The 132,427-nt window shown below is 33.7% G+C and overlaps 9 protein-coding genes across 29 annotated transcripts; 5 read left to right on the top strand and 4 right to left on the bottom strand.

Moving 5' to 3' along the window:
• The first annotated feature begins 6,968 nt into the window (after positions 1 to 6,968).
• LOC128156059 (uncharacterized) lies at positions 6,969 to 11,810 on the top strand. Its single transcript, XM_052818045.1, has 6 exons — positions 6,969 to 7,098; positions 7,216 to 7,303; positions 9,977 to 10,165; positions 11,194 to 11,238; positions 11,390 to 11,509; positions 11,679 to 11,810. The coding sequence occupies exons 2-6, from the start codon at positions 7,286 to 7,288 to the stop codon at positions 11,682 to 11,684; spliced, it is 378 nt and encodes a 125-aa protein (XP_052674005.1). The 5' UTR covers positions 6,969 to 7,098; positions 7,216 to 7,285; the 3' UTR covers positions 11,685 to 11,810.
• Positions 11,811 to 13,723: 1,913 nt separating this feature from the next.
• Positions 13,724 to 20,118, bottom strand: LOC128156056 (frizzled-1-like). Of its 4 annotated transcripts, none has more exons than XM_052818041.1 (4): positions 20,015 to 20,118; positions 17,117 to 17,719; positions 15,996 to 16,158; positions 13,724 to 15,803 (listed from the first exon to the last, which is right to left on the bottom strand). In XM_052818041.1, the coding sequence occupies exons 2-4, from the start codon at positions 17,643 to 17,645 to the stop codon at positions 15,599 to 15,601; spliced, it is 897 nt and encodes a 298-aa protein (XP_052674001.1). In that variant the 5' UTR covers positions 17,646 to 17,719; positions 20,015 to 20,118; the 3' UTR covers positions 13,724 to 15,598. The 4 variants fall into 4 exon arrangements, with proteins under 4 accessions (XP_052674001.1, XP_052673999.1, XP_052673998.1 ...); XM_052818039.1 differs by having other exon boundaries at positions 19,909 to 20,045; XM_052818038.1 differs by lacking the exon at positions 20,015 to 20,118 and having other exon boundaries at positions 17,117 to 17,844.
• On the top strand, positions 19,978 to 26,744 carry LOC128156055 (signal peptide, CUB and EGF-like domain-containing protein 1). The gene is made up of 6 exons (XM_052818037.1): positions 19,978 to 20,274; positions 20,461 to 20,548; positions 23,310 to 23,498; positions 23,779 to 23,823; positions 26,020 to 26,139; positions 26,355 to 26,744. Exons 1-6 carry the CDS (start codon positions 19,978 to 19,980, stop codon positions 26,570 to 26,572), a joined length of 957 nt encoding a protein of 318 aa, XP_052673997.1. The 3' UTR covers positions 26,573 to 26,744.
• A 5,446-nt stretch (positions 26,745 to 32,190) lies between these two features.
• Positions 32,191 to 39,019, top strand: LOC128156052 (bestrophin-4-like). 4 transcript variants are annotated; one of them, XM_052818025.1, is made up of 13 exons: positions 32,191 to 32,439; positions 32,641 to 32,775; positions 35,263 to 35,429; positions 35,578 to 35,732; positions 35,820 to 35,897; positions 35,979 to 36,131; positions 36,219 to 36,299; positions 36,400 to 36,551; positions 36,642 to 36,782; positions 36,874 to 37,518; positions 37,807 to 37,839; positions 38,029 to 38,310; positions 38,603 to 39,019. In XM_052818025.1, the coding sequence occupies exons 1-13, from the start codon at positions 32,261 to 32,263 to the stop codon at positions 38,667 to 38,669; spliced, it is 2,268 nt and encodes a 755-aa protein (XP_052673985.1). In that variant the 5' UTR covers positions 32,191 to 32,260; the 3' UTR covers positions 38,670 to 39,019. The 4 variants fall into 4 exon arrangements, with proteins under 4 accessions (XP_052673985.1, XP_052673986.1, XP_052673988.1 ...); XM_052818026.1 differs by lacking the exon at positions 37,807 to 37,839 and having other exon boundaries at positions 38,603 to 38,983; XM_052818028.1 differs by lacking the exons at positions 37,807 to 37,839; positions 38,603 to 39,019 and adding an exon at positions 37,874 to 37,934 and having other exon boundaries at positions 38,029 to 38,150.
• Positions 39,020 to 39,116: 97 nt separating this feature from the next.
• LOC128156053 (signal recognition particle receptor subunit alpha-like) lies at positions 39,117 to 50,051 on the bottom strand. The gene is made up of 14 exons (XM_052818029.1): positions 49,870 to 50,051; positions 48,610 to 48,693; positions 47,539 to 47,738; positions 46,750 to 46,862; positions 46,463 to 46,616; positions 45,095 to 45,260; positions 44,784 to 44,902; positions 44,575 to 44,684; positions 44,252 to 44,338; positions 43,829 to 44,001; positions 43,283 to 43,496; positions 40,606 to 40,691; positions 40,145 to 40,321; positions 39,117 to 39,767 (listed from the first exon to the last, which is right to left on the bottom strand). The coding sequence occupies exons 1-14, from the start codon at positions 49,984 to 49,986 to the stop codon at positions 39,639 to 39,641; spliced, it is 1,929 nt and encodes a 642-aa protein (XP_052673989.1). The 5' UTR covers positions 49,987 to 50,051; the 3' UTR covers positions 39,117 to 39,638.
• On the top strand, positions 46,949 to 56,423 carry LOC128156054 (upstream stimulatory factor 2-like). 6 transcript variants are annotated; one of them, XM_052818035.1, is made up of 9 exons: positions 46,949 to 47,309; positions 51,578 to 51,627; positions 51,927 to 52,022; positions 52,499 to 52,590; positions 52,722 to 52,857; positions 53,251 to 53,286; positions 53,665 to 53,805; positions 53,953 to 54,047; positions 54,220 to 56,423. In XM_052818035.1, exons 1-9 carry the CDS (start codon positions 47,242 to 47,244, stop codon positions 54,436 to 54,438), a joined length of 933 nt encoding a protein of 310 aa, XP_052673995.1. In that variant the 5' UTR covers positions 46,949 to 47,241; the 3' UTR covers positions 54,439 to 56,423. The 6 variants fall into 6 exon arrangements, with proteins under 6 accessions (XP_052673995.1, XP_052673996.1, XP_052673992.1 ...); XM_052818036.1 differs by having other exon boundaries at positions 53,668 to 53,805; XM_052818032.1 differs by having other exon boundaries at positions 46,952 to 47,309; positions 52,722 to 52,896; positions 53,668 to 53,805.
• Positions 56,424 to 56,669: 246 nt separating this feature from the next.
• Positions 56,670 to 69,437, bottom strand: LOC128156051 (hypoxia up-regulated protein 1-like). 3 transcript variants are annotated; one of them, XM_052818022.1, is made up of 26 exons: positions 69,278 to 69,437; positions 68,708 to 68,776; positions 68,079 to 68,146; positions 67,935 to 67,966; positions 67,593 to 67,671; positions 67,302 to 67,456; positions 67,110 to 67,186; positions 66,534 to 66,662; positions 66,238 to 66,342; positions 65,900 to 65,972; positions 65,604 to 65,790; positions 65,309 to 65,443; positions 65,124 to 65,206; positions 64,034 to 64,166; positions 63,723 to 63,907; positions 62,864 to 63,005; positions 62,616 to 62,667; positions 62,119 to 62,204; positions 61,794 to 61,877; positions 60,714 to 60,884; positions 60,501 to 60,601; positions 59,745 to 59,955; positions 59,156 to 59,377; positions 58,375 to 58,603; positions 58,085 to 58,222; positions 56,670 to 57,915 (listed from the first exon to the last, which is right to left on the bottom strand). In XM_052818022.1, the coding sequence occupies exons 2-26, from the start codon at positions 68,772 to 68,774 to the stop codon at positions 57,821 to 57,823; spliced, it is 3,039 nt and encodes a 1,012-aa protein (XP_052673982.1). In that variant the 5' UTR covers positions 68,775 to 68,776; positions 69,278 to 69,437; the 3' UTR covers positions 56,670 to 57,820. The 3 variants fall into 3 exon arrangements, with proteins under 3 accessions (XP_052673982.1, XP_052673983.1, XP_052673984.1); XM_052818023.1 differs by having other exon boundaries at positions 69,283 to 69,423; XM_052818024.1 differs by lacking the exon at positions 61,794 to 61,877.
• A 3,391-nt stretch (positions 69,438 to 72,828) lies between these two features.
• On the top strand, positions 72,829 to 110,608 carry LOC128191626 (titin homolog). Of its 8 annotated transcripts, XM_052863793.1 has the most exons (36): positions 72,831 to 73,199; positions 74,684 to 75,019; positions 75,194 to 75,356; positions 75,767 to 75,952; positions 76,190 to 76,374; positions 76,675 to 76,791; positions 82,943 to 83,069; positions 83,169 to 83,372; positions 85,035 to 85,139; positions 86,134 to 86,235; positions 87,273 to 87,404; positions 88,897 to 89,037; positions 89,299 to 89,409; positions 89,656 to 89,715; positions 91,097 to 91,231; positions 91,681 to 92,589; positions 93,334 to 93,458; positions 93,872 to 93,943; positions 94,562 to 94,664; positions 95,620 to 95,826; positions 96,377 to 96,675; positions 97,217 to 97,331; positions 97,786 to 97,869; positions 98,948 to 99,001; positions 99,654 to 99,791; positions 100,161 to 100,235; positions 101,342 to 101,568; positions 102,083 to 102,136; positions 104,861 to 105,016; positions 106,043 to 106,057; positions 106,638 to 106,658; positions 107,672 to 107,683; positions 108,447 to 108,655; positions 109,045 to 109,217; positions 109,393 to 109,543; positions 109,650 to 110,608. In XM_052863793.1, exons 1-36 carry the CDS (start codon positions 73,095 to 73,097, stop codon positions 109,894 to 109,896), a joined length of 5,655 nt encoding a protein of 1,884 aa, XP_052719753.1. In that variant the 5' UTR covers positions 72,831 to 73,094; the 3' UTR covers positions 109,897 to 110,608. The 8 variants fall into 8 exon arrangements, with proteins under 8 accessions (XP_052719760.1, XP_052719753.1, XP_052719754.1 ...); XM_052863794.1 differs by lacking the exon at positions 107,672 to 107,683; XM_052863795.1 differs by lacking the exon at positions 106,638 to 106,658.
• Positions 110,609 to 126,705: 16,097 nt separating this feature from the next.
• On the bottom strand, positions 126,706 to 130,481 carry LOC128155200 (frizzled-7-A-like). The gene is made up of 2 exons (XM_052816798.1): positions 130,348 to 130,481; positions 126,706 to 130,255 (listed from the first exon to the last, which is right to left on the bottom strand). The coding sequence occupies exon 2, from the start codon at positions 130,183 to 130,185 to the stop codon at positions 128,479 to 128,481; it is 1,707 nt and encodes a 568-aa protein (XP_052672758.1). The 5' UTR covers positions 130,186 to 130,255; positions 130,348 to 130,481; the 3' UTR covers positions 126,706 to 128,478.
• Positions 130,482 to 132,427: the final 1,946 nt, after the last annotated feature.

Here is a 132,427-nt window from a genome sequence, read left to right on the forward strand (position 1 = left end):
TTTTTCAGTTATGTACACTTTACACAAAAGCCTATTACATTTATATAACAATTTGACACATATTGTTACTTATACCTAATACATGTATTGGATTAAAAACAAAAAACACTTGGGCATTTATGAACTCCCAAAATTAACTAGGTTATCAAAGTTACAACATTGTAATGACGATACGGTATCCGACCCCCTATTAGCTGTTAGAAATATCTGATGCATCAAATCTTCAATATTCTTATATTGAAATAGTCTATTTACGTAGAAAAAAAATCAAAAAATATACAGTTGTTCAGAAATGTCTGCTTGCGTCGCAATATGGAAATGACAGCGCAGTCTACACTTGAAACAAAACTGCTGAGATTTCCAGTCGATTCTTGGTCGAAGCCCCAAGTTCAGGGCCCTGGGGAATTTGTTGCAGCCACCATAATGAAATGACCATCACTGCTTGTTTTAAACACAGTTTAATTGGTTTGTTATCAGAACCTGTCAACATGCATTAGGATTAGATGTTTATAGATGTTTATAGAGCAGCAGAATTACAGTCAGCATAGCACAGCTAATGTATCAATGAGGTGTAATATTGAGTCAGGCATAAATATAAATAAAGTGAAACACAAAATGCTAACTTTTCTATGTAAAATTTATCAAATCATCTACAGTCATGCATACTTTGAAAATTTTAGGGGGGGGGGGGCGTGCGCCCTCCACGCTATTTTTAAAACATAGATTTCGATTGATTAATTCGAGTGGAATAATTGGAAGAAACTAAAATCCAAAAATCAGAGGACAATATTCAAAGTATCAATAATAAAGATTTTTAACTATAAATTATTTGCTACGGACCATTTCGGAGCATTTGTCTGGAAACTAACGCCCCTAAAATTTTAGAAAAAGGGGAATAACTTAAAACCGGAAGCTGCGATTGTGCTCTAGAAACCTAATTTAATTTACAATATACCGTGAAAATTTGAATGAAATCAGATGACAAACAAAAAAGTTATTGAGGATTTAAAAACGTCTAGAAGAAGAAAAATTATAACTAGAGCAAAGCTCGTTGCAAAGCAACGAGTGGGTCTTCCTTTAATGTCGAAAGTAAAGCTTTATGTTCCTGTAAGAAGCAAAGTTCTTAAACCAATAACAAGATCACCTAAAACGAAAAGAACAAAAATCGAATAATTCCTGGTACGACTTAACAAAATCCTAATAATTTTAAGTACGACTTAACAAAAACCTTACCGATTTCAAGAACGACTTAACAAAAAAAATCCGAATGTGTTCAAGTACGACTTAACTATTATTTTTGGTACGAGTTAATTTGACTTTTAACATTACGCTATTTTTTAAACCAAGGACGCGGAATAAAAATATCCGGAAAATTCAATTTTTAAACCCCGATATCTCTGTTATGCATCGTCCGATTTTAATACGGCTTTCAGTGTTCGATTCAGCATAACCAACTCTACAAAACTCATATTCTTTTTTGATTTGATCAGAAAATTCATTTTTTCGAAAAATTTGTTTCACTTCCGGTTTCGACCGGAAGTGACAGATTTTCATTTCGAGCCTTATTACAGAGGTAAATCAACCAGCAAAGCAACGAGTGGGTCTTCCGTTAATGTCGGAAGTAAAGCTGGAAGTTCCTGTAAGAAGCAGAGCTCTTAAACCAATAACAAGAGTAACGATAATAAAAAGATGAAAAAAAATCGAATTATTCCTGGTACGACTTAACAAAATCCGAATGATTTTAAGTACGAATTAACAAAAACCTTTCTGATTTCAAGAACGACTTAACAAAAAAATCCGAATGTGTTGAAGTACGACTGAACAATTATTTTTGGTACGAGTTAATTTTACTTTGAACATAACGCTATTTTCTTAACCAAGAACGTGGAATAAAAATAACCGGAAAACTCAATTTTTAAATCACAATATTATTGTAATGCATCGTCCGATTTTAAAACGGATTTCAGTTTAAAATTAAGCATAAAAAAAGCTTCTTTGTTGCTTTATGAATAATATCAAATTATTGGTGAGAAAAAAGTTATTATAAAAAGACTTAATAGCCCTTATGACCCCTAATTTGAGGGCTCAGCCCCTTTTTCTTGATATCAAATAAAAGGTCTCGCTAATTTAAACATATTTTGTTCTACAAGTGTTCACAAATTGTAAAACGTAATCGAGATATCTAAACAACTGTGTTTTAGGGGCTGACCTTTAAACCCCTTATCGGGGCCACTAACAACAACATTTTTGGTATCATTTTGTTAAGAACAATATTTTGAACAACTTTTGTTCTACATTGCTTTTCAAAATATTTCTCCTTTTTCAGATATTAATGATCAAAGTTTTCAACTTCTGGCCCCTTGAAACCCCTAATTACGTAACATATGACTTAGGTATGATACTGTATAGATAAACAGCTGTACAATGAACATTTTTGCTTCTATAATTAATAACAAAATATTTTTCAGTAAAGAGTTATTATAAAAAGACTTTAGAGCCCCCTTGGTCCCTAATATGAGGAACCAGCCCCTTTTTCTTGATATCAAATTAAAGGTCTTGCAAATATAAACATTTTTTGTTCAACAAGTGCTTAGGAATTCTTAACCTTTCTCAAGATATCTGTATAAATGTGTTTTAGGGGCCGACCCTTAAACTCCTTACCGGGGCCACCAACAACAAAATTTTAGTTTTCGTATTGTTGAGAACATTATTTCAAACAACTTTTGTTCTACAGTGCTATTCAAAATATTTCTCCTTTTTCTGATATTAATGATCAAAGTTTTCAAATTCTGGCCCCTTGAAACCCCTAATTACGTAACATATGACTAAGGTATTGTACTGAATAGATAAACAGCTGTACAGTAAACATTTTTGCTTCTATAATTAATAACAAAATATTGTTCAGTAAAGAGTTATTGTAAGAAAACTTTAGAGCCATCTTGGCCCCTAATTTGAAGGGCCAGTCCCTTTTTCTTGATATCAAATTAAAGGTCTTGCAAAATTAAACAACTTTTGCATTACATGTGTTTACAAAATATTTATACATCAAAAGATATTACAGAAAATGTGCGAAAATTTCGTGAAAAAAATTGGTGCTATTTTTCAGGTTTTCAGGAGGAGATGCGTGGACAAAATGACCCTTAAAAATTTACAAAATCGTCAATATCTGAAACCGGAAGTGACGTCATCATTTGAAAATTTATTAATATGTAGCACCGATCATGCTTTATCAGTTCTGAAAAATTTGTGCATATCGGTTGTATAGTTTTTGAGAAATAGCGCTCCAAAAAAGTCAGAAAAAGAAAAAAAAAGAACTAGACACGATCTCGTTGCGAGCAACGAGGAGGTCTTCCGTCCGATTTTTAGAATAAGGAATGACCTTACTCTTAATCTTCGTCAACGAAACTTATCCGGAAAAGGAGGCGGAATCTATGAGTGTAATGGGTGAAAGACTTTCTATCCCTTTGGTGACCCTTATTTGAGAGATCAGCTCATTTTCATTCATTTTAGTTAAAAGGTATTTTTGTGTACCGCTAATAAGTGTTTAGAAATTGGTTACCGTTTTTGAGATATCTGGGACAAATCGTTTAGATATCCGGTCCTAAATCTCCGTTTGGTGTCCAGATAAAAACAATAAATGGTTGTACATTGTTAAGCACATTATTTTGAGCATCTTTTGTTAAATACTGCTTTCCAGAATTTTCCTCTATTTCGAGATATTGAAGATCAAAGTGTTGGACTTCTGGCCCCTTAAAATCCCTAATTACATAACATAGGAGGAAATGATTACCATGTATAGGTAAATAACCTTAGAATGAACATAATTGCTTCTATAGCGTGTCACAAAATATTTCACGGTAAAAAGTTATCATTAAAAGACTTTAGAGATCCCTCAGCCCCTTATTTGAAGGGCCAGCCCCTTTTTCATGATTTCAAATGAAAGCTCTAATCAATTCAAACACTTTTTTTTCAACAAGTGTTTACAAATTTTGTACCGTTCTCGAGATATCTTGAGAGGGTCGTTTTCTGGGCCGACCCTGTAATTCCTTTTAGGGACTGCATAACAAAGAAATTATGGTTGCAGATTGTTAAGTTCAATATTTTGAGCATCTTTTGTTCAATATTGCTTTTCAAAATTTTTCTCCATTTTGAGATATTGAGCATCAAATTTTTGGACTTCTGGCCCCTTAAATCCCTAATTATGTAACATAGGAGTAAATGATTGCCATGTGTAGGTGAATAACGTTAGAATGAACATAATCGCTTCTATAACGTATCAAAAAATACTTCACAGTAAAAAGTTATCATTAAAAGACTTTAGAGATCCCTCAGCCCCTTATTTGAAGGGCCAGCCCCTTTTTCATGATTTCAAATGAAAGCTCTTATCAATTTAAACACATTTTGTGCATTAAGTGTTTACAAATTTTGTACCGTTCTCGAGATATCTTGAGAGGGTCGTTTTCGGGGCCGACCCTGTAACTCCTTTTAAGGCTGCATAACAAAGAAATTATGGTTGCAGATTGTTAAGCTTAATATTTTGAGCATCTTTTGTTCAATATTGCTTTTCAAATTTTTTCTCCATTTTGAGATATTGAGCATCAAATTTTTGGACTTCTGGCCCCTTAAAATCCCTAATTACGTAACATAGAGGAAAATGATTGCCATGTGTAGGTGGATAACGTTAGATCGAACATAATTGCTTCTATAATGTATCACAAAATATTTCCCAGTGAAAAGTTATCATTAAAAGACTTTAGAGCCCCCTCAGCCCCTTATTTGAAAGGCCAGCCCCTTTTTCTTGATGTCGCATAAAAGCTCTTGACTTTATAAAGATTTTTTGTTCTATATGTTATAACAAAATACAATCGAGGAAAGAGATATTGAAAGAAAATCACGAAAAATCACAACGCTTTTTTAACTGTTATTTTCGAGCTCGGGCGAGCTTCGGCGCTTTTGGTCACAGGAAAATATATGTACCACATGTCAGATCTACACCTTTTTGTCTACAATCCCTGAAATTTTGAACTCAATATCTTAAATCGTTTAGGAGTTTACCCCTGGACAAGCTGACCCTCTGAAAATCGTTAAATTGTAAATAACTCAAAAACCGGAAGTGACGTCATAATAAAAAAAATTTCCAATAAGGTTCAGATCATTATCTATCAGACCTGAAAGTTTCATGTTAATCGGTGGAGTAGTTTTAGAGACATCGCGTACACAAAATTGGTTGGAAGAACAAAGAAAATTAATAATAATAGAGAAAAAGAAACCGAACGAAAACAATAAGGTCTTCCGTTGGAAAACGGAAGCCTTAATAATAAAGAAAAAGAAACCGTAGAATAACAAGAGGGTCTTCCGTTGGAAACGGAAGACCCTAATAATCTTATTCCCGCACAATAATAGAAAGGTCTTCCGTTGGAAATGGAAGACCTTAATGATTTAAACTTTAAGAGGGTTCGACGGTCTCTGCAATTAAAACACTGTGTTGATCTCCTTAAAAAGAAAATCACTACATGTGTATGAAAATATAGGAAAATACTTGAGTTTTAAAAGGTAAAATATCTGGATGTTGTTTTTGTTAGTTTATACTTTATAGCTAAACAAATCATTTCTAGAAAATTAGGTAGATCTGATGGTTAATATGTTGACCATTTTGCCACCTTAAAGGATGTATCAAAGTGTTAGATATACAGAGTCCAATGGCGACAATTCAGAATATGACTAGAATTTCCAAAATCTGGTTAAAAGTTAACATCATGCCTGTTTGTACTGCTTCCTTTTTATTCTTGTCTAAATAATATTGATACCATATAACGAACCAATTTAAAAATTTCTCTTAAAAATCTCCTTTTGGCTTTCTGAAATCAGAGTTAAACTACTTATTAAAACATTAAAACTAAGAAACATTAGCAATTAGTAATTAGTTATATGATATTTATCATTGTTTTCCGTTTGTTTAGAATTTTGTTATATCGATCAAACTCGAAATAGTCCACGGTAATTGAACTTCAAAAATATTAAGTTTATATATTTTATCTACAATCAACAATAAAACTTTCAAAACAATTTCAACAAATGTCTTAAAGAGACAAATTACGCTTTAAAGATTTTTAAAAATTTTAAATGGTTTTGTTAAAACCGAATGACTGCTCATTAGATTTTAACCCATAATTTTGAAAAACAGTAAATGTTAGTATTAGAATTTATTAAATGGATTAATGTTAGTAGATTTTAACCCATAATTTTGAAAAACAGTAAATGTTAGTATTAAAATTCATTTAATGGATAAATATTAGTATTAGAATTCATTTAATGGATAAATGTTAGTATTAGAATTCTTTTAATGGATAAATAAATTTATTTTTAAATGTTGTTTCTTTTACATAAACAATTCGGTTTTTGTTGACGCTTCTCACTTTGCCATTTACAATATCTGTTATTGTTACAATAATGCAAAGATAACCTGGGAAAAAAATACTCTAAGAATTAGGGCTTTTCCAACTGACGCTCCTTAACCTGAAATTATCTGAAGCATTTTAACATACTTGGAATTTATTTATTTTAAACACTGAGTAAATAATATTGCAATGATTTTTATTTGAATTTGAAAATGTTAGCTTATACCAATACTTACTTTAATTTTTCATAGTTATATTAAATTTTGTTGCAATATTTTTTTTTTTTAATATTGGTTTACCAATCGAAAACTCTCATTTTGAGGAAGTCGCCATATCGCAAGTAAGATCTATAAGGACATTAATGCGCACCTTCATTATAATCGAGCATATACATTTCATCTGAAAAATGAGACAAATTTCACTCTTGTTCTTCTGTTTCATAATTTCTCCGAGTATTTCATTCTGTTTTGATAGTTTGATGTATGGATACCGCTTAAACAACTTCATCACTGAAGAAATATCAAACATTGGTGTTCAAACCAGCATAAAAGAATGTCTTCTGAGGAAACCTCACTGTCAGTCCATCAATTACAACACCCAACAGTTTCGATGTGAGGTCAATTCCAAAGGGACTGACATTTTGTTGGAAGGAACGCCGGATGTTAACAGCATATTTGCTTATTTAGCAAATGTTTCCAAGGTAAAGAGTACTTGTTATTTCTATGCTATCTATAAGTAGGAAATGTTGTTCTTTTTTAATTTATTTCTCTATAAAATTTTGCCTAGAAATATTGTTTCACTTTTTTTCTTTCTACAGGATTTTTCAACAAACTGCAAGGATAAAGTCTGTCAACCTCTTCATAAATGTGTAGCCATGAAAAATACCCATGTTTGTATTTCAACAGGTATGTTTATTCTATTTCTTTGTAACATGGTTTACATAAACACACACACACACACACACACACACACACACACACACACATATATATATATATATATATATATATATATATATATATATATATATATATATATATATATATATATATATATATATATATATATAAAGCACTAAAAATGGCTAACGACACGAACAATATTTATTCTATTGTTCGTGTCGTTAGCCATTTTTAGTACTTTATATATTCAGTTTACAGGCTTAGTATCTATATATTAGATCCGACACTTAAAAGATGCCTAGTGTTGTTGATTCTATCAAGTTCTTTATATATATATATATATATATATATATATATATATATATATATATATATATATATATATATATATATATATATATATATATATAATAATAATAATAATAAATATCCAGAATAAAATCACAAATTGATCCTATTTACTGCAAAATAGTTTTTTTTAAGATAAAACACGGTAATAGCGAACATGCTTTTTATGAATTGACGCTTTCAGCGAAGTGATTTTTATTTAATGTTGCAAACTTGACGGATATAACGAATTACGCTTATAACGAAGTAAAATTGCCCGTCGTTGATACTTTGTTCTCTTGTTAGACGGGGTCACGTGACCCCGTCTATTGGTTTACTGTCAAAGTCTCACACCGGAAGGCACGCGTAGAACACATGAATTGAGTCTACGCGTAAAAAAATAGTGCAGAAAGTTTTCATGCATTTCAGTAAATATGTATTATAAAAAACGCATGAAATCTTTTTAAGTCCTTTGTGTATACACAAAATTTTATTTAGAAAATAAAAAAATAGTTTTATTGATCAAAATATTCTTGCTTGGGTTCAAATGTGAAATGAGTTACGTAACTGAATGCACAGCGCTGTTGACGATTCAGTTGGTGTACGAGCTCATAAATCAATAGAAGAGGTTGATGGTGGAATCGAAATTAAAGTTCCCAAATGCAATGTGCCATTTTTGAAAAGTTTGAAAAATTTTATTTTGACAATCTTCCACCTTAATACTACCAAACTTCATTCGCAAGCCGAAGTTAAAATCGGGACGGGTTATACACAGATGTTTTACAAATTAAATAGGTGTTTCATTGGCTTGCAGTCTACTTGCGGTATGACTGCTGTTCGTCTCAAAAGGAATTTTGTACAAAGAAAATAAAAACAAGTCTGAATTTGCCTTCTCGTTCGTTGGCTCTTTGTTGATTATACTGAATTGAAATTTTAAACAATGCATTGTAAGCAAAATCTATAATAGATTATACATTTTGGAAGACTTATACAGCATATAATCTATACACTCTTATCGATTGAAGAACCAAGTTAATAAAATGTTCATGTTTTCCGGCTTAGTTGGAATCAGGCTTGGGGTGAATTACATTGAAAAATAATGCATTACATTATCATTACTTCATGAATTAGGGCATTAAATTACCATTACCATTTCTTAATTTTCTTGAAGTAATACATTACATTACCACTACATGAGTAAAGTAATGCATAACCATAACTTTGTGAAAAGTCAATAAGTTTTAAAAAAGTAATTTAAAAGCTAAATAAAGAGTTTTTGTAAATATTTCATAAATAAAACATGCTTAAAATATTTACAGGTTCATGTTCACTATCAGGTTCAAATTTAATGACTTATACAAGATTGCTGTTGCACTTGTAGTTCTCAAAGTAAGGTTGGTACCGTAACATTTACACGCTAATGGCGGAGTTGACAATCTCTGTTATTTATGTCTCTGATTTTCGGAGTATGATTTTTGATGAAAGGAACGGCTGTATCGTAATTCGTGTAGGTGATGCACGAGTTAACACAAAAAGTAGTAAGTGGCGAACAGATTTATTTTTACCTATTAATTTTGCATGAATCGCAAATGAAGAAAATCGTGTCAGATAAGTCGGTCTTAAAAATCAAAATGGCGACAGTGACAAATCTTTTTATTGTCAAAGTTCTTGGAATCTTATTGTAAAAAAAATATTTCTAACGTCAGGTGCCTGTGTTTGTTATTGGTATACTTTGTACTTTATACTTTATATGTTAACTTTGTTTGTTAATTCAGCAGTTTTAGAGTTTTCGGGGTTTTCATAAAACTTTTGTTACGGATACCGTCCGACTTGTGGATTTTCCCTTGGATCACAAAATTGAATAAATCTAATGATTCTAATTATTTACTTTGATATAGTTGTTTGATTTTCCCGGTTAGTAGTAATTTTTACAAAAAATTCCTTGGTGTCTTATTTTACATAATATACCGTTGTGTCAATTTTCTACAATAATGAAGGCCGGGATTGAGTAAAATTAAGACAAAGTATCAGAAAATTGCAAAAAAGCCGAATTAACATAGATTATAACAACTCATTCAAACTCATAAATTTTGAAAGCATATTCGAGGAAATCCAGGACAATTTCAAGACCCCGTTTTTCAGTACTCTCAGTACTTTGATATTCATCTTCGAGAAACGCAATACCTGTATCCATTTTATCGTTGCCAGATTAAAAAAAAATTAGAATAGTTATTATTTTCAAAAACGTAATATTCTAACAAAAGCTCTCAGATAGTGAAAACAATGTACATCTTCATCATCTGTCTATGATACCCTTTCATGATTTGGACTCTCCTTTCCTTTCGAAAGCTTGTAGGAGAGGAACTTATGGAAAAGATGGTCAGTGTCTTCCGTGTCCCATGGGTCAGTACAACAATGGCTCCAAGCAATGGTGTTCTTATTGCCCTCCTGGAAGTTACAATGACCAAACGGGGTCAAGTTTTTGTTATCCTTGTCCTGCTGGTACTTTCAATAGATTCTATGGCCAAACAGTGCCAGGTAAGACCACACAATTGAGAGCACTCGACGATTGTTACCATTTTTAGACTGTATTGATCGCCTTTAAAAGAAAAGCTACTTATAAACATATAAAAAAGTATCCAAATTTAAAAGGTGAATAATATGGAATTATTCTTTACTAAATAATTGTTATTGCCTAATAATTCATATCTTAAAATTTTAGGAAGATCTGATGATTACTGTAAATTCCTTACAAACGCGGGTAATTTTCCACGTAAAATCGTCAGAAAAACCCCTCGCAGATTTTAAAACCTTGCCATTATTTTCTGAGAGTTGAGAACTACAGGAAATATGGATAAATGTTCCTCGTTCGCGATTTTATATTCTCGCGATATTATGCAAAATATCGAGACCTCAGAATTAAGTACTCGTGTAATATAAGGAATTTACAGTAATTTGTTGACCATTCAGCCTTCTTATACCAAATAACATTACATGAACGCTGTTTGCAAACTGCCTTATATTTCTTCAGTATTTAATAAAAAGTTACCTATAACCCTTTAACACCCTATTCATTGTCATATTTCTTGACTTGTAAAACTATTTAGTTAGACACAATGGTACAAAGAATCGTATTTATTAAATGGATCAGTTGATTCTATTAGCACGCAATTTTTCGTTTCGGAACAGCCATCATAGATAATTTTAAAGAAGATTATATGACATCTGAAATCAGTGATAGAACTGTTGTTCGATCTTTAAGAAGTACTGTATTAAATGTACTTTTTCTTTTAATATAATATTTGATGAATTATGAAAGGCAATATTCAAAATGATAATAACACCTCAAGGTCAAAAATGAATTTTCAAAATAACACCATATTCTTCGCAATATTGTTTGAAAAATATTACTTTGGCGCTTTTAAGATGGTAATGTGCTATAATCTTCATTAAAGAAAAATTCAAAATTTCAATGACTTTTAAATAAAGTACTTGGATCTGTAAAAAAAATATCTTAGCTTTTATACAAAACATGTGATTGGATATTTTTGTTTCTATTTCAATAGATTCATGCAAACCTTGCCCTTCGGGATATCACCAATATACAACAGGTTTACCAATTGCTGTTCCTGTTTAAATATTTAGCTCGATTTGAATTGATATCGTTTGACCTTAGAATTGGTTGTCAGGTTACCAATAACAATTATTGCTAAATTAACTTTTTTGATAAAATCGTCTAACGATGGTTCTTATCTGTTACAGGACAGGCGGCTTGTATATTTTGTTCGTATGGTACATATCAAGATCTCGAAGGACAATTCAACTGTAAGGACTGCAACGATTTCCATGACTGTGCCAACAGGAGAAGAACAAATTGCTTCAGTATGTTTTTCATATATATACTGCGTCTTTTTAGAGGAATTTTTATAATTATATAAAACAATGTTTTTCATTCCAAAAGTACCAACCTTTCTGATTTATATATGAGCAAAGAGGTTTGAGAAAATATTCCAAAAATATTTAATAACTATGACATTAACTCTAATTGTAGGTTTGATAAAACATGTCGGACGGATTGGTATTAACGGACTGAGTTACGGGAAATACAATCGACAAGATTGTAAGGCCATCTGTCAACTTGACAGGACATGTAAAGGATTCTCCTTAGTAGACGGTGTCACTAAGGTCGAGTGTTTCACTCACACGCAGATCGATCACACTACATCTATTTCTGATTTCTATGAATTTCCCACTGAATGTCTGGTTTAAAAAGTTATGGATTTTGTATTTTGTCCGTTGGAGATCTTCTATACTTAAATCATCTTCGCTAGCCAAGTGTCCGATTCGTTTTTCTTATCTGAGATGAGATGAGAAAAACGAATCGGACACTTGGCTAGCGAAGATGGGTTTAGGTTACAACTTTCATTTCTGTTTAATTCAGTTCAATTACTCAGCATCAGCTAAAGGTGCATCCATTAACGATGTTCTTGCTGTTATTGTTGTGTATTTCTACGTGCCACTTCAATTACAATAATTAAATGTTTAATAATTGACATCCTTCGTTTTATAATTTAAAAAATGATAACAGAGGTTAATGTCTCTAAAAATGAAATGTCAGATACACAAAGATGTCGAAAGCAAGTAATTGGTTATCAAAAATATTTGATATACAATTTTTTAATTCTTAAACGTTTTTATCATGTGTCCACTGTTCTTCGTTTAAAAACATTCTTTTTATTTTTTCTACCCATTTCATGGATCCTGCCCTTACATTCCCAACTCTGGAAATTTCTCGCATTTCAAACTCTTTGATCAAAAAATCAAAGATATGAAATTTTCGTGGTACGTAGATACTTAGCTGTATTGAATGAGTACGCACATAGTTTCTTAATATAGACGGAAACCCTCATTAGAATCATGTTGTGTCTTATTTAAAGTTACCATTAACGTCCCATGATGCATTTTGTGTCAGTAATCAAAATATTTCACCCTTCCAAGCAATATTGAACTATGGCGTAGAAATATATACGACTACAATAAATATCTAAATTGTTCATGTCCTTTAAAGTCTTACTATTTTCAAGGTATTTATTATTAAGTTTTTTTTTAAATACAATGAATCTGAATAGATTTCATCGAATTTATAGACTATTTTCAAGTACTTTTCAGCGGTGATGATTTGTGCTTAGGTCCAAACACTGTTTCATTCCGGCTTGCCATAGTAACTACATAGAAGAGTTGATTAAAATTAATCAACTCCCAAAAAAAGATTCACGTTCATTTCTAGCTTCACAACAAAAAGATCGATATAGAGGAATTGTCTTTATCGAAACGGTGCATACGGTTGCATACAAAGTACAAGTTTTTAATAGTTTAAAAGATTTGGCATTATAGTCAAGTTATAAGGCAAAGTTTAGCACAAAGTAATTGTGCTACAAACATTTTTATAGGATGGCAACATTTTTTTCCATTCTTAACTACAAATACATGGACCAAAAAGAATCATAGATTTGCTTCTAATATTCAATACCAATATAATTAATCAATACATGTACTAATTTAATATTCATTGATATATTAATATAATTAAATATATTAATATTAATAATATTAATATTCATTGACCTCACATATTGAGTGCAATGTCCAGATATTGAATATCATAGGTAATGACACTGAAATTGAAAGAACACTTAAAAGTCAATTATGTCTCTAATAGGTGCTTTAAATATGTGAAACGACTAATGATATTGTATTCAGTTTCTATTTCAACAGTTTTTAAAGTTGACTTAAATCACAAAGAAGAAAATCGCGTGAATTGGGATCTAGAAACGTTTGGATGCGTTTACCCATACTTTTAAGACGGCTGGGTTTAGAGTATAAATTAATATTCTTGACAGAAGAGGTTCTGTATAAGGAGATATTAACGTCGTTCTTTTGTTTGATACTTATCAAAATATGAACATTTTCCGTTTGGAGCAGCATTGAAGTGGGGTGATAATCCAATTTTCAGTATTTGAAAAGAGAAAAGGATACATGCTCTTCATAAGACACTTAAAATATACCAAATCCTGTGTAACAACTTTGTTCCGGACATAATTCAGCAAAGATTTAATAATAGTAACACGATCAAGGAATGTTTCTTGTTCAATAAGTGCAGAAACAGATTTGGAGGCCAAAGTTTATCCCAACAATTTCATCAAGTTAAAAAAATAAATTCCTAGCAAATTTTTATTGTTAACTCCTAATCCAAATTCTAACTAGTATGGTTGAAAACATGATCAAAAATATTTTCTAACCAATCCACACATTTTGTCATAATGGTATGAATCATAAAACCTATATAAAATCTACAATAAAAATTTATGGTTTGTAATCTTCAAACAAAGATCTAAATAAACCATTCCATTCATTAGGTATTAATACAGCATCATCATCACATTATGATATTTTATGTTCTGTATTATTTATCATTATGCCTCTCATATTTCTGTTTTGCTTTTGACGAATTGAAAGGATTTCTGCACACATAATAATAGATAAGGAAAGGCATGATGCCTCTGTCTACATCCCCTTTTATATCATTTTGTGCTGATTGAAATCACATGCCATGTGCATGCTTTGAAATTTACATTTGAAATCGTAATCCACTATACAGAATGTTAGCCAAAACTAAATACCCTAAACATAATATATAAATATCTAAGACGTGGAGCGTCTTTCGAATTATATGAGGACTATCACAGACCATGGATATTATATAATTCTGTACAAAAATTCAGAGCATAGATAACGTAAGTATTTTCTCCATTATATTCATTATATTTGCCCTTAATAAACCCATAGTGTAAATCTGAAAGTATGTAAATCTATATATTTTTTTATTCTAAGACTTTAATTTTCCATTCTTAAACTAAAACATCCATATGTTATCTTCTTAGATTAATATTAATAAGTGATTGGAAGCTATTTTTAAAAATTGTCTTGCTTTGACACCTTTCGTAAAACATGAGATTATCAAAAGTCCTTGAAAAATTGTAAGCTCTTTCCTTTGAAATATGCTAATAATGGCCCTTACAATAGATTTTAATGTAATTTCAGAATATTTTTTTAATCTGCAGCTATACATGTATATACTACCGGATGATCCATTATTTTTTATTGATTTAAGTTCACTAAGAAATACCATTTCATAATTGTCATTCTCCAAACAATTGAGGAGAAAGTCCTCTCAAAAAACGAAGGGTTGTTCTTGGTGTTAGCCTATGAACGGTTTAACTCGGCTAAATCGGTCCATTTCGGGACCAGGTTGATTTTTTAACGTGCCTTTGGTTGGTTGAAGAGACGATTTTACGTACTCAATGCTGAAATCCGGATTACACCGAAAAAGCCGGAGGAACGAGGCTGACAAGAATATAGGTAATGAACTAGTGAACAGGTTTCTTTATTTTCCCCAAAATGATCTAATTTGTTCACGTATCAGTTGAATCTATGTATCCTAAGTGTACTTTCAGAAGCATGCAAAACTGGCAGTCATATTCTGAGAGCCAGTTGTAGATGACGAACAGAACGTGGACTTCGATTGGTGTATCCAAGGGTAGTTCAACGGACCCAAAGAACATTGGGAAATATATTAAACTGCATTATTTTTAGAACCTCCATTTGCTGTAGATGGAAATGTTAAGTTAAATTGATATTCTGTATGTTTATTTAATATATATATCGAAAACTAGCCACATAACATTGTAAAATTTCATAAAGCAGAGCATTTAACAGATGTAGCTATATTTATAAAATTAAATATCAGAAACACAATTTGATGTTTTGCTTTTAATAACAATGAGAGAGAGAGAGAGAGAGAGAGAGAGAGAGAGTCCGTATGCTCAGATTTTTATACAATTACTGCACTTATTTGTTAAACATCACAACAGTATGTATAACAAAAGTAGAAAAGAGGTATATAAGAATTGCTCAATGATCGATGATACTTGTTATGTTTTTAGCTAGTTCTCGGATAGGCATTTTCATCCGACGTAGCATTTCGTTCATGAACATGAAAAAAGTCGTTTCCTCTCGTAATTTCCGTTCTTGCTGTACCAAGACGGCGTACTCCATTCGTCTTAAATCCTTGGGTCGAATCTTCTTACGCTGACCCATATTTGTTACATTTTTGGACCTATAACGCATAAAACTTTATATTTATTTATCATTAATTCAGTGGTGAATCTTTGAACTAATTTATACACAAAAATATGTGTAGTTACAGAAAAAAATCTTAATGCCGCATTCCTAACATTTATTAGATAATTATTGGGAAGTCAAAATCACTTAATAAGAACATTTAAAAGTAAGTATGAATTTTGTTTACACGCTTGGCTCCATGTAAGTCGTCGTTTTAGTTACTGTTCTAGATGTAGAGTTTTCAACCGCTACGGTGACTACATTCCCGTTATCCTGTGTCTGCTTAGAAATGTTGTAAGTGACTGTGCCCTGGTCTCCTTCATCTTTGTTTCTTTCGTCTGTAATGATAACTGCTTCAATGAAATACTCTTCAAAATATATAACACTCTATAATAAGATATCAGTGCGTTAGAAAAAAAACTGCTGAACAAAACAATAGTATCTTAGATATAGATCTGGTTTTACTTAGCAGCGGACAGTGCTCGAAAATCCATCAAGTGTAGGTTAATCTTTGTTGGGATCAATGATCTTCTCACTCCTTATAGTGCTACTGAACAAGGGCCTCTCCCAGTGTTTCTCGGGGAAAGTTTGTTGAAAACTTTCCTGTGAGATGCAAATTTGTTAACTTCTTTTTTATGGAACGATTTGCTACTCCCAACAAAACAACCTGTGATGTTATTTTTTCTTTAAATTTCATCTTTTTCTCGTTTGTTGTGGTATACGTAAATTTAGTGTTAATGATATCAGTAACATTCACCAAAATTCTGTTAGTAACTGTATTTTGCTAGCATTAACTTTTTTCTCAGTTTCAACTTGATTTTTTTTAATGTCGGCTTCCGTCATCCTGACAAAATGTAAACACAGCAAACGCCCAAAAATTGATGAACATAGCCTAAAAATTCAGAAACTTCTTGATACAATTGTGGAAGAGGTGACGGCCAACGTGTACATCAACAACTGACAATACGTCAATTATGAGTAATTTTTGATGTTTTTGTTCAGTGCATTTTAATGTGTTCATTAACTATTTATTTGAATTCTAATGTTCATTAGGCTTATAAGCAAATATTCAATGAACCGTTGATACAACCTGGGCCAGGAGGCAATCCAAGTTTTAGGTAAATAAATCGGCATATATCTTTACAGTGTATTGTGAAATTGACAATTGGTTTTTAGCAGGAACACTTAAATAAGTAGAAAAGGTTGAAAACATTCTTTAAAACTGTTTTAAAAAATAGTTTCAATCGATTAATGAGGTAGTTCTCTTTTATCAGTATGGACGTATATGTAAAAAATATCAATTCTTACTTCCTCTTATCCGTTTTTTTCCCCCCGTTTCAGGAATGTTATTTGTATTTTGCTGTCCATTTTCTCGTTCTTTGGGATAGGGAGTAGACTCCGTAGGTTCTCCCACACACACTCCAGATTCGGGAAATTTTTCGCATTTTAAACCTGCTGGCCACCCATTTCCAAATTTACTCATTAACATTTCGCATCCATTTCTCGCTTTATTACACAGAGAGCGACACGGAGGAATTGCTTCCTCCAAAACAGTACACACGGGCGCATACACAGTACACATGAAAAACTTCAGCTGAGGGCTGCACTGGGCTTTCACGAAGGGAAAGAACTGATGAACCTCTAGTCCGGCTTCTTCTTGTTTTTGATGGTTTAAAAGATTTGGCACAATAGTCCAGTTATAAGGCAAGTCCTTGCATAATGGAATCGAAATCGGCTCACATTTACCGTGAGATGGTAACACTCTTTGTCCATTCCCAATTACAATTACAAATGCAATGCACAAAAATAAAGACAGATTCCCTTTTAAATTTGCCATGTCAAAGTTTTCTAAATGCAGTGCATATACTCGTGATGGCAGTGTATGGGTATTGAAGACTTAATGTAATGATCCTAGAATAAAAAGAATACTGATTAGTCGTTCCTGCATCAAATAAATGCCTTAAAAAAACGATTAATATTTATATTCCTTCAAAATCTATTTAAGTTTCTAGATCGTTGAAATAGATTACTACATGTACAAACAAAACCGTATAAACTGAGATCTAGAAACTTTTGGATGCGTATACTCATATTCTTAAGAGGTCTGTATATTAAACTAACTGTACATACATGCATAATTATAATACACACAGAAAGAGAGCTCGGTGTAGTGGCATTTCAACATCATTGTTTGATACTTGAAATATGAATAATTTTAGGAGTTGCATTGAAGTGCTTTGATGACAAAATTTTCTTTACACAAATCAAGAAGAAAAAATGTGCCTTTCTAAAACAATTTACTGTACTTTTACATTTCTATGAGGTACATTTACTTGTGATCCTTGCCAAATGTACAATGTACGTTATATACCATTGACCTAGTTGTGAGTGAATAAAAAAATCTGAAAATAACTCCCATTCCACCGTGTTCTCGTTATACTTTTAACAATGTCTTTTGTAGGAGGTTTTTCATTGCATTTCAAATATTGTTTTTACGCAGATGAAATTGCATTCATTTTTCCCTAATGGAATAATTATGAATTCTACGGATACTAATGTGTAAAAAGTAGCACTTCAGTGTATATAATGAAAATATAATTTAAACTTTAAGAGGGTTCGACGGTCTCTGCAATTGAAACACTGTGTTGATCTCCTTTAAAAGAAAATCACTACATGTTTATGAAAATATAGGAAAATACTTGAGTTTTAAAAGGTAAAATATCTGGATGTTGTTTTTGTTAGTTTATACTTTATCGCTAAACAAATCATTTCTAGAAAATTAGGTAGATCTGATGGTTAATATGTTGACCATTTTGATACCTTAAAAGATGTATCGAAGTGTTAGATATACAGAGTGTGATGGCGACAATTCAGAATATGACTAGAATTTCAAAAATCTGGTAAGAAAACATCATGCCTGTTTGTACTGTTTCCTTTTTATTTTTGTCTAAGTAATATTAATACCATATAACGAACCAATTTAAAAATTTCTCTTAAAAATCTCCTTTTGGCTTTCTGAAATCAGAGTTAAACTACTTATTAAAACATTAAAACTAAGAAACATTAGCTTGTCCGTTTGTTTAGAATTTTGTTATATCTATCAAACTCGAAATAGTCCAAGGTAATTGAACTTCAAAAATATTAGGTTTATATATTTTATCTACAATCAACAATAAAGCTTTCAAAACAATTTCAACAAATGTCTTAAAGAGACAAATTAGGTTTTTAAGATTTTTAAAAATTTCGAATAGTTTTGTTAACGCCGAGTGAGTGCTTATTGGATTTTAACCCATAATTTTGAAAAACAGTAAATGTTAGTATTAGAATTTATAAAATGGATAAATGTTAATAGATTTTAACCCATAATTTTGAAAAACAATAAATGTTAGTATTAGAATTCATTTAATGGATAAATGTTAGTATTAGAATTTTTTTAATGGATAAATAAATTTATTTTTAAATGTTGTTTCTTTTACATAAACAATTCGGTTTTTGTTGACGCTTCTCACTTTGCCATTTACAATATCTGCTATTGTTACAATAATGCAATGATTTCCTGGGAAAAAATACTCTAAGTATTAGGGCTTGTGGACCTCACGCTCTTTTACCTGTTTAAAATAGGTAAATAAATAAAGAATAAAAACCAAATCAACGCCGGTAATAATTCATTGTATGGAAAAAATCTAAATATCGACAAAAATATCGGACAAACGATCATCAATCGCCAGCACTGGTTCTTTCTTGAACTTCATTTTACCTTAGACTCAAAAATACACAGAAGTTGTAAATAACATATTACGTGTTTTAAGGATTTTTAATGATATTTCTACCTACAAAATAAACCAAAAAATCCATTTACTTCCTAATAAACAAAGGATCAAATACAGAAGTTATAAAAGAATCTTTCAAATTTTCTGAATCCATTTATTCGTTTAGAAAATAATTGCATATCATGCATTATTGCAATTATATTAATTGGCCTGTTATAGAATTGTCCAATAAAGATCAATTATTCATTGAACGTTTGTTGAGTTTTTATTTGTTGACAATTTCTCAAACACCATCTAAGATAGATTATTCTTGAATCGATACAATCTTACCTGTGTATCCAGGTTCCAATATTAAATATTGGTTGCTTCTTTGGGCTCCTAAACACTCTCTCCAGCAAAATGAGAGTTTCCTGTATTATTTTTTCAGTTTTCTTACCAAATTCTGTGATTGCGAGTTGTTTAGAGCGTTTGACTCATGGCTATCGTTTAGACAACTTCACTACAGAAATTATATCCAATATTGGTGTCCACACTTGTATTAAAGAATGTCTTCTTCGTAAACCTCACTGTCAATCCATCAATTACAACATACAACATTTCCTGTGCGGACTCAACTCTAGAGAGGATGAAGACATCGAGTTGGAGGGAGTCCCGGACTACAACAGTATCTTCGCTAACGTGGTGACAGATTCGCTGGTATGGTCACTATCTGCTCTATATACATTGTTTCACATTATTTTGAAAGCTTTAGACTTGTGGTTTTCAATTATATTCATGTGGTTACAGTGTATTCGTTATACAGTGTATTCGTTAATGACCGTTTGTGAATTACATCAACTCCCCTCAGTACTTCAGTACTTTGTTTAAATATTCCTTTGACAGCAATCTCTTGGAAAGTGCAAGGAAGTAGTCTGCCAACCCCTTCATAAATGTGTCACGACCCAGTTCACTGAAGTTTGTATTTCAACAGGTATTGTCAATATATGTATTTTGCTTTCTTTCTTCATTCGATTACAATTATTTTTTTACTTTGAATCTGGCATATATATAGTCGTAAGGTTTGCAAAATTCTTACATCGAAGCTTGAGTATTTTTTTTTACGTCTTTTAATGTGTAAGCGCTATGACCGTTGATTAGGCCGAGCGCAGATATTTATGGTTTGAAACGCAGACAGTAGGACCCCCTGCTAACTTAAACCATAAAGTTGAACCAAACGTACATATATCATGATCAGTGTTCATTATAACATCATCTTTAATACGTAAACAATTTATAAATGGTCTGTCTTTGTAAATAGCTGAAGGAAAGTGTGTGATAGCATGAATTTGTTATTTCTTGTTCCAATGCTTATCCATTTAACAAGTTGATAATTTTTTTTATTTATGCTTTATCAAGTATCTAAAAGATCGGTTCCTTGCTGCTAGTGTATTTATTTTCCATCTAATGATTTGATAAGATCGACACGTGAAACTAGTCTTATATCTGATTAATTATCTGGTTTGCATAGTCAATTATTTTTATTTAAAATACTTTCCATTGAAAACTCGGGACATTGTTTTAAAAAATAGAGTAAATGGTCAATAAACATAGAAAAGCGCCACTCAGTTTAAGCATCGAATGCTTATTTTGGATGTCGTATGTCCTACATAGTTTACATTTTTGGGAGTCGATTTTAATCAACTCTCCTATGCAGTTACTCTGGCAAACCGAAAGTGAAACAGTGTTTGGACCTAAGCACAAATCATCGCCGCTGACAAGACTTAGTTCTTAAAAATAATAGAAAAATTCGATGTAACGAATGCTGAAGCATTGTTTTTCAAGGAAACTTATCTATAAACACTTTGAAAAAAGTAAGATTTTATATAATACGAACAATTTAGATATTTTTGTAGTCTCATGTGTTCCTACGCCTGAGTGTAATAAAGTCTCGTTCAACCAGACGTTCGGCTGTCTTCGTAAATCTCCGACAAGCAGAGAGGCTCTCTTGCTTGTCGGAGATTACCGGAGACAACCGAGCGTCTGGTTGAACGAGAATAGAATTCGATATCAATAGTGCTTGGATCCATACGATTTTTAGAATTGTTTCGATTCGAATACATAGTTAGAAATCTATCGTTAAATATTACACAACATGATTCATATGGGGTTTCTCGAAATTCTTGTCGGAAAAGTCTAAAAATTCATATAATAAAAAAGTGCGTCATTCAAATACAGATTAGAAACTAATTGCCATGCAAGATAAGTTGATTTTAAAATAAATGATAATCGATAAAATCAACTCCCCTCAGTACTTCAGTACTTTGATTAATGTATGTTATAAATTGGCATTGTTTTGAAGACTTGGGTGTACAGAGATCGATCATTGACTGAACAGTCTTAATCAGTGTAAATGATTAATATATTTGCTACAAAAGCAAAACAATCAGATAATATTTTGTATTATGTTCTGGTCGATATTTATCAGAGTACAAGACGTCATACTGACGTTGAAAATTAATTAGGTTTTCTACGTCTTTTGTTCAACGTCTTGTACGAGTAACGTTGTTTTTCGGTTATTCAACGTTGTCAACCATAATCAACGTATTTTTAACGTTGGTACAACGTTGTATGCCTGCTTGGATGACACAACTAGAGGTGCATTATAGGAATTGAATACCGCGCGTTTGCGCGGTATGATAATTTGTCTGCTCCACTTGGTGTGTCATAGGACCGACGACATCCGAAAACAAGCATTCAGTGCTTGTATTTATTTTTCGTACTGATGTCTATTTGAATGAAATATTTTTTATCGCGGCTATAAAACTATTATTTACGCTCTTTCAAGTCGGTGATATGACATGAACAACCATACTAACATGTTATTTAGTTAGCTTTCATGACAAAAAATATAGTCCAGAATCTTTGTGGAGAAAAATCTATTTTATTAAGGAGAAGATGTATATTAATGATTGTTTTTCAAAAGTACATATGAAATTGGTTTTGTATGGTTACGGCGAATTAACAAAGTGTATTTATAGAAAATTGAATGTCGGAGATTTCCAATGCAAACATAAGGGTAAGTATACACTGAATGTAAATGATTAGTCATTTTGTTGAACAAAATAGCGGCCAACATGGCGGCGCCAATGGACTGGAAGAAACTTTTCCAACCCATAGTATCCCTGATTCAACTTTTTCTTATAGAGACTTGTTACCATTAAGCCTCGCTTCGCCCGCCTCTCGCTGCGCTCGGTATAATGTTTAGCCAGAGAGCTTAGCTAATTTAAGAGACTGTTATTCTAGTACCCACATTTTTGTAAGATGTGAATAGATGTGGTCTTACCATTGTTGTAATCCAAATGGTAAGTGGTAACTAGTTTACAAAATAACAGTTCATCGTATGCTAAATTGATTCCTCGGTTGATTGACTTTTAATGTCTTAACATCACAAAAAGCACCAGTTGCTATCATGACAATCGTTTTAGAAGCATTAAACATTTTTCATTGATATTATATATTAATTAATGTAATGCTCACTTTGCGTCCTCTGAATACTAGTATGGGCCAGGAACCAAGAAGTACGGTTGTAAATTGAATTACATTATCATACATTGCATGGTGCTTGTAATTTTTATCCTCTATGTTACTTTTTATCAAGTAGATTTTTGGGGAGGGGTCAAGTGATGATACATGTAACAAAATTCACTTCACTTCTACAAAATCACAAATATGTCTTGCATTCATCTGTATAGCTTGTAGCAACGGAACGTATGGTAAGGATGGTCAGTGCCTGCCTTGTCCCGCGGGTCAGTACAACGATGGATCCAAGCAATGGTGTTCTTTTTGCCCTCCTGGAAGATACAATAACAAAACGGGGTCAAGTTCTTGCCGACGGTGTCCAAATGGTACTTACAATACGTTACACGGCCAGACTACCTTAGGTAAGACTTAAACCAGGTAATGTGTCAGACATTCACTTTGAGTCTTAAAAATAAATTACAACTGGCAAATTCAAAACCTGTTAGAGTTATTTTGGTATTTCATTTTTCCAGGTGATATGAAAGTGTTTGACTCAATGCAACGCTGTACACTTGGTTTACCCTATTACTTTTGAATACAGCTATAATTCTTCTGCTATTGATGCCAGTACCGTTATTGTTTTGAGCTAAGAGTACTAATGGTGATTTATATGGTATATAATAATCTATCTTTTATTTTCAGATTCTTGTGTACCGTGTTCACCTGGAACTTATCAGTCTAAATCAGGTTAGGTATAATAATTGATGCAATATCCTTACAGGCCACTCAATTATGTTTCAGTGTTACCACATATGTTTTTAACCTAACGATGAAATTTACACTCCATGGAATTAATCTTTACCAAATCACGTTACATAAGGTATTACATTCTTGTTATCATTAGATTTTATCCAGATAGCTTTATATCCGTGTTTATGAACTGAAAATAATTTTATATGGGCTTAATGTCGTTTTTATATGGGCTTTGTTCGCCTACTTTTTCTCCACATATGCCTATTTTTTCTTAATTTGGAACCATCTCCAATTTCAACCAAAAAATAATACATTTCATTCTATGTAATGGAATATTCAAATTTTCTGAATTAAAAGAGTCATCATTTTTATGAGGAGATTTGGGTGTTTTAAATGTTTAAAGCTATACACGCTATAATTTGCGTCAATTTTTAATAAAGGGGAAAATGTATGTGTTTGATTACTAATAAAAGTTACCTTTATTCTGTTAATTATAATGCTCAATTCGATAACGTAACAAATATATCAAATATTAAACAATAAAAAATATTTATTTTCCTGCCAGGAAAGTAATGCCTCCTCGTGAATATCAATCTATCACGTGATATCGACAGCTAAATTTAGCCTATCATACCAAAACTGGTGAAGGGTCAACATCTTCATAATTGTGATAGTTTCACAAAGGAAAGGATATTTTCAGTAAAGCATAAATTTGTCCGATATACGAGTACAAACAAAAGAAAAAAATACAATCCTGTGAGTAGATATGAATACTTCCTTTAAAGAAATGACGTAGACCTGTGTTTTTCCCCTATGTGCTATTTATAGATCCTATACGTGTTAATGCAGAAGTAAGGGTATCGTGAATGGCAAGCGTATTTTACTCATTATACATGTATGTATTTCAAATTAACAACTGTTAAGCATATTAAAAATCAAGTTGGATATTTAATTAGGCAAACAATAACGACCACCTAGTTCTCCGCGGACATGCGCAATGAGGTCGGTTTGCTCTTCCTTCATCAATATTCATGAAAAGGTATATTTTCCTGGCAGGAAAATAAACAATTAAAAATCTATATCTTTGTAACGAGATGGAATTCACCCTTGTAATTTACAGATTAAGGATAACTTTTATAAGTTGACAAACACATGCGTTTTCACTGTCATTCAAAATTGACGCAAATTATAGCGTGTATAGCTTTAAAGGGACTTGGACACGATTTGAGATCATAAATTTTATTTTTATTTTTTATGTATAAAATGGTTTACTGGTGCATTTTAAATGATTGACTAAAAAATTGAATGTTAAAGTCGAGTTACAAGCGAGATACAGAGGTAAGAACTGATTGATATGTAAACAAAGCTCGAGTCTTATAGCTGTTTACAAAAAATGTAATGTAGAGAATAACCATTTCTTAGACAAAATGGCATGTAAAAACCAATTTAAACTTATTCAATATCTTCATAAATACTATTATCAACAAAAGAAAAGTACATTTGATTGAAACTCACACCAATACAACACACATGTAAAAAATGACAATATTCGAGCTTTGTTTACAAAACAAAGAACTATGAACTCTGTATCTTGCTTATAACTTGATATTTTACTTTCAAATTTTGACATAGCATTATAAACTTCTTTATTCATCAGTATAAACATTGAAAATGGAAAAATAAAATTTGAAAATTTTATGTGAAATCATGTCCAAGTCCCTTTAAAGGTTTTACAGCTGTTTTAGGTGTGTTGAAATCTTCTCAAGACCAAGCTAATAAAAATATTACGAAACCTTTGCAATATATTCATGTTATATTACATGAAAGTAATTGTGATTTTGCGAAATCAATTTTTTGTCACTATTATCTAAGCATTAAGTGAATATATAGATTCAGTTATCAATGGCTTTACACTCTTTTGGATATAATTTGATTAAATTTTTGGTTCATCAAAGACTAGAACTAAAGTTACCATTGATTCATTTTATTTTATGGGCGACATTTGTATGGATAGCACTACTTTCTAAATCATTAGATCATGGGGAAATAAATTAAACATTTTATCCTTTATTTACATATCTTTAGAATCATCTGAATTTTCATAAGTACTGGTTATTGTTTGAATATACTTGTATTTTGAAATTTTAAACAAAATTGATTAAATAATCTGCTTTTTCCATTCCGGTTCAGGTCAAAGGAAATGTTTGAATTGTCCTTGGAATTCATATCAAGATCAAAAAGGCCAGGCATCCTGCAAATTATGCTCCAATCTCTCTCAATGTGTCAACGAAGAAAGAACAGAATGCCACAGTTCGTATTCAGATAACGGTGTATAATTCAATTATTTGAAATTCAAAAGTATCGTCGTTTGATATAAATTTTGGCAGATCATCAGATGTTTTAAAATTTAATTTTCCGAAAAATTAAATATAATGCTTTTATCAATCAAATCAGAATTGGTGATCTGTTGATTGTAGCTCTTCGTGATCTGTTGATTGTAGCTCTTCGTGATCTGTTGATTGTAGCTCTTCCCAAACACGTGAAACGGATGGGATATGACGGGTACAATGAGGGGGACAAAAACAAACCTCAATGCAAGAAGGCATGCCGGGAGAAACTGGACTGTGTTGGTTTCACTGTGTCTCCTGAGGACAACTCGACCTGTTACACACACACACGATTCAGACTTACGCAATCAACATCGACTAATTTCTACGAATTTCCATCTGGCTGTCATCCTTGATATGTCTAATCCAGGATAATCACAAAAAATAAAAATCTCTTTTTTCAAAAACCAAATTTCCAGTAATATTTAACCCTTTGCATATAAGCTCCCAGGGACAATGATTGTATCATAATGGGATTTTTTCGTGGATATTAAAAAGCAATCTGAACTATTTTTCTGATAAACGTTAAGGATGACGTTTACTCAGAATGAAAAAAAAATCCACTGATGATAATGAAAAACCATCTATTGTGTGTTATAGACCTTTGCTTGTATTGTTATTTTTCACTTTCAGAAAAGTAGGTCAATGACCTAGTTTTTGAGTTAATGGCCATTGAACATTTATTGAAAAATCAAGAAAAATCCCATAAAATTTTACACTACGATTGAGATTTTCTTAATTATAAAAATATTACAAATAATTAAACACTTAAAAGAAAAAGATACAGTTTACGAATGGTAGTGGCACTAAATAAGTACACAACATTAAGATTTCAGCATCAGTTTTAAAAAATAATTCAGTCCGAATTTCCTCTATCAGTTTTCAAATCCCTACCCTTTTTTGATTCAATTTTACAAAAAATTGAATGATGATAATACAAAAACATTAATGATATTGAACTACTTATATTGACCTTATTCTGTTGGCATAAAATTTATATGAGGTCAATGATCAAAATTTTGAGATATGATGTCTTTTATCGTTTTTAAGCATTTTTCAATATTATTATTATTCGTGCCATAAGATTATTTTAATGAATAAGAGAGGTAAAACCAACGGAAAATATGCAAAAGTACATAGACTTAAATATAAAATCCTAACTTTTAATATTAGACTACTGCCAAAAACCTTTTAGCAGAAAACAAAATCTGCAAAATTTAGTCCGAATTTCCTCTGTTTGGCTAAAAGTCAATTTTTGTTTCAACATAATTCCACAATAAAGTAAAACTATTAAATGTTTTGTCAATAATAATTCATTTCATAAATACCTTTTGTGTTTAGAACAAATTTTACTCATTACATTGAACTTTTTAACAATCGGAATTTGAGAACTCAAACCCTGAGTAAATAACACCCTTAAGGCTGTAAATTGTGAAATTGATACGGAATCAGGCTAGTATACAAAATGTCTAAGCTTATTGATGGCGTTACTTCCATAAATGATTTAGAGTAGAGCCGGAGTCAAATTCAAAGTGTAGAAAAAATAGTTGAACCAAATTGCAGGTTCCTAATATTACCTCTATAAACAAAAGTGATTGATGATGTTGCTTCAAATGTATTCATGCTATCCTACATTGCATCAGAGTATGACCAGATTTGAAAGGGGTCAATGTTTCTAACAAATAATAACTAAAGTCCTTTTAAAGAAATTTTGGATATTGAAAGATCTGTTAAAGTAAAATGTAAGCAATATAATTAATTTTCATTGATGGGGGTGGGAGTGGGGTGTGGACGGGTTATTTTAAATTTCATTTTACATTGAAAAATTTGAATATCAGACGAAATACTTTTACGAAGCAAATATAAGCGTAAGATTTGTGAAATGAATGTAAAATGATAGCAAGATGATGTTTCAGGGGAATCCTTAGAAGTCATTGCAATTCGTCGGACTGAGAAGGGGAGCAATTTTTACACAGAAATGAATCCTTTTGAAGAAAACAGAGATTATTATTTTATATCATTATACTTTCATGTTAAATACTGAAATCCGATTGGTTTAGACGCTGTTGGTAATTCGTTCTATTACCCTCAGCGTTAGCAACACACTTGGTAACGGGTAACACAACGAATTGTTACATGCGCATAAATTGTGCGCGTACGGTTCACCGTAGAATTCACTTCTTTTCTGTATAAAAGCAGTAAAATTTTCTTTAAAATTAAGACATTCAGTGTAAAAAAATAAATAGTGCCTGTTTGGGAGGATAACTGTTAAAATTGAACAAAAAGTTACCTTTTAATGACTACCGTCATTGTTTTCTGGTAACGATTGATAACCGTTAGAAATAAAGGGCAATATTGTAGGGGTTAACTATTACGATGTCGGCGCTGGTGATGGGTAGGATTGCTTTATTTACCCCCCAAATAGCAAGCATGTGTGAGTGCATATGTCATTTTCATTAGGATAGATATACACCATAAGAAAATGGAACTTTTTGGCAAATACTGTTAACGTTGTCTTTACCGAACCGGGAAGTCTGATGTAAAGATAGGCAAACTTAACTCTAAGTTAAAGAACAACATTTTGTTACAGCAACAGGTTGTACGAATTTATTTCACATATATTTTAAATGAATATTACTTAAGAAATTGAAACTTACGTTCTTGTTGACAAGTTAATATGACATTAGACTTCGCTGGAAATCATGAATTTAGTGGCGTGAATTCTAGACTGATTTCTCCCCTCTCCCTTATTATTTTACTAAAATGTCCTTTGCAACCAACATGAAGAATTTGAAACATCCATGTTCTGTTTAAGTTCATTGATACTCTGATAAGTGAAAATTACTTCCTTATCTATTGTGAATTGTGTGTCACTTAATAGTTTTAAAAACCCAATTATTTTCAGAAGTTAAAAAGTTCTCTATAGAAAGTTCGGTTTTTTAGCATTTTGAGCATCACAAATAGTGCACATAATTCGCTTATGGACTGTGGAAGTGTGTTAGCAGTTTACAAACCCGCCAGTTCGTAAATTTCAGATTCATTTTAAAACAAATACTACTAAAAAGTTCTTTCAATATGCTTAGACTTCAGTGTGACCGGAAATTGAATTTGGATTCTATAATAACCCTTGCTTCAAACAATATCATTTTCGAAAATACCGCATATAAAACCTCGTCGTCAGGTCTTCTTTTTATTAATTATAGAAATAGCATTTAGAAGAAAAGGCAAAGTATATATTTTAGTCATTTATGAGAAACCAAATGGTCATATAATGGAAAACTTGTTTGTTGCATCTGTGTTTTGGTCTTTTTTTCAGGAAAGGTTACTCTTGCAAAATGGATGTACATTATAAATTTCTTAGGAAGTATTTTAGATAAATTAGTTGTGACAAAAGAGGCTAGATTATTAACATTTTACTTCCTTCTTTTATATTTCCTTGATACGATGCTTCAAAAGCTGGTGTTTTATATGGTATATATTTTTAATTTTATTCTTCCGATAATGAAATAAAGTATTTTTTCCGAACAGTGTCTGATCACTCCTACATGCCATGATTAATTCCGTCATCAATTTTTGAGAATATGAGAACCGCTCGATATATTTAAATAAATTATTTTTATATCACAAGGCGTAGTAATTTAAGAGAATGTACATTAGAAGATTATGAAAATTGTTGACGTATTTTGTAGCAGAGGGTTTATGATCCCTATTGTCGTAATAATAATAACAGGTGTAAAAAAAGGTTCTGATGTAGCGAGGACCCTGACAACTTGACGGGGTCAACCGAATGGAGCATCAATTGACGTCATCCGGATTTACACATATTAAAAAGGTGTGAAACAATGCAGCCATCTAGGCCCTCAGGCAACAAGCAGACGTTGTATTGTACAGCGATATATATAATTCAAGTAAATAAATAGAAAAAAAACTTGTTTTGCATGTCCGCATGCAATCAGGTAAAACTAGAAATGAAGTGATTAAATGCTTTGCTAACATAAAGTTTCTAAGAACATACTTGGAATAAATCACCAAATGTACGCTAGTCCTGTCGCTATCTCTAACACACAGGAGGTCAACAGAAATGAACAAATGCCATATGACGTTCATAAGGTGAAGGAGTACTGAGAAATTATGCAAAATTCACAATTCAATAATTAGCATATAGGTAAATGTTTCGTCCTTCTCATTGCTGACAATGTCGCTTCCGTGCATCAATAATCCTCTCACGTGTATTGTAGCAACAACGTATCTAGGTAAGATATATGTATAGTTTTTTTAATTGAAATTTTCTATTCATAATGACATTCTAAAACGTGTTATGTCAAGCCGTTGCATCTTTGCGTTATCAAAACCACGTGGGATGGTGTCCTGACTTTGTAAGTACACATATACTGTAATTCGTCCTTTCTCTCTATAGGATAAAAGTAAATTATACTATTTTGTGCATTAGGAGCTTTTTTAACGTACAGGTGATACATCCTATAGATTAAAATATTTGGTTCGAAAATTTCACCATGTTTTTTCTCATGTTGTAAACAGGAGTTGTAAACGAGGAGTTCTTAAATTAGTAAATTCTTGACCTCGATTAGTTCCTAGTGTCACAGTTTAATTGCTAAGGAAATATGACGACGGTGGGTTTATTTAGAGGAATCTGTTTAATTGTAAACTATTCATGTATATCGCGTTTCGTTGTAACTTGCCAGTTAACACTTGTAGAACAGGCTGATAGTGGAGCTTCAAACCTCTTATCCAATACTAGTACCAAAGGTAAGAATCAATGTCCTCTTGCATGCTGTCTCTGAAATTGGTGGTGTGGGTAAGGTATACAGCAAAACAGTAAACTGTGGACTAAATTTTTGTTTGTGAGCACATGTTCAGCTTTTTATTTTACAATTTACCTTTTCAAAAATTAAAAAGCTCAAAGAATGATAGGGGAGGCGGGTGTAGAATTTTCTACACATGTTTTGTTTAGAATACTTAAAAAACTTGTGCAGACAAATTGCAAAATTGGTGGTTATGATATAACAACTGCTCCCACGCCTTGAGAGAATGGATATTAAACTTAAAAACTGTTAGAGGACTAGAGAATTCTATAAATAGCATGGGGGGAAAACAAAAATACGCATTTACCTGGATTTTAACATATTCACATTCCTTCAGACTTTCATTAATTATTATAGCTAAACACTAGATGCCCCTTGGCTTACTTACTTACATAAAGACTTACATCTATATGACGAAGGATACATCGGGGATTGTCAGTTCCAGAAAACTGTCTCATATGATAGACTTAATTTCCAATAAATCTACTGTTAGAAAGACCGTAATGTATCTTTAATTACCGATCAAATGAATGATTAGTTTAAGAGGTTATCGCATAAGGCTATTTGCATATTGTTCATACTGCCACTGATATATGAAGTCAGTACCATCTTGCAATGTCTAATTTTAAAAGAAAAAAAATATTACGTTGAGCGTTTGGCATTGCATCATACCCAACTGTGATTGTAAAAATGTTTCGATGTGAAAGAATTTTATAGATAATCAAACTGTTTCCTAAAAAACACTTTACATTTCTAGAGAATGTTTGCACAAACATGTGTACTGATGAACACTATATTAAGAACTCGTTTCTTAACATAAAAGGTTCCATAATTCACAAAAGCTTATTATATCTTTTAGATGTGTCTTTTAACAGAAATTTCGAATCTGTGATAAAACGAATATATAAATAAGATTGCAAGCATTATCATCATGGTATAACAAATCGAATATGTAGGAATAAAATGATTTACTTAAAACAATTCAGGTTTCTAAATCATAAACACCAACGTACAACGGATCTCTTCATACTTTGCATGTAAACACGTAGATTTTGAACGTCTCACAAAACACACTCTTACCCAACAAATTCACGCAACTCGTTAAATTAATCTCTCTTTTTCAAAACATGGTTTAACCTATTACATTTGTTTCAGGATCTGGGCAATAAGCCGCAAACGAGTGTATTCACCTTCAACCACGTGACCTGGTACGCAGGCAGTATGACGATCACGTACCAATTCCGGGTGGCGAACACTACCCTGGGTGGCTTTGTAAAGCTGCTGGGGATGTGGAAGGGGAGTGTGTACAAGCTGGTATACAAGGAGATGATTATCTTCGCTCTGCTGTATGCTGCCATAAGTCTGGTCTACCGGCTAGGGCTTAACGAACAACAACGATTGTATGACCTTGCTTTTCTTGCATCCAAAATCATTCATATTGCAAACTTGTAAAAATTGAAGATAAATACGTGTCTCTAAGTAATACTTTTGCAAACAAAAAAAACCCACTTTTGAAAATAACTTTGTAATTTAATGCGAAGTATTTTAAAGAAAGGTTTTAGTCCAAATAGGTGAATGTTGGTGGTTTTTGTTGCTTGCAGAATTTTTGAGAGCATAGTCCTCCATTGCAACAACTTCACCAGCTTGATACCTGTGAGCTTTGTGCTGGGATTCTACGTCACAATGGTGGTCGGCAGGTGGTGGCAACAGTTCATCAACGTGCCATGGCCCGACAGGTAAGTCCCAGTACCCCCTGACCCCCCCCCCCCTCGTTCAATCACGCAATAAACAGAAACCAGGTGACCTCAATCTGGTGTAAACAAATCAGCAGCCAGCAAAAGGAGATTAATTGGCCCTGGATGCAGTTTTATGGCCGTTATATGAAATATGGGGAGCGAATGTATAAAAATAAAAAATGGGACTACTAAGAAATGTGTACACCATAACAACAATGATTTGACGTTTGCTTTAGAATCGTTAAATGTGTAGCTATGTTTACTTCACCTAGAGAAGGATAAAAACTGTTTGTAGTTATCATTTCCTTCTTGCTTGTTGCTATGCAATCTATATTAAAGCAAAAAAAATTGAATTCCATAAACTGAAAATTTACGTCGGGACTATTGAAAGATTCTCGAGAAGACATAAAACATAAAATATTGTGTCGTTACATTTTTTTTAACAGTAATTCATGACCTTGTAAGGTAACCTACAGTATGTGCTGTAATATTCTACATATTGTATGATAACTTACAATCTGTAACACTCTATTTATTGCAAGGTAACTTAAGTCTGTGCTATATACTCTATTTATTGTAAGATAGCTTACAATCAGTGCAATATTACTTTTGTTTTGTCAGATAACTTACAGTCTCTTACACGGTACTCTGTATATTGTAAGGTTGCTTACAGTCTGTGCTATGATACTTTACATATTGTAAGATTATTTACAATCTTTGCTATAATACTCTATATATTGTAAGATAACTTACGTCTGTGCTATGACACTCTATTTATTGTAAGGTAACTTAAGTTTGTGCTATGATACTCTATACATGTATATTGTAAGAAAGCTTACAGTCTGTGCTATGATAATCTATTTATTGTAAGATAACTTATAGTCTGTGCTATGATACTCTTTAGTTTGTAAGATAACATTTAGTCTGTGCTATGATACTCTTTATATTGTAAAAAAAACTTATAGTCTGTGCTATGATACTCTTTATATTGTAAGATAGCTTACAATCTGTGCTATGATACTCATTATTTTGTAAGATAACTTATAGTCTGTGCTATGGTACTCTATATATTGTAAGATAACTAATAGTCTGTGCTATAATACTCTTTACATTGTAAGATAACTTATAGTCTGTGCTATGATACTCTTTATATTGTGAGATAACTTATAGTCTGTGCTATGATACTCTTTATATTGTTATATAACTTATAGTACGTGCTATGATACTCTATTTATTGTAAGATAACACTCTATTTATTGTAAGATAACTTATAGTCTGTGATATGATACTCTATTTATTGTTAGATAACTTATAGTCTGTGCTATGGTACTCTTTATATTGTAAGATAACTTATAGTCTGTGCTATGATACTCTTTATATTGTAAGATAACTTATAGTCTGTGCTATGATACTCTTTATATTGTAAGATAACTTATAGCCTTTGCTATAATACTCAATATATTGTAAGATAGCTTATAGTCTATGCTATGACACTCTATATATTGTAAGATAACTTATAGTCTATTCTGTGATACTTCGTTTACACTATGTTTTTGTCACATTTGGATTTTGAGTTGTGAATTGGTCTCTGTGTTTGCCACCATGCACTAAGTCTATCAACACCGTGTTTATGTTAGATTCCGTTTAGAGTAATGACCTCCTAGATAGTTAGCGGTCAGTGCCATTTTAATAGATGATATCCTAGTATGTTATTGATACATTTGGTACCTTATCTATTTCTAAAAAAAAAAAAGGTTTTTAGAAATCCAAGACAGTTTCTACCCATTAACTATTCTAGAAGGAATATTGGAAAGATTTAACAAAAGAAAGTCAATATAATTTACATTGCTTTAAGGTACATTTCAAGTCATTTCATTATATTAGATGTGATATGTTATTGTTGCACTCGGTATTTTAAACAAAAAATTGGTTTGAGAAGTCCAAGACAGTTTCACCTCATTAACAAAAGAAGAAAAATTTGAAAGATTTTACAAAAGAATGTATTAAAATGTATTTCATCTTGATATGAACTACATTTCAAGTCATTCAAATCAGCCCTCTGATATACATGTAGAAGTTTACCTGTACTTATACTACCTGTGTATACATGTACTTTCATATTGGCCATGAACTTCTTATCAACTATATGTATTCAGATTTCTGTAGAGAAAGAAGACTGGTCTTACGACTTATTGATTTATTCATGATCCTAATATTGCAAATATAAAACATAGCGCTAATAACAGGATTGCAATCATCATAAACCTTGCAGCCCCCACCCTGCCAAAATTTCAACGAAAAGAACAAAATTTCATATGCTTTCCAGTTATTGATAAAAAAAAATGTTTAACCGTACTCAAAATGACCGGACATATCAATCTTATTTAGGCGTTTGTTTCAGAGAAAAACTCCTCATACATCGATGAAATACCGTTTGTCAATTAACAACTATTTATGTATTCCTTTTCTTGATTTTTTGGTCAACAGGACCCTGTACCTGATGTGCTGCTACCTCCAAGGGAAGGAGGAGAAGCCCCGGATAATCCGTAGGACAGTGGCCCGCTACATGATGTTTGGCCTCATTCTGATATGTCGTTCCATCAGCGTGGCTGTTGTGAAGAGGTTTCCCACCCTGGACCACATAGTCGAGGCAGGTAATCCCTTTCAAGAAAATTACATGCTTCACGCATGCGCAGCTCTTCATTTCACTGTTATTTAGACCTTGTAATGTTCCTTTCTTAAAATTTATTACATTATTAAATTGTTTTGTTATAAAATGAACTTCTCATTTTACATATATAGGGTTCATTACAAGTGAGGAGGCCCTGTTGTATGAAAAGGTGGACTGTAAATATAACAAGTTCTGGGTACCGCTCATGTGGGCAAACGCGGTGCTGGCCCATGCCAGGAAGGAAGGCCACATCAAAACTGACTGGGGACTACGAATGGTCATCGAGGTAACGAACAAGTTGTCCCGATTAGTCTTTTAAAAGCAGTTTTAGAGTTTATGTTGATAATCTTCTGGTCTGATGTATTATATGCAGGCGATAGCTGATTTCCGGGATCGATGCTCGCTGTGTTTTGTATACGACTGGATAACCATACCACTGGTTTACACCCAGGTAAATAAAGTCGCGTGCTCTCTTGTACTGATGGCGAGTCCTCGATCGTTCGTTGTTTTACAAAGTATTGTACATGTTTAGGTTGTGACTCTTGCAGTCCATAGCTTCTTCCTGACCTGTTTGATAGCTCGCCAATTTCTGGATCCCGCCAAAGGTTATGCCAACTATGAGTACGATATGTATGTACCAATCTTCACGCTGCTGGAGTTCTTTTTCTACATGGGTTGGTTGAAGGTAAACTCGTTTTGTAAGCAGAATGAATCCATCACATTCTTGGCCCATATTTGTTCAATTCCTGACAATTTTACTTTTTTTCTGAAGGTTGCAGAACAGTTAATCAACCCTTTTGGGGAAGATGACGATGACTATGATATCAACTGGCTCTTGGATAGGCATTGGGCAGTAAGTTGCCATCTTCTGTTTATTGATTGGTGTTTTATTTCTTACATAAAGTATAACATGCACATTAACCGTTGATGAACCACTCTTCCGTTGATACAAGGTGGCCGTCACGCTCATCGATGAGATGTGTGGCGATTTCCCGCCATTAATCAAAGACCCTACGTTCGATGAAGGAGTCACAGACTTGCCCTATACAAATGCTTCTTTGGGATCCAAAAAGCCAATGTTCTTGGGCTCAACATACAATTTAACGTAAGTTCTTAATTCTTCAGCGTTATCACTGTGTTTAATGGTTGCACGACAGTTCCTAAACTTTAGTCCTTGTTTGTGTGTATTGTATAGGTCCCCTACTCTCCAGGACCAGCGAATCGTCCATCCCGACGAAATGGTGGACTACAACGAAAACCGATCTGTATTCAATCACACGGGCAACAGCTTCGCGGGGTCCATGCTCAGTCTAATAACAGGAAGAGCGTCCTACTCGTAGGTGTTTTCAATTCTTAGCATTGCTTTTACTAGTCTTAGATTTACATAAAACCCAGAACGTAGCATCTCCTCATCTGTTCTGTTTCAGTCAATCTAATCACGGTGATCAGCTGAGCGTGCCCTCTGAGCGGTACACTACCCAGCTCAACCAACACATGGACCACCTCCATTACCCCGGTCAGACGGCCGGTCAGACCAAGACACGCAACCATTCAGTGATAGGAACGGTTAAACCAAAGAGGAAGATTTCGTTCGAGGTGACAGCTGACGCGCGGCTGGGTTCAGCGTGGGCGTCGGACACCCGTCTTGACACTGTTAACCAGGATTGGGAGGCAAGATCACGTGCCAACACGACCGGAAACGAACCGCCAGACATCCCTGTAGAGAAGAACGCCAGGAAACGGAAGAGAAGCTTCCCACTGAGCTTCCTGTTTAGGTTAGCGGATTCCAGAAAAAATTCCTCTGGATCCCTTGGTTCTGCAAAAACGGTTAAATCACGTGACGGTAACGAAGGCGAACACGATGCGACGCCTGAGTATGTCCCTCTACGAAGGGCAACAACCACAGGTCCAATGATAAGGACGGCTGGAGACAGGCTGGACAAGAGGAGAAAGAAGAGTGCGCCATTGTCGTTATTTAGGAGTCAATATGACAACGATATTGTGGAAAACAAGTCCACGGATTCACTTCCTTCCAAACTAGACAGTCCAGCTTCCAGACACAAAGCCACGAGGTACAATGGGTGAAACACCTTTTTCTAGTTTTTGCTCGCATCAACAATATGTCTTATTTTTGAATTATTCATCCGTCATTCCATGTATCTATTAATGGCTACAATTTAGTGATTAGCGAAAAATAAATTTGTAACTGTAAAATTGTTTAAATGTGGCAATCGGGGAAAATCATTGTTCATAATATACTCTTCTTTAGCCACCATTGGCGCCTTGTTAAAGGGTAATTACGACTATATTTTCTTAGCTTTCACAATCTAACACTGCATTTACTAACACGCTTTTACCAGATTACGTAGGAGAATGTCTTTGGACAGCAAATTGTGAGTAGAAATGGATGATCATTTTCTTTTTCAGAGGATCTGCTTCAGGACAGTTCATTTGGTGGTGGTTTTTCAATAAATGTTGGTGACAGATTGTAGGTCTTGATACACTTTTTTATAATGCTTTTAACAATAGATTATTTGATAAATTGCGATCAACTGTACTAAATCCACTATCCATTGTAACAGGTTTACGATTGAACAAGTTCCAGACGACATCCCCTTAGACGAGGAGTTAACCTTGATCCATCATAGGAATGCCCAAAAAATCAAGGAATCGATGAGCGGAAAGAATATTTCCCGCGCACCTAACTTATCCGCTATTGAGGAGGGTGGAACTATCACCAGCATCACGCAGATTTTACCGGAAGATGATACGCCTCCGACTCCAGATGTTATAGTGGAAGTTCCAGAGGAGGGTGTGTTCAGTGAGGGTGATGAGGAGACATCAGAGGAGAAGGAGCACACTGGGTAAGGGACAACCCATACACTAAATCATGTCCACCCAAAATCATGGCCACACTAAATCATGTCCACACTGAACCAACCCATACACTAAACCATGTCCACACTAAACCATGTCCATACTGAGCCATGGTCACTTAAAAAAGTTATGCTACCCCCCATCATTCCACCTATCTGAACTTTTTTTGCAAGAGTAAGATCCTAAAAATGTTGCGTTTGGAATGGTTGGGGGGATTTAAGAAGTCTTATAGTGAGTTTGATTTTTTTTTTATCATTTTTCTTCTCATCTTTTTAACAGGAGAGATGAGGAAAGCAGACCACTTCTGGATAGACCTATTCCAACCATAGTGATCGAGGAATGGTGACTTTAGTGCAATATATATTTATTTTTATAACTTCATATACACGATTCTGCAACAACCACGGTTTGTCCAGCTTGATGGTGATTTCAAGGATCACAATTCCCCATATTATATGATCCGTCTGAAATTAGGAACCTTTAATTATTGATTACTTTGTTGAATCATTTGGTGTTCAGAGGAAGTTACACACATATGGAGGAAGTATTTTGTTCCTCACTGCTGAATAAATTTACACTAGTTTTTATGAAAAGATAAACACTTATGTTCTGTGTTCTTTTATCTACAATGGATTCATTTCTACTAAATGGAGTTCTAGCTTTCTGATTGCTGTGTGTCTGCTACTTAGTGTTATGACTGTTAAGACTGCTAAAGCGTACAATTGATAAATATATTTAGTTCATTCATGGAACTATGTAAAATATACAGCTGGTGCACATAAATAACACAAAATGTATAAATTATTTTATTATAAATCTTGCTCTCCACAACCACAGTATTCTTGAACAAAACATACAACAATCTCATAAATACTATATTACAATGTAAACAATGGGAAAAAAATGCATTCTCAAGGTGAAAAAAGGGAGATAATAATGAATAATGCAATCAATAACTCCATCACAGGAGGATTGTATGGCATGGTTTAGAGATAAAACAAGAGAGAGGTATGAAACATGCAACTAATGTTGACTAGAGATGATAGATAATAAAAATATCAAATGGAAATCACATGATTGAAATGTTGCAATGAATATTGATTTTCTGATCGGTTGGGTATACATATTCCTGAATGTCACCAAACGTTACATAATTGTAGAAGACACAATACAGATCTCTAGTAATATTGAGAGACACTTCCTCACCAAACAATAAAGCAAAGGAAGGAATGTGGGTGTATACATAAAGATGACAATTAAAACTGGTAAACTCAAATAATGCACTTGGTAAAATCGCGATGAAATAAACACAGTTCTAGGCCTTCAGAAGAGCGTTGACCACAGCTTTGGCATTAAGGTTGCGCAGGTCTGTGTACGTCTGTCCCGTGCCTACAAACACAATGGGCTGACCCGTAATGTACGTCATAGAGATGGCAGCTCCCACCTAAAAATACAAATAACATCATCCATTAATAAAAACAGAACACATCCACAGATACAATCAAATAATTACTTCATGTATTTGGTTTTGCTTCATTGGTCATTATAAATTGATAATTTGGTCTGTTTTATTTCAAAACAAAATTTAACTTTTGTGCTCATCATATGATTTATCACTTTAAAATTTTCTCTTGGAAATTTAGGTAAAAAACAACCTTAAAGTTTGAATCATTCTTATTTTTTCCTCTCATTATTTATTTCCTAAAAACTTATCTTAGTTGGTCTTTCAGATTTACACACACGAATCCTCCACTTTTTTAATTAATATATATATATATTTCTAAATAAAGATAACTAACAGGAGCTTTAAATTACATGTACCTTGTCATCAATAGTGTCAAACTTGGTCAGGATGATGCCATCGATGAGGCGGGGGTTTGTCATGTTGGAGTGGTCAGCCAGGGCCTGGTTGAACTTAGTCAGCTGATCAACAGCCTCGTTTCCAACCAGCGCCTCCCCCACAAACAAAACCAGGTCTGGCTGGTTCACCTTTATCAGCTGTAAAATGATATAAATGTTGTATTTCTTCTGTCCCATATGTTTCATGTTAGGAAATTTAAATATTCCCCGAGTAACACAATCTATCACTCGTGGTTCTTTTTTTTACCATGAAGCATGTACCATATGTCTACTTACTTTTTTTTTAGACTTATATTGTATAGCAGTGAAATGAACATGAATGATGATAGAAGTAACTAAATGCTCATGTGTTTAGGACATTAATGTATACAAATTGCACGAAATGTATTTTGAGTTTCAAGAAGAGTTTTTTATGTACATGCCTTAGAGAGAGCCTTCATCAGAGGTTCATTGTCCTGCATTCTGCCAGCTGTATCCACCAATACTACATCAAAGCGAAGGTCCCTTGCTGCAAGAAAGTAAATTTATAGCCAAATCAGAACTAAACACAAGTGGATTTTTATTATTTTTATTAAATTGATCATTAAAAGTATCAAGCATACATAACAAGATATCTGTGAGCCAATGCTCACTAGTGATACCCCCGCTCTGATGTGAATATGCAAAATAAGCAAAGTCGACATTTAACCGAAAGCTGGCATCCGATTGGTACAGAAATATATCCCACAATATGGCATGCCTATACAAATAGTGTGTTAAAATTTCAAGCATCTGCGATAAACAGTTGCTGAGAAATCTTTGAGGAAAATTTGTTTGAAAATTTTGGCTAAAAATAAACAAAGTACACGTTTAACAGGAAGTTGACGTCCGATTGGTACAAAAATATATCCCACGATATGGCATGCCTTAACAAACACTGTGAAAAAATTTCAAGCATCTGCGATAAATAGCTGCTGAGAAATCTTTGACGAAAATTTGTTTGAAAATGTTGGCTAAAATTAAACAAAGTCATTATTTCACAGAAAGTTTGATGTCCGATTGATACAAAAATATATCCCACAATATGGCATGCCTATACAAATAGTGTGTTAAAATTTCAAGCATCTGCGATAAATAGTTGCTGAGAAATCTTTGACGGAAATTTGTTTGAAAATTTTGGCTAAAAATAAACAAAGTTGTCATTTAACAGGAAGTTGACGTCCGATTGGTACAAAAAATACATCCCACGATACGGCATGCCTTAACAAACACTGTGTAAAAATTTCAAGCATCTGCGATAAATAGCTGCTGAGAAATCTTTGACGAAAATTTGTTTGAAAATTTTGGCTAAAAATAAACAGTCATTATTTCACAGGAAGTTTGACGTCCGATTGAATCAAAAATATATCCCACAATATGGCATGCCTATACAAATATTGTGTACAAATTCCAAGCATCTGCAAAAAATATTTGCTGAGAAATCTGGGACGAAAATTTGTTTGAACATTTTGGTTAAAAAATAAGCAAAGTCGTCATTTAACAGAACAGGAAGTTGACGTTCGATTGATACAAAAATATATCCCACAATATGGCATGCCTATACAAATAGTGTTTTAAAATTTCAAACATCTGCGATAAATAGTTGCTGAGAAATCTTTGAGGAAAATTTGTTTGAAAATTTTTGCTGAAAATAAATAAAGTCGTCATTTAACAGAGAGTTGACGTCCGATTGGTACAAAAAATACATCCCACAATATGGCATGCCTATAAAAATACTGTGTAAAAATTTCAAGCATCTGCGATAAATAGCTGCTGAGAAATCTTTGACAAAAAATTTGTTTGAAAATTTTGGCTAAAAATAAACAGTCATTATTTCACAGGAAGTTTGACGTTCGATTGATACAAAAATATATCCCACAATATGGCATGCCTTAACAAACACTGTGTTAAAATTTCAAGCATCTGTGATAAATAGTTGCTGAGAAATCTTTGAGGAAAATTTGTTTGAAAATTTTGGCTAAAAATAAACAAAGTTGTCATTTAACAGGAAGTTGACGTCTGATTGGTACTAAAATATATCCCACGATATGGCATGCCTATACAAATACTGTGTAAAAATTTCAAGCATCTGCGATAAATAGCTGCTGAGAAATCTTTGACGAAAATTTGTTTGAAAATGTTGGCTAAAATTAAACAAAGTCATTATTTCACAGAAAGTTTGACGTCCGATTGATACAAAAATATATCCCACAATATGGCATGCCTATACAAATAGTGTGTTAAAATTTCAAGCATCTGCGATAAATAGTTGCTGAGAAATCTTTGACGGAAATTTGTTTGAAAATTTTGGCTAAAAATAAACAAAGTTGTCATTTAACAGAAAGTAGACGCCCGATTGGTACAAAAATATATCCCACGATATGGCACGCCTATACAAACACTGTGTTAAAATTTCAAGCATCTGCGATAAATAGTTGCTGAGAAATCTTTGAGGAGAATTTGTTTGAAAATTTTGGTTAAAAAATAAGCAAAGTCGTCATTTAACAGAACTGGAAGTTGACGTTCGATTGATACAAAAATATATCCCACAATATGGCATGCCTATACAAATAGTGTTTTAAAATTTCAAACATCTGCAATAAATAGTTGCTGAGAAATCTTTGACGAAAATTTGTTTGAAAATTTTGGCTAAAAATAAACAAAGTTGTCATTTAACAGGAAGTTGACGTCTGATTGGTACTGAAATATATCCCACGATATGGCATGCCTATACAAATACTGTGTAAAAATTTCAAGCATCTGCGATAAACAGTTGCTGAGAATTCTTTGACGAAAATTTGTTTGAAAATTTTGGCTAAAAATAAACAAAGTCGTCATTTAACAGGAAGTTGGCATCCGATTGGTACAAAAATATATCCCACAATATGGCATACCTTAACAAACACTGTGTTAAAATTTCAAGCATCTGCGATAAATATTTGTTGAGATAAATGCTACAGAAATTTTTGTTATGGACAGACAGACAGACAGACAGACGGACAGACAGACAGACTCACAAGGGTAAAACAGTATACCCCCTCTCCTTCGGAGCGGGGGTATAAAAAGTAATTAGAAGGTTACCTGAGTTGATGGCCTCCAGGGCAATGCCAGCAGCGTCTTTTCCATATCCCTTTTCATACAGTTTCACCATGGTCTGTCCACTGTGAGCCTCTGGGGGGTGGAGTGCGTTAAGTTTACGAGTGTGGGTCCTCAACTGCTCCACAGCTCCTGCTCTAAAGGTGTCGCAAGCCGCAATCAGAACACGGAAATTATTCTCCACCAACCAGAAACAGATCTAGAGAAAGGTATAACAAAATCATTTTTGCACAACCTATACATTCTTTTGTTAATTAAGGCATATTTAGAAAAATCTTAATTCTCCCTTTAAAAAGAGCATTTTTGGTTATAAAATTTCTAAATGGGTCATGTAAAGCACATGTTTTAACTCAGCAGACTTCACTGGACATGTAATTTTGGCATCTTCTGACACGAAGCATAACTCTAACTTACAGTACTTATGTTTAGTATCTTCCAAGTGACTAATTTTGCTATGAAAAGTTTGTTTTTAGTTTGGATTGAATAAAGCACATTCTAACACTGTAGACTTCACATGGAGTGTAGCGTTACCTTGGCCAGATTTGTCGACTTCCCAACACCGTTGACCCCACAGAATGTGATGACAAACGGTCTGCTCTTCTGCTTGGCCTCCATTGCGTCTCTCAAGATATCAATTCTACGTTTCGGCACCAAAAGCTGAACACAAGCCTCCTCTAGGGTTTTCTTTACCGTATTAGATATAGCTGCAACATCAAATCATGTAATATTGAAATACAATATAAAGATACTTTTTATGACTTTCCAAATAAAATTATTTTCTTCTCAATGTAAAAAAGGTTTCCAAAATTTTAATTGCCAAACCAGAACTTCTGTGGTAACTACATCATTACAGTATTTGAGCTTTTCATTTCAGAAAAAATCTGTTCAAGGGACAAGAATTATGTTATTTAACGTTCGTTTTTATCACTTAGGACACAGCATAAGGAGACTTACTGCTAAAAGTTCCAAGAACTTTCCCCTCTAGTTTGGCACCAACAGAATCACACAGTTTCATAGCTATGTCGCCAGCAACATTCTTAGCTGTAACACAAGTTTTATACATTTATTTACTGATATTTTTTGATAGTGTGCAGTAAGTCAGTTACAATATGACTATCTATAAGAAATCTCATGTATAATTTCTCCACCATTATAAACTATGATGTATTAATCTTTCTAGTGTCATTTCATTATAATTCTTTTAAAAATACTTTAGTACATTCATTTGTATAAAATCTTTTGAAAATGTTTGGACTTGTTAGTTAGTGGATGCCTACCAATGAGGTGGTCTCTCATTTTCTCCAGAGCTGGCTGCAGGTCCTCTCTGGTCAGAGTTTTGGATCCGACTAGGTTCTTGAACATGCTGAACATTCCTCCACCAGATTTTCTACAACAGACAGTTCAGAAGTGTCACAACTAAATATTCAATACCCAATTATTACAACCCATATCTTGTTCAGCAGACTTTTACTTTCAAGGCACTGACCCTGAGGCACTGCTGTTACTGGTTGAAGCTGATTCCTCCTCAAATTCTTCTTCCTCTTCCTCTTCAGATTCTGGCTGTATGTCCATCAGGCCTCCAGACATTTTCCCTACACAAGCCATCTTAAAAAAAACACATCACCATTAATCATAACGTCTAACCCATACAGGTGTGTGCAATACATTAATGCAACTGAAAATGTTTTTTATGTGATTTATTTCTGTAATTTTTTTATTCACTTGTTAATTCAAATGATGTCATTATGTTCATATATTTGTATATAAAACAACATGGTTGACATGTTTAAAACCCACCTCCTCTTGTGAAGGCATTTCATTCTGAGCATTTACAGCTGCCTCTGCTGCCCCGTTAGCATTGGAGAAGTCCAGATTAACCATGTCCCTGTTAGTTCCGTTCAAGTCCCACTTGGTGGCCTGTTTGCCTTTCTTTTTGGGTGCCTCTGCTTTTTTGGCAACTGGGCTTATTACAAAATATGAAACAGACATAAATCATACAAGTATGAGTTTAGTATGGACTGTGCAACAATCCTATTCATTATACGTCTTAAGTCATAATCAAAATCTTTCCATGAAGATTAAAATATAGACAACCAAAAAATCAAAAACAACAAGGGCACTGCAAAGCCGAGCATCCCCTCGCGACATAACTTGTTGTAGGGGGAAATGCATTACTTAGGAAAATGCATGTAAATTTTTCAGATCAAAATAAATATGACACAAGTATTTCTAAAAACCACTTTCAATTCATGATATCTGTTTTATCCTAATCCCCAAGCTTTGTTGTGTATAAATTGGGGGAGGGTTACATGTACATGGTTGCACAGTTTTCCTATTCCTAGCAGAAACTCAACACATGTACACATATGCTTTAAAGTTAAATAATTTAGATTCATTAAGTTACATTCATTTTTATAAGCATACATAAACGATCCGTATATATAATGAAATGTAGCTGAAGATCTATTATTAATATGAAACAATCTTCGCATGATAAATGTGCGATATCTGTCAAAGTCTCCTCTGAATTTTGGACTAGTTCTATTGTAAGTAATACCGGAAAATTCGTCCGAACGTCGACTGCTTGTTTCAATGTAAATTCGTCTGAAAGTCGTCTGCTTGTTTCGATGTAAATTCGACCGAAAGTCAATCGGATGACTTACATTTCTTGCCTGCTTCAACTTTTACCTATGGGCAATTTTCTAACCCTCCAATACTACAAAACGTTTGGGTTATTTTTTACCTTTACTTATTAAAATCCAAAAATATATCAAGTTGTTGATTTGCACTGCATACGGTAGCGATTTACTTAAAGTCGTTCATAAAATTACCGGAAATGTCTATTGTCAAGTCGTACATAAAATTGATTCATGTTTTAACTTCGCTTTTTTAAGGATAATTTAAAAAATATTAAGTCAATTGACTTGGAAATCAATAGGATTTGTCCTTTTAACATGCTTAAGAAGTGTACAAAGTTTGATGAATATTCATTAGAGGGTTTTCTTTGAATTTTGCTAAAGAGCTGACAATGGACACACACACATACATACACACATACATACATATACACACACACACAGCAGCGATGCTATATCTCCCTCCCAACAAGTTGCACAAGGGGATAATAATTAGACCTGATAGAGTGATTTTCTGGTGACCACTGACCTACTGGGTTTTTTCTTGCTATTCATCATAGAGAACATCTTCTCCCTGTTCTTACGAATCGTCTCCTCATCCAGCCCATCTCCATTAACAGTCACATTTGATTCAGGTTTGATGGGAGATTCCACGGGCTTTTCTGGCTCCTTGGGTCCTACATCTGATTCATTTAAAAATAATTGTATCATACAAGCTCAAAGCTATATGTAAAAATTTCCTTCCAAAATACAATTTTAAATTGTTTCGTTGATATCTATAAAGCTTACCCACCATAAGATGACTGTTTGACTTACTTTTGACAGGTTTGTTTTCCTTCCCTTTGGCTTTTTTCTCTTCCTTTTTGTTCACAATCATGGAATCTACAGTTTTCTTGGATTTGTCAGACTGGTCAAATGTTCTCATCTTCCTATTCAGAGAAATAACTTCATGCTTTATATGCTAAATTTATAATGATTTATCATTGTCAAATTATGTCCACTCTCCTTTTCAATTTTTTTTAACAACTAATAACAAAGATTATATGTCTGACCCTGATTACATATTCATAAACTTAAGAGTTCAAAAATACATTTGGATAAATTACACTTTTTAAACATGCTGACAGTTGTATTTATTAGTCAACTACCACTGTAAATGACTAGACATGAATTAGGCCTTCCTTTTTTTAACAAAGACAGGAAGGATCACAGGAAACAAGCACAGATCTAAGGAAGACAACCCCAGCAGACATCTGTCTCAATTGATGGTTTATAAAGGAGTCAGACAAGTGACCGTTTACACCAACAATGTCAAGTGTTGCAGCGAAGCCGAGGACAGCTTTTGATATTCTGTGGAAGAAGATTGGCGATTTACTGTAAGTGGCTTTCGTCTCCAAGATCTTTATTATTTATAAGTTTTGGAAGCAGACTGGTTGTTTACTGTGAGTTTCCTCACTATAATTTTAATTTGTTGGTTACTATGGAGGAAGACTAGTATTAATTGGTTTCCACCCAGACTCTGAAAGCTTCTTTCATTGGTTATTTATGCAGGCTCCCTGACACACAAGACATGACCTCCTATCAAATATCACTACGTTTAGTTACCTTCCCGCCTGGGCCTCTTTACGACTTTCCTCTTCCCGAGCCTTTAACATTTTGTTGAAGGTCTCATCGAAATCAAAACCACAAACCATAGCATTTGCTTTGTTCTGTAGAACATCTTTGTACTTATTTCTAAATTCCATCTGAATGTCAGTCAAGAATTTATCAATGTATGATAACTGGAGTATTTTCTGGTAACCAACCTGGAGATAAAACAATGAATTATGTATTATACTTAAATTTCATTGTATTTTTTTCATTAGTTCTGCAAAAGTAATCTCAAAACTCAAAAGATAATCATGCCAGGTTAGAGATCAAGGACTATTTTCATTTAGAATTCTTGAATTAAATACTCTTGATAAACATGATAAATGTTATTTTCTTTATGAATTAAATTGCAATACTAATTACATTATAAAAGAAAATTGAAAAGATCTGACAATTTCTGTTTTGCATTAGCTGCAGGACTGTAGCCCCCGGTCTGAAAAAATTCGGATGGACGACCTGGGAGCTACAGTGCCTCCCATAGTAAAAAACTGCAATTTAATGCGCACAAAAAATGCGCTAGGTTTGGACTGATAAATCTCATTTACGATCACATTCTGTACAAATACTTAATCCCAAAAAATTCCTCGGACAATTTACTAAAGATATTGTCACTTCACTTGCCTCTGATATTCTTTTAAACACCATCCCCAGCCCTGTCAATTAAAGTGGTGCAAGTTTGTAAAGTGACGATATCAGTAGTAAATTTGCTGAAGAATTTAATGGTTCTAATTAATTTTGCAGAATTTGTGTGAAAATAAGGTTAATAAGTCCAAAACTAGCGCAATTTTTTGTGCGCTGTAAATTGCAGTTTTTTACTATGGGAGGCACTGTAGCTCCCAGGTCGTCCATCCGAATTTTTTCAGACCGGGAGCTACAGTCCTGCAGCTAGTTTTGCATATGACATAATTAAAAATATCTATGCATCCCTAAACTTTATCTTAAATTTTATCATTTGGATGTTACAAATATTATGTATCAAAATCAAAAATAATTATGACCGGTTGCTAAAATCTAAAATTCTCTTACCACAAAGACCAGTTCAAATTCATTATCCAGCTTGTACTTGAGAGTAAGTGCATCATGAGTAAAGGAGCTGTTACCACTTCTTTCCTACAATAGTATCAATGTTAAATATTCCAATACTGTTATTTTTAGTAACTGTAAGAACTGCAGTAACTTCTGAATCATATGTATCTGCATCTGATACAGATTTTGCTATTAACACAATAGAGTTTAAGCAATTCTTTAATTCTGAAAAAATACTTTTAGCTCTTGAATTTCTTATATATCTTGCTTAAAGTAGACAATACCCAGTTTCTGATAAATTTTAGGTTAAGTTGACAAAAAATCTGATCAAAAACATATGTGATGAGTTGTTGAATGGTCAGCCTCTCTTAATAAACACATCCTGGGATTTATCTAGCTATTTTGTTTTACTTCCCTTTTTATATTTAAAGGGGAAAATTCATGTAGTAGGTATGATCTGAGCGCAGAAGGCATAAAAATGCTAGTTCCCCCCCCCCCCACCAAAATAATTTTTTTTTAAATAAATGGAGCAAAATCCTGCATTCTGAGAGCTTCTTAAGTTCATTTCTCTATGTTTTTAAAAAGGCAAGAAAAAACACATCTATTAGTTTTATATTCTCTGTTTAATCTGGGAATTTTCTCTCTGAAAAAAGGTGAATTTTTGCACCTATTCTTAGAGGGTTACCATTTACCGGCAGTAAAAACAGCCTTAATAAATCCCCGACATCCAAAATTCAAAATCATTATTCTTAAAATTATTGATACATACATTTGACAATATCTGAAACACATTTACAACAAAAAAAGAAGGGAATTATTGAAAACTTTATTGCAATATCTCAAGGAATTAGACTTGTGAAAGGTTTCACAATTGAAATATAAATTATTCATTTTGACAGCCAAAAAATGTATTATCAAAATGATATTACCAGTTTTTCATAATTCAAACATTACTTAGTTAATGTCATACTAAACCCCAGATCAGAATTGACCAGCTGGTATGAAAAGTAAGGGGGGGGGGGGGGGGGTAGCAAAACACAATTACATGAAAGAAAGATCATAGAAAGGTCAGTGATGTAAATTTTTTTTACATATTTCATAAGCTTTTAAAAAAGAACCACTTAAACAAATCTCATGATTTCCTGGCTACATGTAGTTTAATCACACCAGGACCTGATTTGCTACAACGTGATATCTTGACAGTCATGTACCATATGTGACATGATTAGCAATTCCCTTCCCATCACACAAATCTCTTACCTGTAGAATAACGCTTTTGATCAAGGCGTTAATTGGTTGTGTAAACAGTTGAGATGTTCCTTGAAAATACCATAAAACAATACCACCTTTGCTGAAAATTGAGAAAAAGTCCAACATCTTGCTGTTAGTTGCGCGTTAGCGGAAAGCGGAAGTTGCACAAGCGGAATGCCAAATGAGACAACTGCGTTGATTGGCTGCTTAAGAGAAGACCGATTTACGAGTATAAATAAATATATTCATTCCTTTAAAAAGTAGTTCAAAGGACTACCTGTAGATTATCAATATTTCAGAGTAATGTTCAACAGAAGTCAATTTGTTTAAAAATTATTTATATTTTTTCTCTATCTTCCGCACCCAAAACAACGTTATATTTAAAGGTATGCAATAAGGATATAGATCGTTGATATGTTCTTACGCCACGTACTGTGCAAGAACGGCCATCTTTGTCACATGTTCAATTTTCCATCTCATGTGACCTGTTGTTTGGCCCCGTGATCAAGCTTGCTTTATTTCCAGGCAAATTCAAACCTTTGCCAAATCGTCCACATGGATATGCTAGATCAGGCCTTAGAGGCCAGGTTGGTATAAAATTAGATTCTTTTGGATAAATTATGAAGTTTAGTTGAAGTGACATTCTCAGAGAAGGCGTCAGATAGTTCCTGATTGCAACTATACGATTAGCATGCTATTAAGTGTGTTATTGCGGGAAAAGTTGAATGTTGTTATGGAACACGTGTTTTTAATATTTTTCTTTTTCGTGTAAAATCTTTTAATTTGACGTTTTCGTAGGAATTACAATAACCATGTTTTTTAAAAATAGGCGGTTTTTCATCTTTAATAAATATTTTTTACACGTTTAAGGTTCAAGGTTATGAATATTAGCAGACATAAATAACATAACATAACAAAATAATGGTATTTATGTCTCTGATATTAGTATCTGAAATGAACTTATATTTAATGGATAATCATGTAGCTTTTTTTGTGTGTGTGTGTGTGGGGGGGGGGGGGGTAACAAATATTGATCTTTAAATATTAATAATGCAGGTGCAGCAACTTTCATTTCTGTTTCAAGAGTTCAAGAAAGTGTGTAACTTTAGAATTTTATCAGAAAAAATTATAACTTACCCCGTTTTATTGACTAAAACTAATATGAATGATAGATTTAAAATGCAGACAAATCATCCCAAACAACTTTGATACCACATAAATCTGGGGATTTATTGTGATATGACAATTACATGTACTTAGATTTTTATGCTTGCCATCTCTTCTTAATTGTCATGTTTGTATTTATTTTTGTAGTATGACATAACAAAATTATTTACTTCCCATAAGTTATTTAAAATATTAAGACTAGAGGATTCTAAATTTTAAATTAGTTTATTAATAAAATGTTTTCAGATTGTTGTAGAAACATAAAAAAAATCTAGGGAGAAGATGAAATAATTTTTTAAAAAATAGTAATTGATGTATTTGAATAACACACTAATTAAAAAATTATTTTAAAAACTGACTTCTTTTGCACTTCATAATCATCTTGTTCACAGATTTAGTGTATAGTAGATGAAAAGCTATTTATAAATACATAACTCTACAAAAGTCTTTGAGTGTAATGTTAATTTTTACAACTCAGTGCCCCCTTTCAATTTTCGTTATTGTAATTGTGCTAATTTAGGATTTAAAAAAAGACTTCTAATATCTACAGCCATGAAGACACCAAAGATTCAACTGGTTCTGATGATGTTCAGTTAACAGGTATGTGGATTTACTGGTAATTAATTCCAAATTTCAGGCCTGATGGGCATACAGAGATACAAGGAACAAATGAACACACATTGAAGAAAGAGAAATTTACAAATAATGGTCTAAATGATAATATTTTATAAAGATGGAGTAAAAAACAAAATCAAAGTGTGAACAAAGAGGATTTTCTTACTTGATCATTACCATAGCAACTACTAAACTTAAACAGAATATTAAATAGCATTTAAATAGAAGACTATTAGCTTGCATATTAAAGGGTAAAGCTGTCATTTATTATTTTCTTCTATTAGGAGATGGAGAAGAAGGAATTGGAACAGTGCAGAATGTAGGATCATCCCAGATTACCTTAGATCCCAATCTACAGTACCAGCTTAGAACCGATACAGGTCAGAGATATACTGAACTGTTGTGTTTTCTCTTGTGTGTTGCCTTATGTCAAGGCAAGAATTTCTATCTATAACCTAGGGAAAATTATGGAAATATTTTTAGAAATAATCAAGACAAGAATAATTAACTTGTCATTGTTAAATATAGAATATAAGCATGTGAGTATTTTAAGTGGTTTCACAAAATCCTTTATTGTAAATGATGCACATAAAACAAGTGCTTTTATATTTGTTGATGCTATGATCTTACTAGGTCATCATTCATTAAAAGATGAAATAACAAATTGACCAAATCTATTTTGTAGGATTTTAGTTGTTGTTTTTATTTTTTTATTATTCGGAAGGAGTGCTCCTGGGCATGCACAACCCTAAATTTGCCTTGTGAAACTAATTTGTTTTATGTATATCAAATAACACATCACAATTTTTTTTTTACCTTTAATATTTTATATATTATGTTTTTTATGAACCAACAGGTCAAGTGACATACAGAGTTGTCCAGGTCACAGGTGATGGAACAGAATCAGCTCAGGTGGTGGCCACAAATGCCTTCCAGCCAGGAGCTCAGGTAAATAGAAAGAAAATGTTTATAATGTTTAACAGGAAATACTGAACTGCAATGCCAAAATTGAATTCCTAGTGAAAATAATCCATGAAAAAAAAGCAATGTCTCATTGATAAGTTATCTCCATTTTCCAGGCAGTGATACAGAGTCCATTCAGCAATGGTGGCAGCCCCACCCCTGACAACCAGGCCACAGAAACGAGGTTCACCTACTTCCCCACCACTGTGGTTACAAACGCGGACCAAGTGACATCACAAGGAGATGTATCAGGTACCAGTGCTGCGCTGGGTCAGGTCACAGCTGCTGGAGGTGAGAGTTACCTCCCATGGTGTGCATTGTGTGTTCTATCATCCAAGCTATATTAAAACGCACGCCCAGATCTAGAGGGGAGAGGGCATTTGATCTGCAAAATTCAATTACATTATAAAATTGCCAAAAATATGCCTCAGCAAACTCAAATAACCATCAGACCCCCAACCCCCCTCCCCCGGGAAAATTTTCTGGATCCGCGCTACTGGTGGGAATAAGAGGATAGTTGAAGAATATAACTGTTGATTTCCTACAACTGTATTTCATTGGTTCAAAAAAAAAAAATATTTCTGAGTGAACACAAGGACTCAACATTCTAATTTTATACTAAACATGTATTTTACCTTTTTGCAGGTGCATGGGCAACTGGTGACACAGCATTACAACAAGGTAGTTGCTTTTCTGAGTTTTACCCATATATTATGTATGATAATACAGTTTTATATAATATAAAATCATGTACACTAGAAGTATTTCTATTATTTATTTTTTCATACAACATGGAAAATTTATTGAAGAACCACTTCACTTATGTGATAGGAAATCCTTGAAATGCACTCTGTAAAGACTAAAATGATATTCATAAGTGATGTGTCCTATTGTGTTGAATTTTGTTGAATGGATAATCTATTAATATCCATGTGAGGTTAAAGGATATGTCACTCACATTTCACGTAGAATAATCTGATTCATGTGGACAGTTGATGTCCAACATGTAAAAATGAGCATGTTAATTATTTTTAACAACAAGATGATTGTTTGATTAAGCAGGCCAGTTTTATGTCATGATGTCCCCCCAAGAGGTTCTTCAGGGTCAGAGAAATATTGCTCCACGAACAGGATTTACCCCCAAAGTGGAGGGGGTCAGGACTGGGAGAGACGACAGGCGAAGGGCCACACATAATGAAGGTAATGACTTTTATGAGCCCTGAGAGCCTGATACTAAGTGATTTCTAATTGGTGCAAAAAAATCGTATGGGTCAAATTATTTCTGTTGAATGAACACTTGGTAGTTTTGTTCCCCGTTAACTCAATGAGTATTAATGTTTTGTACAGTGGAGAGAAGAAGAAGGGATAAGATAAATAACTGGATTGTTCAACTGTCTAAGGTCATTCCTGACTGTTCCCAGGAACATACCAAACAAGGACAGGTAACTCTTTCATTACTGTACTGTCAGGTTTATTCAATATGAACAATTCTCCATTTTATTTAGTTAAGCTTGTCACATACTCACTTACATGCATTTGTGCATGCATACTAGTACTGCTATGTATATACACATTGCGAATGCCTTTATCAGAATATATTTTCTTTTCTTTCAGAGCAAGGGTGGAATTTTATCAAAAGCCTGTGATTACATAACAGAATTAAAGACTGCAAATTTGAGAATGAGTGAATCTCTGAAGGAGACAGAGAGATTGTCTGTGGACTTGGAATTATTACGACAACAGTGTGAAGAACTCAAGAGTGAGAACTCAATTCTACGAGCTCAGTTACAGTCTCACGGTCTGATCCCCGACATTCCAGGCTCCAACTCCTAACTAGTGCTTCTCTTTTATTTTATATGGAATATGATCTACTGTGTCTTTGTATAAGTCACTACACATAAGGAGAATCATGGTATCTCTGCCTTTCAGCCCAATATTGTTCAAGTATATTACAGTCAGTCTTTGTGAATGGTCTTGCATGTTTATATTACATATAATTTTACGCATAAATCACAAGCTGTTGTCACATGTAATATGTCATAAGATGGACCATTACCTTTTTTTCTTTTTTTTTAAGTTTTTATTTCTAAGAAATCACTACTTTTTGAAACTATTGCATCATTCAAGATTATCCATTTTATAATGAAGATGGAAGTACCAGGTCATTTGTCTCACCCTCATAGATGAACTGTGAAATTTTTCAATTCAGCCATTAAGTTATACAGAATAATTGAAATTTATTATCAGTTGAAGGTTTCTAATTTTGTTTAAGCTATTATAAACATGTATTTCCGAGTTAAAATAATGGGCAACATTTAACAGATCAATGTCTACAGGTACAACATATTGTTAAGTTTATTTTAATATATTAAAGTCCTGTGTATGTATATATTTGCCAAAACATGCTTTTTAAAATTCTAAATCATATTTCCTCAAACTTTATTTTATGAAAAATAATAATAGATGTAATGTTTTTAGTTTAAATTCTATACCAGTTATGTTAAGATTATTTTAAAAGATAACTTACACCAAAAGTCACATTTATAATATCAGAAGATGAAGAAATCCTTCATCCTTAAGATAATAAATAAAAGACAAATAATAAAATTTGAATGAAATTTCACACCTATATGTAAATTGTAAATTCCTTAACTTGAGCTTTAGTTGGTTACCGTAATATTAAGTGATGTACAGTAATCAAACTTGTAGGCCTATGGAAAGCATAGGAGATGACTACTACTTATATTTGAAAGAAACAATGGCATAATAAGAGACAATGGCAAGTTAACTTGTTCTTCTGGACAAGGTTCATTATTTATCCACCTTTTAAAACAAAAATCACACTTTTATGCCAATTTTATTGGCATTTTATGTACATTAGCCATGACAATCAAAGATTTTCTTAGTATTCTGAGCTGCAAAAGATTTTCTGTATAAAATGAATAAATGAGGTTAAGAATATAAAATCATTGCTCCTGCAAAAAATTATCATTATACATTTACATTTTATGATTCATTTGGTTTGTTGCTCTTAACTGATATTGAGTCTGCAAGACATCTATCATGTTTTTTCAGTTCATCATCATTCAACTGTCAGCGCTAGTGTAAAGTTTTTATAGGTTTATAGGAGGCCAAAACATGAAAGCTCTAATCCTTATTTATTTACTGTACAAATTGTTGAAATAATAGAATCATTTTGAACTATATTCAAAGATGAGCAGATGTTTTATTCTGATCCTGTAGCAAGGCAAAATGAAGTGTGCCACCAAGTAATTGACAAATTCATATCTATCTCTACATTTAAACAAATGCACATGACTCTATGTATGTACATGTATGTAAATTACACAAAAACCCAGTATTTTAAAACTGAAAATAATAAGCTATCAAATGATAAGAAAAATAATGATAATCACTCATGACACAATTGTTTGTCAGAAAAATTTGAAAGCACATTATCTTGATTATTATATGACATGATTTTGAGATATTGATGGATATACTATATAAAAGGGTGGTTATTGTAGTTGAAAAATTATTAATTAGAACTTTTTGTTAATAATTCAGAAATGAATTTGCATTTTAATATTTTATCTTGAAGAAAAAAAAACCCAAACTTGATAGATTTACTGAATACATGTAAAAAATTTATTTTTCTTAATATGGTAAAGCCAAATGTATTACAAAATGTACTGAAACTTTGATTGCAAAATGAGAGCTCTTGATGTTGTGGAAAGATATGCTAGAGATGAAACTGGTCTAGATGTTATTGTGTTTATATAAAATGCAAAATTAAATCTTTTATACAAAATAAACAGCTCTTGTTTTTATATGGAATAGATGACTACACAAGGCAATGAAACCAAGACGTTTGTCAATCATAAGGGGCTTTGCCAACAAGCAGCTCCTGACTAGTTCAAACAATATCTGTACTTATTTTCATAAAAAACTTAAGGTCAGACGACGCATTCATCGAGCACCTTTTTTGTGTCTCCTCGTAATAAAGAGTTCCAATAAAAATACGGTAATCCTGATTTTAACTGAAAATAAAAAATAATTCTGAATTAATGTTTTAAAAAATATTTTATTCATTTTTTTTATACCAACAATAATTTATGTTCTTACATTTAAGGAAAAATCGGTGCACCATCTTTCATTGAAGCATAAAGATCTCTTAAATATTTCTATCAAACTGCTAATTCAAACATTAATACATGTATGCACACAGAGGCAATGCTCTTATCCTCTTGCATCAATGATCATTGACATTATTAATGAAATTTACAGGAATGTTGTATGATATACATATGGACCTGGTGCACCAAATGACGCAATACACTAAAATTTTGCACACAATGCCAGAGGAATAAATCATCAATACTGACAGCACCAAACTGTTGCTGTTAAGACCCAACCAACAAATTCTGATCAAACACTTATCTACCACACATTCATCACTATTGAACAAGCTCAATGACAGTCTCTTGAAATAACTTGAAAATATTCATAAATAAGTCCTCATCTTTCACTCACACAATTAAGCAACCATTTAGCACATTCAGACAGCACTCACTAATCATCACCGACCATCCAGACTTTGCACTACAAAAATATAACAATTGCACAATAAAAATGACAGACCACACAGATGTGCATCTCTATGGTGGTTCTGTGGGAATCAATGAGATTGAACTCTAACTTGAGTTTGAACATGTTGACATACACAAACTTTCATAAAGTTTTGAAATAAATTTGATGTAGAGTGTACATAATGCCAATCCACAGTTATGGACATTTCATGATAATAAATTAGGCTATGATGAAGAAATAAATGTCCGGCATTCAATTTTATCCTAGATGGATATGTAGAATGTTCAGTGACAAGAAATATGTCATCATAATTAGTTGTTGGTCAAGTACAATTCTTGTAAATTTCTTTCAGAATTATTACAGATTTGATATCGAACTGTTTAAAGAAAACTTGCATCTGCGAAAGTCCTAATGCTTTTATCTAATACTTTGCTTTTTAATACCAAAAATGTCCTAATGTTCTATGCTAACATTTTGCTCTTGTAAAGCCCAAATTCACAGATTTTCCGAAGTCAAATTTTTTATATATTATTTTAACTGCCTGTTTTTCTGCATGTCAGGCACATGGTCTCAACACCAACACTGAGTAAATTGTTCAATATATTAATCCTAATCCCGACTGGGGTTATAAGTCACTGGCGTCATGAGTAACCGCATCATCGGGATCTTCCGTTTTCTTTGTTGTTGTGCCCTCTGATCCCTCACTGCCTTCACCTTCATCTACGATAAATAAAATAAGAAAGTGTTACAATAAATCAAATCAAGAATAATAACAAAATCTGACCCAAAAAGACTTGCTGAAAAAAACAAAACATCTTCCCAAAACACGAAATTGAAAATGTTGCAAAATATTTGAAAATTGAGTTCGGGGGAGATCCTGCAATCTTACCTAATTGTAAAATCTCTTCCTCTCCTTCAGATTTCTCCTCTCCTCGTTTGGAATTGGGTCTTCGTTTAGGTGCTTTGGTCTCTGTCTCTGGTACATCTAGCTGGGGACCTTCATCAGCACCAGATTTTGTACTCTCACCTATAAACATTTATTACATCAACATAAAAATTCAATCACTGTCGCTGGAAAGAGCTGAATCGTTTTATCGGTCAAAAAATTTATTGTTGCTTATTAGAATACATTGTATATGTTCTATTGTATCAGTAACCCTTGATTATTGATCTAGTTACCTGAGGTTGAATCGGACGAGTTGGTATCTGCCTTTGTATTGTTTGTGGCTGTGGTGTTTTTGCTGGCTTTGGGCTTGGTTTTAGGTCGATACATCTTCGCCTTGTTTATCAGGTATTTGACCTCCCTGTCCAGTGCTTGATATTTCATAGCAATGTCATCCACTAATAGTTTGGGTTTCTCTGTCAGAGGTGTTATATTCTGGTCCTTTGTCATGGTCTCCAACCATTGCTATAACCAATATTATATGCCAATAATTAAAAACAGTAATGTCAGAAATTTCAGCAGCATTCTTCACATTCTAAATTCATCATATTTGCTTACTGCAGTGAATTAAATTCTTAGTTTTAAAACATTAAAATTTGTGGTTGCTCAATCTTTACATGAATTTTGAGGTAAACATCACCCACGATTTATCCTTCCCAGCAAATTAAGATACAAACTCTTTATTTACTATACAAACAAGCAAATCCAAGAAATTACATTCTCACAAACCTATTTTAATGCATTTGGTATTGAAGAATAACACTGACAAAATTGTATTGGTCTATTTGATAAATTTCTTTGCTAACTGACTTACATATATCTCACTGATGAGTTTCTCTACTAACTGACTTATCCACTAGTAGGTAACATTATTGAGTTTCTCAAACATTTGACATAAAATGGATTCATTGAAGAGTTTCTAAATTAACTGACTTATATACATGTAGGTCTCATTAATGAGCTTCTCAACTAACTCACTTACACAGGTCTTATTGATGAGTTTCTTTACTAACTTACATAAGTCTCATTGATGAGTTTCTCCAGCGTGGTGGCTTCCACCTCAGTAAACATGGGATCCTCCCCTAGGGACAGGTTCCTGACGCTGACCAGGAAGAACTCGGAGTGGTTAAGCATGGAGTTGAGGGCATCCAGGGCCTTGGGACGCTCCTTCAGTTCCTTCACCCTGTACACCAAGTCCTTCACTAACTTCTTCAGTTCCTTCAACTTGTTCAAGTACACCTATCAACAGTACATCATCTATGTTATTGTGAATCCATATTTTTAAAAATTATTGATTTGTATTTTTAAGTCATCTTTCTCAATTTGTGGTTTTCAATAACTGTTGAAGGGAATTGTCTAATCACTAATTTCTATTAATTAAGGTGTGTTTGTTCCAAAAACTTCATTTTCTTCATGATAAAATCCTAAATAGCATACCAAGTAAAAAATATGTACATGTGGTTACCCACTTGGTAAAACTACTTGTATATATTATACACTTATATAAACAAATTAAAATCAAATTCCCATGAATCAAATCTAATTTTCTCTACTGCAAAAAATAATCCTTCCCCCATCCAAAAACAAGTCGCTGCCTTTAGAATACCTCCTTCTTGGCATCCTCTTCCTGTTCGTACATCCACTCGCCGGCCTCCGCGAACAGCTTGCTGTACTCCTCCCTCTCGGCGGAGGTGGAACACTTCTCGTGGTCCTCGTCCGTCAGTTTGTCATTCATGTCATAGATGTACGCCTCCAGATCGTTCTTAGCCATCTCTAACAACTTCTTTTCTTTGTCTTTTGCTGTTAATTCAGCTAGTCTGAAATCCAAATATCAATACCATTCCATAAAAGTGGACGCATGAAGCTTTGATCTCATATTTAGCAATATCCATAAACACATACATGTATGGATAAACATCAAAATTATGATTCATATTGTTCAAGAATGGCTCTACGGTTTACATATTTGCCACTATTGTATTTTTGTCCCTTTCATGCTGATCATCCTGGTTATCAGTGGGAAAATTTAAGACAGGGCAAATTAAAAACTATTTCAAAATAACTGTGTTAATTAGAAAATGTATGTATTTCTGTTTGTGGGCAAATTGAAGACAGAATGAAACAAGTCTGTAGAAGGGTGGAAAAAACATGGGGCAAAAATAACCCTGTATATAGTACATTTATATAAAAGATGTTTCAACTAAATGGGTAATGCTAAACTTCCTATTATTTAAGACATGTTATACCATAATTTCAATTAAATATTCTCTACCCTTGGGTCAAAAGTACCGTTACAGGTATGGGCATTTCAAAAATATATTAGGTATCATGCACATAAAGTACACAATAACATATCACTAACCTCTTCTTGGCAGCCTTGAACTTTTCTGTAGTAATTGGTAGGATATCAAATGATTCATTCTCTGCTAAAATATCCTCTTTAATGAAGGTCACTTTGGGGGCCTGAAAATTGAAAATGAATTCTCCAGAAACAGTGAAGACATTAGATTTTTACTTTCAATCAAAGAAACTTTATCAATGGCGGTTGGGTAAAGTATCAACCTGGGTTGCTTACCTTGACTTCCTCTGTCTTGTTTTCAGTTTTAGTGGTATTATCAGCTTTCTCTGTTTCTTTTTTGACAGTTTGCTTTTTCCCCTCTTTCTTATCCTCTTTTTTATCTTCACTCTTTTCCTTGGTGGGTTTTTCTGTGGTCTCTTCATTCTTCTTCTCTTCATCAGCTGGAATCTGTACCAAGCAAGAATTGAAAACTTTATGCAAATTCACTTTATAATGGTATCTTTTTAAAATATCTGTTACATGTACAGGTAATTGTACAAAAATATTAAAGCATATTGTAGATTCAGTATTAAACGTGTGGAATTAAAATCGCAAGAAGATATTAAAATCTCGCTTTTATTTTCAGACAGTTTTGAACATATATAAAATTTTTATATGAAAGGTGATTTTATATTTTTGCGATTAATACAAAACAGTGGAATGACAGAATAAAGTACTTGAGTAAAACAAGAAAATTACAGTATCAAATTGAATTTGACATTAATTAGAAAAAATATTGTTACCATCATATAATCCTCCTATATTCTACTACTACTATATATGTATATGTATGTTAAATTTGTTAGACAATACTCATACATTAAAAAGAAGAAAGATTTAACTGAATATTTAATTTGAGAAGAATTAGTAAAAACAAACAAATAAACTTAAAAACATCTTTTATATTACTTTTTAAAACATGTATGTATGCTTAAAAGTAATATTCAATGAAAGGTAGGAAACTCCAGAGGGTAAAGCTGATTAAATTTGTGAGTGTATTCATCCTCAAATCCCATCATGCAGCACATCACACGTACAGTGTCAGAAAGGTGAAATAAAGATCAGGGCTTGAAATATATACTGTATGGCCACTTGTCTGGAGCCAATATACATTAGAGTTGATATAGTGCTCTCTGAAAAGCACTTGCCATTTGGGCCAGCTATTTAACACTTTTCCATTATTATTGATCCAATGGGTCAATTTTTTTTGGCTGAAAGCCTGTTTGACCAGTGGAAGAACAAGTATTATTTCTAGCCCGAGAGACAAACAGCACATTTGCACATAAAGCGAAAAACAGAAAAGTTCTGTAAAGGAACCTTTTTGTCCCCACTGTCTGGCTTTGGTTGTTGAGCCTCAGATTCCGTTTTTCCTTCACCTGATTTATCGTCAGGTTTGTCTCCCTTTATACAAAAAAATCATGCAAATCAACAAAAAAATATATAAACTAAATTATCCATGGAAAAAAAATATTGAAGAGGACTTTGCATTGACTTTCTAAGCAAACTATAAGATGAATTTAAACAAAATAAAATGAACTTAAAACTAAATGAAAATGAAACCCACATTGAAAATTGTTAAGTATGGGAAAAGAGTTAGTAGGAAGCAAAATGAGGAAGCACATTGCAGGCAGCTTGTGATTACCTCTTGTGCTGTTTCATCTGTTGTTGGTTTCTTATCCTCCTTATCTTCTTTGCCTCCAAAAAATCCACTTATAGTATCCCCTAGTTCTAAGAAGAATATAAAAATATCTATGCACATCATTTTTATAATTGCTCTTCTCTTCTATAATATTGTTCTCTTTTTGCCACAATTTAATGAAACAAAAATGAACCCCATGCATTTGCACTTAAACAATGTCCTTCTTCATATCAAAACTAAAATCATTGCTGTCGCGATCCTAACTTGAACACACTGTCTCGTAACTAGATTTGCATTTTGTTATAATTTAATCTGGATCATTGCAATGTTCGGAATAATATCCTAATCCTGAATTTCACCAGCACACTTGAAAAATTTTATTTTATTCATTAAGTGATAAAAATGGGCAATATGCAATGTTAAATCAGATACACGCTGGCCTGAGAACCAAGGAATTAATTTTTGCTGGCCTCATGTTCCTGCCTGTATCATTCACTCACTTGACCAAGTTGATTCCTCTGGTGGACCTTCCTTCTCAAATACAAATTCAACCTGTGCAAATAAGGCAAAACAAGAAATAAGAAACTCTGTATGAAATGACAGATACCAACAAAATGTAAACAAATAGTTCTGTACTTCCATATTTTTTTACTATTTCTTTAACTTGGTGATAAAGAATTCTACATTCTCTATTAAGATCTAAATTATATTGATTGTTTTAAAAACAGATTTCATATTGTTGTCTCACTCTATCTAGGTGTAAGATTCCATCCTCGTCCATCCTGAAGTGAGCCTTCACCCCTTTACTGTCGGCTTTCTCAACATGCTTCTTGAATGCAGTTTCTACACCTTTCAGGTGATAGGTGTGAATCAGGTGATCAGGGAAAGACCTGAAAAATACGAAAGAAGATTGTACATAATACACTGTGGACAATGACCATACAGTAGATGATGTAGACGTGAATAAACATTGGACATACTGTATATAGGACTATTTTTGCCCCATGTAATTTTCGCCCTTCTTCACTTGTAAAAGGTTTCGCCTCATCTTGAATTCACTCAAAGATGTATTTAAAGGGATGTGATTTGAGACTTAGAATTCCCCCGGTCTTAAATTCACCCACTGACAATGATGGTTAAGGGGCGAAAAAAAAGCAGAGCAAATACTGTATACAGGGATATACTTGCCCCATTTTATTTTCACCCCTTTCGCCCTCCTTGTCTTTGTTCACACAACTGCTTCTGGGTGAATTCAAGACGGGTGAAACTGTTTGCAAGTCTCAAAGGGCGAAAATTACATGGGTTGAAAATAAATCTTTATACAGTATTGCCTCGTATACAATAGTGAAAATGGACAAACACTTGGCATTGTAGACTACAATAATACAAAGATCATTGTGGACAATGAATTTACATGATAAAAATTCTAAAGTCATACAGATTTTTTTTCATTTAAATTGATAAGAAAACTCCACAGTGAAATCTTTTTTAAAACCTTGCTTTTAATTTGCACTATGTACTATGAATACTTTTGCACTATGGATTCATTACTCTCAAGTTCTCAAAGTCTGAAGCTAAATAGTGATAATCTCTCTTGTTTTACTTACCTCAAATCGTCTTCACTAAGAAAACTCAGGTCACCATACGATACATTGAAGGAGAAGTCTTTAACATGTTTGTTGAACGTCATCACCTTCTTTTGAGGGTAGGGGTTCATTCTCCCAAATAATGTCCTTTTTACTATTTTTGGCTTGTCTTCAGCACTTTCAGCAGTCTGCTTTTCAAACTCCACCTATGATTTATGAATCAACATTGGAATATTGTGAACGAAAATTATGCCCATATTTTTTTTAACAGTTCAGTTTCAATTTTTAATTAATACAAATTATTTAAACATTGTAATAGAATCCATGCTTACAACAATAGGATAGTGGCAGGCATCCTTGATCAAGAACTTCTTGACCTTGAAACCTTTCCCAAGGTCTGCTGCGTGGTATACAGCTCCAAGGGCAGCAGCCTCATCAGTGTTTATACTCTTACCCAGAACATCTCTAAATAAAACCAAGGTCAAACCAATACATTCTAAATCTTCTCTCTGCATGTGGAAACTTTGTTTCCAAGCTTAACGAGGCCGGGTCTAATTTGTTCAGCCCTAGATTATTAAATGAAATTTTTTACATGAATTATTACGGATATAATTATTATTTTAAGATAAAAAAAAAAATATGACATTTACCACACCGTTTATTTAAGTGGTCATCTCAAAGTTTGTGAATTTTTAACATAGGACCCTATGGGACTTTGCTTGAAATGTATCAATTTTGCACATTTTTTACATTTTTTTTTAAACTTCTGCCCTAGGGTTTTCTTTTTCTGTTCTACATATTAAAGTTATTGCTAAAAGGCATCAAATGGTCAAATAAAAAAAACCTTTTACCTCCTGGTTTGTTCCAGGGGTCTTATCAAATTTGTTTTTTGTATGCCCAATTTCCCGGATTTGTCAGATAATGGCTATTTCTTATTTGACAAAGGCGGAAATGGTGATCTTTATAGCATTATCAAAACATTCAGACATATTTAAGTAATAAATAAATATATAACATCACATATTATGGGTCATTGATATAAAATACATGGTTACTGTCTTGAAATATATGATTTAAGCTATATTTAGGCGTGTTAAGATAATGTGACAGAGAGCTAGGCTTGCTGAATCCTCTTAACATTTTCGACCCGAGCCCAAATATAGCTTATACTTTAAGACATTTATGTTTATTCCACAATATAATATCAATTTTACGCATCAAACGAGTTATTTTCAACAAATTACGACGAATATCTGCAGTTGAAACTATTACGCCATGCCGTCAACCAAGCAAAAAGATGACGTCCCAATACAAATGAAACGCTGCGCAAAAGCGTGCGTACTCGATCTGTACTCGGCCTCGTTAAAAACAATTTCTAACATATTAGTGTACAAGTAAGTGGATAAAGGGAGGTACACACACCTCTTGAGGAACTTGAGCAACTTCTCTTGAACTTTGGGCACTCTGGTTCCTCCACCCATCAAAATAACATCAGTGATTTCAGGCTGTAAAGAAGAAAGAAAAAATAGTTCAATCAAGATGTTTAAGCTTTGAAATCGAAAAAATGAACCAAAAAATTCTTCTTTGAACTACATGCAATTTTATACCAGTGTCACTTGTGATGTTTGGAGTGCGTCTTCGATTGGTTTAGTGACTCGGTCAAACAGATCCTTGTTCATCTCCTCAAAGTCCTCGCGAGTGACCTTGGCTTTGAAGTCAATGTCCTCAAGCAGACCCTCAACCTAACAAAGTCATCCAAAGAACATTGTCATTTGTGGAAAAAACACATACATGAACTGAAAGTCATATAATTAATTAAATTCTACAGTGTTAAAATCTGGGATTCAGAAAACATGCTATTCACCAAGTTGAGGAGAACTGTTTGAGGAGATGAAATATTACCTGTGCCATATGTTCTACATTAGCACTGAGGACCTTCTTTAATCTGTTGGCCTCCTTGAATAGTTTTCCCATTGATCGGTCATTGGTGAAGACGTCAGTCTTTGTTTTCTTTTGGGCATTGAATAATTTGGCCAGGTGGTTTCTGAGTCGAAGCGTCATCTCCAGTCCTCCCAGTGATTTGTCAAAACTACACACAGAAAATCATTATTACTTTCAACCTAACAAAAAACCTGGATTCATAGAATATTTACTCTCTAACATTAATTAATGCCTTCAGCTGTTCCGATACGACTTACCCTACTCCCTTGACGACCAGTTGAGGGTTGGTCTCAACTCTGTCTCCTTCCTTCGACTTCACCATCTGGTAACCTGAGAGAGAAAGCCATCAATTTACAAAATAAATAGCATAATCCAGGTAATTACAAAATCTGGCACCCAATATTTACAATATTTACCATACAATCCATATTTCAAATGTCAGTTATTAAGTTATGAAAACAACACAAAAACACATTGCACATTTTACTAGGGCACGGTTTTTACATGTTGATTCTGCCTTGTGTAAGAAATGGTGCATCCTGAACAATCTCTCTACTATATTGAACTATATATCTTTGTTTCGTCAGGTACTGACCTACTAGTGTGGCTGATGTACTGGTGGCTCCAGCATCATAAAACATGTAATACTGGGTGGTGCTGTTGAACATCTTCCTTCTGAATACGCCGTAGTTCAAGGCCACTGTCAAATCATGCAAACACAAGATTTTCAAGATCAAGGATTTCAAGGCTTGTTCTTTAAATAACAAAGCAAATTTTTTACATAATGCTTGTATATGTGTGTACATATGATTGTTGTGTAAATTTCTTAAACCACAGATTATGGATTGGATTCTAATGCGTATTAGGTAACTTTCTCGTTATTTCTGTTACCTGCAACATTATCACTGATGAGCTGCAAGACGTTAATTCCAACCAATTCTGCGGCCTCTTTGACCGCTCGTCTCTCAGACTGGGTGAAGTAGGAAGGGACAGTGATAACAGCATCAGAGATTGGGGTATCTGAAAACAATTATTGATAAGTATCAAAGATATAAAAAGGCACCAAAAAAAGGGGTGTCTAAAAATCATAAAGCATCACTGATCAACGGTGATGTCAAATAAATGGGCAACTGAAAACAGCACTACCTCAAAGAATAATAGGGCTTGATGGTCGTGGCCATTTTTAGACTGCATTGAAGTGCTTTATACAATCATATAGAAAAATACCCAGATTCAAAAGGCAAAATATTTTTTCTTTATATTACTAAATAATAGTTTATAGCTAAACAAATCATACATATATCTTGGAATGTTAGGTAGATCTAATGGTTAATTTGTTGACCGTCCAGACTCTTTAATGGAAGTGTATTTACACTACTTTTAATAACAATTAACTATTTTTCAACCTTGAAGCAACAAAAAAATGTGACACTGAGTTACAGTTTATTATAAAGAAGAAATAATTACCAGCAAATGCTTCCGCCGAGGACTTTGCTTTTTCGAGGACCATGGCCAATAACTCTTCAGGACTGTAGGTAGTCTCACTAACAAAGACCGTTAAACGTTAATCAATGGAAATTACAGAATCTGCATCAATTATTGAACTGATATTCCAGAAAGACTATACTTTTACAAACATACATGTGTAACTGTACTTACTCATCTACTTTAAAAAGAGGTGTTCCTCTTTCTTCATCTTTAACTATGTCATAATAAGGGAATCTTTTCCTGTACAAATCAACTTGTGGGTCTTCAAACCTTTTACCAATGATTTGAGTCAAGTACCAGTAGGCCTTCTTTGGCACTTTCACAGCCTAAAATGGGTTTGTGAGAGAAGAAATATAACTGCAGTCTAATTCATTGTTTATCTACCTTAAGTTTTATTGCATCTTTGCAACATTTCTGTAAACTTTGATACTGATACATAAAGTAAAATAGGAATCTACATACAGTGGCTTCAGCTGCTGTACCAAACAGTCGATCCCCATCTCTAAGAGCAACAATAGTTGATGATTTTCTGGAGGATTCACTGAAAAACAACTCTTCATTCTAAATCTTGAATTCTAAATTAAATTATGTTAAGCTTTCAAATTCACTTCTTGAAAAACTGCTACGATAAATAGCCTATACATCAGCTAAATTATTTCTGTGGATAATTTACATACTAATACTAGTATTCATTTTACGACTAGGTAAGTACATGTCTTCAAGCATCCAAATGCAAATCTTTGCTTTAAAGAAGATCAACAAAAAAAATATTAAGAAAATTTGTAAAGGAAAAGTTAAACTTACTCATTTAAGACAATTTCCATTGGTACACCAGGCTTGAACACAAAAAAGTAACAAATAGTCAGTTAAAACAAGATAATACCATTTAAAATACAGTAAGAATAGCAGTTTTAGAATTTATAGAATATCAGTAATTCTTTGAAATACCTTCACAAGTCCTATTTTTATGAATTCACTCCCGAGATCAATGGACATTACGGCCAGACTTGCCCCATCTACAACATATCGAGTGGTTTAATAATGCTGTTATACATGTTATATGAGGTATCTAGACCTTATTTTTACAGATACTTTATTTATGCATGCAGTGATATGAATTTTTGGTGCAATCATAAATGATAAACAATTTTTTCATATATCCTGATATAGGATAATACATTATATTTACATTTGCATGTTATATGAACCTAGTGAATAGCTTGTTCAATTTTGTGTGAACATTTCATGACATCACAATGATATCTGCATGCACTTATCATTTGAGGGTTGCATTATTGTAAACACAAAACATGGTTATTTTAAGACTTCAAAACGATTTGCCTTTCTCAAATGTAAATATAAGTAATAAACAGCTAGTTAAAAAGTTCTCCAGGAAATGAACTAGGTGGGACTAGGTGGGCACGTGATCAAATATTCTAATAAGCCCCTCTGAATAGCCCGCAGGGCTTCATAGGATTTGGTCACCTGTTGACCCACCGAGTTCATATCCTGGTGAACTTTTTGACTTGCTGTTTATTTTTTTAATGTGCATATACTTGATCTGAATATATACTCACAGGCGGTGGGGAATAGCAGACTTATACATGCCAGCAGAGCCAGCTCTTTAATATGTGTGGAGCGCATTACTGAAAAATCAAAACCAAAGAAATTATTAAACATATGACGATAATTTAAGTCTTACTTATTTTCAGGAAGTCCCCATTACATGTCTTTGCACATCAAAAGTATACCCACAGGTTACACGCGTTACATATTGTTACACTGATAAAAACAAAACATCCTTTTACAAATATCATGCTTTTCTATCATAGTTCCACACATGGCTACATTCGCTAATGACCAAATGAATGAATGACGTTTCAGTATTCACAGCTGCTGTAATATTTTTACTACTGTACTGATTCAACATAAAAGCACATCCATTTGATCACCGTTAAAGACAGTATGCGATGAAATTAATTTATGTGTTACATACCATTCAACTTTCATCGAAATAAAAAATCGCCAATTGACAACTGTGCTAAATGTAAACAACACGTGGATTTCCTACTCTCTATTGTATTGACATATTTTTCATTGAATTAATGAATACATTTAAGCATATTCAATGTTTTAACGCCACTAACCTTACAGGAAATGCCTCCTAACTATAATATTAAAGTTGTTCAGTTGAAGTTATCTGATTTAGTTGATGCAATGTGCGAGTTATTTCGGTGAACCGGCAAAATGTGGCAATTCTTGATTGGAAGACATACGGTTCCGGTTCTGCGCACGTGTTGCTACACGTAAACTTCCGATAAAATTTATTATAGGTCGAAAGTCGGAAAGAGAACAGTTACCGTTTTTATGCAAAGAATTAATCATAAATTCATAAATTCGCCAGACTAAAATATATATAAATGGCACACTTCGAAATTTATCTAGAAAGTTCTGGAAATATTTTTGCTGGAGGAGCGGATCTCATTTCTATCTCAGATTTTTTATCGAGAGAGATGTGTGTAACGTTACCCCGCGCGGATCTATATATGTGGCACGCCAAATTCCCAAAAATGAGCTGTAATAATATACAGGTTCACAGTATATGAACAAGGTCTAACAGTTGTAAACTATAGTTTGTGGTCAGAAATTAACGACGTTCATCTTATATTAAAGGCGATCATCTATGTTTCAGGAAGCGTAAAACTAGCTTTCCAAGAAGCTTGCCTGACTAAATAAAACAAAATTATTCAATGAAAGCATGCATGAATTGATGAGGCTATGTTTTAAAAAATTAATGTTCACTGCTGATCATAAATTCATAAACGGAACGTTTATTATTTAAGAAGAAATTTCAGTCGTTTTCTTTTCTTTAATTTAGTGCATGTTCATCACTTGAAATTTAATAATTTCATTTTATTTTAGGAATGGACATTCGTGCACATGCGTGTGTCATTTAAGTAATTGCATGTAAGCTTGAAAGCGGAAGATAAAACAATCAAATTTCAAGCACGTATTATCTTCATTAAAAAAAATCTTGACAAGCAATTAAAGAACGGGGGGGGGGGGTCTCAAAATCATGAAAAGAGTTGTAAGTTCAATTCAATTCAGTTAAAATCCCTTATTTTCAGTGTCATACATTACATGCTCCGACAAAAGTTGAGGGTAGGGGGCACCCACGACATTTCCATTTTTTTAATAAGTCAGTCAAGTTAAGAAAAGTGTCTGCTGCGAAAAAAGTGGGAGAGGTAGCCCCCCCCCCCCCCCCCGATACTGCGTGACTGTGATGTGTATACACGGTGTGCTCTGGAGTATTCTTATGATCCCCATTTGAACTAGTCAACTAATCACTAATCAACTAATCGGCGAGCAAAAATTATGAATTACACACATTATGCCGCGAAGCCCTGCTTTGCCTTTCACACAGTGTTAGTTATGGTTTTATCCAGAGACCATTTACCCGATATGTTTCAATTAATGGTGGAAAACTATAACTAACACTGGATACAATCATTTGTGATTGCAAAAATAGTTTATCAGTATAAATATAAATATATAGTTTCACGATTTGTGAAACTATTATTAACATCTCTTAATTATACCTAACGAGTTTACAGATTTGAATCTATATTCATCAGCAAAATCTATTGTTGACAGAAAAACCTAGAGTAACATTCGTAAACAATAGTTTATAAGTTTAACTGATGAAAACTATTGATAACGAATCGTTACTCAGTATCATGGCACGCCAAAATCACAAATATAGCTAATCATTAGAGTTTCACATAGATTACCTATAATTTATAAACTGTAAACTATACTGTATGGCACGCGAAATTCACTAAAAATGTGGTAACCATAGTTTCACAGTCGATAAACTAAGTTTAACGGTTGTAAACTATAGTTTACGGACAGAAAACTATAGGTAACGACGATAATCTATGTTTTACACCTGTAAACCATATTTAACGCGATCATCTAAGTTTCAGAAGTGTAAAACTATAATTAACACTGAAAACAACCATTTGCAATTGCAAAGCATACTTAGTAGTTTAACTGATAAATATAGTTTCACGAGTGTGAAACTGTGATTAACAACTCTTAACCATATAGTTAACGAATGCAAATTATAGTTCATAGAACTATGGTAGCCAATGATCACCAAGTGCTGCCATTTGTAGCAATTTGTATAGGTAGTACCATGAACGATTTTTTGTCAAATTCAAACAAATGGTAGCCTTTGGTCACACTTGGTTACCAATTGTAACCATCTGAACACATAAAACAGTTGAAAACAAAACAAAATACCTTTTCTCTGTGAAGTGTGACCGTTTCCCTTTAAAACATCTTCATTGAGTGATTTATTATGCTTAAAAAGTCATCATAATACACAACTTTGATGACAATTTTGTTAAATTCCCAATTATATAAAGAAGTCTACAAAATGACTAGCAATCCATCATTAATACAAAGAAAGTAAAGATTAATTGCAAAATTGATAATAAATATTTAACGCCAGCAAATATATATATAAATAGAATTAATTTTAACAGAAGCTTGGACTTTGGGTAGTTGTCCCAAACAGTGTGACATAGGTCTATTAATAATTTCTTTGTTGGCCATGGATCTTTGAAATCTCTAAAGCAATTTCTACGCAATCTGTGCATATTTCACTCGATATCAACATCCTTTTAACTTGATTTGATGCAAGAAATAGTAACGTCTTACCGAAAGTCCAAGCTCGAATATCAAAATGCCGGTTCTCTATCACATACTTTCTATAAAACTAAAATGTTTCTGGGTATAGAAACGGGTTTTAGAAGCCGTCGGTTGTCTTAGATTGTCTTCAAAATATTCATTCAATAAGATATGCATATATCTTATTCTAAAGTCTTTATTTACATCAGTATTTATAGGCATCTTATATCGCGCCATGTTGAATTAGCATAATGGCGTCACCTACCAAACTCGCCCAAGCTCTAGGCTGCCTGTAGATTTGGTGACCTCATTTGAAATTGAAAGTACACCAATGGTCAACATTGGTAACAAATTGCTACCACTGGTAACCAATTGTAGACATTGGTGACCGAACTTGCCAGTGGTAACAATCTGGTGAACTCTGAACGCACCTTATTGTTAAACTTAACTATAGTTTAATGAAGTTCCATAAACTGTAGTTAACAGTTGATAAACCTAGTTATCATCTGTGAAACTTTATTTAACGCCGTTAATCTATATTTCACATCTGTAAACCATAGTTAACGCGATCACCTATGTTTCAGGAAGTGTAAAACTATAATTTACACTGAAAACAACCATTTGCAATTGCAAAACACAATTTATCTGATAAATATAGTTTCACGATTGTGAAACCAAGATTAAAAACTATTAACTATAGTTGACGAATGTATATTATACTTTACAGATGTGAATCTATATTTATCAGCAAAATGTATTGTTAACAGTTTACAACCGTTAAACATAGTTTTACAGATGATCATGAAAACTATAGTTAACGAATTAATCGTTATAACTTAAGTTTGCGGTTCGTAATCTATAGTTAACAGTCGATAAACCTCGCAAAGAAACTTCGTTAGAGTATAAAATACGGTTAAAAAATATTAGTTTTGTGATTGTAGTTTTTATGCCTAAAAACCCCGAATCGGTCACATTAAAATATTAAATCCCGCGGCACACGACAGGATATGACATCAGAGGCACACAGCAACGATAAACAATATGGACGTCGGATTAGTGGGAAATGGATGAAATGTTTAGTTGTGAAACTTTTCTTATCGCTATGAATTTACAAAAGAAGTTAAATAACATCATTTGAAGTTATAAAGTACGATTTTGTGATCTAGAAGAGAATACCAAATGTAAAGTGTAAGTGATAATTAGGCGGATAATTAGCCGACTTCGAGTCAAAAACGGGCACCTGTTTGTTTGCCGTTAAGATAATCAACGATGGTTGGAGGTAGCAGTGCTCTAAATCTCTCGCTGCTAAGCCGAGGAGTCGGTGAAATATCAAAAAATGGACACGAGAAGATTGATGTGGTGTTTGAACCTCAGGTATAAAGAATGATTTCATATTAATCTCAAGTTCTCTTGTGTATCATTGAAAATTTAATTCCAACAGGTAAATTTGTAATTGAATATGTATAGGTGGAGCAATGATTGAATTCATGAACTATAAATGTTGTAACTTTCACACCCCTAAGATGTGTGTTGTTTCGATGAGTCAGTATATCTATTTATGCCCATAACAAAAATAAATGAATGAAATTAAAGTATTCATGAGGGGTACGTATAATTTTTAATTGTGTTAATGGTTCGTAAGCATAGTTTTTGTCATATGAAACTTTTTTTAAGTGTCAAATTCTCAATTTCTTATAGACTTAGACCTATTCTTAGAAACCTTGATGTATTTCTATTTGTTACACCGTGTTTTAAACTATAGTACTTAGAGCTAGGTGAAAGCGAATTTAAAGTAATCAATCTAAATATGATTAAAAACAAGATTAACTACCGAACATATGATTAGTTCTACAGGTTTAGTAAGAAATGTTGGGTCATGAATAAGATATATGAAAATTAAACCCTGGAGAGAGAACTCAATTTAAATGCCGTGTTGTGCAAAGCTTCAATGAAGAATCTTTCAATTATGTATGCCGGCTCATTAATGGTGACTGAGCATGAAACCTGAAAACTTTTCCCTGATGATACAGAATCTTTTTAAAACTTGAAGTGATTGATAGCGCAAGGCATGGATTTTGAGCAAGAGAAAAAGAAAGTACTGTGTATGCATTCAGTAAGCCTTCATTTGAGACACTCATGCATTGCATGATCTAAGAGCTAGACTTAAGTGTATAGAGATCTTTGAGACCTAGGTAATGCTTGTTACCTTCTTGCATCAAAGTGTTTGTGTAAACTGTGTTCCTTTCTCTCCAGGAAATTGCATCTGAACAACACTTTTTTATGTGAACAAAATAGTGTTATTTTCTTTAGATTGATTGTTTGCAGGAATATCTAAATAAATTCTTTTGATTTTGAAATGATATTTAAGTGAAATTATAATTTAAAAACAAATAGAAATGATCTACGATACATATTCCTAAGATATTTGTGATATGTATATGTACCGTAGTTGTATTGGTTGTAGTTATTTTATCCTGATATAACCATGCAACCTGATATAACCTTGCAACCTGATATAACTATGCAACCTGATATAACCTTGCTCATTTCAAAACCATGTGTTACTGTACACCATTTAGAAAAACGTTTAAAACACCCAGTAAACACAATTTCAGCTTAGTACATGTACATATTTTAGGATAAAAACAAATTAATATATTACATGTTTCATAATTGTTATCAAATGCTTTGAAGGGAGTGACTTTTCCACATTCATTTACCAAATAAGGCAGTATTGGTTTAAAGATTTAATTGATTTAATAGAAAAAAAATCATTTGTCAATTTCCCTTTTGTTCATTATATCTTTGTTGTAATGAAAAAAAAAATATGCATGTTTCAAGTTCTTGTTTCTTTGTAGGACTACTACAACTTTGTCACTGACTCCAGAAGAATCTACCTGCCCCCAATACAGCACTCCTATACATACGATGAACCAGAATTCTCAATATCACGGACATCCAAAAAGTCTGTACAGGAGATCAATATGCCCAAGACATTCACCACCAGGAAGGGGGCCCTGCTTCTGTTCTCGGAGGACATGGCCCACCGAAAACGACACTCCCATCACCACCACATTCACAAAAGTCACATGGATTTTGATGATAGGGAGTCGCAGCTGTCGAAAAGTGCAGATGAAATAGATCTGAGAACTGTAGATGATTTAGCTAAATCTATTCTCTCCTTTGGAGCTCAGGTAAAATGCTCTTTCTTCAACTCCCTCTTATATACATTGTCTGATTTTCATCGTACACTATGTATGGAAATTGCATAATTTGTAGATGCAGATGCAGGTTTCTTCTCCTTTCCTTTTTAAGAGCAAATGCTATTTGATAAATTTCTTGGACTAACAATTATATTCTTTGAACAGGGTCCTGAGAGAGAAGATGGAATGTACCTTAAATTTGTTCATGGGCGAAGGAAAAGAGATTATTTTGACAGACAAATCCGTCCTGGTTTTTCAGCCAAAAGGTATCTGTCATCGTGGACCAAATGTTGGGATGACAATGTTCTGGAGAAAGTCATCAGCAAAGGTACGACAGATTTCAAACCATTAATATGAAAACTCACAGACTTGTATTAAGTAATAAAGGTGTTTCCTGTGATATGTTACTGGAAAAATAATATTTTATTCTAAGAAATATCAGAGGGTTTTACCAAGGGAGGAAACAAGTTACTGTATCTTACAGCTGTAAAATTTGCAATATTTGTGTTGACAGTGTTGTATTAACCAGTAATATAAATTTGCATTAAGTAATTTCAAACTGTTAAAAAAAAATTTTGACATTAAAAATGTAAAATAGAGAGAATGATTAAAAAAAGGGGTATAAATGTTTTTTTGAGTGCCATTGAAAAAAAATGATGTGTTTATTACTATCTGACATTTTCAATGATTTTAAAAGAGTCCCTTAAGACTTAGTTACAATACATGTATTGTTTGCAGGATACTTGACGGAGAAGTCTCTGTTCTACTACAACCCTCTGATGCCCCATCTCCAGCGGCGCCTCAATGACGACATGTCACACTACCCCACCCCCTACAAACTAATGAGGAGCATGTTAATGTCCCCTGGGAGCCTGTCTGGCTACACCTTCTACAGAATCAGACCAGAGTCAGCTGAAACCATTAGTAAGTGAATATAAAACCATAATGGGAATTAGAATCTAGAACATGTATTAGGATACTGAAAAGGAAGATGCAAGAATTGTGTAATTTCATTATGTGGTGTATTTTACAAAAAGATATTTATATCCATGTGTTTATATAATCATAGAAAGTTGTCATATGCTTAGTCATGTAGGTTCATGTACAAGAGTATATTGTTGTTCATTAACCGTAATTCCCAATGACCTTGACCTTTGACAGTGACACAAGATGTTGACCTCCATGGAGTTCCACCCAGCCAGGGAGCCTCCATTAAGGTCATTAGTACCAAAGATGGAGTTCAGAGGGAGGTCACATACGGCAGCCTGGACAAGAAAGCCCAGGAGGAAGTGTTGACGGACCTACTGGTGAAGAGTGCGGTTCACTACGCCATGAAGAAACAGCAAGTCAGTATACCTCATGTTTTTTGCACAAGTTTATGAAAATTCACAGTTATCTGATGTGTTACACCCAAAATAAAAATTCATTTGTATATTTTATTTAATGGAAATTAACTATACAGAATACAAATATTATCAATATTCATAATTTAATATTGGAGACATACAGGTATTTTAGTCTGAGACACATTTCTCTCTCTCTCTCTCTCTCTCTCTCTCTCTCTCTCTCTCTCTCTCTCTCTCTCTCTCTCTCTCTCTCTCTTCTGAATTTACAAACAGACCCTTGAAATTTATTTTGTTTCACAGGAATACTTTGAGGACAACCTAATGAGAGCTATGGAGTCCAATAAGATTCGGGAGGTGTCTGAGGGTCATGAGACCCCAGCATCCATGCCACAGTTTGACATGAAGGAAGCTGTAGAGGTGAGTTTATTCCACAGAACTGACATTATCAATCAAATTCATATCTATCAGAATGATAATCAACGGTCTCATTTAAAGACAGAATGAGCATCACACTGCTTTTGATCTCATTTCAAAGTTATGCTGTATTTTCATCAATATTTTTGGAATCCAATTTTTCATATATTTTGTTGTGGAGTAGATCATTGAAATCAAACATTCATCCACAAAAGATATGTTGCATTAAATTTTATTTGATAGTAAAATGTACCATAATCTACAAATTTACATTTCCTCAAAAATGTGAAGTTTAATAAATCTTTTAGAATTGATGCCAACAAATACTAATGAAGCCACACTATCATTTAATAGTTACAAATTGAGCCAAATTTTGATAAAATGAATAATATCATTGCAATTAGATCACCAGAGAAGTTAATGTAATTGTCAAGAAACAACATAAATCAATGATTTGAAACAATTTTTGCATTGTAGCATGTGAAAAACTTGTAAATAAGTTATCAGATGTTGCCCATGTTTATCATCTTTCTGCATGTTGCATGCCTAATTACAAAATAAATATTAAGTTTTAAGAAGTCTAAAAAAAAGTACCTGAGAAAAAATACTAATTCAATAGATGTTTACATATTTTGCTGTAAATTTGTCTTATAATGCAGAGTTTATAACAATGTTTGAAGCTTTTAAGTAGAGGTAAACAAGAATTTAATGTCGTAAACATAAGTCATTATACCTGTTTAAAAGTTTACTTGGTGTATAACATCAAGGATGCATTGTTAAATTATTTAAAAAAGATGCAAGCTATTAAATCCAAAGCATATTTTATTGCCATCTTTGATTACTAGAGTAAAGGCATGTTACTTTGGTAGACTGATTGTCATTTATTGACATTTTTAACATCAACCTTGAGTTTGAGGGATTCGACTCCCACAATTCCAAGTCTGACATTTAAATCACTGTAGAGTTGATGGAAAACATTCATAACTTGTACAATTGTGATTATTATCCTTGAGTGGAGATGCGTATCAGACTTATCTCATTAATTATCTGTTGTCTCAGATCTGATTAAGACACACCTGTATCCTTGAACACTAGACGAGTTCAGAGATATTGTGGACTGTTTGACCTCTAGTTTGTTCCAAAGCAATGTTTTGTATTGTAGTTTTTTATTCGGTTCAGTAATAAGTAAACATCGGTGCAGGTTTACATGGAATTTAATTACTAAGGAACAATTGATTGTCATTCCGCATTCCTTATCAGATTTGTTACCGACTACATTGTAAAACTGCATAAGGATTCATAAAAAGATGTTAATTCATAGACAAGGTGGGTCAATTGCATATCAAAGCTGTCAAAAATCAATTTAAAGAATTGCACCATGGGAGGATACTCAAGGTTTAGTAATCGACCTTCATGGGAATAAGTTTCTGAAAATATGTTGCTTGCTGACTATTTTCATACATGAAAATGAATATTACCCCACTAATTATCCATCTTTTTTTAATATTGGGAAAAAGGAAAATTTGTTTTGGTAGCATAGCCCATATAAATAATATCTGCAAAGAATTTTTTTCAAAAGAGATGCTTATAGTAATGATATATGTAAGAAAAAGCATGGCTGTGTACATGTTGTTCCCCCTGAACTGATTTCATTTAAAGGCCAATACCATCTTGCTAAAAAGTCTGCATGTCCTCTTCAAATTTTAATGAAATTATATATTTGTTGAGGGCTGGAAGTTATATCTTGTGACTGACGGTTTTGATGTCAGTATTGACATTATTTTATCTTAATCTGCTGAGCAAGGCTCTCCTCTGCGGAGACTTGGAGGGATTATGTCTAATGTGACTTTGCTGTTGGCTTAGAGATTGGACAGGTGTAAATTCCAATGAATCTGTTTGATCTTATTAAATTTTTAGTCAGTCATCTGCAAATGTCAATTCATTATATCTATTGGAAACTAAATTTTAATGAAACATTTACCAACCAAAATTTGGGTTTTCTTTGAGTATGAATGAAGTAATCTGGTAGAACTATGAAATAACCACTTCCAGACCATTGGGCATTTTTTTTTAAGACCTTTAGTTTTTGTACATTATATTCATGCATAAAAAATATTTGAAATTCACCACTGAAATGAAATAAAACCTTTTATTTTTATGAAGTTTTATTGGGCATCTAAACTTAATTGACTTTAAGTGACAGAAATCCATAGGATTTCATTGATTGTAAGAAGAAAATAAGATCTGAACAGATTATAGTGAGTTTGTCAATTATTTTAGGAATGTAAAATTAAATCAAAACCCTCTGTTTGCAGTATTAAAGACAAGTAATGAAAAAAGGAAAAGAAACTACAAGTGTGCTATTAAAAAAAGCTTTTTATCATATCTGTTCATTTCTTCATAAATAAACAATTAATCTATGAAGTGAGAAACCTAACAAAGGACAAGTTTAATGAATTAACATTAAAATGAAAGTTTCATAAATTGAATCAAGGTTGCGAAGTTCAGGTGGAGTCCCAATGTCATTGATCATTGTGGCCAGCAGTGATGTTCCTAATCCGTAGACAAGCCTGGATCTACTGGGTGATAAATGACAGGGGATTTGGAAATCAATGACTAATATTGGGAAAATAGCACTTGTGTTAAAGAAGAGTCAAAAGTCTAATATCTTCAGATAGATGCATGAGCGCTCAAGTTGGAATTTTTGAATGTTTTTGTGGCATAGTTTTGTTATAATTTGATGAGTGTATGACACTTTCCTGGCCATCTTGATTTGGAGTATCTGATGTCTGCCATCAGGACATAAGCCTGTATTTGAAAGGACCCGTTCAAGAATTTGATAAATTGTCTTCAATATCAGTAGATTATGAAGTCAATTGATTAAATGTGTATTGTTAATTTGTGAGCTCACCACGACCATTGACAACTCCAGTAGGCCAATCGTTATCTCTGTCACAGGGCCTCAAATTACGACGTACACTTTAAATTGATTAAATAAGACCAACCTTTTCTGTGACACTCTGTAATACACATCCTTGAAGCAACAATAGAATGTTTGAAAAAATATTTTGTCATTATTTGAAGGATTTTTGAGGCAATGTTGTTAATGGGAACACAACAGATTATTTATTTATATATTTATCTATTTCAAGTGGACTTAGTGAAGACTGTGATGGATAAATGATATGTAGTTCTTAATTGGGAAATAATGGACACAAATGTGAAATTATCTTGAAATCTCTTAAACAGTCGGTGATTGATCATGTGATCCAAATGCAATTATCGAACAATTCTAAACATTCGAAAATTAACTTGTGAGTAATGAATAGCATTTGAATTAACTCTTTTACATTAGTAACAAACTTCAAATGATACTTTAAATGCTCGAGTAAATTATGACCACAGAACTTTCTGACACAAGTGTCTAATGATAAAATAGGCTCAGATAACTTGAAATAATACGCTACAGCTCTTTTGTTATTAAATCAAACAATTTCCCCATTCTTGTGTCCAATTTACTTTGAAATCAAAAGCTTGGAGATTTAAATTTCATATTTACAAATCATTTACTATTGTGCTCTGCATCTCAATCACCATATGCTGCTTTGTCTAATTTATCAATATTAAGTCAGGCAAGGTTTTCACTTTAATTTACCTCTATATTTTCGTGTTACTAGTTTGAATCAAAATATTATGGAAGGAACTTTATATGCAGGAGAAATTTGAAATTTTCGATGGATTTCAGACTTTGGATTTAAAGTTCAATTACCAGTACATTTAGAAGACGGTTTGAAACTCAAAAGTTAGCATAAGTTTAAACAATACAGTTGTGTGGATTGACAGTTCCGTAATGTGAACGTTGTTGGTAGAAAGGGAAAGAATAGTTCATTAAGATATGGATAAAGGAATAGATTTTTTTATTCATCACAAAAAGATTCCTGTTTCTGTCAGTCGTGTGGAGGACTGTAAACTTAAGACCTTGAGTCGGATTAACCGCTGAAGTAAAATTCCAACGAATAGAAAATGGCTCTAGTCGATAGTCTATTTCCACCCATAAAACTTAAAAACAGTCGCATCTCTCCATCAGGGAAGAAAAGTGATGGAAATACAAGTCTCACGAAAATGTTCGCAAAGCCAATCGCGCTTAGCGATGTGCCGCAAAAGATTGTCATGTGTTCATTACCACCAGTTTCTGTTCCCAAACGTTTGACAAAGCGACCCCGCCACTCACGATTACGCCGCCTAGGTGTGGGGGCACCTGCTAGGCCCAAATACCACCGCCTGGGTTCAGGGCTTCTTGCCCCTAATATTGTGGATAGCCAGATCTTAACAGATATGATGGTAGGGATCTATGAATCATTCATTGCACAAATATATTTCCAACTGCAAAAATCGGTCTTAGTGTGTAGAGATGTAACTTATGTAGTCCTTTTTTTTTTTAATTCTTTGAGTTGAATAAAGTCTCATGGATATTTTTATTGTATCTGTAGCCATAATTTGATTTTTGAATTATTATCTTGTCAAATTGTTCGAAATGTTGATTATAGAGAACCTTAATTAATGTGTTACACACACATTTAGAACATATAATAAAATAAATGACAAGTTTTTAGTGAAACAATGTTATTAAATGTTGATGATTATGAGGTTCTTTTATGTTGCAAAGTAATTGATGAATGATGTCATGCAACAATTGAAATATTGATATGAATAAGAGAGCAACTTTAATTAAGTTTCACTGCAATTTTTTTATGGACTGATATTTTTATACCATTTTCATATTGTATCTTTGAGCAATAGATTCATTTTCAATTGGATCTGACAGTCGGAAAGAGCTAATAAAAAATCAAATAAAGAAAATACACTGGCATTGAGGGCTAAATCGATACAGGGGAGTGCATCTCCCGCTCTCGATCCAATGATTAAGTTCATTAAAATGATTAATGTGTACACATAAACTTCAGATTCTGTTGGTCATTATTTTTTCACTGCCTCATCCTATAATCAATACACTCAGAGAGGCTATAAAACCAGAATTGGAATCGAATGCACCCTGAGAATAGTTCCATGGATTACCATGTATAACAGAACTGTATAAATTAAGTTTACTTGTTCAGAAATTAAACTGACCCATATCAAAATTTGATATGCATATTATGTTTGATATTGTTAATCTTTGAAAAACAAAATTTTTATGACAAAGAGACATTCTTTTCTTTTTTTTAAATTGGAGAAAATTATTAATCTGAAAATGTTTTGTATGAAAATGAATGTGTAGTTTTCTTTGACTTCAGTTTTGGGAATTCCAAAGACTGATGAGATGGCTGCAATTTTTTTGCAATTGATCAAAGTTTTCAAATTAAAAAAAAGAATATAAAATTAAAATGCTTATTGGTGTACATAAACTAAAATGCTTAAGCACTAATTTTTATCCTTTTTGTATAGTCAGACAAATAAGAAAATCTCCTTTGATAAATCAGATTTTGCAATCTGATGGCAATAATTGTCGATTGCATGACTGTGGGTGAACTGAACAAGGAGAACACAGGATGTATCTGTGGTAAAACCACATTAATTGGCTGGCCATTAAATTAAATAGATCTATATGTAACAATCCATGCAGATCCCGTGGGAAACCTTTGATGAGAGAGATTTAAAAGGGAATGTAAATAAATAAATAAATTATCGATAAGACTTCTCCCATCCTTCCACCTGTCCAGACAGAAGTTAAAATAATTAAACCTCTTAAAGAATATAGCTGGTCTGTTCCTGTGTCTTGTACAATTATACAAGTTTTTCATGGAAAAACTAGGAATATGTTCTTCATATTTTGAGTGATTTTCCTGACATTAAACTGCACATTGTACTGGAGTAAAAATGGATAACTTTGCAAAGATTGAAGAATCTGTTGGTAGAAGGTCATATTTTGACCTCATTTTAAGAAAAAAGTCATCATTTGAACTCATTTTGAGGAAAAGTCATCGCTTGAAACTGGAGTTTTTGGAGCCTTCTGAGTTACATGACAAGTTGAAAATTTTTGTGGCTATTCATCGTCCTGCCAAGCTAAGGGTATCTTTTTGAAAACCCCTCAGACAACTGGAGACCAAGCTTGTGGATTATCTTGTTAATTTTGCATTCGATTTTCTTTTTTTAGTCTTTGCTGGACACACAAAAATCTAAAGGTGCTGTGATAGAGGCCGACCTTCCCGAGGATAGGTCTTCAGTAAGGTCAGGGTCAATAAAGCCCAAACATTCAATCAAAAAGCATGGCAAAGGAGGAGGTAAATATAATTAATTACACCAATTGATATTGCATTTCTTTTCAAGATTATTTATTTTTTTGTTATCAAACATTACCAATCAAACATCTTTTTTACCAGTTCGGTCAAGTTCAAGTTCGCCCGCCCTTGAGGACAAAGAATATATAGGGGGAGTTCCTGTCGTGTCCTTCAGAGATGGGTCAGGGTCACCAAGCTCTGTTCCTCAGCTCCCCCACATCCCTGGGGCAATTCCTCTGACCACAATAGGAGAGGTCAGCCGGGAACAGACCACTGTGGTTCCTCTCCCACCCATCGGAGGAAAAGGTGACATTTCTGTGTTCATAACTTCAGTGCTCTCCCCTTGTATTACTCTCCTGGCATGCATGAAGTCTTATAATAGGACCTCTCTAAATTTTTCAGAAAATGTATACATATACTGCTTTTAGCACTATACAGATGCTTTATATTACTGATACTGTATTTTGAATACTATCTCTTCAAATATTCTTATAATGTACATGCATGCCTCGACTATTGACCTAGGTGATGGGAAATAACTAAATTGGTGGAGGTTACTGTTATTTTTTCCAATTTAATATATTTTCTTTGATTTTTTTTCTAAATTTAACCATCTCCCTTTTGTTAGTTCAACTGCACTGAGAAAATTCTTGATCCTTTAAAGTCCAGGTTTGACTTGAAGTGATATATATACTAGTATGTGACTGACGAAAAAATTAGAATTATTTAAGTGTGTTTACTTAGGGACACTGATTGTTTTGGACGTAGGTGTTTGACGTTTTCTGGAGAATAATTTGATTTTTGTGCCAGGTAATCTGAGCCCAGACATCTAATTATAAAAGCACTCTACCATTGAGAAGGAAAGAAATTTTAAAAGTATTGACAAAAGATCTTAATTAGATTTGTTCAACCGGTATACCATATTTCATGTAGTGGAGTTTTGTGAGAAAACTTTTAAGATTTTACCCAAGTTTTTTTCTCAGCGGACTGATACAATATGATTGATTAATTGTTACAGAAATTAATTTTGGATAATTATTAGATTAATTATTTGACAAGAATTGGAATTCTGTCACATTATAATTTTGATCTTTTTATTAAAAAGTAAAACAGAAGCTTCAGTAGGAAAGTAATTCTGATTTACTGCAATATGAAAATTGTGATAATGGACATTTATTTCGGTGACGTTTTAAGATTTTATAAATAATAAATTAAAATTGAACTTTTAAGGGGTCAATTGTTATTTAAAAGCAGTTGAAGTAATTTACTGGTTGTGACTTTCAGAAGAAACAGACCATAAGATACACATCCCATTAGGAAGTATGATCCCTCCCTGTTCTGTAACAACCCTTAAACTCCCTCTGTGAGATTTAACAGTCCCCCTACGTTAATCTAACTGTTGTCAAATTACACAGTTATTGAATTACCCAAGTACAATCCTCTGATTCAATGTAGGTGTGTTACGTTTAATTAAACATGTGTGCTATGATTTCATTAAGGTGTTTAATCACAGGTTCAGTAACCGGAGAATCACGGGTTGGTCAGCTCCCGTGAATGGGGCATAACTACAGACTCAGGAGCGATACAAGCTCAGATATCTCAGTGGTCCAAACAAAGCTTGCCTTTATATTGTCCCAACAATATGCTTTATTTTTATAAATACCCTAAAATGTTGCTTCCAAGAGTTCAAATCTTAAAATCTGATGTAGTTTTACAACTAGCCGATATAGAGAACATATTTTTATTCTATTTTATGATTTGAATATACATAATACATGAAATTTTTTCTGGATGTATTCAATAAGATTATTACTAATTTCATGGTGTAAAGATGGAGCAATGAATGTCTTTGACGCTTGTATTAAAAGGGTATATCTGAGTCTTGTATTACTTCAGTGGGTCAGCAAGATTCCTAAATCAAACTATATAATCTATTGGTTGACCACATTCTCTCTGTGTATACACCAGGAATTCCAGTATTGAATGTTCATCCCCCCACCCCACAGCATACAACTCTTGAGTCGTATGATGGTGCGGGGAAAAACAAGGAAAATCTCAAGACTGTTAGCGAAGGTAATGCTAGCTCAGATCATCTCATGTAGGCTGGGTACCAGCCAAGCGTCATTGTGGGTACTAGATTTAGATTTCAGGTTATTTTTATATAGGTAGAAAGTATTATTAGAAATTATTTTTATTTGTAATCTAGTCTTATAGAAGTAAAGTAGGTACAAAAACCATAATCTAAATTTGGAGAAAAAAAATTAATATTTTAACTTGTAACTGAGATATCAAAGAAATAATTAATGAAACAACTGAAGGTACAATATTTGGTAATGAGATGATGTGAGTGAATTCTTATATCATTAATATTGGAGCATTAAATTTGTTCAGTATACGTGGGTTATTCATTATAATGATACATGTATATACATTGGGAATTGGATGTATAAGTGGGATATTGATATAAATATATTCCCGGTACTCAGATATAAAAGTGTGATCTGGTTCACGTTTGGATTTAACTGCACACTTTGGCTGTTTTTCAGTTTCTGCTTGCTTTTGTTTTATGATTGTCTTTGATTGTCTTTGAGTGTCTTTGTGCTAGCTTTCTTACATTCCTTGTGATAAAGGAACCTTTTGTTCTGTGCTGTCCTGTTTTTGTGATATTACTTATTATTTTGTAAACTTTCTTCTTTCTCTGTGTGTGTAATATTATGGTTTACAACAAATAATTTGAATACATTGAGCTAAAAGTTGCAATATGGCTTAAAATATTATTATGCATGGTAAGTTAGATGTTGCAAATTAGTAGAATGACTAGAGGCACTTCATCAGTTAAAAATTGCTGTGATTTTAAAATTTTCATACAAAATGCATAGATCTTTATGATATTTATGGAGCCATGCAAGTCTGTAGTTTTATATTTCTTGTAATGAATGAAAATTAATTAGCAGATTAATAATCCGCATGATAAATAAATTAGTTTGTAATCTGTACCTTCTGAAGCTGTTAGGAGATTGCATGGGTTATAAGTTGCGGGGGATTGAGGATGGTTTGAATGTTTTAGTGGACACAGAGGATGAGTGGGGAGCTCAGGTCCCCCAGTCCCAGCAAGCAGAGAATGCATCCACGAAAGGGGACGTGGAAACCGAGTCCAAGAAAGAAAAGGGTAAGGGGTGTGTCCATGGTTCTCTACAGGCCACAGACATGTCTGTTAATGTACTGTGTCTGTGTCTGTCTACTAGTTTGAGCATGTCTATTAACTGTGAGTGTCTAGCAGCAATGGACATGTGTGTTTATCTGTCCATAACTGTCTACATCTCTTTACACAGTGTCATGATTGTCGACTTTCCTTTCATGATTGTCTACTTTCCTTAGTCATAATGTCTAACATTGTGTTCCGTGTTGTCTGTAGAAATGTCTTGTTTCATATGTGTCTTTGACTTTCTATCAGCAAAAGACGTGTACATAAGATGTGTCTATTATTGTCAATTGGCTATAGACATGTCTATTTATTGTGTTTGTCTATTGACTAACACCTTTGTTTCTGTCAGAGTGTTGTATTGTCTACTTCTTTCCTCCTTATTGTTGTATTCCTGCTAGTTTAAAGCAGTTTTGCTGGCAACTGTTCTTTCTTTTGTGTTTTTACTTAAAGATGTGGCATTTTGTATGTTTTTAAATGTTATGTGCTTATCGAGTTGGCTATAAAGTGGCCAAACACCAACTGTAAACTACACTGCCCACAGCATTCATGTACCTGGTACATGTGTATTGTCTATTATATATTGTTTTGTCTTTGAACACTTCATTATGATTTTGCTCACTGTGTTTTAAATTTTGGTGTTATTTCTGACCACTTTGTTTCTGCATTGAATTTGTTGCAAAAATCATCATGGTACCATCTATTTATTGGCTGATAGCAATTGTCCAATATATATTATAGAAATTAAAATACTGTTTTGTTTTTAATCTTTGATAAATGTGTCTATTTAAGGAATTGCCTTCATTTTGAAATGATTTATTTTTGCATCAGTTGGATTCTATTTGTGCAATGATGTAAAATCATTAACTATAAGCTCTCCCATTCACACATTCACACAGGAGACTTTAGTGGAATGAAGTGTCAACAGTTTCTTTGTAATATGTTCTATGTAATATGTTGGTACAGAATAATCTGTTGACAAAGATGGCTTCTCTGTTCCCTAGTTGAAGTGTCCTCTCAAGTCCTGGGTTCCACGGAGAGTGTGGTCACCAGTGTTCACTCTCAGAAGGACGGCAAACTCGGACGAGCTCCATGGAAAGGCAGTCAGACCAGCGTCAAGAGCTCAAAGAAAGGAGGTAAGTCTTGGCTTAGTCTCCAGAACGTTTGGCATAATGTTTTTGATGGAGTGCACAATGTTTTAAGTGATTGTATTGCATGTTGTAAATGATATTTCAGCCCAAAACCTGCATGTACCTAATAATCCGTCAAACACAAGCTTTCATTCTCTGGAAATAGCTTGTAAAACAATACAAAGGTTAAGCATGCTCCAGAATTACGATGAGGGCCCCTCGGGTTCTCAGTCTCACTATGGTGGTTTACAAGTGTCTAGGAGGAGTAGCATTCAGAACGACTTGTGGGAAACAGAATGTAAAAATCTCTGTAGAAATCACCAAGGAGTTTATCTAGATAGTAGATCACAAAAGAAAATTTATTCTTTTTTTAAGCATCATGTCTACAATTAAATTTTTAAGTAGGACTGCATTTAAAACATTTTTTAGTGTGTGAAAATATTTTCTTTTCCTTTGTTTATTGTTTTTGTTTTTGTGATGATAGTATTTTCTCTACTCACTTCAGAGTTCCTACTCCATGGTTTGTGTAAATCAGAATAGACATGGATGATAAATCTGTAATGGATTCTAATATTATTCTAAACATTGATGATTATATACATGTAATTGTGTAAAACCAAAATAAGACTATTTTGCATTATTGAAAGTAAAGTTACTGGACAGCTATAAGTACGAAGTTGAAAATGAATTAGATATGAAATTAATATGCAGTAAATTAAATATGTATGCCTTTATGCAGTCTAAAAAGAAACAAATATTTTTAAAGTGGGTACACTTTTAAAACAACTTTATTACTGAAATGATATAGCATTTCAAACTGGCGATCTTGAAAGTAGCAGCTGTGAGTCTCCAGGTACCAACACCTGATATTAACACCGAGTACAATAGTATGTGTGTCTGGTATAATCAAGCTCAATTAATACAAAGGGGAGGGAAACATATAATCACAAGCTCAGGGGATTGTTGTAGGAGTGGGGTATTCATTATTTTTTTGCTCCATTGAGAAAGTTTTTTGATATTGTGTGAGATTTTTTGTTTGATTTGCAGTGATATTAATAAAATATTTATGTTTAATTGATATTTTTTACCCTCTGGTACTGCATGAATATGATTTATGGTTGTGGAGTGCACATGCAGTCCATAGGGTTCCTTGCTTCATCTTTATTAAAGCTCAATGTTAATGATGCATTCTGAAATACTTTTGCTGAGTATCTCCAATTTTAAATTACTGGTATCACTACAAACATGCATGTAATTTATACAGTAAATTATAATTTAAAAGAAATTTAAGTTGAGAAGATATTTTTCTCTTGCTTTAAGAGTACAAGAATTTTAGAAAATTTAACTGTGTACAAACCGGTACTATATATACATTAGCTGTTACATTTTAATTAAAATGATGTCATTTATATGCTGTTGATGATGTATATAAATTTTGAGTTTTTATTAAGATTTTTTATATACAATTAGTTTGATATAAACATTGTGTGTGCTGTAGCCGGCAGTGTGGATGATGGGTCAGTCAAGGGCAGTGTAATTATGGGGCCAGAAGGGGAGCTAATCAATGTAGGGGGAACCATCAAACCACATCTCAGAGACATCGACTTGGTGCATGATGCCAATAAAGTGTTTGGAAAAGGTGAAAAAAAAAGTTTTTATCAAGAACGTCACGTCCCTGCAAGGTTGACTTTTTACCAATTAGGAAATTTTGAATTCAATTTGTGATATTTCGAACTGTTAGTCTTTATTATTGTCATCTCTAATTCATGTTGATGCTGTGTCAAAGATCTTGATAAAGTTTGTTTATAAACAGAAAATATTAGCAATATTTGAGAACTTACGCACTGATTTACTGCTCTCCAGTCCTGTGATTGTAACAATGGGAGTTTTTTTAAATTAGACCTGGTGAGTGATGAATCTGATACGGAGGATCAGCCAGACGAGTGGAAGAAAAACCGCACTCTTCCACCAGGGGCGCGGGATCAGATGAGAAACTATGCCAACAAAAGAGGTACAAATATCAAATTCATGTAATATTTGAAAAGTTTTGTAAATGAATATGTAAAGTTTTGTTTTCAGGAAAATGTCATTAAATTTGCATTATCAGGCATGCAACAACATATATATATATATACAAAACATAGTATATTAGTGGATATGTTTATCATTTTTATTACAATGGAATGTGCCAATTTTTCTTAGCTTCATTTTTTAAAATCAGTGTGACATAAAGGCTTTGATTTATCCTTGTAAATAGTTACTCCCACAAATTTGTCAGTGCTGGACCCCCTCCGCCTGCCTCGCCACGGCGACCCGAGTGAGTGATAGACTTGTAGCATGCATGGCTCAAGCTTTGCAGTTCTCTTAGTACAGTTATATATAATCCTCTTTGATTTTTTGTATAATCCTCTCTCTTGCATGAAAGCTGCATGAATATTTCTGTAATGTCTGTGATGTGATATTGACTTTGCTTCCATTAAGCTCTGTTTGGTCTATAGTGTATACTGAGCATCTTCTGCGAGTTCTTGTCTTGTAGATTGTCTTTTAGGCTGAAAACAAAAATCTGGAAACAGGGTATCAGGTACAGAGAAAGAAATTGATTCAGAAGTAGAAAGAGTCTAGTTGTAAAGTTTAATTTAACTAAGTATTTTAGAGTAGTGAATAAAGTTAATGAAAATAGTGAAATGCACTATCCAATTTAAAGATAAATTAACTGTTAAGAAAAAAGGTCAGATCAATTTAATGAAAATAAGAACTTCTATCTGCTTTCTATTTTTCAATATGTTGTGTATCAAAAACCAGGGGAGATAATGGAAGTTCTAATTTTAATTAAATTGACAGCCAGATTTGATTGTTGTGAATTAACTTTAGGTTTCAATGCTTAGAAAATTGTTGAAATAGTAGATTTATGCATAAATTTTTTTAAGTAAACGTACAATTTGTTAGTTCTAATTTTCTGAAAGTTAGAATGCAGTCATTTGCTTAGATATTTCAATTTGGCCGTCATTGAAAGCTTTTGCTTGAATGTTATAAAAGTTTTAGTCGGATATTATTTTTTCTGACAACTTTACTCTAAAAAGAAGTGACTGTTTAATATTCAGCAAGTAGCTTTAGAAGTTATATATTAGTGATTGAATAAACTTACACTTGTATTTTTTGTGCTTAGAAGTGTGCAATTCCATTACAGATGTAGAAAGAATGCAGAAAATGATTTCATACATACATGTACTCCTAGTGGTATTATCTTTTTTATGATATATAAAGTTTCAATTCCATCGTATATATATTTTCTCCTGATGGACGCATGTGTCAGATCTATTCTAATGAATACTGGTAGATACTGATAATCTGTATACAGGTACTCTATAGTTTGAATTTCCTTTTTGTATCATAATTTCCTTTTTTTTCTTTTTTTGCTCATAATCATTTCTTCTTTTTTTCATCATTTCTTAATTTCTTGCTTTCTTTATATACAATATAGCCACATATACCGGTAGTGAAATAAGTTTTACAGATTGATTTTTCATCCATTTGTTTTAAAGTGTTTAATTCAGCTTTGATGACAAAGCGCAAAGTAAAATGACAACAAGTCAAGTGTGCATTATGTTTTTTCAGTTCATTATTTTGTTTATGATGTTAATTTTATTTGTGGTTTTGTTTGCGGTTTGTTTGACCTTGTTGACCTTGTGACACTGTAGAGATTGACTACACCAGTGGTGACATAGACGCCACGCTGTCTATCAGCTCCTGGAGCTACGCACCGCGGGACCAAGATCCAGAAATAGATGTGCTTAAAAAAACCAGTAGTTTACAGAGTCTACCAAACATAGAGGGTAATTTGTCAGTATAGCGCCATGCACCGCTCTTTCTCTCTGTCACACTCTCTTGCTCTTTGATTCCAGCATGTCTCGCAACTCTGGAAGTTTTGATTTTCTACAACTAACCGATTTCTCTTCAGCTAAACTTCTTTATGGTCAACTTGATCTTTACCAACTTTTTTTGCACATTTCTACTGTTTTTTTTTCTTTCTGGTCTTTGACTGTTTTATCACATTCAATACTTTTTGGAATTGATGGGTGGTTTCCCGCTTAAAAACACTCAATATGCATGTATTTAAGATGAAAAGCTCTCTCTTATTTTTAATGGCACTTTCTTTACTGTGTTATTATGTATAAAATTCTCTTATGCATGAATGAAATAGGAAGAGTTATATTATATATTCTTCATGTCTCATGCTCCCTTTGCTATATAATCAGCTCTCTCATACTGTGCTTTATTTCAGTTGAATTTTTGAAGGATTTAAGCATTTTAAGCAGAGCTACTGAGAAAACAGAACCAGCTGACAGACAGATCTCAGAGGATGTGGACACTACTGATGATTCCAACAAGGCGGCTGACCCCAGCTCCAATGCGCCTAATGCAGACACTATCAGCTCCCTCCAGACCCCCTTTACTCAGTCCGTTACCCCAGGGGGCAGGATCACCAGTATCCTGGACACCCCTATGGGTCCCCTGGAGGATACTCTATTGGAGGAATCAGAGAAAGATGGTCCAGAGCAAATCTCAGAGAAGGATGAAGAAGAAAATGGAACAGCCAGTCACCTGTCCCAAAAGTCGCCTGGAAGAAAAGGATCAGTATTATCAAAAATCTCTGTTGTTGATCCTGAGATGTCAAAGTCTGCCTCCGGGAGTGGAGGTCAAGCTATGTCTCGAAGCGGTAGTATGGCAGACTTGTACAACCGAACATTGGTTCATAGCAGAAACCGCAGGCGTTATAGTTTGGATCTGGGGGGAAAAGTGAAGATTAGTTCAGACAACAAGGTCAGAGCACAAAGTGAAGACCTTAACAAGAATGTAGAAGTATCATTGGATGACCTCAGAAAGAAGGAAGGCAAGTCTATAGAAGCCAGCCCTAGTGAGGAGAAGCGAATATCTGTAGGGTCTCGCCGCGCCTCCAGAGAGTCCATCTTCAGAAGTCTGTCCAAGCAGTCTATTAACCAGGACGAGGTGCTGTTTGAGGGGCCGGCCGAGAGCGAGATTCTTGAGGTCGCCTCGGACAGGAAGTCAACAGTGTCAGGTGATGAATCCTCCGTTTTAGCTGTGGAGGGACAAGAGGTCCCTGGTCCCTCTCTTGAACATCCTTCCTCCAAAACTGAATCTCCCAAACCCTCTGAAGACGTTGCTCGCTCAGGTATTCTAGAGGTCACTGAGATCCCCTAACATTTTACTTCCACTAAATCCATGACTACCATCACATGTTAGAGTAACGGACACAACAGGATTTGTTTTTTTTAATTCCTAGTTTTGTTGAACTCCATCTCACAAGTTTTTTTTTCCTTCTTCACTTTGTTTAAAGAGTTATTTTCTCACATCTATCACTCAACCATTACTCTTTATTTCATTTACAGTTTTTATCTTTGTTCACTTCAAGAATCTTAACATTAATGAAAAACAGGTTTTTTTCAGAGTTTACACCAATACTTAATAATAAGGAAGAATAATTTTTTACTTTTTTTATTTATATTTAAATTTATACCATAAGTTCATAATTCTGATAGTTATTTCAGCAATCATATTTACTAATTAAAAGTTTTACTTCATGTAGTTAAAACAGGTAACGATAATGAAGTTGTTTGTCACTGCATGTGTTTGCTGTTTTGTTAATGTGATTATGCACATTTAAGGTTTCTTAATTTTATATTTACTTTATGAAGTATTAGTTTATTTTTACACAAATGATACTTATTTTTAGAATTTTATTTGTTATTTGTTATCAATTGTGTTTATTGGTGTATGATTTTAGAAAACATAACATTTTAACAGTGGGGTAATTATATGATGAAGAAAATACATGTAAAGTAAATGAAAGCTCAACTAGTAAAAATGTTCTGTATTCTGGTATGAAATTTTCAATAAAATATATCTGTGTCAATAGATTCTGCGAAGTCTAAGGTGTCAGAGAAGGAGATCGTGGATGCATTAGCTGACCACGCCCAGCAGATTGCACAGAATGTACTCAGTCGCAGCGCCTCGGGAAAGGATCTGGAGGAGGATGTCAGGGTAAGGGGGATAACTCAGGATACTGACATCTTGTCAGGGTTAATACAGCAATACTGACATCTTGTCAGGGTTAATACAGAAATACTGACATCTTGTCAGGGTTAATACAGAAATACTGATATCTTTTTAATGGGATTTAATAGTTCTAACATTTGCAATTGTCAGCAGAGATATCAAAATACCAGTCTATGATTTAAAAAAATTGATTTAAGCTATATATATTCAGTCCATTAATGCAGAATATAAGGATAAATACAATATTTAACTACTAGCAGATTGACCGGGTGATGCATTTTAAGCTCTCGCTTTTAACATTTGTTGAGCACTGAATGGTGGCTCGCTATATGCCTCTGACACTACCAGAATTTTCTCTGATTTGGCATGCTATGCAAACTAACTGTTGAATCTTCTAGCGAGCGGCTAAACTCTGGATGGAGACCCACCCCCCTCGAGATATCTCACGGAGTCAGTCGGTTCAGGACAAGGTATTTACTAGTGTGACCATAGATAAGGCAGAATTGGGTGTAGGAAATGTCAATTTTTTTTCACTATTTTCACTTTCGTTTTACCTACCAGGGTATTCATGTACGGTACATGTATTTGAATTGAAAATAATCACCATCTGACTGTCTGTTGTATGTTTGATATCTAAAATAAAAACCCCCTTTTTTTTACCTTTATGTATTATTAATTGGTTTTTGTTTACCAGTCACAGTTTTTCAAATGTGAGGACCAGTAAAGGTTGAGTTCCTGACTTTAATATCTGTTTTTTGGTATTTTCCTTGAGAAGTTTCTGTTTTCTGAGGCAGAAAATATTTTTTCTTGTTTCTTAAATTGGTGCTGAGTATTAACCGTGTGAAAAAACTCAAATGTCTTCAATAACACTTACATTAATCAACTTTTATGAAGTTCATGTAAGTATATCAAACAGTAAAACATGAATCAGGCTCTTAATTCTTTACATACAAAATGCTTCAGTGATTTTATTTTAATACCAAAGCGCAATATTCTTGAAAGTCTGCTGATTAATGCTTTGATTTAAAAATGCAGGGTTATGGCGCTATGTATTCTTGAAAATAATATGCTTACATTTTTTATTGCAGTCCATTGTTCAAGAAATTGTATCTGGTCAAGAAAAGAGGAAAAGTGCAGGACCCACCGCAGGAGAGTATCGAGAACTCATCAAGGCTAACCTCAAAACAGCTAGTGAGTATCTCATTACTGTTAGCCTCATGAAGGCAAATCTCAAGCAATCTTGTTAGTATCTCATTACTATAACCCTCTTCAAGGCAAATCTCAAATAAGTATCTTATTACTATCAGCTTCATTAAAGCAAATCTCAAACAAGCAAGAGAGCATTTCAGTACTCTCAGCCTCATTTGGGCTAATCTCAAGACAGCTTAGGGTATATAACTGGTATAAGCAGCCACATTAAAGCCAACCTCAGTACCCTAAAGTCATAACAAAGACAGTACAGAAATTGTTGTAAAGATTAGGGAGGCAGCTGAGCAGATGAAAGAAAATCCAATAATTTTCTATTTTCAACTTATTCAATACCTGTGTAACTGACATACTGTTGTTTAAAAAAAGACCCCATGGTCTAATTTCTGTGAGGTAGGATGATAAAAGACATAAGACTAGCATCTTTTCATTAAAGCAATATGAGCTGTATTTTTCAGATTTTTATTTTGCAGCAAAAACCTGCTAGTACGATAAGTCTGCATGTAACTTAAACTTTTATGATAATAAGATTTGAAAACATTATTAGTACATGTATTTGTCAATAGAAAGATTTCTCTTCTAAGGAATATATAGCAGATCAATTTTTGTACATGACGACAATACTAGTAATTCAATTTTGCTCCAATTAAGCTTCTTGACAGCTTTTTCCACAAAAATATGGCTTATTGAAATTTAAAAACCATGATATTTTTTGTCATTTTAGTAGAAAATCACATTTTTGTAAAAAAACAAATTCAACGTGAAAATTGCAGCTCATATTGCTTTAACTTTCCTTTGAATTGCAGGCAAAGATAACTAATACATTTGAAATAATGAATGTCTGGTCATTCTGACCATATGTTTTATGACTGCTCAGAGAGTTGATGTAGTTATTTTGCTTTATGCATTGTGCAGTACATTGAGAATCGTTCTTTTTCAGTGTCCAGCTCGAGTGGTGAGAATGTTCCTGCTGACACAGAGGTTAGTCCAGAACTCATAGAGGCCCTTGCAAAGGAAGAAGTTGCTGCAGAAGATCTGGAGATTGTGCAAGATGACGACGGAAAGAGTCTCATCCGCAGCAAGAGTCAGGTCTCCATGGCAATGGGCGGAGTCAAAGAAGGTCATATTTACGTACCAGTGGCTAAAAGTAAGCTAGTGCCAGGTTTGCCTATATATTTTGGGGAAATTGTATTTACCTGGTAGTTATTATCTTACAGGACAAAACAAAAACCATTTATGTTTAATAATAATATTGATGAGTTATGAATTTCAACATTAATATATTTTTACCATTTTATATGATAACTTTTCAGTTTTCTAGGTACATGTATTATAGTTTGTCAGTAGTAAATTCTGGCTTCTCCTCTCAATAACTATCAAACCTTTAATACTTCATCAAGGCTAAAGACATAATTTTATTGCTTTTAGGTAGAAATAACTATAAAACAACACATTCACTACAAATAAATCTGATATTTGATACTTATCCTAACTTAATCAGAGATTCACATGGCAATCTGCTTCATTTATTTCATTTGGTATACGGGTATATGTTGTAATGCTCAGAACATCATCTGTCAGCTAGTGAATATTTACAGTGTCTTTGCTGTATGTGTAGTTAGCATATGATTGGTGGAGGTACTGCTTTTGGTTGTGGCTGTTGCTTGGTAACACTGCTTAACCCTGTTGCTTTCCAGACGGGCAGAAGGGTCCTGCTACTAGCATTCCTGTGGATCGACAATCTAACGCTGATATAGGGCAGCTTGCTGTCATTCACTATGTTGGGGACAAGGACTTGGTGAAGGAGGGGTCTGAGAAGACCCCCTCAGATAGGGGTAGTAAAACCAAGTCTCAGCCCCCCTCAACTCTCGGGGAATCTATTGCAGAGGAGGAGACGATGGTTGATGATGCCTCGGAGCATAAATCTCACGTGTCCTTCAAGGACGAGGCCGAGATCGAGGACGAGTTCCAGAAAGCTGTAGAGGGGCTGGAGCAGGTTTGTAGAATGGGGGGCATTACATCGGCAGCATTTATCATTTTATTTTCAAGCCTAAAAACATTTGCAGTACATTTTTATTTTAGTTTCAAAAGAAATTACTTTCTTTACTCTTAGGAAGTCAAAATCAAAGAAGGAACTGACATTTTAAAGTGAATTTCAAAATGTCACAAAAGATGAAAATGTAGAATGCAACGTTACTTATATTGGCCTACCCAAAAAAATTTGTTATGAATTGTATCCAAGTTATGTTTGATCAGACATATTAGATGGATTGGCATTTGTACCCCTTAAAGATGGATTTGTACCTAAAGTAACGACTATTAAACAAAAATTCAGAGGATCTATATGTATGCGCTCTGCATATCTCGGTAGGCGGTCTGGACTCCTCTTTTTAAGAGAATAATGAATTGTCACTCTTGCCTTTAAAATATATTTTTTTCCTTTTTCCACAAAACACATTCTATATTACTTAAATTACCTTTATAAAAAAAACTAGCAGGAATAATAGAAAGTAATGTGATTGTATTCATTGAATCAGAAATCAGAGAAGCAGAGTCTAAAGAGTGGAGTGACGGATTCGGATGGCAAGAAGAGCAAGGTGTCCCAGGAGAAGGCCGCCTCACCTGTCAAAAAGAAGGAGGAGTTTATTGTCGGTAGGTGCTGGAAGATAAAAACACACACAAGATTACAAATTTGTTTTCTCAGAAAAAAAGATAAATTGCTCCATACTAAGAAATTATTTCCACATTGTGAAAATATATCAATTATTTAGAACTCCAACTTATTTGAAATGGATACAAGGGTAAAATGATAAAGAATATAAGATGTGTTCATTTTGCTGCTCTGTATTTGCGAGGGCATTTATACACAATTAAATGTAACAGCTAGTAAAGACTGAGTTAATTAGATTTTAATCTCTCAAAAGATGATCAGTCTTTCTCTTGTTAACAAGGTTTGAAAAAAATGTATTATTCACTATTAATAATGAGTGATCAATACCATTGTTCTGTTACAAAGTTTATTTTGATGATGTATATGCATTCCTATGTTTAATTTTTATTCCAGAGTTTTAATTTTCTTCATTGTTAACTTGATAATGTTTCTTAGGCAAAGTTGATACAAAGGATGACATAAAGGCCCTGTATGGACAGCCTGACCCCCCACCCAAGGAACCATCACCTCCCACAATGGGTGAGACTCGAGGACTAACCCCCACCCCCACCAATGTAATGCCTCCCCATCACGTAACTCACCTAATACACCCTGTCTAGGACCAGGCCATTTCTGCTTGATTCATTGGTTACCTGTCATTGTCACGTGTGTGCTAACTTTAACTTTTCAGTTTCAGGAATTCTAACCTACTACTTTGAAATGAAGTGTGCTCATTTTTTATATTTTGTCACCATCATCTTTATTTTTTAGCTGATTTAACCATAACACTGTAAAAAAGTCATGCATGAGGCAATAACCTATCATGCAAACCAACTTAACTTGTGTGCATATGTACCCCTTTTAACTTTTAATAACAATTTACATCATTTAAAGGGTGTTCTAGGATTAAGGAGAATTGATTTATTAATGTATACATTGGTGTGTAAAGACATATTAATTACCTGGTAATTCAATATTAACAGCTTTTAACCAATACAGATTATTAATAGAGCAAGATGGTAAAGGCCATTTTATGGTATTTTTCTACCTCTAGACAAAGGAGAGTTAAATAAGATGCAGAATTAAATCAATAAGTAAGCAGAATGCAATGATAAGCCAATATGTCATTTGTTGTTAGAGGAGTTAATTTAAGTTTGAGATGATGTTACAGACATCCCTTGCCATGACAAATCTTTACCATTTTTTCAGTATTTTAACATCTTGAGTAATGATATTGTATTTGTAACAGTCCCTGAAGTTTGTGTTGAAAGTTGCATGGCTATAAATTATGCACTTTTTCCCCTTTTTTTCAAAATCACCATTAACTCAAATTTCATTTAAAAAACTGTGTTTTGATGGACTGATTAATTCTACTTTTTTTACTTTTGTGTCCTCTGTGACAAGAGGCATTCTTTATGATACAGATTATTGCATGATCAAGCTTAAAGATGGTTCCCATCAAATTTTGAAAATTAATAGAATAAATATTTGAGGTAATAAAGGATTACAGATGATGAGTGCTATGAACAAGACTGTTTTACTTCTTTCATTTCAATGAATAAGATTAAGCAATGTATAAGCTAGATGCTGGTTAACACAACCTGTATTTTGCTGACAGTTAAGAAGCCCAGCCCAGTTGCAGAGCCCGTACCTTCTCCCCCGAAGAGTGCCGGTGAGAGCGTGTGAAGTGCACCGTATTCAACGGCATCATTCATTCTGCACTTAGATCAATTACAATTCATTGAATTGAAAGTTTTTTTCTTTTTTAACTGTGATAAAAAATTTTAAGCTGACCTTAACCACTAACAGAAAAAATTATGTATTTAATGTTCTTTCAAATTAGTACACTAATTTTGTATTTCAAATTTTTTTATCAGAATATCATTTCCTAGCAAGATTTCATGGCGATCATTTTAAAGTCAGACTATTAGCTAATTTGAGTTTTAACTCCCAGTCACTCAATCTATCCAAACCACTGGCCTTATTATACTTGTAGTAATAACAATGTCCAGCAAGAACTAAGGAACTATATCTGGAAAATACAAGTCTTTCAGTTTCTAGCATTAATTAACTTGGGGTATTTTTATAGACACTGGATTTAGTTTTAGTTGCCCATTTACCAGTAATTATTTTAATGAACAGCCTGACAAGGATTTCTCTGCAGCAGTGCGTTTTGTGGGTAGAAGTATACTCGGTACAAGTTAGCTTGCAGCGCGTCCTTGCTACTTGAAGCTATTCAATGCATCCAGAAGCATTAGACTCAGATTAATACACATGACTAATGAAAACATTAGTTTCAGTTTGATATTTCTGGTACTTTTAAGGGAAAAAATCAAAAGATGGCGAACCTAAAAAACTTGAGGTGGCAGATGACAAAAGTTCAAAATCTGCCAGTACAGCCAAAACTAGTACCTCGGGTACTGGGTCTAAAACTGTGACATCCGCTAAATCTGAGGAAATGGGTGAGGAATTTAGCAGAATCACGAGGCAGATACACAGTTTTGTGTGAACAATTTTCACAGGCTGGGACAGTTTTCACTTGCTATATATATGGAATTCACTCAAGATTATCATCAAAATATTACAAAATAAACTTCACATTTAAGTCTAAAAAATAAACTTTACATTTAAGTCAAAGAAATCTAGTGAAGAGATTTTTTATATACTGGTATGCATCACCCATCACTTGTCAGACAGTTCACGTTTGCAGTTGAATTTTCCCATCAAACACGGTTTACATATTTCCACATTATTTTGTGCTTTCTTTTCAGGTTGGACAAAACTCATGACACATAAGACTATGTCTATTTAACTTTGATGTTACATTTCAGCTCAAATTCAGCAGGATTTCCAGAATGAAATAAAAAATTTGTTTGGTAAAGTGCCAACAAAACAGGACGTAAAGGGTAATAATCGCTGCTCTGGGAATATTTCTGACCATTCCTTTTTAGCCCGGGGAATAACACCATTAGCCTGTTGTTTAACAATTAACTTTCCCATTCTTTTGCTAATACTGGTTTCACTTTCTGATTTATTCCAGGTTTCACTCCTCACCATTTCCTGACTAAACTCTTCCGACAGTTATGACAGTAAAACAAAATCCCTTTTTTTTTGTGCGTGTGTAAATTTGGCTAAGCTGTTTTGTTTGAAAATATGCTAGAGATTTATAGACCAGTTTGCTGATTGGCCAGATCTGTTTTATTACAGGAAGAGTTGATTACAAAGATGAATTAAAACATCTGTACAATAATCAGGCAAAAAAGCCTGAAAAACCCAAGGGTGAGAGTAAATTCAGACAGTCAATATCAGTTTATCAGTGTAGCCCTAGATACTTTAGCTTTTTTTTACTATACAAGTTTGTTTATGTACGAGTTTTTTTTCATATTAAGTTTTGCCTCAGCATTATTCAGAGTTCAAGTATATAGAGTTCCTTAAATATTAGTCTTTATCACATTATTTGTTGAAACATCTGCATCAGTATAAACAGAGATATAGCTGCAAAATTTTATCCTGAGTTACAGCTCAACCAATTTATTCTCTCCTTTTCTATAACAATTCTATCCTTTGCTCCTCTTTTATGATAAAAAGAATGTAAACTTATAAGAGTTTATATCACTTCAAAGTGTGTAAATATTACTTTGAGTTCACTTTTTTTGTGTGCATGATTGACAGTATATTGAAACTATATACCTCTGTCCTTTTTTTTTTCAATGCTTCAATCCTTGATTTTTCTCTTTTGTCTTTCAGAATTTTCTTTTCAATGTCTGTACCTTTGTTTTCACTGAAACATATAAATAATTCATAAGACAAATGTAAATACTCATTGCCAGTTGAATTTTCATGATTTTCATGTATAAGTAAAATATGTTAATTTGGTTATTTTTATTAAATATACATGTAAATGTAAGTAAATGTTATGTTAATGCACTATGCTTGTAAAAAATGCGACTTTTTTATTACATGTATTACGATACCAGTAATTCAGATAATAAAATATCAATTTACAAAACAGGTAAAGGGAAAACCAAAAAGATACCCTCCCCAACTAAGAAGCCTGCCAAGGAGGGTAAGGCCAAAGGTAAGGCTAAGGGTAAAGGCAAGAAGAAGGAAGAGTCGCCGGAACCCAAACCCGCTGAACCGGAACCAGTACCCCAGGAACCAGTAAAGGAGCTGACCCCACCACCCCCCACACCCCCACCACAGGAAGAGCCACCCGCCTCTGATTTGGAGAGTGACAGGGTGAGAACACGTCACAGTGTAGTCAGTTAATTGATATATAAGAATGAGAACAATGTACAGTATACCGGTAGTCAGTTAACTATACCAGTAGTCAGTTTACTGATAACCAAGTTAGTATTAATAAGGTACAGGTATGTTAGAAAGCAATAGGTATTAAAAAGTCAAAAGAGGAACAATGTAGTTTTGGTAAATCAATTATAGTGGGTACCCCATCATGACTTTTAATAAAGCAGTAATAAGTAGTCAAAAGATTGATTATGTACAGAACAGGTGCTTTACTGTTGTTGATTGCAATGAAAATAGAAACTTGTATGATACAAGGCAGTACTGAGTCAAAAATAAATTGTGCACAGTACAAGCAAGGTACTGAAATCACAGCTACAGTGAATACCAGTATCTAGTCAAAATACAAATTGTGTAAAAACAGAATGTATGAAATCCTTTGTAGGCATCATACTTGCTTCTCAGCATGTGTAAAAGTAAGGAAAATATATCCATTACCATTGTTTTTCAGAGAAAATCTATTGCCTCCAGTATAAATGTTAACCTTAAGAAAGTGATGTCAAAGGTACCAGAGTGGATCATAATTCTCACCCCACGGGGCACTGGCTCTCTAATCATCTTCTCTTGCAATGACTTGTCTTATGTTACAGATGGTCATCATAATGTCTCGCCGTCAGATCTCTTTATTGACAGTCTCTCACAATGTTTTCACTGGGTAGATTTATCTATGTACTTTTGTAAAATAAAAAGTGTCCATGTTTTCCATGGTCTAATATACTAAAGTCATTTTCTCAATCAGTATCATGATACATGTTATAAACTTCACAGTAAATGTAAAATGTTCAATTGTCCACCTTCTAATACATGTATGTGTAAATGTGTTGAATGGTTCTGTAATGAAAAAATATTAAAAGTTTTTGCACTGGTTTGCAAAATCCAAAGGGATACTTATACTTTTTGTTGTATGGCAAAAACAGGGAAAACCAAAAACCATGAATGCATGTATTCAAAGATTTCACTGAAAATTGTAATAAGAAAATCATACGCCTATTGTTGAGTACCATTTTATCTAAAGACTGTATCTCCAATGCGACCATAAATAAAATACTCTTAAGAAAAGTTTACTGCAATAACAAACCGTGTTTGTGATACTGAATACAATGGCTGTGTGGCAGCCACAGATATGATACAAACTTGGTACATGTATTTGTTGAAAATAAAGCTGCTATTCTTGGGAAATTTATGCCTCTGCCAACACTTTTATGTACAGTAATCTATAAGTCTTTTTGCCACTTACAGTGCCCATGAAAACAATTATTTCCATACATGCCAACTTTTGAAAATCTCCATGGGGGATTTTACGCGCGATGACATTTTCTTAGAAGGAAATTTCGCAGCATTTTGTCGGGTAATTGCTTTGTATAAACAATTGAACTCTTAGAAATTCATCTGTTTCTTTATCTATTTAACATTATTCCTAATGTGTTTATCAAACAATCTCCTCTTTCAAATGAAATCATAAATAAAGTACATAACTTTTTTCATATATTAAATCAATCTTTATTAAATCAATCTTTAAAATCTCAACAAACAATAAATAGTATGGTATAGTAGTTCAAAAAGCACTAAGTTCTGCAACGCAGTTGGCAAACAGGACCTAGCTCTGCTCTTGTGACATCTACAAAATAAAATGAATAATTAAATTAAATATTAAAAAGCATTTATGGGTCAAGTTGCTATAAAAAGTGAAAGAAAGTATTTATGATTTATTTAAGGAATGAATTCAATATTTATTTGTTTTATACGATATAAAATGGTTTGAGGCAGTTTACGCTTTAAAAAAGCGTAAACTGTTTCAAACCATTTTATATCGTATAAAACTAATAAATATTTAATTCATTGCTTATAATTTAATTTTTTTCTCTTCATTGTACATAAATACGGTCATTTGACCTTTAAAATGACGTAAAATTATACAAAATTCAAACGTAACGTCAGGCGTATTGATACGTTTTTGACGTTAGCCTTACTAAGACGTACGCAACATTCTTTATACGATATAAAATAATTTTTTAGCCAATCAGAAAGCGCGTTACACCCGGAATTAAATTATTCCTGACTTAAAATTGTTTATAGATATTATATATTATTTATCTTATTAAAAAATTTAGTACATACCTTCATCTTGCTCCAATTTTGATTTCACAAAGAAGTTGGTACAAATGTAGCAGCAGGTGGCTTGATGGATTGCTGTTTTTGTGTTCTTTGTAACATCATTCATTCCACCATGGTCTACCCTAAAATCTCTCAAAATAAAAATAAAAAATTGTTACTCATAAAGTTTAACATATCTATTCTTGTAGATAATGTTTTAGCTGTCAATCTCTCCTATATAATAGTGTCATGTGTACACAATAGAATGTACCCTGCCAATAAATATATTCAATTGTACTATATATAAGTTAAACATACCTATTGCACGGCAATATACATGGTTGTCATCCAATAACGATCCCGATAGTCATCCCGAAAATCGGGAATCTGCCTCCCGATATTGGGATAAAAGTTTCGTTTTCTTTGGTGGTGAAACCCCATTCTTGTCGAAGTTTGTGTAAAAACTTTAAAGTGTGGCATTTTGCTGTTCATCCCGATACTTTCCGATTAATTACTATCAAAACATGCTCCTCATTAGGTTTGCAAACACCCAGACACAGGTAGCGTACAGGTAATTACATCAATTCACACATCCCGATATACACACACGCGATACAGGTAAACAGCAATGGAGGTCATAATCCCGCTTTTTGATTGGTTAGCGTAGACAAGCAGCGCGGGATTTGAAATTTTAGATGGAAATCGGGACTTATTGTCGTAAAATGGGTTGGATTTTTTGAGAATCGGGATTTCGGGGTATTTTGACAATCCCGATCGGGATATCGGGATTTGTATTTTTGACGACGTGAAATCGGGAGAATCCCGCAAAAATCGGGATAGTTGGCATGTATGTATTTCAATAATAACTAATATATTAGTTATGTTCAACAGTAACATGATCCAGAAGTGAGGTCAATGTACCGGCATGATTATATAATATAAATATATAGCAAAACATAAATTTTGAATTTTTTTAACAATGCAGGTGAGAGAGTGGTCGATGGATTAAGAGAACCATACAGTTGATCTGTTAAGCAAGGCCATATGTTATTTGAAATTATCTGACTCAGTGGAAATTTTAATTATGATTTTAAACCTACACTTGATATACAACATTATGGCTAATTTATTTTAGGAGTCGGTCTCTACCATGAAGAGTGAGGAGAGCTTTGAGTTCCACATTGTACGGGACACACCCTCCCCCAGCCCACCCCCGCCTAAGGCCCCATCCATCCCCTCTGTGGAGGAAGAACCAGAGACTGAGGAAGAGGAACCTCCAGAGGATGAGGATGTAAGTTTTCTCCCCCTACTGTGTGGTCCCTTCTGTCAGTTTTATGCATGTGTTGGTGTAGGGAACGGTAATGGGAATGAGTGTACATGCATTTTCATTCTTAAATCAGTTTATTTGAAGAAAATTAAAACTTGATACAGAACGAGAGTATCTTATTCTTTTTTTGCAAGTCTGAAATGTTGTCAAGCTGAACTGTTAGAGTTTTACAGCTATACATCCAAGGTTTAAGAATTATCCTTACAATTTTGTTGAACTTTGTTTAAAGGCAGCTAAACAGGTAGGAAAGTTTGATAACTCTGTCACAGCAGTGTCGGTATTGCACCCTCTGTATATCCCTAACATTCTTCAACTTAAGCAATTAAAACTGCAACAAAGTTATCAAACCTGTAATTTAACAATATCAATAATAAGGATAATATTTTCATTCTTTATTAATTAAAATAACTGAATTATATGATTCAAACTCTAAATTAAACACATTTTTCTCTTTGATTAATTTGAATTTGCCTTTCTTGTATTACATGAAGATATAAATTAATAAGCATTGCTAAATAATGATTATGCTCTTGACAAATATTCTGTATGAGTTGAAGATACATACCTGAATACCTCTTGCTTCAATAGCTTGAGCAGATATCTGATTCTGCACTGGATTTTAATTATACAAAGACTCTTACTAATTGTACAATTAATAGATAATCAACAAACAGTTCAGTTTGGAAAAAATCAAGCTTTATAGATGTACAACCTCAGAGATGTTTAAACCTTTAAATTTGAAACCCTTTTATATATAGTTTTTAGGTCAGAAGTATAAATTTATAGATCTATATGTTAGACTATTATTTACTACATGTATGTAGATTAGTATACATATTATGTCGAGACAGGTACTCTTTATTCTGTGTCTGTTTTTTGCTTGATATTTACATTGATTTGTTGTGTATATGTTATATCCATCTGATGTTGGGTTGTCTGAATCCATTGCTTGTTTAATATTCTCTTTCTTTTCTAATTCCCACCTTAAAGAAAACGGTGAAGAAGGTAAACCATAGTGTTGTTACTTCACAACTCTTAACATTGGTGGTAGTGACCGAGCAGACATAAAAATATATCTCGCAATCAAAATCCATCTCAGACAAAATTTATCTTGGGAAAAATCTATTTCGCAGTCAAAATATATCTCAGTCAAAATCTATCTTGCAGTCAAAATCTATCTCAGACAAAATTTATCCTGTACAAAATCTATCATGCAGTCAAAATCTATCTCAGACAAAATTTATCTTGTACAAAATTTATCTCACAGTCAAAATCTATCTCAGCCAAAATTTATCTTGTACAAAATCTATCATGCAGTCAAAATCTATCTCAGACAAAATTATCTTGGTCAAAATTTATCTCACAGTCAAAATTTATCTCAGACAAAATCTATCTCACAGTCAAAAAATGTAAACTATCAGAAAGTATTTGTAATTCATGCAATTATATTGATTATCTGCCGTCAATAAGCATATTATTCATAAAAATGAATAAAGTTATATTCATGTGTAAAATAAAGTATAAATCACTGCCAAATAAAAACTATACACATATATTCAATGATGTATGTATGTTGTGCTTAAAGCAAATTGTGAAGAAGACAAAGGTATAGTTTTATCTCTAAAATTTGCTTGTATCATTTACTTAATATAATCTTTTTTGTTTATTCTGTAATTATATATATACTCTCTGAAATGGAAAAATGAAACAAAAATTTAGCATGTTTTTTTTTTCTCCCAATCTGCCCAACTACCACCAACATTTACCACTGTGTGACTAAAGTGTCTATTTTAGGAAACATTAAGAGCATGTCATGTGATCAGTCATGTGATAAGTGTAAATGTATGTCATTTGACCATCTAATATGTATGTCATGTGACTAGTCTAATAAAGCATGCCAGTATGCAGTATACATGTATGTGTTGAAAAGAAACTAAAAGCATATCATGTAAGAAGCCTAATGGACAGCATGCTATGTTACCACAGATATATATAAAAACAAACCCAGCTTATGCATTGTGTCTCTATTTGAAGCATGTACTACATTTTACCAAGACTGACCAAATTAATGCATGTAAAATATGATAATTGTTGTGAAACTGGCAAGAAGATATTTCAAATCTCATATGTAATACATTGTAGTGAAAGACTCTTCTCTTCAATCTATTGAATCTAATTAAGTCACTGAATTATAAAAGTTTATATATATTTGCACATTTCTGATAGTGTAAATATTGCAACACAATAGACATTCTTACTTATGAATTACCGTAAGCTTTGTGTCACAAAGTCACAGCGGATGTCTAGTCATTTACCTATATGAAGCAGTGAAGTCACGGTTTATTTCTGAGTCCTGTTGACTCTTTTCTCTGTTAAATACCTGCACTTGTATCTGACTGCTTTCTCACTCCTTCTCTTTTCATTGTGAGCAGTGAGTGATTCAAATATTTTTATCTTTTTGCGATATTATATTGTTTTATAGATTTGTGTGCTTTCCCTTGATAAACTCTACAGACATTCTAGCTGTTACAAAGATATTGCTTTTTACTATGTACAACTCAATGTTAATGTTGTTACTGATATTTTTCTTATAAATATTACAATTTTCATTACTATCAGGGCGGACCTAAGGTAATATGTTGTGATGAGAACTGATTTTGAAAACTAAAACCGTATCACAATTCAATCACATTGCATTATTCCTATAATTGTATAATGTGCTCTCTGAAAATAGGATAATTTCCTCAGCTTTTATAATCAATATACTGTGAAGTAGTATGACAGACCCCATAGGACTTACCAGTAGTATTCTGTACAAAGAAAAAAGGGAATGAAATTCTGTTTTAAAATCATTATAGAGTGATTTCTATTAAGGTAAACTTCATTTTTGGTAGGAAATTACCTGACTTGGGGGACCCAACCAAATTCTTCTCCATAGCAAATTTAATATATCCTCTCTTTGCAGAAATCCCTTACACAATACTGTTTTTTATCAAATGTGTCATATTCTCACTCAGCTATAAACAGCTAGGGTCTGGATATTTGAGTTATATTTACTTATATGTTATAAGTTTCAACATGTATTTATGACTATTAGAGGAGAAAACAAATGAAAATGGAAAAAGCACAGATTTTTTAGTTTACTACACACAGTGTGATCAGCCCTCACAATTCAAAACAAAACTTACGTCGGTACATGCATGCATTTGATTTTTATCTTGTGCAATTTACCAGTATGAGACTAATCGTTTATTTGTTGCAGAACAGTTTTAATTGTAATTGAAAACAAAACCCACATCAACATTTAGAACCAATTTTTTGCATATATTAAAAAGATTTTTTATCAATTTGTTGTGTAATTTGTATTGATATATTACTCTGCTATTTTCTGAAGGATGAGGCAGCCAGACTTCGAATGATTTCCAACAGAGAGGCCCGGGCAGCAAAACGAGCCGCACAGGCCGAAAAACGGAGACAGGAAGTGGAGAAACGACGACGTGAGAGAGAGGATCAGCTGAAGCGAGAGAAAGAAGAGTTTGAACGACAGCAACAACTGAAGGCGGAGCTCGAGGAGGAGAGAAAGCGACAGGAAGAACAGAGAAGGTTGGTGCTAATTTTGTGCTCAGAAACTTCTTACCCCATTGGTTATATACTTATTTATAAACTCTTTATTCCTGGAATCTTTCAGTTCTCATATTGTATGTGTATTGTAGAATTATTCAGAATTATAAGATCCAATATTTGGGGGGATTGTCTATTTTTTAAAGATTTGTGGTGATGTAATTTTCAGGATTTATTTAAATGTGTATTGAATAAGGACTGTCTTTATGATTTGTTGGGGATGCAAATTAATAGATAAGGTGTACCCACAAAATTATCGAAATATTGACATTCCACGAATGTTGATTTAAAACTCACATCTAGTTTTATGTCAGTACCTGGTAATCGCTTTGTACTAAAGAGTTATCTCTCTTTGTTTGCCATTATTTTAGAATTCGTCGAGCACAGCAAGATGCAGAAAGAGATGATGAAGAGCGAAGAGAAGAGGAGAGACTGAGGAGACAAAAATTAGAGGAGGAGAAAGAAAGACGAAGAAAGGAGGAATACCAGAGGAAATTGGAGGAAATGAAGAGGAGACAAGCTGAGGAGGAGAAACGAAGACATGGTAAGTTTGTCATACTGACCAGTTCATTAAACTTAACAACTAGTCTTCAGTTGTAATTGAAATGAAATTTTACAAGTGCTAGCATTTAACATTATTCAAATCAACATTTAATTCAGATTCTATGAAATTTATTCTTATGATAACTAGAATACCATTGATCTTATTATGTTTCCAGAGGAAATGTTAAAGAAGCAAGCAGAAGAAGAAGAGGCCCGGCGTGAAGAGGCTGAAAAGATGGCTGCCATGGAAGAAGAAGAGAGGAGGCAGTATGAGCTGCAGAAGAAACTCGAGGAAGAGGAGAGGCTGAAGAGAGAAGAGGAGGAGAGGTAATACAGAAACAAAATGAGCCAACAACAAAGATTTTATTTTATTCTTAAAGTTGTATATCTTCTTTGAACAGTATCCCAAGACTTATTTTAATTCTTTTTTCAGAATTCGTCGTGAAGAAGAAGCCAAGAAAGCCATGGAAGAGGCACGCCGCCTCGCTGAGGAAATGGCTCGCAAACAGGCCGAGATGGAGGCCCGACTTAAATTTAATCGTACACTTCAGGTTGAGGCTCGAGGCCTGGAACATTCTCAGGACATCACTCGAGCGTTTGTTTTCTCGTACTTTGAGTTGCTGCAGTGGTTAGGCCTGGATATTCCTGAATTTGAGGTGTTGAAGTTGAACCAGTATTGATAGTTATCAAAGGCATCCATTGTGTTAATATTAGGGTAGAAGTGGAAGTATTACATGGTCACTGATGGGACTCTTTATGAATTTTTGATACAATTTTAATCATTGGCTAGTCCAAAAATTATGTAAAGGAGCTTTTATTCTTTACTTTGGATCTTTTAACCATTTCCGTCCTATTTTTTTTATGAATGTACAGATTTTTATATATTTTTTAATACATGTATAATGTTATTTATGATTGTAATTTTTTATGTGAAAGGTTACCAAATGAATTTTTTTTTGGATAATTCATTTTTATTTTGATGATTCAGTGGATGAAACTTGTGTGAATCTGTGATATTCCTATGAGATTTGTTCTAAAATTTGTTGTCAATTGTTTTTTTTCAGCTTAGACCATTAGCATACATATATATACTTTTCAGTTTTAATTACATGAATTTTGACATTTATCTTTCTTAATACTTTGCACAGTTCCTTATTATCCCAGTTTGTCAATTGGAATTAGATCTGTCTGATTGAACTCAGTCTTATAATGAATCCAGAAATGTCTCTTATTTAACAGATAGCAAAATATTTAAAATCTAATCAGTTATTTCCCTAATTTAGTGGACTAGTATAAATTTAGATACAAGTTTCATTATTTTTATATACATGTACTACTTATTTCCCTCTACAACCCATTGTTACATTCCTCAGTATTCTAGGTCTTATGACTATGTATAAAAAAAATAATTACATGTATTATCAGTATCTCAATAACCAGTATTGCATTGTTGGAGCACCACCACTTTTACCATAATGATTGTTTTACCATTGTTGACCACCACCTGATTTGAGACCACCTTGACCACCACTTGATTTTGCAGCCACCTTAATGTCCTGCCAATTGTTGCCAGTTGTGACAGCATGTGACGTACTGTGATAGCCTTTTATATTTATTTATGTCAGGTTTTTCTGTGAAATAAATTATTTTCATGTTGTCATGGCTTGACATTCCTTTATTCCTTTGTTGACATTTGAAGTTTGGGATTGCTTTGAAGGCTTTGACATTTATTTGTTCATAGCTCGTCCAGAATAGCATTCATTAATCTATTATGCATAACTCTCAGAAATCTGGTTATGAATTGTCAGCATGAGTATGATTCTTTTTAGCATTCAGTCTGTTATGAAGAAAACTGCTTACTTCATTAGCCTAGATTGGATAGACATGCTTTAATAATTATCAAAACTCTCTGCTGCAGTACTGGAAAACCATGTCAAGAGGCGCACCATTGCAGCAGACCAATCTGGAGTCGAGTTTCCTTTTTTCTAATACTTGAATAAATGTCTTAAATATTTTAGCCTGGTTCTAAACCCTTTGATGCTGTTCGACATGAAATGGTGAATCATTGATATATAGTTGCAGAGGGGGGAAACTATACCTAAACTAACTCAATAATGACTAATTATCCCCGGGAAACAGAAGAAAGCTGAACTTCAAACGGCAAGTCAATGAAGGTTTAAATTACAATCGTTTATTTCCAGAAGAGTGATGCCAATTATAACAATGATTTGTTGTTGGGCATCCAGGCCCAGACCAAGGTTCTGCAAGAAGTACATGTCAACTTTAACCGTTTTTTGGCCACGGCACATCCGCCCAAGAAGCGCAGCGCTTATCTTTTGATAGTGCATGATTTGGATCAGTCTTTATTAATTCGGAAGAGATGAAATGTCGGAGTCTTATTCATGTAGCGGTTAATTATCTGTGTAAATTTAAAGGTCGTGTTAAATATGTACTAATTCTGTGACTTGTATACGAGTTCCCACCATTCAGTGATAGCGGCTTGCGTCATAACACAATTGAGATCGCGCACTTGCAAGATATAGTGTATTCTCGTTGATGCTTCAGAATGTTCATATTTTTGAAGAGGGGGAATACACGGGAGATATACATAAAATCTCATAAAACACAGGCTCCTGGCATCTGGCAGTCAGACTGCCTCTTCATCAAAGGGATACTTCGATTTAGTGAAGAGTAAATTCAGATAATGCTGTTCTTCACTGAATACTCGTTAACCACGCACGTGAGGCGATCCCATAATTTTCTCATGATACAATTTTTGTTCAACTGCTTTACCTTCAATCGTTTAAATTTTTTAGTTCAGCGCATCCTGTTCATTAAGTCTGAAGAATGAAAATATGGGTATGACCGTCTTTAAAAGCTAATTAACTGTTCAGTCTAGCAACGGAGCATTGTCTTTGACTACGAAGCAGTTACACGTTTTACATTGTAAAATGATATAAAGGCGCCATCTTACCCTCCCATGTTGTCAAACAATTTTTGAAAAGAAAATACTATGTAATATAGTATCTCATAAGTTGTGATGGTATGATTTTTATCCAACAAGATGTGAGTTTTCTACAAAGAGCCTTAATTGTTGAAATAAACGATACACTACCATGATTACAATATCGTTATTTCAGGGATTCTTTTCATCACATGGTTGAACCCCTTTTGTATCTATAAATCTCTGTAATTTTAGCACATGCATATTCTGGCGTCATTTCAATGATAATGCGTAAAAATGCGTTTGTGTTCAAGAATACAGTGATTTGTGACTGGGTTAGGATTGTAATATCTGTAATTAGTTTGTAACATCCAGGGAGTCTAGAACACATGACAATGTCTCGAAAATCTGAAAATCTGGAGTAAGTTTAGAACACCTGGAATATGTCTGAATAAAATGGAATATATGTCTGGAAAACTTGAAATAGGCCTGGAAAAGCTGGAATTAGTATAGATCTGGAACACTTGCAATAGGTCTGGAACTTCTGGAATAGGGTTGCATCTGGAGTGCTCGTTTGTTGCTGGAATCTCTCTGCCTGTAATGAACGAGATGTGTCAGTTTCAGTACGATAAAGTGTCTAATTATCAGGACCCTCAACAAACTCAGAATCAGGGTGGCCACGCGGGGATCGATACACGACCATCTTATCTGTTCCCATAAAACTCATGACTCACTGCCACACAATAAACGCACTGCAAACTAAATAAATATATTCTCTTCAAAAGAAGTTCATAATCGATAATCATTGGATCCAACTACACCTCGATCGGGCGGCATCTCTCTACCCTTTAATTTTCGCGGTAGATTGTTTTGTTGTTCGGGGGGGGGGGGGGGGGGTGTTGTGTTGGCTGAATACCGCGGTCGAATTTTTTCTTTCTTTCTCTGTAGAGTACGACGAACCTAGGAACTCTTCACAATGTTTACATTTGAACCTGCACCTCCCATGTATTCAATTAACAGCGTGCATCGGTTCTACTTCTCGGGGACAATTTTTCTGAATTATTTGGAGAGGGTGGGGGTGGACCATTCAGCTCCCTCTGGAACACCTGAGGGGCTGTGTCGCCAGGTGAATCCAGGACAGGCGTTATCCGGGATATTGGTTTTTGCTTTGAGAGTCTGTAAACACAGGTGGCAAGTGTTACCTTATGCCCTGTCACAATGCGTCAAAGGATCTGAATTTAAATTCTAGTACAAATAATTCTGGCATGTTCACTGTCTCCTGATGATTTGTTGTCTTTGAGGATTGAAAACGCTACTGGTTTTCTGCCGATTGATGCCTCTGGCCCAACCGTGCAATTATGGAGTCAATATGATCTCTTTATTGACAATCTAATCAATAGAAATATTTATACGTCGTTTTGTTATCAGAAACACCACACATAATACTTTTTATACTTTGCCTCTAGGAGTAGTTACCATAGCTCATCTCTCAAATCATTTCGGGAATGATTTCTGAGATAACTTTGACTCATGCATTATTAGTATCATATTATGTAATATGACCAATAGACGTGAAGTAGATGAAGCAGTAAAGCATCGATACTTTGGAAGTATCTTGGTGATATCGAGTGGCGGGGATTGAAATCTTGAATGTCAAAGAGTGATTTTGAAATTTGAACACAATAAACATGCATTTCTGATGACGTTTTGTTCACATGTGCTTGAGGACAGGACCGACTTTCTCCTCCACCCCCCCCCCCTCCCTCCCGAAGTATCTAGACCCCGGGACTTTACTCATCATTTTCTTTAAATTATTTAAAATAATTTAAAATGTATACAACCTTTTAATATATATATATATATATATATATATATATATATATATATATATATATATATATATATATATATATATATATATATATATATATATATATATATATATATATATATATATATATATATATATATATATATATATGTGTGTGTGTGTGTGTGTATGTATGTATGTATGTATGTATCTATATATATATATATATATATATATATATATATATATATATATATATATATATATATATATATATATATATATATATATATATATATATATATATATATATATATATATATATTGGGAATGGGATAAGATTTTTTTTCCCAATATGTTATTTTTTTTTCAAATATATATTTGTGCAATGATTGTATACATTAGATTATAAATGTGTCATAAAAAAATGAGTAAAGTCTCGGGGGTTTAGATACTTCGGGAGGGGGGGGATGGAGGGGAAAGTCGGTCCTGTCCTCAAGCACCTTGGGTTTTGTTGTGCTACTGTATTCATTGCTTTAAAGGGGAAGAATTGTTCTTAAAGAACTTTCTACCTGCACTTGGTGAAACTATAATTTTAATGAAGGACATAAATAAAACATAAACAAAATAAAAAATCAATAATTCAGTCATTTTCCAAGCAATCATTTTAATCAGGGACGTAAAATATCAAAATCAAATGTGAAAGCAATTTCCCCCAACATCATTACATAATATTGGAATACAATAAACAACATCGACTAGAGGCTGATAAAATCTGCTTTGAACCCCCCCCCCCCCCCCAGCCGCCCAAAATGTACGTGTTTTCTATACACATGTTGTTTTTGCAGGCACATAACATCGCTCAAAAGAGAATACGTTTTAAGAGTAAAGAGCCCGACAGAAAGTGGGGAAACTAATTTTTTTTGTATTAATACAAATAAAAGAAAAAGGTACATTTTTTAATACGAAAGGGTCAGGCGCCCCCCCCCCCCCCCGGTTCTTCTCCTTGTTGCTATGTGTCTGGTGTGTCTTGTTGGTGCTGAAATCGGTTCGGTAAAAAAGACCTAAGTTTGCTGAGCAACCCGATCTGGTTGGATCGCTACCGGAACCTCGCGGTCTTTCGCGGGAATCTGATAGCTCTGTTCCGTCTCTGTTCACAAAATGGGGGTACTTTCTTGCTTCACTGAAAAAGAATGATGCCAAAAATAACATTTGCCAGACAGGATATGTATTTTTTATTAGCGTGGGGAAACTGATCTGCCATATCTACGCTGTGACGCAGTCGCTCAAAGATTTTTAATGAGGTTTTTGTGTGCATTAGGTAAAAAAGTTTAAAAACTCTGATAGCATCGACTGTTCATAAATCGCAAGTCTATAAACGTCAAGCTAATAATATAATATAACATAACAATATCTGGATTCCGATTTCATGTTAGTATAATTTCCACCGATTGTGGTGCTCTTGGTGTCGGATGTACGTCAGAGGCGGGGGTGATCGAAATCTATGAAGAAAAAAATTACAGAGTACAGAGAATGATTTTTCGGCGGAGGGGGGCAAGCTGCAGGTCTGTAGCTCCTGGTCTGAATAAATTCGGATGGACGACCCCCATCCGAATTTTTTCAGGCCGGGAGCTACAGACCCGCAGCTGGAAGGGGGGGGGGTGGTTGGTGGGTGACACCCCCCCCCCCCCATCCTTTTTTTTCCTCCACGTGTTGGACAGTCGTTCGACTGTGAAACGTTGCCATTCACCTTCAACTAAATGTTGTTTCGCAATGACATGAGACTTGTCTAATTATCTTGAGGGACTGAATTGCTGGGAAGGACATATCCAAGGGTCAAAATCCGGATCCAAAGTACTTATTATGCCCTTCTTCTAAGTAGGAGGGTGTGAGTTGTATTACAATAGTCTTATTTCCTACGTCTCCTAGTCAAGACCTGGTATATAGAGGGAGTATGCTTGGATTCTACATACAAGTACCTCATCCACTCTCCATGGAAAAATCAAAAACTTCCTTGAGAGAAATGCAGATGCTAAAAAAGAAATAAGGTTATTAGACATGGACCCCGATAGTATTTGGTAGATGCACCATATTCAGCACTTTACTGTAGAAAAGTATCAAATAGCATTCTATCGTATTTCTTGAAACAAAATAAATAATCGCTAATGTCACAAAAGAATTTCAAAGATTTTACAGAAATTAAATCCTCAATTTGGTATAAATGCAAGATACGTTACTAACAGAAGAAGCTACAAAATCGACATTTGACCCCCCCCCCCTTTTTTTTTGGGGGGGGGGGGGGGGGGTACTGCAAACCTTTAACAACTTGTGCGCTCTGTGTACATGAGAATATTGCTATTCCCGGGCAAATACCATGGCTTACTTCGTACCGTTTGAAGTTATTATGAATATAAATAAACTTTGACTGGATCAAATATACCTGTCAGCCTAAATTCATCTCACCCCAAAAAACTTGGGATCGTTCCCTTCTTGTATTTGCTCTGTAAAATAAGCAAGATGCCTCAAACATTCAATCTACAAGTATAAGCAGGAAATTAGAAGAATTTACACTCGTATTACGTTAAGTACTAACAAAAATAGATTATTTAAATTAATTAAAATGGGCCGGGTTTAATTGAGTATATAAATGTGTTCTGCCACCACATACACAAAGCATTAAATTCTTTACAAATGGACAATTCAGCACGCTTGCGTAACCGATATGGTGGATGTCCCAGTCAGTTATTATAATACACACAGAGGGACAAGATCATATTGTGGTGGGATTTAAATCTTTTCAAATCGATCTTGAATTTTTTAGAGGGTGATTGGGTGCAGAGTTTTCGTGCTACAGAGAGACCGAGACACCCTCTGTAGTAGATAGCGTTGACCGAGAATTTCGTCAGGGGACCCCTCCATGTAACACAGACGGATAGAATTACCAAATTACACCTGAAAGTAATGCTTGCTAAATCGACGTCTGAGATACAATCTTAGATGGGTCACAGGCAGTCTTTGGTGCCTATTATTTGGAAATCTGATTTTTTTTTTCAAATCTACCTCTGGATTTCACATCTCTAGTCGAGAAACAACAAAGCTAGCCTCGCTATATACTGGGCAGAATATACAGAGTATAGCGGTGGGATACCTGGGTTAAAAAAGCACGTGATTAAATTTCAAATATCATTAATTTTAGACAATGTGGCCTAAAGACCCCTGTATTATTTTACATCTTACAATGGGAAAAGATGATCGATTCACAGCGGGGAGGAGTGTAAGGTGCTTTAGGATAGACAGATTGAAGTAGTCCTTCTGGTGTGGCATTAACAAAGGCTGACATTTCCATTCTACACTTCACTCAAGAGAAATTGAGCCCTCGGCAATGAATAAGAATATTGATGCAGTGTCCCCTAGGAGGTCCGTATGCAATGTAATAAGAGAATACTCATCTCCTTGAATGCTTTGTCCTTATAACGCCCCATACCTGATATAAAGTGACTGAAAATTTATATCAAATCTCAATGATCCAATTAAATGTTGAAAATGATACGTAATTGGGGTTTTCTGTCAATCCTGCTCAGCAGAATTAAACTTATTGCAAACGTGTACTGGAAGTGTTCTGGAAATTAATTATTGAGTTTTGTTGTTTGTGAGATGAGTAAATATGATTTAATATAAGTACTATGGCTTTTAAGAAAATACTTCGTCACCCCTTAGAGCTCTCTCTCTCTCCCTTTCTCTCTCTCTCTCGTCGTAATTCATATTTGTAGTGTTTGCCTACTGTTTCTGTTTTCTTGTATTCATAAACTTGCACCTTATGTTTGTAATCGACAATCCCAAACAGCCCCCACTAATTCTTTCTACATAAACATTACCTGCAATATCAGCACAAGTCAAGGCACCATTCCACCAAAACTGTTCATTTGTGCATTGAAAACCTCAACACACACATCAAATTGTGAGCTATGCATGAATTTTGCTTGTTTGTGTAAAACATCTGGTGAAGACTCTTGAAAAGCTCTTGCATTCATTAGTGCTAATGTTGGTCTCCCTATTAAGAGATTTTAAGCTCTCAGACTTCACACTCATTTCTTCATTCCCAGACCGAGTGGATGGGGACATAATCCTCATTGTCTCCGACTCCTCCCGCCGTCACCCTTCCCCCCCTCACTATGTACAACATGTCACCAGTAATTTATCTTCATGGTGTATCAAAGAAAAATCTAAATCCTGACCCTGACTCATAGATGGACACACAGAATGTGGAAGAAATCAATTAATTCCATAATTATTGAATATTCAGTTTTACAGTGTACATGTGCACAGTTCTGTCAGACATGGTAATTAATAATTAGCACATGTCACCTGCCGGACTCTACAGCTGGGACAGTTCACCATGACACCCTGACACCCCGACCCACATGTTATTACCTTGAAGGTCAAACTTTTCAGTTAGATTGAAAAGTGATAAAAACAATCAAAGAACTGGGTAAAAGAATTACATACAAACAACGGCTGGTTATCAAACAAAAAGTAGTCAATGTATAAGTAAAATTGAATGTTGAAATGTCAGTTTAGGGCACTGTGTGTCAAATCTACTGGACACATTTTTTCCCTGGTGATTGACAAAAAGATAAAAACATGGACAATAGAAAAGTGAACAGTAGGGAACATCAACAATCACAGCTATCAAAGCCAAGCCATGTAACAATAGAGAAAACATTCCAGTGAACTAAGTAGATAGTACTAATCTTTGATAATCTAAAATAATCCCACTGATGAACAAAATCAACTCTATATAATTTCTTTGACAGCCTCAGCAAGGGGTGATAACTCCTGGCTTTTAGTAATCTCTTTTCAAGGCAAGGCAAACATTGTTGTGTAAATTCTTACGTAAAATATTCAGAGTGGGGCTCTTTGCATCGATTTAAACCTCATCTGAGTTAATAGTACATGGGATCTCAAAGAGTACCCCTCTCTGAAAAAAAATCAATCTCTGCAGGGAAATGAAAAATCAGATTCTTTTAATTTTAACATTGAACTAGGGAAAAGATTTCTTCTGGCCTCTCCAATCCAACAACACAAATATTCTCACGTGATAAAGATTTCAAAATCGCACAGATTACACGAAACACTTCAACTTTATTATTCTGAACTCCAGTTCTATTTTGTTTAAATATAATTACGATTTCAATGCCGTTACAGATAGCCTTTTCAGCTCCTCCGTTCTGCCATCACTTGCTTAGAGATTGGATGGAAGGGAAATTTAACTTTGACTGAAGAGCCAATTTTGATTTGGATTACACCATACATTTATAGAGATAGAGAATCTTGTATCTCTTTCACTTCAATAGAGTCGACAACATCAGATTGAACATCAAAGCTTTGGAAACTAATGAAAAATGTAACTTCAAAGGAACTGTGGGATATCAAAATATATCTTAATTTCCTTGTTTTGACAAGATGCTTTAGAAATGCATTTGTTTGTATATATGAGCAGACATCCCAAATGTACCAAAAAATTGCCAATACCTCAGAGATGCCAAAACCATGAAAACACATGCTTGCATCAGTTTGTTGCTTTTAACCATGGCTCGAACATCTCATGTCACATTGCAGAGTTTTGAACCCTTGACTTTCTTCATATCTGTGTAAACACAGCTCTCTTGGAGGCAGACAAACACTCTCTAACACATTAACTGTGTCATAGACTCAAGTTCAAACAAGGAGCCCCACAAAAAATGGGTTTGACTCACAAAGAAAGGGAAACTTGATGGCTGCAAATTCATGCTTTTAACATTTTTTTGTTGTATATTCCATTTACAAGGGCAATGCAAATGATACATGTACCTACATTTAATATTATATACATTGAAAGTAAATGTCAATTTACTATCAAATCATTGTACTGGAACAACCCTGGAGGGGCATAAGAATTTCAAAGTGAAACAGTTAAACTTAATTTGTACAAACTTGGGAAAAGTGAAGTTCTTTGGAGTCCCTTGTAAAATGTTATGGTTTAAAATTAAGAACTCAGATACAACCAAATGAACCAGTTAATGAATATAGTGATTCCTTTACAGAGATGAAAAATAACGAAATTTACATGGTTTGGAAGATCACAATACCAATTGATTTTCAAATAAATCCTTCAATATGGAAACCAATAATTTGAATGTTTTTAGTTTATGCCTTATGAGCACATATGGTAGTCACAAGGGAAAAAAATATGTGTATTGTTAATTAATTATCATTTATCATTACAAATTCCTTATACAGATATAATTACAGTTACAGTGAAGTAAATCCACTAGTTCCTAAGTCTTCACTATAACTGTGTTTAACTGTATTTTGGAATATCCATGAATTGGTTATTATACAATGTACATGTTACTAGTAACTGCTTCAAAGGCATGTGTAATGAGAACTATGCTGCTCCAAAGGCAATGAACCCGACAATCACTGACACCCTGAATTCAATTTTAGACAGTGATTTGATTAAATTGTGTTCCATCAACAATTGGCCTACATTTATCTCCCATAATTACTCCCATCATCTGATTGTGCTGTGCCAGTGATCATTAACAGATCCGTCCGGATCATTAGACGGATTTGATGGGACCTTCCAACCTCTACTTCGGATGAGAAGTCTCCCGCTGCTGCAGTTCCAGGTAAGAGGAGCTGCACAGCATTGTTGGAGACGGCAAAAAATAATGGCTTGTATCGACGCCACCGAAAATCGGCAGGGTAACCCCTTACTCTGCTTTGATGTCTAAAAAAAACTTGGTCATTAATCAGAGTGCCTAAAGCCTTTATGATAGGTAAAGTCCCCGTGCTTGGCTGTAGGTCTGTTACTGTGAAATACGTTCTAGGCTACCGTGGAACAGGGTCTAGATTAATAATGCCTATTTATTCTTGAGAAGTTTTAAAAATGAGAAAATTTATGATAGTCACTGATATCAAAATATATGTCAGAACTGTTGACTCCATGAATATCATTAAACCTAATAAAAGCGTAGAGCTGTCTAATATTTGTTTTCAGTTTTTGATTAAAATTCCTATTACATCTTTTAAACAGGGAACATCAAAGGGTGTTGTAATGTGACGATGAATAAATGCATATTTATGTACCCTGCTCTGACATATTGCTGCATTATAAAACTAGTGAACGAGTAGTTACAAATGATGGCTACTCCAATCTCTTTCCTTTATGTGGTTTTAAAATGTCTAAATGTATTTTCATGCTGAATAAATATTCATTTTTTAAACCCTCGAGTGGAAAATCAGCTTCAGTATTAAAAGAATTGATAAGCCTCCCATTTTTAAGGCCATTTTATTTTGACAAAATTTTGGTTATAAAAGGTTCACACCTTCAAACTATGTCTCAAATTTGATTCATTAAATTGCATGCCTAGGAATCTAATAAATCATTAATATTTTCAGATAAAATTTTTGATGTAATTGCAGAGAAGAAAATTCCTAATGCTGTTCGGATGTTCCAACTCATACCAGCCAAAATTCAATTGCAGTAGTTCATTCCCTGTAGCAGAGCATCCTTGAAATTCATCAAAGTTTCCACTTCACTTGGATATTGGGGGGTCTGATCCAGGAGAGAACTCCATCAACATTTAATACCAGTGTAATTTTGTCTTACCCTGCAGTTACATCACCGATTCATCAGCAGCCACAGTGAGTCATGCTCAGTAAGAATCAGATGAAGATGCAATCATCTGCAGCAAATCCATTTTTCGCATAATTTTTGTAATTTGGTTACATTGGCAGCGAGATGTTAGATTTTACGGGTGTTTGTTTGATTTTCGTCTCTGTTTGGTTGAGTCGTTGGAACATTTTTCCTGACAGATAGTAAAATGGTAATCAATATGGAATTGCTTTATAATGTGATCTGATCTTTTCTGTAGGTGACACATAGCTAGGACAGTCAGAATAGGAGGTATTAGTCAACGAAAGGGAGATAAAACCCTTCGACATGTATTTCTATTGTTTTCTGAATTGAGTTTTTTTTATCTGAATGGATAAAAGATATCAAACATTTATGAAAAACTCCCCTGGGCATAAGGAAAGATTCCCTGAACATTTCATAATTCATTTTGACAGAATTAAAGTGAAACAAGCAATGGTGATGTAAATGAGGCTTGCATGCCTTGTCAATTTCTGCAGCATTACATCTCAGTGGGAGAGAGACATATAGAAGATAGCCAGAAATGGGGAAGTGTACAAACGCCGGGATTGCTTTGTTTCCAGTCGGTTTATTTAAAGACGTTTTCCTGCAATTCACTGCAGGAGCCCCCTAACCACAGAATATTGATGTAAGATTTTGTATTAAAAAAGAACCTGGTCTCAAAATAATCTTCACAGAGCAGTTTCCTCTAATTTTCTGGAGGAGGATTTGAAAATTGAGCATTGAAGATAAGAAAAAGAATTTGATTAGAAGCCACATTTTTGGCTGCGGTTACAGATATTGGAGATTGTATATTTCTCAAAGCAATGGGTCAGATGATGTGCCATGTTTTCATAAGAACACATATCTGATAGTGAATAATAATATAAACGAAGAAGAAGGGAAAAGCATTGATCCATAATCCATTCTATTACCCAGCTGAAGGGGTGTGTAGGGGTGCTTGATTGCAGAGATTCCAATCTCTTAATATTAGCCTTTTCTATGTTCTTTGAATCCTAGATCTTTTAAAACAACAGACCCTCCCCTTCTCCATGGTAAGAGAAGTACACACATAAAGCATACCTATTGGGTACAGGTATATGAAAATGAATATTTTTCAGTGCAATAATCGCCCATGATCTTTTATACAAGAGACAAAGGCAGTAAATGGCCTTTATATTGCCCTGTGCAACTAAGAGACGTCTTGTGTCTTGGCAAGTGCTGTGCTGTAATAAACGGGGAGAAATCGCCAGCTTAAATTGTACCTTTATAGCAGGTAACTCAAATCCCCACGATAAATATAGATAAATATAGCAAGGGATGACAAACAAAGCTGTATGGGAATAATTAACTGAACTCATTCAGTGAGGTTGTGTTTAAATGTGATTTCCCTCGCACAAAATCAACTCCACGCAAAGTCAATTTTCTCATAATGGCTTCTGGTAGTTTTCTGCTGGGACAAAATTGACAGAAATGTGTTTTAATAATAACGAGACGACATCGCCTAGTTTATGAGTTGTTTTGCTACCTTTACAGGTTAAGCCCTTGGGTGTTTATCATTTGGCTTCTGCTCTGATGTACTTTACAAAACACTGACAATCAAAATACTAAAGCCATTAACATACATATAGTACCTAAAAGTCTCCACATTCACACATAGGGCACCTGCTTAATTAAAACTTCAAACAAACTTCACACTTTATTATGGCTCTGTTTTACTGTTTAAATATTTAAAAATGCAAAGTGTCAATGTCTGTTTCTTAAAGATAACATCTACATGCATAAGGTAAATATACAGTCTATTTTAGGCCTCCTTGTGAATCAAAGGTAAAGTAGATGATATTTGTGATTAGGGGAGAACAGGACTAGAGCTTAAGGGTAGTGTTGGGTATAGGTCTGACTGTATTTTACAGACTGTGAGAGGAAATGGAACGCACTTCGTGTTACAAAGAGTGCAGATAGTAAGCAAAGCATGCTAGTAGAAGAAACTTAAAGCGACAGCTAAATACCACATGAGAACTCATCTTCTTTTCAAAATATTACTTTTATAGAAACAGGCAGTTCATTCTTAACTTTGCTAAACTTAATACAGCTGTACATGCATAAGCTGCACTGTTAGAGGTATTGAGCCTAAAAGAGGACAATGTCCTCAAAAATATCTGTCCAATCATTAAAAATTTCATTGACAAGAAAATTGTTAATTTGTTTTTGGACAATGAACAAAAACATGCATCTAACTAAAACATGTTAATTTGGCAAACAGTTTTTTTTTCTTCCCAGTAGCTACATAAGCTTGTCAACAGTGTCATTAAAGTGTATTAATGCTGGGACAGGAGGCAAGACCATTATAGTCTGACATGTCATTTGAGAGCAATAAATCTTTCTGACACCCGAGATTAATTTCTATTTGCAGAAAAGTGCATAATATTTATTGTCTTAATGATTCAGCTCACCTGCTAATTACAGCAGGGATTAGGAAGCATTTAACAGAACCTGTCAACATGCTATGAACTGAATCTTTTGTCTTGTTCTGTATTCCTTTTTTTCTAAAGAGATTATTCATTTGAATTTTAAAACAATTGAATGTATTTATTATCATTTGAAATTTTGAGATACCAGTAATTGAAACTTAAGGACAGAGCTGGTGTTTAATTACATGTATATGTTTTATTTTTGCAGAAAATAACATCCTTATTGTGCTAAATAAAAAAAAATAACCTTAAATATAAAAATAGGCAAGTTTCAGTTTTTTTCAGTTTGATTTTTCTTGTTCTATTAATTTAATAAATTGTACTTTAAATGTATCTTCATAGACTTACTTAATTTAAAAACTGTAAATCATTTTTTGAAGTTCTGTATATGTTTCAATAAACTTTTTAAACAAACAGTGGAGTCCTCATAGATCAACATTTATGATCAAAGAAATGGGTTATAATCTCTGCTGCCCCTTCAGATTCTTTGATCAGCAATAATATCCCTCTCGTAGGTGAAAGTGTGTGACGTGTAAATATTGTCACAGCAGATCGCCTAGCCCTCGCTGGAAACATCGGGTCTATTTGTACAAGATCAACCTATAGAAATTACTCAGGGGTAATACACTGTTATCATCCTAGGAGACAAGAACGGTCGTCCTATACATTCCAGGGCCAAAGAACTCAAAAACAACACACTCCAAGTGTATATCCTAAACCTATACAAATCAGGAACTGCGTCAGAGTACAAAACCTGGAGTTTTAAATTCCTGATGGTGTATTTTCATGGTATCATGACCAACTTTACTTCCTTTGAGAACGTATTTAAATCAATCCGAGGATCAACAACTTAAGCATTAATCAATACCTATTGATTACAGATAGCTCCACCTAGTGGCCATTACGAGGCTCCTACATCTTGTTTTTCCCTACATCTTGCCATTTTTACAACTAAGGTAACAAATAAACATTTGACTTGTGGCACCTGAAGTGTGCAGGTCTGTTATTGCAGAAGCCCCTGATTTCCTATAAATCATCACAACCCTGGCATGCAGTCTGCGCTCTAACATAGGATTGCAACAACTGTGTACATTGGTTCACAGCTGCTATAGATATCCCAGACTTTTAACGAGGCGGAGAGGAATGTCAGGAAAGGAACGGTGAACCAGTCAAGTGGAGTCTAAGCATTTCTACTGGGTTCATAAACTCCAGACTTCAGAGTAATGGCCACCAGAACACTAGCAGATATGATGCTGAATCAGATGATGCTAAGTACTGTAAGAGTACTGGTATAAACCATTGAAAAAAATACAGTTGCAGAATTCAATGTACCCCGGTGATAGGAAAAGGATTCAGTATTAGATTGATATCTCTCACCAGTAATAGGTGATTAATACAGAACAATAAAATGTTAATTAGTAAATAATGTTAATATCCAACTACCATGTCAAAAGAAATCAGGGTCTCTGATGAATAAAGATTCTATATTGTCATTATCATGAAAGTCATAGACCAGTCTTTCAAATTGCATCATCAGAAATTCACAATATGCTTGTGCATAAACTAAGCAAACAACACAGATCACTCTAATTATAAAGAATGCAGTTACTAGGATTTGAACCCACAACCCACCTCATGTGAATGCTCTACCAAATGGTCTAGTGTGCATTCCAAATACTTTGTACCGAAGATATATTGGTTGATGCTCCTCTGTAATCTTTATTTCTTGATATTTCTGCAATACACATGGAAGATGGACATTCATTACAGGCAAACAAGGAGTTGCAAAAACTATAACAATTCAACTATCTGTATTTTAACCGATCGTATGTACTCAAACATTGTTCATGATTTATAAACAACCTTAAGACACATTTCTATAAGAAATCAATAGTGCCGTTAAATAGTCTGGAAGATTAATACAATAGAGCAATGTTATTAAATTGTGTCAGCCTTGTCTGATTGTAGAAATTTCATCATGCACTGAAAATTATCAATACTGGAACATAATTCAAGGCAGTCTGGAACTAATAGTTACCAGTTGGTGGTTTGCTCTGAATGCATCACTGATATGTATAGAAAAAAATCATTAAAAAAAAAAAAACCCATGGGAGAGACCCTCGTTCCATCCTCTTTATCTTGGAAAAATGAATTGTCAAACGTAATACCGGTGCTCTTATTGTTAATAATGAAATGCATTATAAATGAAGCAAATTTTTTGGCTGAAATTACCCATAATAGTAAAATTATTATTATGCATATAGTATTTACAAAACAAAATTCCATTGGCTACTTCAATTTCGAGGACTGTACTTAAAATGCTCACTCTACTATAGTACAAATCCTAAGGACATCCTAGTGTATGCCATTGCACAAATGTGTGAACTTCCCTTCCACGTGCAACCACCTATTTTCCCTCCATTACCAAATACAGCTGTACAGAGTATGACCTGATTTATCTCGCATTCAACTGCAAATTTTGAAATTCTGGTATATATATATATAGATATATATATATATATATTCCTCTCTTTTTCTTGAATTTTTGTCTTTTTACCACCTTGATAAAGAATCGGTACACGAAAGTCTTTTAACTAGTTTTTATTACACATACAGCACTGGCTGATAAAAATGACAATTAGGCATGCCGAGATCGCAGTCTCTCACAAACAAAAAGCTTTAAAACACACATTTCCAGGTGTTTTAAAAAGATTCACAAAAATAAAAGTTGTCTGGCACTGGGCCAAAATTCCTTTACCCTCAAAATATGATACATCTATTTATCAATGAACTTTATCAATCCCTAAAGTGAAACACAAGAGTTTGCTCTGCATTAAAGTTTCTTACAGGTAACTTTGATCTAACAAGCAAAATACAAATGTACTGAAAAAATGTTCCTTCACAGAATGAAGAACAAAGGACAGAACATTTTGATTCATTTAAAAAAAAAAAATACAACCTGAACATTTCAAATACCGCATTAATTTTTGCACGAGAAATAAAACGTAGTTAGCTGGACACTTTCCTGAGGTCTACAGACTTAAAATCAAACATTCAGTTTGTGGTCCAGAATTTAAGATATCGGTAGCCTAAATCTGTTTGTCACATCAAAAGCAACCAACTAAAACGGAGGATCCATGGAGTTATCCAATGGTTGAGTGGACTCAGTTCTATACAGGCGGCAGTACTTTTACACCATATTTATACTCACAAATTTAAATTATAAAGTTACTCTACATCAAGACAGATCCTCTGATAAATACTTCTAGAGACATATATAGGAAGGATTTTGCACATTTCTTTGTTTTATTTAATAATAATAAAAATATATCTGTATCAAAACAAACTGGCTGCAATTTCTAAACATGCAAAACATTACATCAATGGGATGATTTTTGATTGATTTTGGCAAATCAATTTTAAAATTAAAAAAAATTCACATGATTTGAACTTTTACATCATGACAAGAAGTTTTCTAAAATAGGAAAACCATAAAATATGCTACAATACATTCACTTAAACACTTATCAAATGTGTTTGCTAAATTTACTGTAAATTATAATATTCAGACAGGCAACTTGTTCTGCCAGTAATGCAAGACTCATTAATTTCTGGGAGCCTTTCATACGTGAAACGAGACATTCCTGACATCACATGTACAACTTGTATGACCAAGAGGCGACTGCTATACAACCAAGCCTCAAACATACACACACATGTAAAAAAAAAAGTGATTTAAAGCTTAACACATGGTTTATTTACAAGTTGTAAAATATATTGACACACTGACATTTATACACAAGTAAAAAGATTCATAAACGGTATATAAATCAGTAAAAAGAAATATTGATAATAAATATATGTTTAAAAATAAAAGAAGAGAATATCAATTTAAATTAGTTATACCCAAAACTTTTGATGGTTCAATTCACAACCAAAGACCGAATCTCTAGCTTAATTACACGAACTTTTTTTTCCATTTTTAACAAACTGTTGGTTTTACACAAAATTTCCACTCTTTGGCACATAAAAAAAATATAGAAAAGGTGAAGCAGTTCTCAAATGTATTTTTTTCATTTGATAAAATACACATGAGACAAATTACACATGAACAACCTCTCATACTAAATTGGATGTGTATGTACCCTTATGGCAGTTACTGGTTTAGCACAATCACTCATGTAAAAAACTTCACATACTTCAATTTTACACCTGACAATTTACAAGGGCTGACATACTGGCATCTTTGGAAGGTGTACGCAACACTACACAAAAGTTTCATGTAATTTCAATTATGTCTTTTTGTTTGAAACCGTTGGTTGAATTGAGTTTGACGTGCTTGCCATCTAATAAAAAAATTTACACATTACTTTCCCGTTTGTTCGATCCACAAATTTTGGCATAGAATCTTTTCCATGAACTGAGTGTTTTGCCAGTCCAAATCCAAACCCCTGAGGTAATGCCCACTATGACAGTCATTAAGTACTTGATCATAAACACATTGAAGTCGGGCCAAGGTTTGTCCCCCGACTGCAGCAGTTTAATTCCCTCCTCTGGAGGGGCTGTAGAGGATGCTAAACACTCTTTGGTAAACCAGTGTAACATCCAAGTGTCTCTAGATGCTTGTTCATAAAAGTAACATGCAATTACAATGGTAGCTGGCACAGTGTATAATACTGAGAAAATTCCAATACGGACCATTAATTTCTCCAGCTTGTCAGTTTTTGTTCCATCACTTTTCATGATGGTACGGATTTTAAAGAGTGAAACAAACCCAGCTAGTAAAAAGGAGGTTCCTAATAATAAATACACAACTAACGGAGCCAACACAAATCCTCTCAGAGCATCCACATCAAATATTCCAGTGAAACATATTCCACTTAGTGTATCTCCGTCCACTTGTCCCATGGCTAGAATGGCAATGGTTTTGATGGCCGGTACAGCCCATGCTGCAAGATGGAAGTACTGAGAGTTTGCCTCGATGGCCTCATGGCCCCACTTCATTCCGGCTGCCAGGAACCAGGTCAAGGTCAAAATGACCCACCAAATGGAGGAGGCCATGCTGAAGAAGTACATCATCATGAAGAGAATTGTACACCATTCTTTCTTAGTTCCTTGCGTAGTTATTGGCACCACTTCTGGCGTGTTTACGAATCTGTTGCACGCTGCAGCCTCTTTGTCCAGAGAAAATCCAATGACATAAGCAAGAGCAACCATGAAGTAACATCCAGACAAGAATATGATTGGACGCTCCGGGTAGCGAAATCTGGTCATGTCGACGAAAAAAGTCAAAACGGTGAAAAGCGTGGAAGCTAAACAAATACTAGACCACACACCAATCCAAAGCTTTGCAAAATGTCGCTCTTGCTCATTGAAATACATGTTCTCACAAGGTGCCCCACAATCCGAGTACACTGCTGATCCAACTTTTAATCTGTAGTCAAATCCTGGAAGAATTGAGTACTTTTTTGGACATGTTTTGTACGAGTTTGTGACCAGTGGCTTGTTATCATCATGATGGTTCTCACCATTATATCCAGGTCTGTATTTATTATCCTCTGTTTCAGGAATGTAGCCAGGAAACTTAGTATCATCATTGGGGTGGGGGGTAGAGTCCACAGGGTCAGTCCTGTTTTCTCCCACACACATTCCAGACTCAGGAAACTTCTCGCATTTCAAACTATCTGGCCACTCAAATCCAAATTTATTCATTAACGATTCACATCCATTTCTAGCTTCATTACACATAGACCGACACGGAGGAATAGCCTCCTCCAAAACGGTGCACACGGGAGCATACATAGTACACAGGAAAAACTTCAGTTTAGGGCTACACTGGACTTTCACAAGGGGGAAAAACTGATGAACCTCTAGTCCGGCGTCTTCTTGTTTTTGATGGTTTAAAAGATTTGGCATAATAGTCCAGTTATAAGGCAAGTCTTTGCATAATGGAATCGAAATCAGTTCACATTTTTCGTGAGATGGTGACATTCTTTGTCCATTTCCAATAACAATCACCAACACCTGGCACAAAACGAATACCAGGGCTGTTTTTAAAGCTGCCATGTCTAAAATATTTGTAAATATTCACTTCGTGAAGGCAATGTCCAGGTATAGAACACAATATGTCATGATCCTACAATAAACAAGACAAATATTAACCAACTGTGCATTTATAATAAAGTTATTCAACAGATCAAACGATTAACATTTATGAATTCAACTTACATTAGAAATAGACCTCGCCGAACATCTTCTGTCTTTGTGCGCTGAATTGAATTACATTTTGAAAGTTTCTAGATCGTTGACCTGGAATACTACACTCAAAACTGTGTGAATTGGGATCTAGAAACTTATGGATAGCTGAAGTTACAAGCGATCTCATTGGCTAAAAATGCTGTTACTTTTCACACCCTCTTCTGTATACTTGCAAGTCAAAGCGCGATAATTCAGGACATGCCACAGCGATCATTGAGAGATTAAATCTTGTTTATGTTGTCAAGAAGCAATAACTACTCAATTAAAATTGCCTCAATTACACGTTAATGAAATTACCACTATTGGACAATACCATTTTATTTAGTTGTCATTATATCCCCCTTTATTTAATCAGCAGGGAAATGAACAGGGTGCGCCAATGACATTTTAATCAAACATCAATTGTAAAATCATATTTAATATACAATGCATTTTATAATTAATCATCAATAATTCAGACAAGAAACAATTGTAAGTAATCTTTTCACTCACCATATCACAAAAGTTTAAATATATATTTTGGCAATAGAAATTTGTGACATTAATTTAATGTATTAAACATCCGGCCCCTAATTTCTTGGCAAAACATGTAAATTTTTTAAAATCTGTCTTTAAAGTATATATAATGGCGTCAATATTTTTCAGTCACTATATAGGCAATATTTAATGGAGGGTAAGTTTTGAAATTTGTGTCAAAACTGGCTTGGTCCCTATGTTTGGGAGGGTACTGAAGCAGACCAATCCCCCGGGCCCCATCAAATTGACATGACAAGCACTAAAACACTTTTCTCAAGTCAACTAAACTTCAAAATTCTAATAGCGGAGGGTGGGGGCAGCGGTCTATTTTATTTTGAAAATAGTTGTTTCATCCATGTTTCCACCTTCTATATTATTATTTGCATAGATTTAAAAAGTGTTGTGGTCAATCTCTATAAAATTTTATTTTCCATCGATAGCCATAAGGGAAAAAAGGTCGGGTGACAAAAACAGTAGGGGGGGGGGGGGGTACGTGCGTGTATTCAACGGAATTGACCTATTCATGTTCTAATATATACTTTAACTGTTGAGAGAGAGAGAGAGAGAGAGAGAGAGAGAGAGAGAGAGAGAGAGAGGGGGGGTTATATGTTGTGTTATTTTTTTTTAGATACAAGTAGTATCATGGCAAAAAGCACCCTGTCAACTACAAATTAACTACATCCACATTTATGCCATCGATCAAAATCTTTATGGTTTTTTTTTATAGAGTCTGAGAATGTTTCGGCAATTTTTGTTTTTAGGAGTAAAATTATTTGAAATGCTAAATACATGTACCGATTTTCGTGGATTTTGTTGTTAAGTTGATCCACAAAATTTTAATGTTCATTGAAGTGTAATATTTTACAAACAAACTGTATATTCATACATATAAATAACACATTATTTATGTCTCTGTTTCATATGATCATTCGCCATGGATATATTATGTATCATTAAAACTGATTTTCACGGCATTAATTCATTCATTCTTTATTTATCATTAACAATCCAGAAGACTGAAAGCATGCACAATCGCTGCACTTTAGTTTAGTTTTAAATAGGTGTTTGGTGTGGGTATTTTCTTTGCGTCAGTCGTGTAATGTCAGTATTCAAGAAGCCGGGTATTTTATAGAAGAAATGTCATTTGCAGTCATGACTAAAGTCAGCACCTATTTTTGTTTTTGTTTTTACTTCATTGTGAAAAGTATGGGCTTGCTTTAGTCAGACTGTGTCATTTGTGGTTTAAAAACTTGGTGATTCAATGTTTAAACTAGTATCTTATCTTTCGACTTTTAAAAAAACTTCAGCTTTATTCTTCAAAAACCTGAATGATAAAGAATCATCTCGGACTCGAATTCCTCAGTTAAAAAAACCCTTAAAATGGATTTTGAATTCCTTTAAAATTATGTGCAGTCTAGAATAACGTGCATGCATGGTTTGCATAATTAAAAAAAAAACCCGCGATCGAATATAAAAGAATCGACTTTAGTTTAGGAGGTATCGGGCACTTCTCGATTTCATTGTTGATTAGGGA

Source organism: Crassostrea angulata, chromosome 7, assembly GCF_025612915.1.
Source record: "Crassostrea angulata isolate pt1a10 chromosome 7, ASM2561291v2, whole genome shotgun sequence".
NCBI lineage: Eukaryota > Metazoa > Mollusca > Bivalvia > Ostreida > Ostreidae > Magallana > Magallana angulata.

Bases quoted from the DNA above. Each gene is read 5' to 3' on its own strand.
- LOC128156059 (XM_052818045.1), top strand. The intron at 10,166-11,193 runs GTAAGACCACAC...CTATTTCAATAG, and splicing joins CTATGGCCAAACAGTGCCAG to ATTCATGCAAACCTTGCCCT. The intron at 11,239-11,389 runs GTTTACCAATTG...TATCTGTTACAG, and splicing joins ATATCACCAATATACAACAG to GACAGGCGGCTTGTATATTT.
- LOC128156056 (XM_052818041.1), bottom strand. From the start codon at position 17,645: ATGGCAAATTTAAAAGGGAATCTGTCTTTATTTTTGTGCATTGCATTT. The intron at 16,159-17,116 runs GTAAGAATTGAT...TCATTGAAGCAG, and splicing joins AAAAAAACGGATAAGAGGAA to TTATCATTACAGACGAAAGA. The intron at 15,804-15,995 runs GTAAACAAAATT...TATGCGTTATAG, and splicing joins ACTTACATGGAGCCAAGCGT to GTCCAAAAATGTAACAAATA.
- LOC128156055 (XM_052818037.1), top strand. From the start codon at position 19,978: ATGAGAGTTTCCTGTATTATTTTTTCAGTTTTCTTACCAAATTCTGTG. The intron at 23,499-23,778 runs GTAAGACTTAAA...TTTTATTTTCAG, and splicing joins ACACGGCCAGACTACCTTAG to ATTCTTGTGTACCGTGTTCA. The intron at 23,824-26,019 runs GTTAGGTATAAT...ATTCCGGTTCAG, and splicing joins AACTTATCAGTCTAAATCAG to GTCAAAGGAAATGTTTGAAT.
- LOC128156052 (XM_052818025.1), top strand. From the start codon at position 32,261: ATGACGATCACGTACCAATTCCGGGTGGCGAACACTACCCTGGGTGGC. The intron at 35,430-35,577 runs GTAATCCCTTTC...TTACATATATAG, and splicing joins GGACCACATAGTCGAGGCAG to GGTTCATTACAAGTGAGGAG. The intron at 36,132-36,218 runs GTAAACTCGTTT...TTTTTTCTGAAG, and splicing joins TCTACATGGGTTGGTTGAAG to GTTGCAGAACAGTTAATCAA.
- LOC128156054 (XM_052818031.1), top strand. From the start codon at position 47,242: ATGTCAAGTGTTGCAGCGAAGCCGAGGACAGCTTTTGATATTCTGTGG. The intron at 51,628-51,926 runs GTATGTGGATTT...TTCTTCTATTAG, and splicing joins TGATGATGTTCAGTTAACAG to GAGATGGAGAAGAAGGAATT. The intron at 54,048-54,219 runs GTAACTCTTTCA...CTTTTCTTTCAG, and splicing joins AACATACCAAACAAGGACAG to AGCAAGGGTGGAATTTTATC.
- LOC128156053 (XM_052818029.1), bottom strand. From the start codon at position 49,986: ATGTTGGACTTTTTCTCAATTTTCAGCAAAGGTGGTATTGTTTTATGG. The intron at 47,739-48,609 runs GTAAGAGAATTT...TTTTATCTCCAG, and splicing joins AATTTGAACTGGTCTTTGTG to GTTGGTTACCAGAAAATACT. The intron at 46,617-46,749 runs GTAAGTCAAACA...TAAATGAATCAG, and splicing joins GGAAAACAAACCTGTCAAAA to ATGTAGGACCCAAGGAGCCA.
- LOC128156051 (XM_052818022.1), bottom strand. From the start codon at position 68,774: ATGCGCTCCACACATATTAAAGAGCTGGCTCTGCTGGCATGTATAAGT. The intron at 62,668-62,863 runs GTGAGACAACAA...TTATTTGCACAG, and splicing joins GAATCTTACACCTAGATAGA to GTTGAATTTGTATTTGAGAA. The intron at 59,956-60,500 runs GTTAGTGATATG...TTTGGATTTCAG, and splicing joins TTCAAGGCTGCCAAGAAGAG to ACTAGCTGAATTAACAGCAA.
- LOC128191626 (XM_052863793.1), top strand. From the start codon at position 73,095: ATGGTTGGAGGTAGCAGTGCTCTAAATCTCTCGCTGCTAAGCCGAGGA. The intron at 73,200-74,683 runs GTATAAAGAATG...GTTTCTTTGTAG, and splicing joins ATGTGGTGTTTGAACCTCAG to GACTACTACAACTTTGTCAC. The intron at 83,373-85,034 runs GTGACATTTCTG...TGTATACACCAG, and splicing joins CCCACCCATCGGAGGAAAAG to GAATTCCAGTATTGAATGTT.
- LOC128155200 (XM_052816798.1), bottom strand. From the start codon at position 130,185: ATGGCAGCTTTAAAAACAGCCCTGGTATTCGTTTTGTGCCAGGTGTTG.